Here is a 144,179-nt window from a genome sequence, read left to right on the forward strand (position 1 = left end):
AAGATCGAAGTAAAGATGTGCGAGAAATGAAGAATCAAGCATGGAATGAAGATTAGAATACATTAGGGTATTTATTAATCTTCTTGTTAAGGTTGAGTAAAGCTTTATTAAGTTCGTGGTGAATTCTCAAAGGAACTTGGTTCTGTTCCCATGAAAGGAACAGACCTGGCACTATAGGAACAAGGCTTAGGAACAAGACTTAAAAATTAGGGAACAAGACTTTAAAACTAATTTAGGAACTTCTAAGTGACTAATATTGTGCGCCTAAGTGAATAGTGCCCAATATAGTTGTTAGAGTTTTTAGGGATATTTTGACTAAGATCCATATTTTAGGAAGTTAGTTTAAGTTTGTTAGGAAAAGATTTTAAAAGATTTTCTGATTTTAAAATTAACTGATTTTCAAATATATCTTTTTAAAATATATATTTATCTTTTATATTTTATTTAAAAGATTTAGTTTTCGAAAATTATTATTTCCGGTTTTAAAATGTTTCGGATTTTTAAATATAAAAACTGTTTTCCGGTTTTGTAAAAGATTTTGAAAAAGATATTTTTCCTAAAAACTAGCTAAAGTATTTATTTATTTATTTCCTAAATCTGATTACACGCCTAAAGTTTACTGCTACGTTTTAGTAGTTAGTGGATTTAGTGGTTAAGTTAATTATCCTCCAAGTATTTAATTAAATTAAATAAGTTAATTATTCTCCAAGTTTGCAAAACCACGTAATGTGTTACTGCTTCTATGAATGAAGTAATGGATTAGTGGATGATTACATGACATGAATAATAATTTAATTTAATTAATTAATTAAAATCATGGAGAACATGTGATAATGGTCTAAGTTAGTGGAAATCATGTCTTGTCTTAATGTCTATAAATAGGCGCCTAATTCATTGAGAAAATTGTGTCTGACTTAGTTAATTTGTCTTAAGTTATCTAAAGTGTCAGTGCCTTTCCTTAAGAGAATTCATACTTACATTAATCGAGTTTTATTACTCTTCCATTTTTTAAAAGTGTATTTTTGAGAAAAAGGGTTTGAGTGAACTCTTGTAAGTGTGAGAAAGCTTTGAGTGAAGCAAGAGAAAGAGAAAGAGAAAGAGAGAAAGGAACTTCGAGTGAAGTTTGAGAGAAAACGTCAGTTGTTGGGAACTGTCGTTGGGAACTCCATGAGTTGAGTGACTTAAGTTGAGAATCGAGAGAAAAGTAATAGGTTGTAATCAGAGTTGTTTTGGCCTATTATAGTGGAAAGTTGTTTAAAATCCCTTGTGGTCGAGGTTGTTTCTTCCTACTAGGCCTAGGAAGTTTTTCCTCGTAAAATCTCTCGTGTTCCCATTGTTTGTTCCCAAGTTTACTTTTAATTCCGCAAAAAGTATAGCTTATTCTCTCACTATAATTCACCCCCCTCTCTTATAGTGCTCATATTATACAACAGTAAAGTCCTTCAAATTCTGTGTCCATGCGACACTTATGTATATTGATTTTCGAAATTGTAATGGTTTATGGAAAAAAGTTTTGTTAATTATGTTATGAATAAGACAATAATTATCATGATCCCTATATAAATCAATTAATCTCATTTTTGTTAATTTTTGAATTATTTTATAAGTAAAATATTGTCGTAAATTTCGTTCCTAATTTTTGCAAATCATGATTCTCCAAAGTTTTTCCAGATTCTTATCCCTTCATGGCCACATTACTTCCTTGCTTCCTTCCTTTTAAAAACAATAAGTAATCGTTGATTGATGATAAGTAAAAAAAATCTCCACTAAATAAGCAACTGATTGTTCCTTAAGTGCTATAATTTAGGCAAACTAATGACTAACACCTCTATAACTATAAGTATATAAGGCTAAAAACTTCCCGTGAATACTCAAAGGTCGAAGCAAAACCGAAATTTACGGCAATAGTATCATTGAAACCGAAATCTCAAATTCCAAACAAGGTAATTATTTTGCTACTTGGCACAGTGATAAAGCAGTTGTTTTTAATGGATTGTTGCTATAAATCAGGCTACACACCAATTACAATTTAGGTAAGTTCCTATTCCTATTGAAATGAATCTAATATTTTTAAAATTTGAAACATATTCATTGTATACTATACATCAATGTTTTGGATCTATATACATTGAACTAGCATATGTAGAAATATTATTTAAGAAAAAATGAATATCCAAGAAAAAAGTTAAAAGACTCGAGACAAACTGAACTATTAAAAAGTACTAAATGTAGCATTTTGATTATTTATTTTCTAGAAACATGCTCTAAAATTGATTAATTGGTTACATAGATTAGTCATATATGATTTGTATATTAGCAATTACTATTCTATGGACACTATATGTACAACATAATTAGTCAAATATTAGTTGTATCTATCATAATTTGTCAAGTTCTTATTGATTCTCATATACATGCTTTTTTCGAATGGACGAAAATTATAGAGTGATGCATATATATTTATCATGTATATGATGCAGATGTTTTTATCATTCTTATTTTTATTAGGTTTATATGGCATATTGTTATTAAAGATTAACCATTAATTTATTCCTTAGATGACTACACATCAACATTTATATATATATATATATATATATATATATAGGGGCAAGATCACATAAGAATGCTCCTTACATGAGAAATGAGAATGAATCTCAACCACACGATTGGTTTAGAGTTACAACACTTATTCATTAGAGTTATATCCCTCTAAAAAATTTTGAATTCAAAAAAAAAATTGTTTTGTTTTTGAATTTTTTTTCAAATATTTTGTTTTTGGAGTTACATCACTTTTTCATTAGAGTTACATCACTTATTCATAAGAGTTATGGCGTGTAAAATTCATTCTCATTTCTCATATAAGTATGCATTCTCATATGAACTCACTTCTATATATATATATATATATATATATATATATATATATATATATATATATATATATATATATATATATATATATATATATATATCCATCACATTTCTAAGTATAAGTTGAAGAACTATGATCATTAACATACGATTCTGCAATAAACCAAACTAATATATTTAGAATCAAGGTTTTATCAATTCAGACAATTTTGTTCAAATAAATTCGATTAAGGTCTAATAATGATTTAAAAAGGTAGGTTTATTTCAAATGTAATAAAATCGATGATTGTATTATTGAGACATTTAAGTAATCCTATTAATCATACTATATAAGTTAAAACATTTATAAATCCAAACTTAATTTATAGTATTTTCTTAGATATAATATTTAGATTTACAAAGTTATAATACAACAAGGATTGCAAAAGCTATAAGTGTTTGTTCAACAACAATTAATTATCACGAATATTTTTTATTTTAGATAACATGCGCAATGTTCAGTCAATCAAGTGTACATGGACATCATACGGGTTGATTGATATACCATATCACAAAGGAGAGGGTTGAGAAAGACTATGAAATTCGGGAGTGGTTATGGTTACATTAATGACTGCAAGTAATAGTGCAAGTTATCATTTTATCTGAACCTTAACTCTTAGTGAAGTAATGGTTCGACATATTTACCATAAACTTTTCATTAGATAGGTTCAACTATATGTTAGAGAATCTAATAAATGGTTCGACATATTAACCATAAACTTTTCACTTCTTGCAACATTATGTGGAATACTAAATGAGCTATTATCAAAATAAATATCTTAACATCATACTAGGATAAAAGGAAGCTTATATTGACAAAATAACGTGAAAGGTTTTCAAATTACTTTGATAGCTAACAAGGAAGGAACAATTCACCACATATATGTCAGTTTTCCTGCATATATCTTATATGTTTCGTATAATTATAGAGATTGACAGAAACTGTAGATAAAGTAGGAGAGAAATAAGGAGATCAAATGGGAAATTTTTCTGGTATTACATATGAACTCAAAATAATTATTTTGAAGTCATGGTAGAATAATGGCAAAACAATCAAGTATAATTTAATCGGTACATTCTATACGATATTCTATGATATTTATCATTTTTTCATAAATAAAGTATAATATATTTTATAATTAGGAGCAAAATTGATAATAAATTAATGTAGTCTCTGAAATGAAGAAATGGGTTAAGCGAATATTTTTTCATTAGATAGGTTGAACTATACTGTTAGAGAATCTAATAAATGGTTCTACAAATTTAAATAATTAACAACTAACCAAAGTGATATACTATACGCTATAGTACATTATGTTTACTATTCTATTCCTTATTAAAACAAAAAAAAAGTTCAATAAATTCAGTCAAATTTATATAAGCTCACATAATATCTAATAAAAATGAATAAGCTCGGGTAAGTTTAGAAAAAGTCAGTTCAACAAAAATAAGAAGAAAAAAAGTTCGACGTACTTATAAAATAAGGTACAATGAAATCGGATAATTTTGTTCACATAAATTCGGTTAAGGTCTAATAATGACTAATAAGTTCAAAAGGTAGAATTATTTCCAAATATAGGAAAATTGTTTGATCATATTATTGAGACATTTAAGCAATCATATTAGTCATATTATATAAGTTAAAATATTCATATATTCAAACTTGACGTGTTGAATTTCCTTAGACATAATATTTAGATTTACAAAATTATAGTACAAAAAGGATTGCAAAAATTATAAGTGTTAACAACAGTTAATTGTCAAGAATATCTTTTACTTTAGATAACACGCGTAGTGTTCATTCAATGAAGTGTACACCAATATCATATGGATTATTTGATACTATATCACAAAATAGATGGATTGAGCGAGACTACGAAATTCGAAAGTGGTTATAATTGCATGATGGAGTGCCTGTAATAGTACAAATTGTCATTTTATCTGAATCTTTGAATGAAGAAATGGGCTAAGTGAATACTTTTTCATTAGATAGGTTGAACTATAGTGTTAGAGAGTCTAATAAATGATTCCACAAATTTAAATAAAAGAAAAATCAAAGTTGTATACTGTACGATCAACACGGTACCATTCCGTTTATTTTTTATTCTTTATTGAAAGCAAAAAACAAGTTAAAAAAATTTCATTAAATTTCATATAAGTTCACATAAAATCTAATAAAAATTAATAAGCCCGGGTAAGTCTAGAGAAAGTTGTTCAGCAAAGAGAAGAAGAAGTTCGATGTACTCATAAAATAAGGTATAATTAATTCAGATTTGTTCAAATAAATTCGATTAAGGTCTAATAATAACTAATAAATTAAAAAAGTTATGTTTATTTCCAAATTTAAGAAAATCGATTGATTATGTTATTGAGACATTTATGCAATATTATGATTCATATTATATAAGTTTAAACAGTCATAAATCCAAACTAGATGTGTTGAATTTCCTTAAATATAATATTTAGATTTACAAAGTTATTATACAACAAGGATTGCAAAAAGTAAAAGGGTTAGTTCAACAACAATTAATTGTCACGTATGTCTTTATTCAGTCAATGAAGTATACACCAACATCAGATAGGTTAATTGATACTATATCACAAAAGAGAAGGGTTGAGCAAGCCTATGGAATTCGGGAGCGAAAATGGTTACATGAAGGAGTGCCAGTATTAGGATAAATTTTCATTTTATCTGAACCTTTGAATGAAGCGATGGGCTAAGTTAATACATTTTGATTAGATATATAGGTTGAACTATAGTGTTAAAGAATCGAATAAATGTTTCTACAAACTTAAATAAAATAACAGCCAGAGTGATACACTATACGATACAATACTAATTTGTTTTTTTTTATTCTACACACTTTACTTCTTGATATCTTTCTTTTTAATATAACATTTTTGCATTTTTAATTCTTTATAACATGTTGCATCAAACTTTCTCCTCTTTTGGGAGTTATAGTAAGAAGATATATGAAAAAAAGAGGTATTATTGGTAATTTTTGGTATGATTACTTAATAAAGAAATGTATCAAGTAAAAAGAGACTAACATTATTGAAATTTGTAACAAATAAATGTCTCAATAAGGAATCCAAAAGCTATAAGTGTTAGTTCAACAACAATTAATTGCCACAAATATCTTTTATTTTGGATAACATGCGCGATGTTCAGTCAATGATGTGTACACCAACATCAAATGGATTAAGGCAATACTATATCGCAAAAGAGAGGGGTTAAGCACGACTAAGAAAAAACGAGAGCGGAATGGTTGCATTAACGAGTGCCAGTGATAGTGCAAATTGTCATGTTATCTGAACCTCTTAATGAAGTAATGGGTTAAGTGGATATTTTTTCATTAGACAGGTTGAACTAGAGTGTTAGAGAATCTAATAAATGGTTCGACAAACTTAAATAAAAGAACAACCAAAGTGGTACAGTACGATACAATACCATTCTGTTTATTTTATTTTTCCGTATTAAAAACAGAAAAAATTAATAAATTCGGTCAAATTCATATAAGTTCACATAAAATCTAATAAAAATTAATAAGTCTGGGTAAGTTCAGAAAAAGTCAGTTCGGCAAAATTAAGTAAAAAATACAGTTCGACTTACTCATAAAATAAGGTTTTTATCGATTCGGATAATTTTGTTGAAATAAATTCGATTAAGGTTTAATAATGATTAATAAGTTTAAAAAGGTAGGTTTATTTCACATGTAATAAAATCGATGATTATATTATTGAGACATTTAAGTAATCTTATTAATCATACAAGTTAACATTCATAAATCCAAACTTGATTTGTAGAATTTTTTTAGATATAATATTTACATTTACAAAGTTATAACAAAACAAGGATTGCAAAAGGTATACGTGTTATTTCAACAACTATTAATTATCACGAATATTTTTTATTTTAGATAACATGCGCGATGTTTAGTCAATGAAGTGTACATGGACATCATATGGGTTGATTGATACTATATCACAAAAGAAAGGGTTGAGATTCGGGAGCGGTAACGGTTGCATTAACGAGTGCAAGTAATAGTACAGTGCAAGTTGTCATTTTACCGATCTGAACCTCAGCTCTTAATGAAGCAATGAGTTAAGCCAATATTTTTTCATTAGATAGTTGAACTATAGTGTTAGAGAATCTAATAAATGGTTGGACATATTAACCATAAACTTTTCTCTTCTTGCAACATTATTTGGAATACTAAATGAGCTATTGTCAAAATAAATATCTTAACGTCATACTAGGAAAAAAGGAAGCTTATATTGGCAAAATAACGTGAAAGCTTTCAGATTCCTTTGATAGCTAGCAAGAAAGGAACAATGCACCACATATATGTCAGTTTCCTACATATATTCTATATGTTTCGTATAATTATAGAGATTGGCGGAAACTGTAGATAAAGTAGGTGAGACATAAGGAGATCATTTGGGTAAATTATTTGTATTACATATGAGCTCAAAATATTATTTTGAAGTCATGGTAGAATAATGACAAAACAATCGAGAATAATTTAATCGGTACATTCTATACGATATTCTATGATATTTATCATTTTTTCATAAATAAAGTATAATAATATTTTGAAATTAGGAGCAAAATTGATAATAAATTGGCCTTTATCCATATGAGGCATTAGGAAAGCATATACCTTCCTACTTACGTGATATTAAACTAAATCGAACAAAAATAATAATTTTAATTATATTATTATACACGCGATCTTGCCTTTTTAGTACCAAAGATTTTATATTATCCAAAATTATGTTATAATTTATATGATGATTGGGACGTAGCATATTAGTTAACAATAAATTATACTACAATGTTCGAAAATCAAAATGTACTACTTAATGGGAGAATTCAACTCTGGAAGGATGTGTATACGAAGTTCAATCTATAAGATAAAATGAGCAAAAAGTCAGGGAAGGATGTATCATCATATAGATCGATTGAACTTCGCTTATTGAGCAAAGCCAAGTTCCAAATTATGCAAAAAAAATAAATCATAACTTGCTTATGTAGCTTCCGTCAATCAAGGAAATAATTTGCATATATGATATAATTGACTTTATCGCTTATTGAATAAAAAGGAAACAATCAATAAGATAATATAATTTATGTATGTGTTTTAGGTAGTTGGGGTTTACATATCAACATTTATTTTTGAAAATATAACTTTTTTTTTCTGAATAATTCATTTATCGAAATTAAAAAATTATAAGGATCTATCATATGTTGATATGTGATCACAAGCCATTTTGAAAAAAAAAAAAAAAAAAAAGAAAATTTTCATTCAGCTTGATTTCTTTGCCACATATATTACATGTCAGTTTAACAATATTATTAGGGAACTTTTTGAATCTCAACAAGAGAAAAGATAGGCAACAATTAAGCCAAATAAAGTTAGGAGCTAATTAGGTGATCAGTTAAATAAGTATATATTGAGAAAATAATATGAGAGAGTATTATACTTATTTTTCGAAATAAGTTATAAGTCAAAATCTTATAACATATTTAGTGGCGGATCTATGATTTTACAACTGGTGAGTCACCACCGTCCACAACAAAATGTCAATCAATAATCAATGCATGAATTTAAAACTTCATAAAAAGTTTCACTCTAGAAGTAATACTCCGATCCAATTTTTCGAGATTTAAACCATATTCATAAAAAAATGTATTTTCATTTAAAAAATCATAATAAAATTAAAGTCGAACTAATACAAGATACTCAAAACACGAGTTTTCAAATATAAAACTACAGATTAGCTAATTTCAAGCCAATGGGTATATTAGTACCACAACTTGAAGTTCTTCACCACACCCATATAAACTTTTCTGTTTTTATCAATTACAACTCAGTAGAATACATTACCTCCTTCAAATTAACAAAAACCCATAACCAAATTATAAATTAAAATCAACAGAAAAAATTTACGCAAAGTGAATGGGAAAAAGGTAAATGGAGATTATTGCAAACAATGGTGTCCAATGGTTGGCCTAATGCAATGGTGGTGCAAGGCAGCAAGATATGAAGGTGAGAGGGATTGTACGTATAACGGGAACAAAAGTGGCTCAATGATTGAGTACGAGATATGGTCCAATTGTGTGATCTAATCTATCCTTTAATGAAGTAGTAGGCCAAGCGAAAAAATTCAATCAATTTTTTTTTTATAAGATTAATAATGGGTCACGTGGTCCACAATGATATTAACTACATCAACTGCTAAACACACGGGTCATAAGCCATTTTCAAAGTAAATAAATACATTATTATAAAACTTAAATTTATAAAAATAAAAATAATCCTCATGCAGTTGCACGGGTATAAAATTAGAATCAAGACTAAGTGGACAGCTATCAGTGGGTGGCCAAATATGATGCATCGGTGGTGCAAGAAGGTAGAATAAGACTTCTTTAAGTGGTTGCTGAAGCCGGCGTATGGCTGAGTGTTATTGGTGGTGCGAATTGTGATTTTATCTTAGACTCTATGAGAAGCAATAGACAGAGCATATACTATTTCTATCAACTTTTTTAAAAAATATATAGGTAGGTCATGTGATCCACCATGGCATTAACTATATCAGCCTAAATACACGGGTTATAAGTCAGTTTCGAAAATAATCTCAATACATGATTATGAAATCTTAAATCACAAGTTAATATTCACCACCATGACTTTAGGACGAACTTCTTAAAATTTTCAATTTATAAGACAAAACGTTTCCTGGGCAGTATGCACGATGCACGATGCACGATGCACGGGAAGTTACTATAATTTTCGGAAGCAATGTCGGAGAAAAAATCTTTATCCCAAGAATGACACTAATCCCGTCCGACTTCACTAAATTTTCTATCAGATTTCAGAGACGACTATTTCCTTTAATTAATGATATTTTTTTTTACTATGACCAAAAGTAAAAGTTAAGGACAAACTTTGTCTCATATAGGCATGTATCTTTCGATACCTGTTTCATGGACAATTTTATGTTGTCGTTTCCAGAGTTACGAGCAAAAAAGGTCTCAAGATCCTTTTTGTTGGATGAAGAACATTGTTTGCGTGCAAATACGCCAAATGTAGTTTATAAGGAAGTGTTCGCAAACATATAAATTGATTTGGAAATTTCATTTGTAATTTTTGTTCATCACCATTCATACTTTATGTTTTATGATTTTGTGTAATATGGGAAGTTAAGTCAATGTTATTATGTGACTTCCTTTAAATACTACCTCTGTTTTTATTTAGTTGCAACGTTTTGACTTTCACGCTTGCCAATGTACAATTTCAAATCATTTTATCTCTAATTGTATGTAAGTAAAAATTATAAAATTTTGATATTATGAAAGCTTACATCGAAACGAATCAAACAAGACCCACATGACTATTTTGTTTAACATATAAATCAATAAATGTGGTCAAATAAGAGAACATGAATAGTGCAATTTGTCAAACGTTGCAACTAAGTAAGAACGGAGGTAGTATGTAATAAAACAATAAATACTCCCGTGCATTATGCACGGGTCATAATACTAGTTTTATTATAAACGGTTTTTCTTTTCTTTTAAACTCCAGTTTCTTCCCAGAATCCGCGTGGGTTCAGTTGAACCCACACTGGATCCGCAAATGCTAAACGGCGAAACCACTAATTCTGCTAAACACTTGTGTAAATAGTAAACATGAGGAGTTGATAACTAATCAAAGGGCACAACTAATGAACAGTAGCGAAATTCCTCAATCAAATCTCACGAGGGGCTCGTGGGCGTGAAAACATAAGCAAATACTCCATACTTGTGTTTTTGGACTCTAAACTACTGAAAATTCTACCATTACCAAACACTCGCACCTCGCTCTCGCAACCTCCTCCTCAATTGTCACACACTCACTGTAAGACCCATTTTTTATTCTCTGATTTCATGTTTAGTAATTCAGATCAACAAATCTTAATCGTTTTTTCTATATTTAATTACAAATGTAAAAAGTGAATTTTAAATGGAAAAGCTGTACTAAAACATATGCTGTTGCTTTTTAATTCATACTTCTCTCGAATTTATGTAATATGTTCAATTTTTAATGATATACACTATGCTTAGAAGAAGTTCAGTTCCTTCAATTTTGATCTGCTTTTGGTATATTGCTTCATGCTTTAAGAGCAAATAAAGTTTCTTAGATGTTCTTTGGGGTATGATGTGAGAATATGATTTAGTTCCACAAATTATGGCTAGGTTTTCAAAGCTTGATGTATTCACTTATGAATTATAATTATGCAATAATGCTTTGTTTATCTATGTACATTGTAGGAATTGGAAGTGATCATAGTGGTAAATTTTTGTTACATGGACTATTTTATTGGATTTGTTTTATATAGTCGTTTTATTTGATTGTATATTCGAATTTCTGTTCAAAAGTTTGACGGATCTGCCACTCATTATCACTGATTATCCTAACAGTTGAAGTATAAGCCAAACAATTATTGACCCACATATCAAAAGTCAAGAAGCTCAACGACAATATGGAAATGTAAGTACTTTATTTTCATTAACTCTTTCAGTTCAATACTTTTCGTAGAGTAATAAAGTATACCCATCAATTAGTTGCACCATAAGAGATAATGCATGTTTCTCATCACTATTTTCCTCAGGGGTTAATTTGTTTTTGATATAGTATGTTATGGTGTGTGCATAATCTTGATTTCTACAGTATTTTCATTTAGGTATTAAGGAGACATGGATAGATTTATTGACATTATCATCTTGTTAATTGTGGTGTTTTGATTGATGCTTATGTATAATACAGAGTTGCATCAGCTCCTGGGAAAGTTTTGATGACTGGGGGTTATCTTGTTTTGGAGAGACCAAATGCCGGACTTGTGCTGAGTACTAATGCTCGATTCTATGCTATAGTCAAGCCATTTCACGACGATGTCACATCTGGAAGTTGGGCATGGGTATGTGCAATTTGTTCAAGTTAACTTAATTATTTGGTATTATGTGAATGTGGCGGCTGTATTATATATTTTTCTGTATTATGAATCGTTATAATTTCAAAAACAACTTGCACTCTATGTTGCTTCATTATCCAAGTGTCATTATCTATGTTACAATGTCAAGGATCTAACACAAGTAGTTAAGGTTAAATGAAGAGTCCATATGGCATAGGTATCGTCATACTTTGAGCTGATAAAGTTAGGAAAAATTTATTTGGTTCTTCAACTTGGTATTCATTGCCTGTTCTACATTAGAGGGATCCGTTATTTTGGTTGTTGAATTGACAATGAAGTGAAAGAAGATTAGCGTAGTATGGATTTACATGTATACTAATAAAATAAAGTCGATTTTCGCAAGCGGGATTTTTGCTTAAAGTGCTCAATAGCAATGAGTCAATGAAGCTTGCATGTCTTTGTTATCACAAATTTGTTTCATTGTTGGATCAAGAGGATAAGGTGATGCTTGTTTTAGTTTTTTGTCAACCTCAGCAATCTTCCTTTGCTCCTTTTCAGTCATGGATGGATGTGAAGCTAACATCTCCACAGCTTGGAAGGGAAACCGCGTATAAATTGTCTGTGAAGAACTTCACTCTTCAAAGTGTTTCATCAAGGCAAGATTTCGTTGAGTTCCCAATTATTGCACTTCATGTTTTGGCAGTTGTTTTTGGTGTTTCAGTTTTACATTAGTGTTAAATCTTTTTGATTTCCTGGATGCTAATCGTTTCATGTAGCTTCCTTAATAGCAACATCAGTTATTGACTTATAGCTTTTGTGTACTAGATACATTTCTGTATATTATTATATATTTATATGGCTTGTTAACTAGATGTGAGCTAATATTTTATCGAGGGTGTGAACTTTTTGGGAACCAAAATAAGTAGCTTCATTACTGAGGGAAAAATTACTTGACAAAACTAGTTGTGAAGCACATTTAAGACATAGGTTTACTTCAATATGCTCTTGCACAGCTCTTCTGACTAGATTGGAAACAAATTGTTCTAAAGTTGGCTGGAGAGCTGACATATTGTGTTGAATCAAACTAAATTCCGATCTAACATGATATTTCACTAGTAATGTCCCTTATTTTTTGAAGGTGTGTGCACGCTTGTATGTTTGTCTTTCTGGGTGTTTGTGATTGCGTTTTCTGGGAAGAGGGGTAAGAATTCACATATGTAAATTTGAACTTGCTGACAGAAATACAGAATGATGGATGTTTGTTTAGAGCCATGAGAATTGGATTCCTTTTTCACCACAAACATGCAACTTCCAAGTCTTTTCTCCCTCCTCCATTGAGTTTAAATGTGGTTTGTAGCTTTGATTGAGCCAGCCTAGAATTGCATGACCTTGAAATGTGATCTGTCAGTTTATTGTCTTAGTGGTGTCAGTGAAAGCAAGAATACTACTAAAAATAACATATCATGCTTATTATATTAATTTATCAGTGATGCAAGAAACCCTTTTGTGGAACAAGCTGTGCAGTACGTTATAGCAGCTGCCCATGCTAAATTTGACCAGGATAAGAAGGATATATTGCAGAAACGCCTTTTGCAAGGTGATAGATCGTTTTCGATATTTATTTTTGATTAATTTGAATGGATGTTGATTGTTGGGACATCTTGAATGTGATGTCTTAAGTGGGATAGTGATGCAGGTCTTGATATCACAATTATGGGTGCGAATGCATTTTATTCATATCGGGATCAGGTAATCTTTCTATAAAGTTCTCTTTTCTTAATTCTGTTAGCTTCACTGTTGCCTGCTGGGAAACCGGTTATCCAAAAATGGCACGGTTAGCAAACTGATTATAAAGCAACAATCAAACAAAAAAGTTGAGTTCATAATGTTGCTATTTAGTTTAGTATCATAATTCATAGGTTGACCAGGTATAGATAGCTTGCCTTTACTTCAAACAGATAATCATGTTAAAATTGACCATCAGGCCAGTGTGAATTCACCTAAAATAGCTTATAGTGGCATGTGCGTGAAACCAGGTAGATTGGGTCAGGAGTGTTCAAGAATAAGACATAACTGAACCTTTATGCTAGATTTATTGAAGAGAAAACGAAATCACCAACTATGCTGCAACAGAAGTCTAGTAAACCCCGGAATCTGGAAGGCTATATAATATGTTCAGTTGCGCATAGCTCTTTTCACAGCTTACTAAGTGTTTCTAAGCTGGCTTTGTAGTTACAATTATTAATCTTTCTTTACTTGTGCACACTGATTGGCATCATTGGTAAGGTTGGAGCTGTCAAATCTCAATTACTGTAGCTAATTGCATATATTGTTATGTGGATCATTTGGCTTCGAGGTGCAGCATCTAATTGATGTGAGAAGATTTAGAGAATATGTTGTGCTATAAATCCCACAACTGTTGATATCTAATACTCCCTTCGTTTCAAAAATTTACTCACTGTCCTTTTTAGTGTGTTCCACAAAATTTACTCACTTCTTTTCTTCCATTTTGGACATGAGGCCCACCGTTACTTTTTACTTTTATTAGTCAATCTCCTTGTTTTATAATTGTTTCTCCTTAACCCCAACTTTTTCCATTTCTCCCACCAACTTCTCTGGTTCTTGTGAAAAGAGAAGTGGGTAAATTTTTCAGAAACGAAGGGAGTATAATATATATATTTGATAATAAGGTTAAATATGATAAATTATTAAAATAGAGCTAAAGAGTAGTAGTGTAATCACTTTGTTCTACATGATAGACATCTCGTATTTTCTTTTACACATGACCCATGACAGGAGCAAATTTAGACCCAGTTGTACCATGAGCTAATCAAACAATAGTGAAAGAAATTGCAAATTGAAACACAATATCTTTATCAGACTGGACAGAAAATGTCATGAGATGAGGCTTAATCTTATTTGGTTTCATATAATTGATGCCAAAGTCCTGTATTGCCTTTAGGGGGTATTCACTTTGTTATGTGAGGGTGGGTGGGATCTCTGTTAATTGATCTTTGATCAGGGACGCACTCATTGCTTGTGGTTAAGGTACGATTTTTCATGCAAATGACATTTCATTTACTGGTGCTGCTACTTTTGTTTGACTCTAAGGCATAGGCAAAGCAGATGAGCAATCCTAATTTTGCACTTTGTCTCATAGTTAGAAGCTCATGGACTGCCTCTCACACCAGATTCATTGGCTCAACTCCCTCCTTTCTCTTCGATTACCTTTAATTCAGACAATGCAAATGCCGCACATTGCAAACCTGAAGTTGCTAAAACCGGGTTGGGTTCATCTGCCGCAATGACAACAGCAGTGGTTGCTGCTCTACTTCAGTATCTTGGTGTTGTTAATCTTTCAGAGTCAGCCAAAGGTCATCATCAAGACTGTAATAGTGTTGCTGATCTTGATCTAGTTCACATGATAGCTCAAACTTCTCATTGCATTGCCCAAGGGAAAGTTGGCAGCGGTTTTGATGTTAGTTGTGCAGTTTATGGCAGTCAACGTTATGTCCGCTTCTCGCCAGAAGTTCTGTCATCTGCTCAGGTTCCTTTTTGCTCTTTGGTGGTCTCTTTTCTTAGTTGGTGATTATTAAATATTTTTGATGAATGTTGGATGTTAATTTTCATTACAGTTGGTAGGTTTTGCATATGTTACTCGGACTCGAGTACCCATGTAGGACATCCTACATGGGTGCGTGTTCTATTCTCCAGCTTGTATATTTTGTGAAACTTTTCCTATGATTGGCCCTAGGATGAAGTGTCCAAGTCTCCAAAACCATGTCGGAGTGTCAAGGATCTAAACTTGTGGTAAAATGAAGAGTCCGAGTAACATAGGCTTTTGCTACCGGCTTAGGTGTATTTTGCAATTGCTTGTTGACATATCTGATTACCAAAGTGCATTTGTTGTGCTAGAACCAAGGGCTCTAAAAATTCTCTGTTTAGGCCATAGAGATTGCTTGTACTGCTGATTACAAATATTGATTGATCTTGTATGCTTACTTCTTGAACAAACTAGCTTAAAACAATATTGATGCTTCATTTTGCTTCTCTTCTAGTGGATGCTTTTACTTTTAATATGATCATCAATGTCTCTCAGTTCTTTTTATGGTACTACTAGGTAGAATTATACAAGCATGTGGATAATACGCCCATATTTCAATTCTGCACGTGCTTCCGATTTGTAAGCAGTGCATCCACTTCCTACTTTGTGAAGCAATGTTATAATATAATCCAAACAGAATTCATTATGAGGACAGCAAATTGCCAGGTTGTGACTTGTTGATTTGTAGAAGGACCAATTTCTAAGCTGACTATGCTCATTAGTCATTAGTAAAACAAATGTGGTGGAACTATGCATGCATGTCTTATTGATTTTTCTTTTCCCAATGGAACTATGTGTCACGATGTATTAGTGTTTACTAGAACTGTATTTTGATCTAAGGGAAACGAAATAGGTGAGACATGACTGTGTTTGCATTACGTAGGTTGCAGGGACAAGGGCACTACTTCAGGAAGTCGTTGTTGATGTGATGGAAGGAAAGTGGGATCATGAGATGGATAGGTTTGCGTTGCCACCACGAATGACTCTTGTGAGTAGGAACTTCATCTCTCTGCATCACACATTATTGAAATAAGCTATTAGCCCAATTCGTCATGTACTTCTAGTCCTAGATGAGACATTTATGTTTTTAGTGTCCTGCTATGATGTATTTGAATTTTTGCATGCAAGGCTAATACAATTTTGAATTTTCAGACACTATCGCCACTTCTTTTTTTTTTTGTTAGAAGACCTTCTGACATTTCTACAAATAGTCAAAGAGGAAAATGGAATTATTTCTGAAGATAGATAAATATTTTGTTCTTCTGTGAATTTCTGTTTGGCGGTTGAGGGACTTTTGTTTCTCACTAGCCATGGACTGTCTTTGGCCTAGTCTACCAAGAGTCAGCAGTCAGCACTCAGTAATATCTTTTTTATGGATTCTCCTTTGCAATCGTCTCTTTTCAAAATACGGAATATATCAAACATTTTGTGATTTATGTAAAAATTGGTACTTCTGATTTATCACCTACTTTATAGTCATTTAGCATGTTGGGGTTGTGAATGTCTTATAGGGTGATGTTGCTTTGCTGCATTACGCGTGTTTCAATTAGGCAAGGCATTTAGGCTGACAAATCGCTTCTTACCTGCTTTCATTTCTTTAATTCTTTCTTCCGATCTTGATGAATATGGAAATATGGGATTTAACCTTGTCTCTAGCCCCTCTTGTAGATCTGTTACAAGCTTCTCATTGAGCTTCTTTCTTATACATAGCAGATTAGAAATTAGGGAAATTTCCTGAGGTACCTTTGAGGTTTGGCTTAATTCTCAAAATACCCTATTGAATGTTGAAGTTCAAAGTTTAAGTTTCAAGGGTACCTTAGGAAATTAATGCACTTGAATTTTGGTATATGATAAGGGTATTTTGAGCCCAAACACAAAGTTCATGGGTATATGAGGAATTCCTCAAATGTGAAGGGTAATTTGAGAATTACGTCAAACCTCGGGGTGGCTTGAGAAAATTTCCCTAGAAATTAAGGCTGCTCCACCTCTGGCCTCTGCTTATGCTATAACTCATAGAACTTATTGGCTCTCATCTGAATTTATTGGAGCTTATCTGAACTTTTCAGAACTTTATTAGACCTGAAACTTATTTTTGTAAGGTAAAGAGAATGCACCCTTAATGAGTTTTGACATGCATCTTACCATGAGTCACGAGCGAATCTGCTATTGATTATTTTCACTTTTCAACAGCTATTGCTGGTTTCATCATCAGAAGACTAACAGGAGACTTGTCCGCATGTAGCTGAAAACAACAATTTGATTTAAAGTACTAGCATTAAATTTGTTATGTCTTGTTAGCTGCATGGTCTGTTATCTATACACTTTCTCATTTGAGTAGGACTAAATGGCAGACAGAGGCACCTCATGTGAAGACTAATTTGTTCGTTTTAAAGCTCTTACATGATATCATTGTAAAACCTTAGCAGAATAAAAGGATTCATTGCAATTTGCATCTTATATAATTTGCTAAAAGCTTCAATTGAAGAGGAACCTTGTCTGCACGTACCTACAATCCTTGAACTTCATATAGGTTTTAAAGCTTATTATTGCTCTTATTGATTACTATTATCATTTCTAGCTACTTGGAGAGCCAGGAAGTGGTGGATCATCCACACCATCAATGGTTGGCGCTGTTAAGAAGTGGCAAAAATCTGAACCTGAAAAGTCTGTGTACACATTCACAAAATTGTCGGAAGCAAATTCAATGCTTGAGAAGCAATTAATCAAGCTGAGGAAACTAGCAGAAGAACAAGGCATGGCATATGACAGCATCATTGACAGATGCTGCAGGCATAAATCAGAAAAGGTAATACGTAATGCTTGCTGAGTGGTGCGTATTTCTCTTATGGTTCTATTCTTTAGGCATTGTTTTCAAAAGATTTACTTTCTGGATGGTTCATGCTTGGTTGTGTTGTTCATGGTTGTATCTTACGCTGTTACTTCAGCAAGTATGATTGCCCATATATCAACTGGATAGAAATGTACTTGTAAGATTGGTTATATGAGATTTTGAATAGTAGGGGAATGTGGATTCATTGTCTATTTCGTTTTAATCTGCATTTCTCTTTTCTTTGCTTACCAAGTTCTATCTCCTTCTCAACCCATTTAACTATTGATTATTGGTTGTAATTGTGATTGTGATTCTTGATTCTTTTCCCAATTTGATGCTTGTATTTTCTTGACCTTTCTGTAACACCACTTGTGTATATATATTTTTTTGAAGCTGATAAAGAAAACACCAACCTTTTGTGCGCCTGCTGGAAATAACTTCCCATTTAGCTTTATCTATCTATAGTTAAGCCTGTATATGTATCTATGCCAGCGTCAGGATTCATGTGAGGTTACTGACTTATTGTAGTTGTTGTTCTTGATCTTTTCTAACCTTCATAACAATTATTTTCTACCAAAAAGAGCTGAATGAAATTAACAATTTTTGGAAACAGTGGACGGAACAATCAATTACACCAAGTGAGCAAGCTGTTGTTGAAGCACTACTAGGAGCTCGAAACGCAATGCTGGACATCAGAGGCCATATGCGCCGGATGGGAGATGCTGCTGGTGTCCCGGTAAGTTTTCCATCTTGCTTATTACTCTGCAGTGCCTGTCAACCAACAAATGTTAATTGTTTACCATGAGCTTATGCTTCTTTCAAGGACACACCTTTCGTACACTATATTTCGTCTTGTTCACCTTCCTTTCTCCAGATAATGAAGGGGGACATGATTGTTCTATAGTCTCTCTGTCCCCCAAGTGTTACCCATCTCACTTGGGCATGGAGTTTTAGGAAGAGTAGTTCTACATCGAGGAGAGAGAGGAAAAGTAGATGTGATTAGATATGGTGAGTTTCTATGATGAAGAAATAATAAAAATGATTGGAGATAAAGAATAACTCTTTATTGAGGGAGAAGGAAAAACGTAAGCGTGATTGAAAATAGTGGGTGAGTTATATTGAGAGACGAGAAAGTGTTTGTGAGTGGTGATAATGGACCCAACCCCAAGAATGAAACAGGTAAAGTATCTGGGATATTTTAAAATGCGAAAATGGGTAAAGCTTTGAAAGACAAAGAGGGTATTGAATTACACCTAAACGCTCTCCCTGCATAAGATATTGATGGCGAAGAACTAACCTGTTTCCGAGGGATAACTCTCTGCAGGGTCGAGCAATGTTTAAGATGGCAGAAGTACCCGCATTTCCTTACAGTATTTCGTTATACTATGTACATTCTGCATGCAGTCACTCAAGACATGAAACATATAAAATCTTGGTTATATTATTTATTGTAACACACCTATTTATATTTTATATACCTCTTATCACAGATAGAACCAGATTCACAAACTCGGCTTTTGGATGCTACCATGGATATGGAAGGGGTCTTATTGGCTGGAATTCCTGGAGCTGGTGGCTTTGATGCAGTCTTTGCAATAATTTTAGGTGATTCAAGCAGCCAAATTGCTACAGCATGGAGCTCTCTTAATGTTTTGGCTCTTCCGGTAAGGGAAGATCCTCATGGTGTGAGTTTAGAAATCGGTGATCCACGTTTGCAGGAGATCACATCAGGCATTTCTTCAGCAAATATCAACTAATTCCTTTCCTTGGCTTCAGCCGTCTCTTTGCATGTGGGGAGCTCTTTTTACATGATTTGTATTTGGCAGGCTTCATTGATAAGTTAGGGGTAGCTTCTTGAATTTTATGTGTCTTAATTATTTTTTTCCCCCAATAAATGATAAATTTGTTGAGATTTTTTATCAATGCAATAAGAAGGTTTGGAGATCGAACCATTACTCGATCAATTGAATGTATTGAGCTGTAAGCTAAACCTTGGATAGGAAGTATCCTACGCTTTAGCTCAGACGATTTGGGATCGGTTTTTCTTTACACTTAGAATCTGGAGATAGAATAAGTAAACTTTAAACCTTATTTGGAGGTATATATGTAAGAGAAAATATGTAATGTGAAATCTTGTTAGATTCATACTAATGTGTTGTTTTAAGTAAACTGAAATGTGCAAATTGGTTCCTCCACAACTGTTGCAAAGCAAAGAAAGGATGGTATGTGTCAGCTATATCAAAGCGATTAGAAATGAAATGTTTGGTTTGTGTTTTTAAGGATATATACTGAAACATAAGAGCGAGTTATTGCCGACACATAAAGCTAACAAACAATTTAGGTATATACAGTATTCCAAGATGGGAAGATGCAAACACAATTACATATGATATCCTATATATGGAGTGAATAACACATCTATTAATAGACTAAGGAATGGGATGTGAGGAAATTTTTCAGCTTATTTGTCCCCTCCAATCCTCGTGAAATTCTAGAGATGGAACTCTCGAAGCATTCTGACGCAGATGATGCTAGGTATCGGCCTCTCACTGCGTCGGATGAATATTCGACAAAAACAGGGTATGCTTTTACTTTGCAACATCAACAAAATGATATGTGTAGCATGACAAGCCCTCAGCAGGGTCGCTTCTTCCGCACCCTTTGGAGCTTGAACATCATGCCAAAATGGAAACTCTTCCTCTGGAAATTATGGCATAATAGTATAGCGTCAGTGGATAACCTCTTGAGAACGGGTGTAGGGACCTCTACAGGTTGCTCTATTTGCCTAGAGGATACTGAGGATAGTCATCACAATTTTTTGACATGCCCGCTAGCTCTCGAAGCTTGGGCAACCAGTGCTACTGCCATTAGTTCTACGCTCATTCAGGGGGCCACCTTCTTGCAATGGCTGGAAACTACAGTCCTCCATTACCGCAATTCTTAAGGCACTCATGAGCCTATACTACCGCTTCTCGTGGGCACTTTATGGGCCATTTGGCTTACCAGAAATGGCCAAGTCTTCAGACGCATACGCGCCAATAAGGAAGTGTATAAAACGCATTTTGATATATGCCAGAAGCAACATATGGCTTTCTCTCACGCAGACAACAATAGTCTTAATATGGCCCTCATTCCTGGCCCCGCGGGGTTTCAATCACGCACATTTTTGGGCTTTCCACTATCAGCTATGATCTGGTTATCATCTGTATTGATGGGGCATGGGATAAAAATACTCACAAAGCTGTAGCGGCGTGGGTGGCCGAGACACGCCTTCAAGCAACCAGAGCACAATAGGCAACAATCATTAGAACGGCGTCGGCGGTACAAGCAGAAGCTACGGCATGTCTCATGGCTATTCAGTGGGCGAAGGCCAATTCCATAGAGAACATCCTCATTTACACGGATTCTGAACTACTGGTGCTCTACCTGGCCTCCAAGGTAAGACCAGCTTTGTTGGTCACTCACATCATCAAGGATATTCAACACCTTGCACCCTCCCTCGAATACTGCAGGATCCTGAAGGTCGCTCGTCACAATGTGGCCCCAGCTCACAATCTAGCCAAGCGGTGCAAGGAGACGAGTTTTCCCTTTATTGTTCCTTGATTTAGTTTATAGGTATCTTGAATCTGTATGTTTTCCACGTTGTCAAAAAAAAAAAAAATAGGTTGGGGAAAACCACTTTGTCACTTATCTATTAATTATTGAACTAACCTTTAAACTCATATATTAACTCGCAATGCATTAAAGTGTTCATAATCTCTCACTGTGTTTGGTCTTGCAAAACAGTAGTCCAAAGTCCATGCAACATTTGTATAAAGGTTGGAATTTTCCCCCTTCTCCAAGAAAGAAATATTCTAGACTATTTCTTGGACCTATAATAGAAGTTATATAAAATTAGAAAAATATGCATATATTCCCAACCTGATACTTCTTTAAAATCCTAACATGATCATAATGAAGTACCATGCCAAAACCATAAAAGATCACAAGGATAAGTGAAAACTTGCATTGGCGTGTGCCTCTTGCAATAACTTCTAATTCCAGCCATGGGGGTAGACATCACATATAACCCAAATATTTTCAACTTTTCTTATTTTCCTCCACAAACTTCACCATAATCTCAAAATCAAAGATCAACTTCATGTCTTTGACCAACTATGCGTTTGGCTTGTACGCTCAACATTGTGTAACAGTAGCTTAGTTTAGCTACTAAAAGGATAATAAAGAATTCAAGCAATTCGAATTAATCTTGACTTAATGAAAGATAGAATATCTCAACTAGAGATATAGAAATGAAAGAGAGAGAGAGAATAGAAGGATTATGAGTGATTATTATTAAGAATGATAAAGATTACATCTTAATGAAGTTATTTATAGAAAATTAGTTGTTATAACAGAATAACAGAATTGTAAGCTATTGTACATTCCTTCCTCCTTAAAACAAAACTAGTCCTCTAGTTTGTTACAACAGCAAAGTAAAACAACTCAAGGAATAACAAATGAAGGAAATTGCTTTTCAAATTCTTCAGCAACCTCCCAAGTAGCCTCTTCTACTCTCATGCCCTCCCATTGGATGAGGTATTGAACTTGGGCTACATTGAGGTGTTTAACTACCCTTCTGTCAAGAAGAGCAAAAGATTATAGGAACACATCTTCTGGCTGGCCTTGTAACCAGGAGGGAATATGGGCTATTGCTAGTAAAGGACCCCTACAAGTCTTTAACTGGAACAAATGGAATACTAGATGAATAGCCACATCTTCAGGTAACTTTAGTTTATAGGCAACCTTTCCAACTGGTGCAATTACTTCAAATGGACCTGCATACTTAGAAGACAATTTCTCATTGTACATAATCCTCAATTTTTCTGCCTATAGAGATGTAGCTTCAGCCATACCCAATTTCCAACTACAAAGCTCCTCTCTGATCTTCTTTTAACTGCCTGGACTTTTGTCTATGTTGTGCTATGTGTAGATGGAATAGTAACAACTTGATCATAGCATCTCTCTTTTGAAGAGACCTATCTACTACTGCTACTTTGGTTTCACTTGGGAGATATGGAAGGTATATAGGAGGAGGCTGGTTATAGACTATTTCATAAGGTGTGATATGAATAGAAGTGTGGTAATTGGTGTTATACCACCATTCAACAAGGGGTAACCCCATTGACACTCCCTAGGTATAATCACAGCACATACACCTAAGGAAATTCTCTACACATTTGTTAACAATTTCAGTTTGGCCATTAGTTTGAGGATGGTAGGCTGAAGAAAGTAACAAATTTGTTCCTTGAATAGAGAATAGAGCCTGTCAAAAGTGACTGATGAAGACAGAATCTTTGTCACTCACAGTGGAGTGTGGCCAACCATGAAGCTTGAACACTGAATCCAAATACACTTGTGCAACTTCCATGGTTGTGTAAGGGTGTTTTAGAGCTATAAAATGCCCATATTTGCTAAGCCTGTCCACCACTATAAGGATAACTTCCCTAAATTGGAACTCAGGTAACCCAGTGATGAAGTCCACATATATGTCCACCCATACAGCTGTAGGAATAGGTAGAGGTTGCAAGAGGCCACCTTCTCCTGATAGCTTCTTCCAGAACTAGTAACAAACTTAGTTATACCCCTCCAAAAGAAAAGAGATTTAACTCTTTGTAATGTAGCATCCCTGCCAGAATGTCCACCTTGTCCTGAATCATGAAGTCATTTTAAGATCTGCAACTTCAAATCATCATCAGGTCTTACCACTAGCTTATGATTCCTCCTTAACAAGCCATCAATATAAGTGAACTTGTTCACAATTACTCCTTGCTGTAATTGAGAGATAAGATGCAAGAGATTTACATCTAAGTCATAGCTCTTTTGAATAAGAGAGCTTAAATTGGAGTCTAAAACTAACAATGCTAAGCACAACATCTCATAACGAGACACCCTCGAAAGAGCATCATCCACTACATTCTCAGATCCACTTTTGTAATGATAACATAGTCAGAGTCCATCAATTTAGACAACCAGAATTGCTGAAATGGAGTTGAAATTTTCTATTGCAATAACCATTTCAAGCTTTTTTTTGATCAGTTCTAATGATAAATTGTTGACCTGATGAAAGGTATTGCTCCCATTTTTGCACAGCTGTGACAACAACCAACAACTCTTTCTCATACACATAAATTTTTTGCCACCTGGGTCCTAATGCCCTATTGAGGAATGCTAGTGGATGGCCTTGCTGCATAAACACAGCTAAACACAACTCCTATCCTAGTATTTGAAGCATTAGTTTCAATCTCAAAACGAAGAGAGAAGTATTGTAAGGCTAGAATAGGTGCAGAACTCAAAGCTTGTTTGAGTTATTCAAAAGCTTCAGTAGCAGGTTGAGACCATACAAACCCTCCTTTCTTTAAAAGTTGATGCAGAGGTTTATTGACCCATGCATAATTCTTGACAAACTTCCTATAGTAACCTGCCAAGCCTTAAAAACTCCTTAATTCCTTCAAACATTTAGGCTCAGGCCACTCGACAACATCAACCACCTTTTGAGGATCAGTTTCTACTCTCATTCCAGAAATGAAATGACCCAAGTACTCCACCTTATCCATAGCAAAAGAGCATTTCTCTTTTGGCAAAGAGAGTATGTTAGTTGTTGCATGAGCACAAATACTTGTTCAAGATGCTGTAAATGAGCTAAAAGGTCTGCACTATAAATCAAGATGTCATCAAAAAAACTAATTACACATTTTCTAAGAAGTGATTTAAAAATACGGTTCATCTAACTTTGGAAATAAAGAAGTTGGAGCATTAGTCAAGCCAAAAGGCATGACTAAAAACTCATAATGACCATGATGAGTTTTCAATGTAGTTTTGTATACACATCCTTGTGAACCCTCAATTGATGATAGCCAACTCTAAGGTCAATTTTGCTAAAAATAGTAGCCCTAGCTAGCTCATCAATCAACTCATCAACTACTGGCATTGGAAACTTGTCCTTCATAGTCTTCTTGTTCAAGTCCCTATAATCAACACACATTCTCCAGGAACTATCTTTTTTTCCTACTGACACCACAGTTGAGGCAAATGGATTATTGTTGTCCCTAATGATGCCCTGATACATCATTTCTTGAACCAACTTTTCAATGATATCCCTTTGTTTCAAAGGATATCTATATGGCCTTATATTAACAAGTTTTGCTCCAAATTCCAAGGGAATCCTATGATCATGCAAAGCTCTAGAAGGAGGCAATGCAGTAGGTTCCTTGAAGATGTATGCAAACTTATGAAATAGATGGGTAATGCAAATAGGTTGAGATTGCTGCTTAGTTGAGCAACTTAGCAAAGCCATGTCCATGTCCATAGTACTTATATTTCTAGGGTTAGGAATTAACTGAAGGAAATACAACTATATAGAGTTAGTTGTAACATCCTTAGTGTTATTCCCAGCAACCTGCACTTGCCTAAGAAGAGCTCCCTTCAACTTCATAGGCCTAGCTCCATACTCAAACTCCATTACCAACTTCCTAGAGTCCCATTTGACCACCCCTAAATGGCTAAGACATTGAATACCAAGAGCCATATCACAACTGTCTAGGGGTATGATCAATACATCAGAAGAGAATGAAGTGTCTTGCATTTTCCATGTAAAGTTTCTATACACTGATTGACAAGCAAGATGGTTGCCATCTGCTACAGTAATAGCTTGAGGAGCTATAGTTTTCATTTTCAATCCCAATAACCTGGCTATACCCATATCCAAGAAATCATGAGTTGACCCGGAATCAATCAATATGTGAATTGATTGTTTGCCACAAACACCATGAACCCTCATAGTCTGAAAAGTATGGCTACCAGACAATGCATGAACAAATGTTTGAGGTTCTACTTCAGCAGTCTCAAATGATACATCACCTATATCTCCAACATTCGTTCCTTCCACAATAGCCATTTCTTCCACTTCCTCACTAGGTATTTCCACTAAGAACAACTGGGTTTGTCTGAGCTGACATTTATGTCCTCTTTCATAGGGTTGTGCACAGAAATAACACAATGCTTTCATCTGTCTTTCTTTTCTTTCAACAGGGGTTAAATTTATGTGGGGTCTAGAAGGGAAAGAAGCTTTTTGGTAAGTGTTTGGGGTGGGTAGAAGAGGTGGTTTTGTGGTTGTTTTTATGATTGAAGGGTACTGAGTTTTAAGGGTTTGTTTAGTTGCTTCTAGGTTCTCTTCCTGCCGTCTTGCATACTCCACAACACTAGCAATGCAACCAGACTTGAAAGCTCTAACAAATGGCTTTAAAGTAGATTTTAGACCTCTAATAAAACTATCTAAAAATAAGATTCAAGCAAGAAATGGCTTTGTTGCAATATGAGGGATCTCATATTCTCAAATTCATTAATATAAGACTCAAGAGAATCTTTCTGCTGATGTTTATTATATTTCTCCACTACATTAACACCCACTTCATCTCTAAATTGTAGTTAAATCAACAACAAACTCAGTCCAATCTACATTCTTTCTTATTGCCATGTAACTAGAAATTCAATTTTCTGCTTTATATATCACATTCAAACAAGCCAAATATACTTTATGATCTTCAGGTATTTTACACAATGCAACGTATTTATTGCATTTTTAATCCACATTCTAACATTTGGACCATCGAATGTGGGATATCAAGTTTTGGCACATACCCTTGAACTCCTCTTGAAAAATGATTTCCATTGTCCATGTTTTTTGGGGAAGCTTCTGATGACCTTGTTTCTGTTTCTTTCAACTTGTCATCCAGATCTGTCACCATTTTCAACATTGCTTCTTACATTGCTTCTTGAAACTCCAAGCTCTTCTCTGATTGCGATTCCAATTCCAATTCCTGCTAAAGTAATTTCAATTGCTCCTCCATTGCCTGCACCCTTCTGGTTACCGCAGGAGCCAACTTAAATGAATTCCATCTAAATAAATATGAGTTGATAAATTCATCGAACACCTTAAGCTCAGTAATAATGGAGGAAAATTTTGAGCAATCAACAATTGTTCAGCTCTGATACCAATGTAACAGTAGCTTAGTTTACCTACTAAAAAGATATTCAAGAATTCAAGCAACTCGAATTAATCTTGACTTAATGAAACATAGAATATCTCAACTAGAGATAGAGAAATAAGAGGGAGAGAATAGAAGGATTATTAGTGATTATTATTCCGAATGATCTAGATTACATCTTAGTCAAGATATTTATAGAAAATTAGTTGTAACTAATTTTCCCACCAAGATTGTGTTATAACAGAATTGTAAGCTACTGTTACACATTGTGCTGCAAATAATTCCTTCGCATTACAAGAAATACAAAATAGTATAAATGTTCCCTTATCGAAGGTAAAAAATTATTTTGTGAATTTCGCAACCTATATTAAGTGCTCGTTTGGTTGAATGTAGGGAGTGCGAATTCCTTGAAAATTTATTTTCCCATGTAATTATATTTCCTAGGAATTGCTAAATGTTGTTTGGTGATTCATGGAAAGTGAAAGTTCCATGGGAATTTCCACTTACCTAGGTCTGATCCCCCTAGGTAAGTAATTACCTCCATTTTGTGGGAAGTGGAACTTCCTAGGAAATTCTACTTCTCATGAATTTGTCAACCAAACAATACCAAGAAATTTTAATTCCTAGGAATTCCAGCTTCCTATGCTAAACAATATCAACCAAACAGCACCTAAATAAAAAAGGGATTGCATCCAATAACCAGTGCATGGCTTGCAAGTAGGTGTTCACTGGCCCATTACAAGTGGATCAAAATTTGGAAATTTTTTGGACATGGACCGATTCCGGCTTGGACCTGAATTTTACCGACCTGGTTCGATTTTGGACATGTTGGACCTAAATCTATGTTTTTGTAAAAAAAAAAAACTTTTTTTATTTAACTTAAACATATTTATAAATTAGATACATTGAAAATAAATTTTTTAATAACAATAATATTCCTTAAGGTAATAAATAGTGGGAACTTCCTAACTTTTAAACTTATCTAATATATAATTTTTTTATAGTAAAAAATCATAAATTTCGATCCACCGTCTCGGACCGAAATTTTCTGAGTTTGGAGCAAACATGACTAGAAACCCGAAGCGGGATTTTCTCTATACCGAGGATCGAAATTTTCGATTCAGTTTAGTCCAATCCGGATTAAATTCCGATTAGGTCTAGATTGCGGTCCGACCCCGGTCTTTGTTCAGCGCCACTCGCAAATACTACTAATCTATACAAATATATTAAAAGGTGTGCGTGACAATGTACACACACCACGTGACACCTCTTGCTATTATACATAACACAATTACCATCTCAACCAACTTTTAATCATGCTTTAAGTGTCCACATTATTATATTTGTACCTTTTAAATGTTGAGTTTTCCTTAATAAATTTTAATGGGAATGAAAAAAAATGCATATCAAGATTAAAAACACTATACTAATCCGGGACGACGTCCGGACTCAAATACTAGTTATTGGGTTCGAAAAGTGATCTAAGCAATGCATATGTAAATCCGGTAAACTTCCTCTCCAAGAGACCCAAGACTCTAAAGTCTGATCTCATTTGGTTTTGTTGGTCTACTCTTCAAATCTTCCCTGTCTCGATTTAATTAATAATCACCATTCACCAATCACCCACACCTTCTCCTCTTCTCCCACCAAAAATAATCGTCACTTTTAATTTCCTGAAACTCCATTTCTCTTGCGAATTGCAATCCCCCTTTAATACCAGAAACTGAAAGAAGAAAGAAAAAAAGAGTTAAAAAATGGATTTCGAGCTTCGTAGAGCGAGAGAAAAGTTGCAGAAAGAGCAAAAGGAGAGGAAAGATAGGGCAAAATTGAAGGTTGCCAGAGAAAAGAAAGCTAAAGAAGAAGCTTCTAGAAACCGAGAAGCGCTTGAAGCTGTTCAGAGAGCTCGCCGCATCGACGCCGCCCAAGCTCAAATCAAGGTTTTATTTTTTCCTTGCTCTAAGTTAGAATTTAATCATCCAACTAATACTATAATTCTCATTTTTATTGATCATAATTCTGATTGATTCATACTTATTTATGTTCTTAGGATATGAAACTTATGTTGTTTTGCTTTAATCTGTGATAATGTTCTTAGGATCTCACAAAGTTTTAATTTTCTTATATGGGATGAATTGGGTTCTCTAAATATACACTTCCTGCACTCATACTTTATCATTAGAAAGTAAATGTCATCTGTAGAATGTAATATCTTTTTTTCCAGGGATTAGGAAGCGACTAAGCGTAGTGATGTAGATTGTATTCGATCCTGGGTATTGGCCTATGAGACTTTACTAACTAAGCTAGATGGCATATACCTCAAATGCACATTGTGTAATATCTATGTGGAAGGTTGCTAGAACTTCCTGTCATTAGAAATTGTTTCACACTCTTTCACCTGATATATATATCCCACTCATGAATCCATCTGAATAGAATCTATTCCTCAATTAAGCGCGCACAATATATTTAGACCAACTAAGAGAATCTTTCATCTTATGCAAAATAAGAAACCCTGGCACCTATCTAGAAAAGCAATTATAGGAAGAGTTAAGGGTAGGTTATCTATTATAGGAGGTTTCACTCTGTAATCTTGTCTGACGCCATAAAGGTGTTCGGTTGATTGAATAGCACTTGGGAATTTTGGCATCCTGTTGTGGATAGTGGAAACAGGTGGGCAACAGAAGGGTTGTGGGAGAGGTCAGTATAAATGTGAATCGCAGAGGGACCATAGGCCTGTGACCTGTGAGGCTGGGAGTCTGTGACTTATAGTGATACTTATACAGTGATACCCAAGTTAGCTTATACTGGGACCATAAAAGGCAGAACTCTCCTATTAGTGACATATGCAGTTGGAAATTAAGAGAGGTTGAAGTTAAATTCACGTTGAAATTTGAGCAGGTTTTCTGTTCTGAAAGTGGAACTGGGATCTGGTAGATGACTGAAGTACTGAGGGTGAGGATCGGAAGAATTTTACCCTGTAGGTACTAACTTTTTTTGGAGGAATGTAGGGCGATTAATTTGATTGGAGGATTAGAGAAAAGTCACGATTCCTACTATTTATTTTCAAGGTTCTCGACTCTGTCAAACGGCTGGAGTATGCAACAATGTGGTAAAATCAAGATTGTGGTACAAAAGGGGTGTTTGGTCACTTAGGTTAGTATGGGAATGGGAGTGAGATTAGTGAATGGAAATTGGAAATGATTGAATGCTTCCAATTCCTTTGTTTGGCTTGTAGTATTGTAGTGAGAATAGATTGAATTAGAGAAGATAATTATTAGGCATCCTTTGTTAATGTCTTTTCTCCGTGACCCCGTCTTATTAATGGGGCAATGGCATTTGGGTAATATACTTCCATTGTAAGAATTTCCGTCCTGATTAACATCCCACTGAGTAACAAAAGGATGGAAATTGGAATGTAAGCCCCCAAGGCCAAATGCCGAAATCAACCCCCCGTCATTTAGTATTTTAGTCCCATGAAACAAATATTCAATTTATCATTCTCATACTTCTCTCCACACTAAGCTCGTTTGAGATATTCCAAGCACCCCTTGGAGTAGGGTCTAGAAAGGAAGGGTGTCTTCCACTCTAGCAATTATTTATTTCTGATGAGCATCAAGTCCTTCAGATCACAAAGAACACATGCTGGCATTAATTTCTCTGAGAAAGATCGGGGTGATTCGTGAATTTGTTGATTCAGTTGGATAGGCTTTAATCCTCAACTATCTACTCTGCTCTATCCAGATGCATATATCATATAGGTTCACCCTCTTTCGTCCTCAACTTAGTGCATTTTTTTATCTTGTATACTAGCTTCGTTAATTTTTAATTATATTTGAAGGTTTTTCAATTGTCTGATTGCCTAGATATTGGCACATTATTTCATGTGAAATTTCCGGGTTCTGTTTTTTTTGTGACACCTGAAGAGCTTCTGTTTGGTGGATGTAATGTTATCAATTGCCAATCTCTATTGTGAGGATATCTTAAATAAAAATTGCCAGATTTTGGTTACAATACTGTGTTTAAGAATTGTTTATGATTCAACTCATTTGCTCGCCTGCTAGCGGGAAGTGAGATATGTTGAAAATGTTTTTTTTTGTGTATTGATTGGGTTTTTGCAACACTGTTGATAAAGAATGTGTTGCACATCTCTGTGGCCTAAGTTTTTTTCCTTAGACTTTGCATGCCATCCCAAAATACTATGATGGTCCACACATTAATATACAGTCAAGCCTTCAACATTTAATGTTCTTGACAACATATCAAAACTAATAAGCAAATTCTTTATGCAGTCTGCTGGCGTTTAGCCCTTGTGGGTCTTTTGGTAGCTAGTAACAAATTGTGGTAATGGAAATGAATTTATATCTAATATATAAAAAGAAAGTCCAATTTTAATACCCATGCTAATGAAATTTCTCTTATTTGTCGGGGTATGTACACTGTAGTAACAGTGATACTACCTTCTCTTTTCTTTATTTGTGTTTGATTGACATAACACATGAAGGTAGTAACATTAAATTGTATCTTTTCATTTCTCATAGGTGGATGAACAAATGGCTGAAAGTTTATTGTCAGGAGGAGGAATTATATTTCATCGCAGTTTAGAAGCTGTGCTATATCCGGGTGTCGGAGATAAGATTAAGCTTCCTTCATCTTGCTTCACGGAATTGTCTGATCAAGGTGCTTTTGACAAAGGACCTGTATACTTCCGATTGTCTGTCGCTGGTCAAGTGAGTTCTTTTGACACTGCCACTAATAGAGAGAATCAAGGAGTGACATATTCAGGTGTGTTGGAGTTTACAGCAGAAGAAGGGTTTGTGGCTCTTCCTCCTCATGTATGGAGTAACCTATTTCCCTCAGAAGCGCCAGCTACCCCGCTGATTGAGATTCAGTATGTTCGGTTGCCAAAAGGATCTTATGCGAAACTTCAACCACAAGAGATTAACTTTTTGGACATTCCAAATCACAAGGCTGTGCTTGAAACAAGCCTTCGTCAGCATGCTACTCTCTCTCAGGATGACATAATTACAGTTAAGCATGGAGAGCTTACATTCAAGCTACGTGTTCTTGAATTAAAGCCCTCTCCAAGTGTTTCTGTCTTAGAAACTGATATTGAGGTTGACATTGTCAATTCTGATTTAGCCTCAGAGAACAGTAACCAAAAGGTCTTGAAACCACTCACTTTTGGAGCGCCAGAATCTGGGGTTGTTGAGGAAGGGGTATATATGTACTACAAATTCTCTCTTGACAATGATGTATGGAGTACAATTGCATCTGGGAATGCCAGAATAGAAGTAAAGTTGGAGCCAGATACAGACTTAGGGGATACTGATCTTTACATATCTAAACATCCATTGATGTTCCCCACACACCATCAGCACCATTGGTCCTCTCATGATATGGGATCCAAGACTTTGATTCTTAGCTCTCAGGATCCAAATCTGGGATTGGGTACATATAGTATTGGTATTTATGGCTTCAGGGGAACAACAAAGTACAAAATATTGTTGGAAGTTCAGGATAATATTAACCGAGGTCAGCAAGCTGGGTTGTCCACTTCAACCGCTGATGTAGATTCTGTGGAATGTGGGAATTGCAAGCACTTTATACCTAGTAGAAGTATAGCTTTGCATGAAGCTTATTGCCGTAGGCATAATGTTGTGTGCCAGTATGCAGGCTGCAGTGTCATTCTAAGATTGGAGGATGCTAAGAATCATGTGCATTGCAATAGATGTGGGAAGGCCTTTCAGCAGGCAGAGATGGAGAAGCACATGAAAGTGTTCCACGAGCCCCTTCATTGTCCATGTGGGGTGGTTCTTGAGAAGGAAGAAATGGTGAGTAAATCTCTAATTTCCTTTTACATATCTACTTGCGGGCAGTGTGCTTAAAATTTAAGAAGATGACATATGGCGATCCATCATCTTTAGACCCTTGACTGAACTGTCATAAAATTAAGAAGTGGTGTTTTGCTGTACTGGACTACAAACTTGCAAGGAGTACACTACTGAATCCAACCTAGATGTGTCTTCTTCTTCTCAATGAGATAAAATTTGGGTCCATTCTTTTCCCCTTAAATCAATGAGTTTAAGGTCTAATAAATTCAAATAATTTCAATAAGTGCAGGATAAATAAGGTGACAATAACGCACCCTTAGTGCAAAAAGTCAATTAATAAAGCACTTAATTTGAAAATGGAGATAGTATAATTATATGCATGTTCAGAGCTGTTATTCACATTACTCTAGTATTAAACTATTGTCAATTAAGGTGAAGTATTGAGGTACTACGATTACTCTGGGTTGTTCACTTGTCTACTATCTAATTTACTACTCCTGTAATTAATACTTTGATCAGGTCCAACATCAGTCCTCGGATTGTCCTATGCGGATGATTACATGCCAATTCTGTGGAGATGTAGTTCAAGCTGGAAGTTCTCCAGTGGATATGCGAGACCGACTAAGAGGACTTTCTGAGCATGAGAGTGTTTGTGGTTCCAGAACTGCCCCATGTGATTCTTGTGGGCGTGCAGTTATGTTGAAAGAGATGGACATTCACCGAATTGCTGTTCACCCAAGTAATTAACTCAAGTGTTCAATTGTGCATGTATTTTCTGGTCCAACATCTTATTTTAGATGCTGAAAATTGCGGCTTTAGCAGCCCACTGGTTAATGCTGTAAACCAACATATGTATTTATGGGAATTCCGGAATTGTATCATTCCCAAATGAGCGTATTGCTTCTTTCGGGTGGGCACTGAAGTTCCATACTCTTGATTGGTCACGGCTCAAAGTCTTGAATTGAAAGGCTTGAATTTACAAGTGTTCCGGAAAACTTATTTGTGCTTCGAGAAATCAAGATAGTAGTAGACTAGTAGTACAGTAGAATTTCGTCAGAGAGCTCTATTATTGAACTTGGAACCCAACTGTCTTGTGAACTTGCATATGCCTTGTAGGTTTTGGGGCTGAATCACCGTATGATTTTTTTTTTCTTTTTTGAATAAGACATATGAGTATTTAAACGTACTCTATATTTTTCATAATTTGTTTCTAAAACTTTTTTCCCATTTCTTGAAATTAGAACTCTTCCTACTGTTTGAGCTACCAACCATTTTAGCTGAAGAATTAAGATTTCCGCCTCTTTTCTTTTTACACTTCTGGGCCAGTTTTGGCCTCAACTTTAGGTGATTAAATGATGCATTCAATTGTCTCCAAAAAGCTGATCTTTCATATCTTTTTTGGAATTCATTGCTTGGCAAGCAGAAAATAGAGCTTGAAAAGAAGAAAGAGAAAACTGATAAAAAAAAATTGATTTATTTACCAGTAATCTCCACAAGAGCAAGTTCCATCTTTAAAATGGTGGAAACGATTTCGATCCCTAACAATAATTTTCCGGTTAAAGATTACAGAGATGAACTTTGTGTACGTGTGAGTATCTCTACACATCCTGACATTTCTTACTATTCTGATCGTTGTATCTTCAGGTGTATGTAAAAGTGCAAAAGCAAGGGCCAACTTTTGGCTATGATATCTCAACCTTTGCTGCTTCTCTTCTGCATGTACATTCTGTACAACTTCTGATGTATCTGGTACATACCCTTCAAACTTCAATTGCCACTCCATTTGGTGGAGCATCTCATAGATGTCTTCCCAATTGCAGCGCGCCTTATCCTGTGATACAAACTTGTACATCTTTCTTTTCACCTCAACTAGACTCAACCCAGCAGCTTGATCCAACCTCCTATCTGCCACCATACTTCGAGCCATGGCTGCGTCGTTCCATCTCTGAGCTCCAGCATACATATTTGACATCATTACATAATCTCCAGCATTGTTTGAGCCCAGTTGCACCAGTTTTTTAGCTACTCTTTCTCCTACTTCTAGGTTACAATGAACTCTAGAAGCGCTTAGGAGAGTTCGCCACACTACATCATTGGGCTCCATTGGCATTTTCTCAATCAGATTGAAAGCTTCATCAAACATGGCAGCTCGGCCTAGGAGATCCAAGATGCAACCGTAATGCTGGATTGTTGGTTGTATTCGATACTCAAGTCTCATAGTCTTGAATAATTCAAGACCCTCTTCTACAAGGCCGGCATGCCTACAAGCACTTAACAAGCCTAGATACACAACATCATCTGGCTCAATTCCTTGCTCAAGCATTTCCGAGAACAGTAGAAGGGCCTCGTGACCTTTCCCATGCATCGCGAGGCCTGAAATCATCACACAGTAAGACCATCGGTTCTTTGCACTCATTTTATCAAATAGCGCAAGCCCCTTCTCTATACACCCACATTTGATGTACATGTCAATCAAAGAAGTCTCAACTATAACATTTAGGCCACTGAAGTTCCTCATCAAGTATCCATGTACTGACCTTCCCAAATCAAGGGCACTCAAATGTGTACAAGCAGAAATCACACTTACTAAAATGCTCTCTTCTGCCCTAAAACTTCCCTCCCCCATCATATCCCCAAAAATCTCAAGACATTCCCACCATTTACCCAAATTAGCATGAGCTGCAACAAGAGCACTCCAAGAAGCAACAGTTTTCTGCTCCATTCCCTCGAAAACAGCACACGAGTTCCCAATTTCCCCACACTTCCCATACATGTTAATCTGACTGTTCTGCACAAACAAATCATCATGGAATCCAAGTTTAAACACCTGCCCATGAATCTCCCTCCCTAACCTCATCAAACCCAAACCAGCACATGCCTTAAAAACAAAAGGGTATGTGAAATTATCAGGAGAATTCCCTCTTTCAAGCATTTCAACAAAGATTTCAACTGCATTTTCAAAATCATGATCCTTAGCATACCCTCTAATCATATTGTTGAAATCAAATGTACTTGGATCATCAATTGTACTAAATACTAATGATGCATAATCCATACTTCCCCAAGTTGAAAGAGCACAAGTAGCTACTAAATTACTAATACAAAAAGAGTCATTAAACAATCCCAACCTCAACATATGACCATGAACTTGTTTCAATTCTTCCATGGCTTTGCATTTCTTCAGCAAAGAAACACTCTCTTTCTCTCTCCACCTACAACTGGAATCTGTAATTTGTGGGCAATTTTCTTGTTGCAACAAGAGTTGGGGTTGATGATGAACTGCTAGTCTAATCATCCTTCCATCACATTTTGAACTGCTATATGTTGATCATAATTAGAGTATAAATTATGCTTTTCTGAGTTTTCTTAAGAATTTTTTTTCATGGAAAAGGGAAAGAATATATTAAATGAAGAGTATTTATGTTTTCTGGGTTTAGAAAATGAACAAATGTTGGATGAAAGAGGATGGAAAATGAAGATTGAATGTCATCCATGGGAATTAGGAGGGAGAATTTGAGCCAGAGAAATGATGTTAGTTAACAGGACATATGGTTAAAAAGATAGGATAATGTTTTCAAAGGGTGTGGGCTGACATGACATTTTGACATGGCCTTGGAAGTTGGGACTTGGGAGTTAGGATCCCCACGGCCCATACCACGCATGGGTTATAGAAGTACTTATTGGCCAATAATATGGAGTAATATGTTTGTATTTTATTTATTTGTCACCCTTCCAATTCCCACTAGATGCCTAAATTAGTACATACACACGTACGTAAGGAAAAAACTATACTCACCATGATCATGAAAGACTAGATTATGTACACAGAGACCAATACCAATGAATATGTATCAACCAGATATGTACATATGTTTATTTGGCTTGTTGTTCATGTACATGTGTGCACCATGTTTTATGTACTAATGTATACACAATCTAAGCTTCGCACTATAGGTCCTCTAGTTTGGCTGGTAAAATTTTGTAAAAGTGATATCTATACTAATATATTAAAAGGCGTGCGTAAATCAGGAACGGTGCCACGTGGCGCTCTCCCTAGGGAGTTTTAGTTCATGTAATCCACGTACAATAAAAAAAATGAGAAATTGCATAGTATAGGTTTTGATCCCGTGACCTCAAGTTCATGTACTAAAGTTTTAACCACTAGACCAAGTTGTATTTAGTGATATCATATCAAAGTACAATATTAATAAGAGAAATTTTTCTTACCCGGGGCATAGCCCGGGCTTAATAACTAGTTTATAAGACTATAACTTGGTATTGAATTGGAAAATTTGTCGAAAACCACCTTTTATAATCACTTATTTTTGTGAGAAACCACCTTTTTAAAAAAATTGGTTAATTAACCACCTTTTTGGTTCTTTTTTTTTGTTGGAAGTCACCACTTGTCGGAATCTGGTGGTTGCCCTCGATTTTTCAGCGTTGACCATCAAATTTTCGTCAGTCTCCCCCCTTTATACTTCTCTCCCCTCCCCCCTCGCATCCCCGACAACCCACCGTCCCCCCTCGCATCCCCCGACAACCCCCCGGCCCCCTCGCAACCCGCCAGCAACCCCCCACCCCCCAACGACCATCCTCACCCTCCAATTTTCCCCGATTTTCCCTCCAAACCCATCATCTTCTTTCATCTCTCTCTTTCTTTCTCTCTCTCTCTTCCTTTATTTCATGTGTGCATTTGAAATTCTTAGAGTTATATAATAAGATTTGAACTTGGAACCAACTTGAAATTACTGAAATTGAAACACAATTTCACTACACAAATCCAGTCTGACTATAGACATTTATTCATTGATAGAAAATTAATCAATATGAAACTCCCCCCAAGCAAACACAGAGGCGCACAAAAAAAAAAAAAAGAAATTGAGAGAATGTAATACTGAAGGGTAGAATATTGAAGAAAATAAGAACTTCTAGCATACTAAAAACAAGTAGATGAATCGAAGGAAGAGGGATATGAATCGAATGGGTTGGGGGGGGGGGAATCGGGGAAAAAAAGGAAAAAAAGAAGGGTGTTATGACATCACGTGCCATGCACGTGATGGTCAACGCCGGAAAGGCGTTACTTAATGCCAATTTTCCGGTAAGTGGTGGCTTCCAACAAAAAAAACAAAAAGGTGATTAAGGGCCTGTTCTCCCCAGCTTATTTTCAGTTCAGTTCAGTTCAATTCAGTTCAGTTCAATTCAGTTCAGTTCAGTTCAATTCAGTTCAGATCAGTTTAGTTCAGTTCAGACCAGTTCAGTTCAGTTTAGTTCAGTTCAGCTCTTGACAATACTTTTACTCTCACATATCACTATTCATTTCAGTTCAGTTCAGTTCAATTCAGTTCAGTTCAGTTCAGATCAGATCAGTTCAGATCAGTTCAGTTCAGTTCAATTCAGTTCAGTTCAGTTCAGTTCAATTCAGTTCAGTTCAGTTCAGCTGTTTTATGCCGAAGAGAACAGGCCCTAATTAACCAATTTTTTTTAAAAAGGTGGTTTTTTACAAAAAAAAAAAAAGTGCTTATAAAAAGTCGTTTCTGACAAATTTTCCTATTGAATTTTGTGTATATTAATTCGCTTAGTTTTTCTATGACAAAAAAAAAAAAAAACATTTTCCATTTCCAAATGAATCACCAAATCAGATTAAATATGGCGCCCATAAATTATATGGATAATTTTTGTAGGAGATAAAATTTTCACATTTTCGTTGCTATATCCTAGTGAAAATTACTAAATGGGGCAAAAAAAAAAGAAGTTGGTTAAAGCAAGCAAGTCAAAGTTCCACCAATTACCGGTCTTTGTCTTCATCAATCATCATCATGCCTCCTTCTTCCATCAACCAACCCCCATCATCCTCTTTCTTCTCGTGGGTTTTGCGGACCCCACATGAAAGATGAAACTCCCCTCTTTTTTTTCTTTTTTTTTTGTTTCTACAGTTTTTACAACAACAAAACAAAGACAAGAAATTCACACACACTATACTATCCTTCTAAGTTGTATCTGCATTTGCTTTGTTTTCAGCATATTATTCATCTTCTTCCTCTTGTCTTCTTCTTCTTCTTATCCCCTTTTTCCTTCACCATTTATTTATTCCCTTCATTTTCTTTCAACCTTTATCATTTTTCCCTCTGTAAAAAGATTAAATTTTTGAGTATTTTTTTTGCACTCAGAAGATTAAAAAGCAGGAACTTTTCTCATGCTCAAAGCTGATTAGATTCGCTTAAGAGGAGGAATATGTCTCTTTCACTAGGTATTTGACTCTCTCTCTTTCTCCTTTTTATTTTTTTCTGCAAAAGGTTTTGGAGATTTACCTAAAAGGAAATTTCGTTTTATTCTTCTTTCACTGAACCCACTTTTTTTTAATGATAATATGTGTTGATTGTTGAATTTTATTTTTCTTTCCTACAATTTTTATGTATTTTTTTGTTTGTTGAGTTTCTTGTTTGACCCAGCAAAATTCTAACTACCCAGAAGCGCTTTTTGTAGCATTGAATTAAATTGTTTAAAGTAGACATTTTGTTGTTTTTCAGGAGGTGTTCATAGTTGATTTGATTTTCTGGGTTTGACCTTGAAATATATGGGTGTTTTCAAGTGGGTTTCTTGGGTTTTTTAGGTGGGATGATTTAGTGGAAGAAGACCTGTTCAGCCTTTAGAATTTGCCTCTCAACTTGGATTGGTGTATTAAAATGTTGCTTTGTCCTTATCTGGGAAACATGAAGTCTTCCCATGGTGTGAACATGGAAAATTGGAGATGGTGATTATTGCGGCGGGTAAGCTTAAGTATATATCCTGATTGCATTTGCTAAGCACTCTTCTGATCTGGGTTTCCAGTAACTGGTTGAATGGTCAAAAAAACATTTACCCATTTTGTTGATTTTCAAGGATAACTTGTTATTTGTGTGTTTCGTATTTGTGGGTTGTTTATTGTTGTCAAGTAGAGAAATCAGTGTGAATTTTCTTATTATGGGGATCCTCATTTTGATGAATGAAAACATAGAGTGTTGAGAATTTCTTTTTTGTATATATAGATTATTGAAGAATTTTGATTTGGGATTGGTTGGTGGAGAGGATGGGGAATAATGATAGAGAAGATTGGAAGCAGATGGTTAAGAAGATGCTTCCACCGGGTGCATCGTTCCCTCAGGGAGTTGATAATCCAGATTATTCCATAGCTATAGAATATAAAGGTCCAGCAATCTCTCAAGAAGTACCTAGAGTTGAACCTCTTGATGTAAATCCACGATCGATCCCGACTGCTTCAGTTGCAGAACCACTTTCGGAGTCACAAAGACAATTCTTTGATTCTGATCCCCCTGTCATTGAGCCAATCCCTTTACCCTTCTCTCGTATTGCCAGGGCTGTGGATTCATTCACGCAAAGTCGATCGGAAAGCTCAGAGTCTGTTGTGTCTGTCCTACAGAATCATGATTCTTCTTCAGCTTCTCCGTCTCGTTCTCCTGGTTCTGCTCATAATTCTGAAAGTAATTCTGTAAACCAGACAGTCAATGAAGGGAGAAGGGTCCCTGTGGTCACTTTTAATACTGTTGATAGATCTGAAAGGAAAGACACTGATGTTGAAGATGCAGTCTATCCTGAATATGTTGGAGTTTCAAAAGAAAAGAAAAAAAAGAATAATATAAGGGTTTGTTTTCGATGTGGAAAGGGAAAGTGGGAAACGAAGGAGGCCTGCTTGGTTTGTGATGCCAAGTTCTGCAGTAACTGTGTGCTTCGGGCTATGGGCTCGATGCCCGAAGGGCGTAAATGTGTCACTTGCATTGGTAAGCCAATTGATGAATGGAAGCGGCCAAAACTTGGAAAGAATTCTAGGGTACTGTCTCGGTTATTGAGTCCTTTGGAAGTTAAGCAAATAATGATAGCTGAGAGGGAATGTTCCGCTAATCAACTTCGACCAGAGCAACTGATTGTCAATGGTTATTCTTTGAAGCCAGATGAAATGGCTGACTTACTTGGCTGTCCTTTGCCACCTCAGAAGTTGAAGCCTGGAAGATATTGGTATGACAAAGAGTCTGGCCTCTGGGGAAAGGTTAGTGTTTTTCTTGGATATGATTACGTGGACCATTAGCCATGATGCATCTTCACTGATTGTGCTTCTTTTATGTGACAGGAGGGAGAGAAACCTGACAGAATCATAAGTTCAAATTTGAATTTTAGCGGAAAACTGAGCCCTGATGCAAGCAGAGGAAACACCGGAGTTTACATGAATGGTCGTGAGATTACAAAGCTCGAGCTAAGAGTGCTAAAGGTGAGGCATATAAACTATTTTTAAAATATTATGTCCATTCAATTGTTCAATGCTTTAATTAAGTTAATGAATCCTTGCTCTTTTTATGTGTGGTAAACATGAATATCTCTTTCGTATAAGGCCATTGGAATTCCTGGAAAAAGGAATGACATTAAAACAAATTCTATAAGGCCCTTGATTTAAAACTTACTGGCTTTTAATGTTTGACTTTGTCCCTCCAATTGTCTGCCTATAGTTAATGAAACAGTGTTTTGAAAGTGAAAACAATATGGGCAGTGGCAGTGAATGCCTCACTCAAACTGCCCTTCCATCATTAGTTTGGCGAATTCGTGTATGTATTCGCTTTTTCTGTAGTACAAAAACAACGATGTCAACGCCTTAATCCCAAAAGGATGGGATCTCTTGCATGAGTCAAGATTTATTTTCGAGTTGTCTGCATAAATTTACTTTATTATAGTTTACCATGGAAAAATAATGTCCTATCGGATCTATCTAACATATTAGATCTTATAAAAAAGAAGGCAATGCTAATGCTTGGTCTTATAATGAAATCCAAAGAGGGTGGGGACTGTTAAAGGAAAAAAGTGACAATTGGTTATATGTGTTCCTTTTATATCTTTGGCTAGGTGTTAAGTGTTATATTGAAAAGCAAGAATACATACTGCGAATAATGATAGATAGAGTATAGGTGATCTCTACGAGTAGATTGGGTAAGATAAACTAAATGATGATTAGAGATGCTATGGTAAAAGTCTTATGGGACTATAGCTTGAATATATACTAGAGCAAGTCTGGAGAACTGCTTCCATTTGTGACTTCTGGCTGCATATAGTGATCTCAGGTTATAGGCTATAGGTTTGTTTTAATCTCGTTAAAGCAGTTTGCACACCTCTCTCCGAGACTAATAGGAACTTTTTAGAAGGTTTGGTTTGATCTGGCTTTGTGTTGATCCAAATGTGGGGTAATACAAACAGCTTTAAAGAGTGACTGATGATAGTTGGCTCAATATTTAGCAAGGCTTTCTTATTAGAGAAGAAGGGATTCATCGACTTGAGCAAGTGAAGTTTTTGCAACAATGGATGCCATAATTAGTATTGTTACTTTGTTTAGATTGAAGGCTTTAAAGTTAGGGCATTAGCTAATTGAAAAGGAGGATCAGGGATCACTAGTATGATATTGATCAACTTCATAAATGAGGAAGGGAGTGGCTTTATTGATCTAGAATCCTGAGCGAAGGAAGAAAATTAGGTTTTGACTGGCAATAGAGGATTATATTCCTACACCGAATCCCCTATCAAACAAGAATAGAGACTTGTTCCCTTGTGGTGATGGCTGATTCTTGCTAACTCCTCTCTTAGGTCTTAGCTTCTTTTCCCTCTTTATCTAAGATGATCACATCTTTCTTCCTATTTTTTCTTTTGCTTTGAAGTGCCTCTCGTATTTGTTTGTATATTATGCTGCATTCAGCTATCATGGGTAACTGCTTTAATAAGTGATATATTGGTGTTGTATCCTGCGTATCATTATAGCCATTCCATGGTAAGTGCTCAGAGTTTTCTCTTTCCATCAGTTTTTCCTTGTGATATTACTATGCTGCAAATCTGATGGGGGTATCTTTACATTCTCAACACAGCTGGCGAACGTTCAGTGTCCCCGTGAAACTCATTTTTGGGTCTATGATGATGGCCGGTACGAGGAGGAAGGTCAAAACAATATCAGAGGGAATATTTGGGAGAAGGTATGCATTCACATTTGTCTGTTTCTGGGTTTGTATATTTTCAAATCTCAAACAAACGCTTTTGAACTAATTCATTCCAACACAGGCATCAACTCGCCTTGTATGTGCACTGTTCTCTTTGCCCTTTCCCCAAGGTCAATCTCATGGAGTTAGGGATGAGGCAAGCAATTATGCTGCTATTGTGCCAAATTATTTTGAACAAAAAAGAACTCAAAAACTTCTTCTTCTTGGACTTGAGGGTTCTGGAACTAGCACAATCTTCAAGCAGGTATTTGCAAGTGATCTATGTTATTTTCCGAAGACAGTATTTGAGTTGATTGCATGTCAGTAAATTTCTGAAGTTTGCTTGTCATTGGGGGTTTTTTGGTTCAGTGGGAAAACTATGTTGCTTATTAAATATCAGCTCTCCCATATTGCCTGTTGCAGCAATTTGTATGAGCTACTCCCTTAATAGCTTTTGCACAAGCTTGGCATAGACTGACAGTCTGACACATCCTGTTTTAGATATTTTTGTGTTGTTTGGCGGGTGGTAGAGAGGAGACTTGGATAGGTTGTAGGTATGATCCCCATTTGTCCTGTCATCTTCACCTTGTTTATAATCCTATAATTTCTCAAAGCCATTTTTTTCCCCTCCCTCTCACGCTGTCTCGCGGTCTCGCCTATGCTTCCCTCTCCATTCAATCTCCCAAGGCTCTCTCTAAATACTCGTTCAGCCCACCAGTCTTGACCCTCTCTGCCTTGTTCTACTAGGTGTAGCCGCTGACACTCCCTGCTGCCCCCAGATCCGATAGTTTAGATAAGCCATCCCAGCTCACAGCAGTTCAGAGCCTTAGTCATGACAACCACAAAATCCTAGTGAGCCTACCATCAACTATTGCTGCTATTTTAAGTGACCTAGATGTTTTACTGTTGGTTGCCAAAAGCTGTGGTAAAGTAATCAACAGCCAAGGACGTGGAGGTCACAATCTAAGCTCATTCTCACCAGATCAAAGCTAAATGAGGAGGAATAATGCCCTATTATTCTTACGTAGTAAACTTACTTTTACAGATACTGATTGTTGCTGATGAATACTGATTTTTATAGATAAAACTGTTTCTACTCATTCTTTTAGAGTTCTTTCTCATTCGAAATCGCTCACTAAAAAGGACTTGTGCTAATTATAAATTCAAAACCCAATTGAAATTGAACTATATAGAGAGCGTAAACGAAAAGGAGAGAGGATAAAATGTGGTTCACTACTCACCAAATCTAACCTAAAGGAGGAGGGAATAGGTGGTGCATCTGTGAAAGAAGATATAGCGGCTATAGGTGATAGAATTGGGCAGAGGTGGGACATGGAAATGGAAGTAGGTGGCTGCTGGACCTAGTCAGCTGGAGATTATGGTGGTATTGGTGGTGATTGAAATGGTATATGGGAATGGCAATGGTAGTGGTAGTCTGGTAGATGCGGATGGAATATTGTTACTGTTCGATGTCAAATTCTTCCTCTTCTGTTGGGACAGGACTCAGGAGGAGAGATGGGGAGGGCTTGATTGTCTAGGTATGATACAAAATCTTACAGTCTTTTGCATTCGTTCTAGTCTTTATCGAGAAATCGTGGTTTTGATGTGAATGCATTTTTCTTATCAAATGGTCGGTACTTGGCCTCTTGATGTCAACAAGACCTTTAACCTTTTCCAGGTATAGATGCAGGAGTGCTGAATGGTTTGGAGTTGCTTTTGCAATTTTCTTTGTAGTCCTAGGGTTTTTAGCAAGGCTATAGAATTTTTATGAGTGTCAAGGCAATTTTGGCTTTAATATTACTTCCAATTAGCTAGTACTTCAGTTTACAAACTTCAAGTACTCATAATCAGTATCATAGTTCTAGCAAGTTCAACATTCATTTCTAAATTTTCAATCAGTACCATACCTTATATCTATCCTATTATTAGTTATTCATAGCTATAAGAGGTTCTTAAAGACTTTAGAGTTTAGAGGTCAAACTTCAATCAAGAAGTTTTGTAAATGGAACACTCCTCATCTGCGTTGGTATATTGATAAAACCAAGGTTCTTTGGTTGAGTTAAAAGAAAAGGAATGGAATCAAGAAAGGGAATTAAGGGGAAAGAAATAAAGAAAGGGAACTTGAATATTTTGTTAGGTTGGAACAGAGAACCAAAACCCCTTCCCGTATCTTATGTGGCTTCTGAAATCAAAAGAAAGGGAACAACCAAAAAGCCACTAATACAATCTTCCTCTCCCAAACCTGAACAACCGTCATCTTCAGCAACTCCAAAAACACCATTAACATCATCATCTTCAGCAACTTCAAGAACACCATCAGCGCCTCTCACCCCATGAATCTTTTCAAATTCCTATTCTGACTATTTTTACTGATTCCCAAATTTTGATTTTTTTGGGGCTATCTTACACCAATACATGTGTTTATTGATAGTATAACACCAATTTCACATGCTTGTAACTCAACACCACCATCAAATCCTCCTACCAACAAAACCATTTACTGGTATCCAAATCCCTCTCCTGGTGCTTGCTGCTTTGCTCTCGTGGTGAGGTACGGTGGACTAGCTATAATCTCAGTGTCCATGAATTTGCTGCTTTGTCGGTAACGGTGGGGTTTGTGTTGGTGGCTGTGGGTATTGTAGGTTATGAAGGGTGAGCACCAGTGGGGTTTAGGTTAGGGTGGTTGGTGGTGATGAAGTCGGGTGGCTCGTATGGCAAGGTGGTAGTTCTGGTGACGAAGGTGAAGTCTGATGGCATCAATGGGTGGAGAGGTGGGGTTATAGTGGTGGTTATGGTAAGTAAGGTTGGGTCATGGTGTAGAGAAGTTTGTGGGAATTCAAGTCCCGGGGGTGGGGTTGGGAATGGAGATGATCCAACTTAGGGTACCTTGACTCAGCAAAAGTGGGGAATTGAAACCAAAAGGCCTTGAACATAACACTTGTAATTTCTTGAAACCCCGTGTTTCGCTTTCCCTTTCTTGAAACCCCATAACCAAAAAGCCCTTAACATGCAACAGGATAACAGTTAATGTGGTCATGCAACTTAATGCCCCACATTCAGTTCCATATATACACCAAAAATATGTGTGAGGCTGCAAGGATTTGCATGCAGCTGATTTCATTTTAATTTTTGTAGGCATTGGTCTTCTGTCTTGTTTTACAGTATGATTATGTGAGTCAAGCGATGCTGCCTACATGGATATCATTTGGTTCTCTACGTGAATATGCGTGATTCTTGACGATATCTTTATGTCCTCCCTTAGATTAGTGGGTGATGTTTCATAGCCCATATATTGCCGAGTCAGAGGGCATATCATATATGTGTTGTAGAAGAGCTTATTTTTCTGTACTAAAGGGGGTGCTACATACACAAAACCTTGGTTGGTTAGGAGTCTTTTTTTTTTTCTAAAATTGAAGAAAGAGGAGGGATGTAGAGCTGGTTGCCTACGGTATATCTTCTAGGCTCTAGCTGGTTGTAATTTGTGATGTTTTACACTTTTAATACTTCTACTCAAGTCAAGCACTTGAGTTGAAGTAATATATATCTTCTAGGCTCTAGCTGGTTGTAATTTGTGATGTTTTACACTTTTAGTACTTCTACTCAAGCACTTGAGCTAAAGTAATATATATCTTCTAGGCTCTAGCTGGTTGTAATTTTTGATGTTTTACACTTTTAGTACTTCTACTCAAGCACTTGAGTTAAAGTAAAATACGATAGATGACTTGCTATTATGTAATGGTAGAATGTAGAAGGGGTATGAATATATTATTGCAATTTGTCTAAGTTTGTTGGGTTCATGTTACAATGTATGGCAGGCCAAGTTTATGTATGGGAACACGTTTACTGCAGACGAACTGCAAGAGATCAAATTAATGATCCAGAGCAATATGTACAAATATCTAAGTGTGTTGCTTGATGCAAGGGAGCGGTTCGAAGAAGAAGAAATGGCAAATATGCAGATACAAGGAGTAAATTATGAAAATGGTGAGACAGGTAATATCAAGTATATCATCTTGTGAAACTGTGGATGGAAATCTAAGTTTTATCCACTCCCTCTCTGCCTCTTTAGCTTTTAACCTCTATTCTGCTAAGTTTGTTAATGACTTTATTTTGTTCTTTTGAATAATAAAGATTTTAGTTGAATGGAAACTAGGTTATAATTGATAAAAATGAGCCCCTATCACTTTGAGACTTGAGTAAGAGAACCTTTTTTTTTTTATGGGATCAGTAAGAGAACTTTAGAATACCCAAGAAAAGCCAAAAGGAACATGATCCTAACCCCTAAGTGTATGCTACTATATTTGTTCCAGAAAGTTCTATGATTTCTTTCCAGCCACAATAGCCAGAAGGTCTTCAGTAAGGCAGACTGTCCGAATTCTTTCTGCACCTAATACTTCATAAAATCAACAAATTTAGGCTGGAGATATCCAAAATTGTTGTTTCCTGTTTTCATGAAGCCGAAAATTCGGACACTTTTGGCGAACTTCGCAATAGTTAGAAGGATGCCTCGTTGTCCCTAGATTCAACCTTATGATTTACCCACTTTTGTTTATAAAGGCAGCAAGTCCCATGAGCAATGCTACCGTGGCTCTTTAGAATAGGATAATCTCTTCTCCAAACCTATCTAACTTAGAAGAAGCACCAGCCTAGTAATTCTTTACTCAAGTGTGTCATCTGCAATTGTGGTAGTATTTATTTGCAGCATTTGGCCAGACTAAACCCCCTGCAGTTTCATGTGTATCTAATGCTCATGTGCTGGGGCTGCAACAGAATTATTGACATTTTTGGAGCTTGAAATGAGTACAGACACGTTTACTATAGGGTAGTTCCTCAGTAATGATATGATCTGCTTGTGTTTCCAGGTGGCGGTTCAGAAGTCGAGTCTAATGGGACGGGTCAAAGCATCTATTCGATCAACCCGAGGTTAAAGCATTTTTCTGACTGGCTATTGGACATCATTGCAACTGGTGATCTGGACGCATTTTTTCCTGCTGCAACGCGGGAGTATGCCCCTTTAGTTGAAGAGGTTTGGAGGGATCCTGCTATACAAGAGACATATAGAAGAAAAGATGGGCTCCACTTCCTTCCTGATGTTGCTGAATACTTCCTAAGCCGGGTATTTTTTCCAAAACTATGCCATCACTGCTCATGCAAAATTATACATTTTTCAGAATTGTTTTTTAATAATACTATATTTTCAGAATTTTTTTTATAGATGTAATTGTACTAGGACTCTATATTACTCTCTTTGATATGCCAAAGAGTTTATATATACTTCCTCCTTTTTCTGATACTCGCAATGTTGAAATGTGTACAAGAACCAAGGAGTGGAGAGAGGTAGAGAGACTGAGAGAGTTAAAAAAAACCTTCGTGTGCTAGGGGGGAGAGAGAGAGATAGAGAGAGAGTATTCCCAAAAACGTCAATGTTTTAATTAATTAAGAGCGTCCTGAAATGGTATACATTGCAAGTATTAGAAAACGGAGGAAGTATATGAATGGAACATAAATTCATAAAGGCACGAACACTCACTAGGTACCCTAGTGCCTTTATTATAAGCAGCTTTACTCAATTGGATGTTATTTCCTTTGAAACTTGGACCTTTAGTACCCTGTGATTTGTGAACACATGATAGACTTTTTTTTAATAAATGTTTTTGACAAGTTCTTTTTTACAATTTCCTAACCTGTTTTTAATCTTAAAGGAATACACATATCTTTTGATGAGAAGTGGGGCAGCTTTGCACATAACACAAAAATACATAGTGTCATGTCCTCGAAATATAGTGTTTGTGTTTTTAATATATATATTGCTTGTATTTTGGTAAACATGTGTCTGTTTATTTTGCTGCTTCCACAAACATTGTATATCTCAACACAGACACTATATCTGAGAACATGAACACTATATATATATATATATATATATATATATATATATATATATATATATATATATATATGTTATGGGCCAAAGTGCCTCATAAAAGTTGTGGATTTATGACTCATTGCTTGATTGCAGGACTTGATTAGTTTATTTGAATTCCTCTGGTGCTTCATTTGATTGCTAGAAGAGTGTAGAGTTTTCCATTTGACTTCCAGATTTATATGTAACTATTGTTCTGACTCTTACATGTGTCTAGTTATATTACGTGTTCATTGATGGACCATGATGGTGACATGACTTGTTTCTAATATAGTCTCTGTACATATGTTTGTGCTCTTGGATGTTGCATCTGGCTCACTTGGTTTACCTTTCAGGCTGTTGAGGTGTCAAGCAATGAATATGAACCTTCAGAGAGAGATATTTTGTATGCAGAAGGCGTTACTCAAGGGAATGGTTTGGCTTTTCTAGAATTCTCCCTTGACGATCGTAGCCCAATGTCTGAGTCCTATACGGATAATTTGGATGCAACCCCGCCTTTGACCAAGTAATATGTTATAAACCAGTTTTTTGTTATAATTGGATTTGTTGTTTCCGTTTGCAACTAAGTTTATTGCAATTGCTTCTAAATATTTTTGGCTAGTCAATGAATAATACTGGAGTAAAACTTTGTTTTGATAGCAATCAGGGAGGGAAAAGTAGCTGTGGAATGGAGGGAGAAGGGGAGGGGATTGTGAGCTTGCATTTTCCTTCCAAATCTTTCCATGGTTTATTAAGAGGGAAAGAGAATATAAATCTGTCAGGTCCTCTTCCCTTCCCTTATGTTGTACTCAAACAAGGGAAAATGAATCCCCCCCCCCCCCTTGCTTCTCTCCATTCCCCTCCAATTCCCCTATCCAGACAAACTATAAAAGAGAACTTCTTAAGAAGATATATTTAGCATGTATATGGTGTTTGATCTTCAATGAAATTAGGGAGGAAAAGATTTATGAAAGGAAACATATTTGCCAAGCATCCGGATTAATGCAACAGTTCATGTATGCAAGTATGGCTGTTCCTTTTAAAACAATAATGGCAACCCCCCCCCCCCCTTTTTTTTTTTCCATTAGTCGTGAAATTATTGCCAGGTGGAAATGCTAATCTAATCCTACTATGTACAGGTACCAATTGATCAGGTTGAATGCTAAAGGGATGAGCGAGGGCTGCAAATGGGTGGAGATGTTTGAAGATGTACGTGCAGTGGTGTTCTGCGTGGCTCTAAGTGACTATGACCAGATATGGATTGCTCCTGATGCTACTGGCAGTGGAAATCTCCTCCAAAACAAAATAATAGAGAGCAAAGAACTCTTTGAGAAGATGATTATACACCCATGCTTCAGGGATACCCCTTTTATACTTATACTCAACAAATACGACCTTTTTGAGGAAAAAATTGGGAGGGTGCCGTTAACTACATGTGAGTGGTTCAATGACTTCTGCCCTGTTCGAACCAGCCATACTAACCAGTCATTAGCCAACCAGGCTTACTTTTATGTGGCAATGAAATTTAAGGACCTTTATGCATCAGTGACTGGTAGGAAGCTTTTTGTATGGCAATCGAAGGCACGGGATCGTGATAATGTTGACGATGCATTTAAATATGTAAGGGAGATTCTGAGGTGGGATGAAGAGAAGGACGAGAACTTCTATGTCGGGGCTGAAGATTCATTTTACAGCACCGATATGAGTTCTTCCCCTTATGTCGTTACACAAGAATAAATCTATGTAACATTGTGTAAATGTAATTTATGTTTGTGAGTATATAAGTATCCCAGAAAGCTTGAAAAGCAGGGGCTGATTTGGTTATGCTTATTATGCATGTCGATTAAATTAGTTCTTTTTTATGTTCCAAGTTTTCATTTGTAAAGGCTTGTTGATATTTTGCTTGAGGTTTTATGTATGGGAAATTGGGAATTGGGAATTGGGAACTGGGAACTGGGAGGCTCTATTTTCCTTAACCAACTTTGCTTGGTTTTATTTTCAGTAGCAGTTTTGTCAATCTTCTTTTCTAAGAGTTCTTGGGAGAAAGGATTAACCCATGGCCATGGCTAAGAAATAAGAATGCATCCCCGAGATACACCCAACATATTTATCAAATTATCAGATCTTTGAATGTATGTATATATTCATGAATATTTTCAACCATTACAATTGTCCAATTATGAATATTCATCTCATTACAAAATTGCCACTTGATTTACTATGAACTTGAATCTTGGAAGTTGGAAGTGCACTAGTAATAATGACAAATTTCGCTTCTTTTTATCCCATCTCCAAGATGCACGACTTGATTCGTTGTTCTGAGTATATCCACTCTGTCTCTCAGAGATGGGTATATCAGCCCTCAATGAGTTTGATCTTATCAGATCTATTCTTCTTTTTTTCTGAAGAAGTCAATTCAGATCTTAAGGATGCACATATTCCCAAAAACAAAATGTAACTTTCAGAATTAATCTACCAAACTAAAGAGCAAATGTGCTACGTTAGCTGCCTCATAAAAAAAAATTATACTCCCTCCGTCCCATAATATAGTGCTTGTTTCTTTTTTTTTCACGGGAATTAAGGAGGAGGGAATAAAATAAGGAACACATCAATGACTGATTATTTGGCACGGATGATGAGTTAGGAATTTGTAAGGTTTTATTGAAAACATCAAAGCATTTGTAACATTTGAAAATCTGAACCGCACATCTTTACTGAATTGCAAAAGGTAAATACCTAATCCTCACATATACAAACTGACCAATGAGAATGAGTTCTTTCTTTTTTTAATCCAATGACATTACAAAGATTAGTGGCACACAGATTGCCACTAATCTACTTATCTCTAATTAAAAAAAAAATTCCCTCCAAAAATCTGAAAATTCTCTCTAACCTTCACTATATATACAACACTTAGAGAAATCAGAAAATCACACCACCATAAAACCCCCCAAAAAAAACAAAGGTAAAATATCACACCACCTTCTGCATCATTGTCCACTGTTATGGCTTCAGATTTCGACTTGAATGTTGCTTGGTGTCCAGAGTATCTTGGCCTTGATGATGAGGAGCATGACTTTCCAGCTCACAATGTGCAAGGGGACTTTGATCTTAACTTGTTGCCACATGAAGATGAGTCAAGCTTCATTCAAGAAACTGAAGTGTTGGAACACCAAGCCAACGATAACACGTTGGTTGCAGTCAATCATCACAAGCGCAGCAGACTCAGCAGTGAGGACAAGCTTCAAATATTGTGTTGGCTCCTCAATAAAGCAAAGGCATGTAAACTGAAAAGGGGCTCAATCACAGAAGCATCACATTTATTTAACTTATCAGTTAGATGCATTAGCAACATTTGGAACACAGCCAGAAAACAGAGTTCATCCATGCAAAGGTATAATGTCTCAACTAAATTCCATTTTTCTGGAAGAAAGAGAATTCAAGTTCAATTAGATGAAATTACAAAACTGAAAATGGGAGAGAGGTCATGTATTAGAGACTTGGCAACAATGCTTAACATGAGTAAAAGCACGGTTCATAGAATGATAAAAAGGGGACTAATAAAACCACACACTAATTCACTTCATCCGGGATTAAAAGAACCAAACAAAATTGAAAGACTGAAATGGGTTTTCAGTTTATTAATGGGAAACACACCAGCAACCATGAGAGAGTACTACCCCATGTATGATATCGTCCACTTGGATGAGAAATGGTTTTATCTAACTACCAAATCACAAAGGGTCTATTTGGCAAATAATGAAAGGGGTAGATACAGGGCAGCAAGTTCCAGCAAGTTCATTCCAAAGGTGATGTTCACAGCATGTGTAGCAAGACCAAGGTACAACTCAGCAGGGGAATGCACATTTGATGGGAAGATTGGAATCTTCCCATTCACATACCAAGAGCCAGCAAAGAGAACTTCAAAAAACAGAGAAAAGGGAACCATGATAACCAAAGTGGTTGAGAGTGTCAACCAAAAGGTAACAAGGGACATGCTGATTAATGAAATAATTCCAGCCATAAAGGAGAAATGGCCAAGAGATGGAGGTCCAACAACCATTTTCATACAACAAGATAACGCTAAGGCACACATCACTCATGAAGATCCTGAATGGCAGTTAATTCATGAACAAGATGGGTTCAAATTTATTTTAATTCAACAGCCTCCTAACAGTCCTAATTTAAACATCCTTGATCTTGGTTTTTTCAGAAGCATTCAATCGTTAATGCATAAAAAAATGCCAGCAGATATAGACAAGCTGCTTGAAGCCGTGAACCAAGCATTTTATGAATTGGATCCCAAGACTTTAAGCAATGTGTGGTTGTCATTACAATATGTAATGAATGAAATCCTCAAGGTTGGTGGTGGCAATGATTATGATTTGCCTCATGTTAATAAGAAGAAATTGGAAAAACAAGGAGTTCTAAGTGATCAGGTCAAAACACTATGTGGGCAGTTATGGACGCTTGGGATAAAGTCCATGGACAAGCATCAACATCACAGCAACCATGAGCAACAAAACAGAACAACTGAAGGGGAATGAATTTTGTTCACTGTTTTTAGGTTGAAGTTGTAATGGTCAGTTTTTGTAAAAGAAGAAAATCAAGTTGTAATGGTTAGTTTTTGTAAGACAACAAAAATCAAGTAGTAATGGTCAGTTTTTGTAAGTGAACAAAAAACAAGTTGTAATGGTCAGTTTTTGTGTTTTAATGAAGAGACTTGTTTCTAGTTTGTTTGCATTGGAGTATATACAAAAAATTTGCTCAAAATTTAAACATTAACCAGAAGATAAGAGTGAAATAAAGTGAAAAAAACTCAGAAATCCCCATGAATCAGTATACAACATGCTCAAACCAAAACCACACTCAACCACAACCCCATATAGCCTCAATCAGTCCTTAAAAGGACTGGTGGCATATTAAGGATTGAGGAGGTGATTTAAGGGAGCTTTGTATGTATGTCATTCTATGATGGTTTCATCATAAACTTTTTTAAAAACAAGGTTTAAAATGAATAAGAATCAGTTAAAGTAAATGCGAAAGAATCAATTAGGCTTAAAAAAAGAGATAAGAGTGAAATAAAGTGAGAAAACTCAGAAGTCCCCATGAATCAGTATACAACATGCTCAAACCAAAACCACACTCAACCACAACCCCATATAGCCTCAATCAGTCCTTAAAAGGACTGGTGGCATATTAAGGATTGAGGAGGTGATTTAAGGGAGCTTTGTATGTCATTCTATGATGGTTTCATCATAAACTTTTTTAAAAACAAGGTTTAAAATGAATAAGAATCAGTTAAAGTAAATGCGAAAGAATCAATTAGGCTTAAAAAAAGAGATAAGAGTGAAATAAAGTGAGAAAAACTCGAAAGTCCCCATGAATCAGTATACAACATGCTCAAACCAACATCACACTTAACCACAACCCCAAATAGCCTCAATCAGTCCTTTTTAAGGACTGGTTGCATATTAAGGATTGAGGAGGTGATGTAAGGGAGCTTTGTATGTCATTCAATGATGGTTTCATCATAAACTTTTTTTAAAACACGGTTTGAAATGAATAAGAATCAGTTAAAGTAAATGCGAAAGAATCAATTAGGCTTAAAAAAAAAGATAAGAGTGAAATAAAGTGGGAAAAACTCAGAAGTCCCCATGAATCAGTATACAACATGCTCAAACCAACATCACACTCAACCACAACCCCAAATAGCCTCAATCAGTCCTTAAAAGGACTGGTGGCATATTAAGGATTGAGGAGGTGATTAAGGGAGCTTTGTATGTCATTCAATGATGGTTTCATCATAAACTCTTTTTAAAAACAAGGTTTGAAATGCGAAAGAATCAGTTAGGATTAAAAAAAGAGATAATAGTGAAATAAAGTGAAAAGAACTCAGAAATCCCCATGAATCAGTACACAACATGCTCAAACCAACATCACAATTCGAGATAAATCACAACCAGCAGGGGACTAAATAAAACCAACATCACACTAAAAATTCATCACAATTCTAGATAAATCACAACCAACAGGGGACTAAATGAAACCAACATCACACTACAAATTCATCACATTTCGAGATGAATCACAACCAAAAGGGGCTAAATCAAACCAACATCACACTAAAAATTAATCATAATTCGAGATAAATACCAACCAACTGGGGGCTAATTCAAACCAACATCACAATAAAAATTCATCACAATTCGAGATAAATATCAACCAACAGGAGGCTAAATCAAACGAACATCACACTAAAAATTCTTCACAATTCGAGATAAATCACAACCAACATGGGACTAAATAAAACCAACATCACACTAAAAAATCAATCGGTTATCGAGATACTTGGTTTATATCAACACCTTAATCCTTGCACATTATAAGTCATAACCTCCGTCCGTCCGTCGGTAAATTTTTCAAGTAGTTCGTTTTATTAAAGATCAAGTAGTTCGTTTTATTAAAGTGTTGATATATAGTAAATCACAACCAACAGCAGGGGACTAAATAAAACGAACATCACACTAAATTATTCATCACAATTCTAGATCACAGAAAACCAACATCATAGAAAATTGATCACAACTAGATTCAGACCACAATTTCATCAGATGCGTTAGATGCAAAGAAAATTGAAATACAAAGATAAGGGACTTAGCTACTGGATTCGGCATCAGATGCATCAGATTCAAAATCCTCCACATCATTTTTTTTTCAGCATCTTCCTTAACAACAACAGTAGAAGTAGCGTCAGTTTTTTGGGAAGTACCATCAACACCATTTTTAGTGCTCTCAGATCCACCACCAGAAACAAATGGACGATCTTTGATAATTAGGGTTTCAGATGGCGATTCTTCATATAAAAATTCGTCAAGAACTTCAGTAGATTCAGATCGGGGACTATATGTGTGGTTTCCATCACAATCAGCACCTCTTTCACAGTTTGGATAATCCGAACAACTGTAAGTAGAGGATGGAAAATCATCCCCAGAAGAGTGAGAGAAACCGAAACTCATATCCTTCAATTGAAAGAGATGTTGCTACTAAAATGATTTGAAGGTAAATCACCACAGATTCATGTTTATATAACCATAGATCTTGGATTTTTTGGAAGAGAGAGAAAAACAGAGGTAAATCGGTCAAACTGAATAATGAATTGAAGATGAAATTGAGAAGTGTAGTTAATTTTTGTTCATGAAACTCAAGATCTAACCAGAAAACGAAGCAAAGCATAATTTTTAGGATTTCAAATGGAGAGATGAGGGGAGAGAGAGAGAGAGAGAGAGAGAGAGAGAGAGGGAGAGTGTGAAAGAAACTGAGATGAGATTATGGGAACTAGAGAGAGACTGAGATGGAAACGCGTTTACTGCATTGGAAAAGGTGCTTTTTTAACATTTTTTTATTTGTAAAGTATTAAATGTTGGTACAGTTTTTCAAGGCAATCTGAGGACAAAAGTGGAAAAAAAAATACTGAATGAGGGTAAGTTGGGGAATTCATACCATTTTATAATTGAAAAGGGGAGAAACAAGAACAATTTTTTGGGATACCCTAAAAGGAATACAAGCACTATATTATGGGAAGGAGGGAGTAATTAATAAAAGAAAGTGATTTGATCATCTTGACATTTTATTATGTTGAGCCCAACGTATCAGATAACAGAAACTGAGAAGTTCATTTGTTCTTACAGTTTCCACTGAGGATTAATTGGTATAGATTACAACAAAGGTGTTATCATCGGTGGCCTTTGAACTTAGCCAAGGCAATATACAGTTGTACATAATTATTACCTGTTACAGGAAAAGCTGCACAGGCAATCGATGTTACAAAGGAAAGTTACAATTAAATAGAGCTAACATACATGACATCTAAGTACTTATTTGGTTGATATAAAACACATGGGAAGTTGAAATTCCTAGGAAGTAGAGCGTGTGAAGTTGTTTGATTGGCAAAAAATGAAAGAAGTGTCGAGGTCCATATAGGCAAGGCAAGTAAATATTTACCTTGATCAAACAAACAACTTACTCTACATCCTAGGAAATGGAAATACATGGGAAATGTTACTTCCCTTGTTCAACCAAAAAAGCATTGTCTTTCGCCAGTCTAAACGGTAGGTTGATTTTCATCAAACATCACAAACAGAGATGGTTGAATATGCAAACTTTGGTGGGAGGGTTAAAAGAGGTTCTTTGTCAATAAGCCTTTGGGATGCCATCCCCAAAGCATAGCCTAAAGCCTTAGCAACTGGAACAGCCACAGCATTTCCCACTTGCCGGTACCTGTTAGAAGCATACAAGAGTTGTAAAGATGATGACTCAAGATCCTCTGCGTAATCAATTAATGGTGTTCATATTCATGATTAAAAGGGTTAATCAAAACATATATCTGCATAATAGCCTTCTGCACGGTGATGACCCTAGCTTCACACACACAACCCCAAAAGAAGGTTGAGGTGAGAGATTAATTTCACAATTAGCTATAAAGAACAGTGTTCACTAGATAGACAGACACATGTAAGATGCGTTTAAATCTATGATGGAATATATCTAGAAGCAGTTTTCTTACACTAGAAAATAAAGATTCTAGTACTTATATAGATTCTTTGAGATAATTAATTTTGGATTGATTTGGTGGAAGAGTGGGGGACAGCATGATCTCAACTAAGGGTGTCAAAGAGCCCAGCTGGCTCGTGAAATCTGGCTCGAAATTTTCAAGAGCCAAGCATAGATAGCTAAGTTCGACTCGAGAAGCTTGTTGGACATGCTCAAAATATTGTTTAGCTATTATAATATTTAAGAAGCAATTAGTTCGCAATTCTAGTGAGAAACTCAAAACAAGTAGCTACAATCTGTTTATGCTCATGATATAACATAATTTTCAGACTCAGATTAGGTTTTCACATAAGTTGATCTCAAATATTTTTTCTACAAACTTTTATCCCTCAATTATCTCCAATCAATAAAAAAAAGTTTTAGTACAAGAGTCACGACTCACGAGCCAAGCCAAACAACCCAAGCTCGAGCTTGATTCGGCCAATGATCAAGGTCTACTTATATATGATGATAGAAAGTTCTAAGATTTTCTATCAAATTAAATAATAACACAGCAATCTCACCTTTTCTTGACAGTTCCAGAAAAGCGATAATTATCAGGAAATCCTTGCAGCCTTGCACATTCACGTACTGAAAGCACTCTATCTTGCTCAGGATGTAGTACTGCCTATAAATTTTTTATGTTGGTTTAATGCCAAAATGAAAATTTTCTAGTACAAGATTGGGAGAAAAAGGCACCTGGCTGTGGCAATTGGGGTAGGTGACTATAGTTGGCATCGTCTCATCCCACCAGAGTCTCGCAAATGGTCTGCCCACACAACTAGAACGTTATCGGTGTGCTACATACATCCATATTTACATCAAGGTTTGCAGAAAGATATAGACCGAAAAAGTTGCAAAGAGACAACTCACCTTTTAGATTTTCCTTGCTCAAAAGTAAAGGCATACTCTGGAACCTAGCACAGCATAAGAATATCGAAGTTATAGCTCATTCTTTTCTAGCAAGTATAACGCATATATTAGGAGAAAATACAAAGACATTTTATGCAATATTGAATTTTTTTAATTTACTTTTTCCTAGCCTCATTAGATATGAAGATACCATCTTGTCATAAACTGGAAAAGGAAGAAACCATAAAGTACAGTCGTAATGTCATTTTGGTCTTGATTTTGCAGGACATAAACAAGACATAGAAAATTTGTGTTCAGGGAAAAACTTTGCCACTGTCATATGCATTGACTGTGTTCCATGATATTATTGCAGATTTGCAGTAACTTATGGAATCTTCTGTGCAGACACAACAAAACCATGTTGAACATTTATGCGCTATAATTAAGATTTTGAGAAGCAAACATAACGTTGTCGTTATAGATATATATTGTCGCGCTAAGTTTGTTCCCAATGTCTATAAATAGATCAAGACCTTTGAATATTTTGTATATATTTGTAGTTGGAGTTAGTATACTTTTGTTTATAGACATATGTCAATGTCCCTTAGTACATAAAGGATGTACTTCAAACTTAAAAGTTTAAGTAATTATTGAACTTGACTATAGTCATTACCTAAACATTTTATGCTACACTTTGTCCAATTTTTTGGGTAAATAGATCAAGGCCTTAATGTATTTGGTATAATTTTTGTAGTTGGAGTTGGTATACTTTTGTATTTAGACATTTGTCAATGTCCCTTTGTAGATCAAATGATGTAGTTCAAATTTAAAAGTTTAGGTAATTACCTAATCTGATTATGGTCATTACCTAAATCTTGTATGCTACACTTTGTCTGTTTTTTGTGTAAATGTTAATTACATTGTCCCCTTATTTTTTAGTGGGTATTAATTTTCTAGTGTATAAAAGACTTTCATTGTACTAAAAAGTCCAAATTGACCCAAAATCAAATGCTCTTAAATAATTACCAAACATTAAATGGGTCACTACCAAACATACAAGTGGATGATATTCTCTATATCACAATCCTATGGGGATTAGACTATTACTCCCTCCGTCCTCTATTAGTTTACTTTTTTCTTTTGCACAGAGTTTTAGGAGAAATAATGTTGTGGGTCATAGAAAGAAAGAGAAACTATTATTTTATATTAAAGTTGGATGTATGTGTGATGAAAAGTTTGTGGTCCCATTCCAAAAACAGCAAAAAAAAGGGTAAACTAATAAGGGACACCCTTAAAAGGGATACGGGTAAACTAATAAAGGACGGAGGGAGTATTTCACTGGTTTCAATACCTTAAAAACCTCATTGACTTTGATTTTGGGCCCCCATTGTCCCTCCTTGTACTAAAAGTCAAAGTTAACTCGAAATCAGATGCTCTTAGGTAATTAGCAAACACTGGATGAGTCATTACCAAACCTACTAAGTAGAAGATGTTCTCTCAATCACAATCAAATCCTATTGTTGATCAAAGTAATCCTATGAGGATTGAACAATCACGTCACTAGGTCTATTAGACTCAATATCTCAACAAACCTTATTGACTTTTAAGCCCCCATTGTTCCTTCTTGTACTAAAAATCTCAAATTAACCTCAAATCAGATTCTCTTAAGTAATTACCAAACACTGGATGGATCATTACCAAACATACAAGTGGAGGACGTTCTCCTAATCAAAATTTATTTTCATTACTCACTAAAGCAATCCTGTGGAGCATAAGCCCGTTAAACAAATATGGAGGCCTTTTGTAATATTTTGTGTGATTTAACATTAAAATATCTTATTAAGGGTTAATATATTTATTTAATACATGTTTTAACTTTATAACTATAGTTGGCTATATTGGATTAATAAATTCATATCATGCTCATTAATTTGTACTTAGTATTATTGACTTGAAATGTTTATTTCCAATACGGTTTGAAAATACATGTTTTAAGTCCTCTTTTAGAACTTCTTCCACCGTCATCTTCAACCTTTCAACTTTTTTTTTCCTCTGCATATATCTTCATCGAGTGCGAAATTGGTCATCAATACTTAAGAAAGCACAAATCGGCTCAATAGCGAGTAGCGACACAAAATATGGTTTCCCAATATCTTACAATAATCCAAATCATGTTTTTGTGAAATTCACAATGACCTATGATGTTGATTTTGAGTTTGTTCATATTCATACTCACATTATGAATTCCATGGTTTTTTAATGGTCCACCAACAAGTAACTATTTCATGTCTTCTTGATAAATTCTAAGGTCACTCATGAATTTACAAAGATGGAAAGAGAAAAAAAAACTTCCCCCAATTTTCTCCATAAAATCGAAAAATCAACTTTCATTTTCACAACTTCTCCATCACAAATTTATGACTTCTTCATGAATTATTACCATTCATGATGAAGAGAGGAGAGTCTTAGATTAAGAGAGGAAAGACAAATCTTTATAGAAGATAGAGAAAGCTCCATGGAAGAGGAGGGAGGAAGGGGAAGAGTTGAGGAAAGAGAAAAATCCAGAAAAAAAATTCTTGTTTTCTTTTTCAGTCGAAATCACTTTTCAAATTTTTCATAATTTTTTGGTATTTTTGGAAATTACATAAAACATTTTGAGAAATTGCAAAAAAAATGATTTATGTATTTTGTAAAAACATTTGAAAACAAAACAAAAGGAAAAAAGAAAAATGAGGTGTGTGGCTCAAATTCATTATGGCCCCCACAACTCCCTTGGTCATTTTCAAAAGATGACCATGTTGAATTTTCATATCAAATCACATGCAATGACCCTAGGCATTTCCAAGGCCAAAAATTATTGTATCCTAGATATTTATCACTTCAAGCTTTTTTCCGAATATCTCCATTTTGAGTTCTATCCCTTAAGGTGTTCCAACAAATGCATCTCAAAATACACATCACCCCATTTTTCTAAAATGATCCTTCCTAGATGCCAAAACTCTAATCCATATAATAACACAGGCCTAAAAGATGTCCAATACAATTTTCATTTTAGCCTTAGAAGTATGCACGATATCCCAATTATTCCTGTGCATTTGTGCCGCCTTGATTGTATCCTACTCTCTCCGTCCCAAAATTCTAGATCCATTTGAATTCCAAAGAGTGAAAAGAACAAGTTGTAAATTATATGAGCACCAAAGAGTGATTCACACCAAATCTAATCTCTAAAGAAGAAAACAGTTCATTTTACCATTGGCCTTCCAGAAGGCAAAAGCACAGTTTCTTGTGTCAGATCCCGCCGAACCACGTTATCATCTCCCACAATTACACCAGGGAGATCCCTGAAATTCGCTCCCTAGAAAATTACTAGTCATTAGAAGAATTATTGAAAGTGACAATCAGAACATATTTTGAATCTAATATTTGATGAGATCAAACCTTTCTTTGCGGGATCTGACATACACGTATATAGTCGTCCTCAAATAACTGATGAGGTCGATGATCATAAAGTACAGCTTCCTCTTCAGTTGATGCAGAGTTACACATATCTAAACCAAAGAGAATGCACTTAAAAGACATAAGAGAACATCTTTCTCCAAAACTAAGCACATATAACATATACCTCAAAAGAAGTCAGATCTTCATTTATTAGAAGAAAAATGACCTTTAGGACAACATTTCAGGTTTCATAAGTTCATATAATATTACAGGCAAGAGAAGCCACATTTATCAAGTGGCAAAGCATTAGAGCGCAATCAGAACTACATTTAAGGTTTTCAGTTCTATGCAGCATATTCTCTATACAGTGTAAGGGAAGCATAGATCTACCGTTTATTTAAAGTTCAAATAGCGTATCAATTTTCATCTGCATTCTGACATCAACATATAAGAGAACATCAGTCGGATTTAGTTTTCATAAACAAAGGCAGATACCGGAGAAAAATAATCAGAAACAGAAAACAGAAAGTTGACTGCTGTCAATCTGGATATTTGCATAATTGTATATAGAATAGGCGAACAAAACAGTGTAGCATAAGAGATTGTTTGTTTCCACAAGATCCTACAACAAAAAGGATATCATTCACAGATGCTATAGAAACTAGAGCACAAAGTGTTACTAAAGATGAAGCATATTTCAGTATATTCCGATACGAAATGTCTGTATTTGCACAAGTGCGAAAGCAAAAAAACATTTTACCATATTTTGTTGACCTTATATACTTCTGAAATTCAGTCTCCGGAGGCCTACTATACGGCATTGCATCCAAAGATTCATAGTTTGTCACCTGGGTATCCAATTGTGCCAAGAGATCTTCACTAACAAAGCTATAGCCAAAAGTCTATTGTTGAAAAGGCAATAACAAAAAAAACAGCTTAACGTAGAACACAAACGCATACTCACTGCAGGCAGATCAGAGATGGCATCACCCAGGAAAACAGCATCTTCTAGTTCAGGAGGTTGGGCACCTTCATCATAAGCTACAATATTTCTCTGCAATATAATTTACATATTTACCTTAACATCGTATGTACTCCCAACATATTTCCCAAGCTAGGTGAAATAATAATACCTCAAACTCGGATGGAGGGTAGTATCTGACAACAACATCATGAGTAGGAAGTGGAAACTGGGGCAATTCCTGCAATAGCAAAAGCAGATAGAGATATTTTTTAAGACAAAAACAAAGCACCTATCCTTTTTACATCTTTATATAACTGTTTTTTAAGTAAAATATCTACTGAAGTGAAAGCAAATAACATATAATGCAGACCAGGTTCTCATAAAAAAGATTACATGTAAAGCAGTATTAAATTTATAAAATTGTCAACCTCACTGGGAAGAGCACCCCAAAAGAAAACACGTAATCGAAATTGAGGAAGACCATAGGAACCAGCAGCAATTATTCCAACTCTAGCCTGATAATTCATATGCACCAAACGGCTTAATGCGTATCTTCCAAGTGAACCCTTGTCAAACCTTAAGATATCCATCACATTTTCCATTAGAACAAACTTAGGCTTTAGGTATTCCACTATGTCCATAAAGACTACTAGTTGACGGTTCCTCTCATCAGTTAAAGGAGCATCAACACTTCTGAACCGGTTATACCCACTGATTCCTTGACATGGAGGTCCTCCACATATGACATCTACATTACCCTGGTATATATTATTCAATTATACATTAGGAACTTTGTGCTAGACATTTCAAATGGTGTTCCGTTATTGAAGGCATAGCATTTAGATGATAAATAAAAAACAAAAAGAACTTACTGGCAGCGGCAATATATTTTTCTTAAACCCATTTATAACGAATTCTTGTATCAAATCTTGACAATTACTGTGAATGAAATATACATTAACAAGTCAAGTGCATCTTCCAGTCATGCCGAATGGATTTCAAACTCACACAAGGAAATGGAGATACCTCAACCCGTCGATCGGTTCCCATGTATCTTCACTTGGACCAAATCCTTTCCAACGAACCTAGCATAATGAGAAAGAAAAACATAATCAACAAGTATACTTAGCTTTGCATTATGGATCGTACAGTTTGATATCGCCATCAAACAGGCAATTCTATTCAGGTTGATTCATCTGAAGATGTAATAATGAACATGTGCTCTGGGCTCTGGCATCTAAATTTCAAGCTAAGAAACAAGAGAATAAATGATATACTAATCAAGACAAAATCTATGGAGAAATTTGAAAATGGACCAATTATCAGGTAATTTTGCACAAAACATCCTCTAAAATTTTCAAAATTACAGAAAACATCATTAGCGAAGAACCTTAAATTGGAGCCCTTCCTTTCCTGATCCATCAGCATCACCATAACGAATGTCGACCAATCCCAAAACCTCTAATTCATCACCTTCAGTGTCGCTGTTTGATTGAGCATCTGAAGAGGCTTCAGCTAAATCTGATACCTTCTGTGGAGAAGAAAATGGTTGATGTGTCTCTTCAATGACATACTTTTTGCACAGCCTCTCCCAGTGCTTTAACAGCTCCAGAAAGTCATCAGCCGTTTCATTCATAATCTAACAAAAAAAATCGTAATTTTTGTCAATAGCTACATCAAATAACAACCAGGTTTCTATCAGTGATGCAGGATTAATCCCCTAACTTCTTACTCGTATATTGGAATGATTCAATCTCAAGCTTTCGCAAGCTGAGCTGTCAGCATCAATTGCCCATCTCTGACTCAAAACAACAGTTCAGCATATCATTGCTTAAGTTAGGAGGTAAAACTTTAAGTCAATAATATCTCAAAAAAAAAAAAAAAAAACTTTAGTCAATAATACAGCATGGTTATTTTCCTCTTTTCACACTCTATTTCTTAGTTGTGTTAATGAAATTACCGTTACAAGATTAATGCCAGAATGTTTAGCTCCCATGCATAACCCAGTAGACATTCCCCCACAGCCAGCATAAATATCTAACATGGTTAACTCGGGATTATACGTTTTGCATATAGTTCTATTCACCGCTACAGGAGAGCTAGTAAGGGGAAGGATGGATTCAGGACAGCTAAGTGACGGTAATTTACAGCCCTCGAGAGAATCACCTGAAACAATATAGAGTGATAGTGTCATGTGAACAGAAGGCATTCTGATCTGAGATAACTATGATTAATATTTTAACTATATGTAGCAAAGATAACAGATACCAACAAGATTAGATAGTATTATATGTGACATTCAGAGATCGGACGTGCACCAAATAGAATTTTTGCAGTCTTGAAGTAGCATTTTTGTCTAATATTCCACTCAAACAAAATTAAATTTACTCATTACCAACATATAGTCAAAAACTTTGACCATTATTATTTTGCAATTCAATTTGTTACCTTCTGATACGTTATATACGTAAAGTCAATAAAGAAGAATTTGTGACAGTGAGCTCAAAAGTGAACTATCACAATAACATCAGGACAGAGACCACAAATTGGAGTTACAACACCCTGTGATGCCATTAAATTAAACCCTAATTCAGTTACCAAACACTCGCTAATTAACACATAACACCAGGTAGAACAAACTCTGACCAGATATCAAAAATGTGCTCAAGGATTCAGCAAGATGAAGCTTTAATTTATTCTTAAGGAATCATTCCATACTCTTTGCTATAACCTGGTATTAGTTGTGATTGAAAACTTGAGCAACTAAACAATATGACCAAAACGACAATGTTACCTCTTGGCAAGTTGCGAAAAGTTGAGTACTCCAAACAGTACTCCATATCATAATAGAAGTCTGATGGTTCAATAGAGCTTGAATTCATATTTAGCTACAAAGATAGAAGATTAAGGGGGAAAAGTGAGATTCAACATTGATAAAAGGAAAAGTAGGAACAGAAGGAATTTGCCTGCCAAGCAGCAAAGTACTACTGACATTTATAACATCTATAGATAAGAAATTATCAGTAGTTCAAGGTAAGATTTATTCGTACATATAGATGATGATTACCTGGTGTGAAACTTGTATCACATTCAGTTTAGAGATGATACAAGCTAACAGATTGTCATTCATAATAGAGGAATAAAATATCCGCTTCTTGTCATGAAAAGAAGCTTCCTCTTTCATCACCTGGAATAAATACCGAGAGAGGATGGTTAGTAGTTTACATTAAAAACATATATAAAATAAATTACTCCAAAATGATAGGTTTATTCACCGTATCCTCAGGTTTGTAGAACCACTGGACCCTGAAATAATCTTCCCTATCCATTGTTTCAAAGAATTCTATGATCCTTCCAATATGTTTTTGGTTTTCACCCTGGAAAAAGGTTCGACAAGAACATTATTTATAAACATCAATAACATGAAGTACCAGGAACCTATACCCTTTATATAGACTTATAGAGTATGACGCTTTGCTCAATTTCTGAAAAAGTAGATTGATACTCATCCTTTGTACAGTGTCTGCATAAATTTCGTGGTTTTTGACCTCTGGGCTCTGGCATCCTTTAGAGGTCAAAAACCAAAAATTAGAATAATGAAGGCAAAGGTTCCATTACCTTCATGATTGTGTACACAAGTTGAATGAGAAACAGCAGCAACTGAACACGATTGAACTCTAATACTCTAAAGGGAATTTTGTCCACATATCCCCATAATTTAAGTTGTGATAATCAAGATCGCCTTACATTTTACATCCTTTTTTGAAGTCAGCAGAGTCAACCATTAATTACAGATGTCATAATGTAATTGAAGTTTTCTCGGGGTCTGTTTAGCTGACATCATTTTGGTTTATTAGAGAGGGATCACTTCTGAAATATTAACAGCTTAAATAGATTCCCTTGGATGTGCGTTAACTAGCATAATTGTGCCTAGAACAGGTTCCGAGAACAATTCACTTGTATGAATTCACCCAGTTTTCAGGTGGTTTTTCAACTTTTTTTTTGGCTTTAACTTGCATGTATTCTGTCACGTTTCGAAAGTTAAATAGTCTGTGAGCTGGTAAGATTTTTCATACATACCTTCTGGTGAATATACCATGTATCTTTAAGATCGGGAGAGGGAACTAGAGAAAAGAGAGACATCGCTTATTTCAAAAGCTCACCCTTATTAGTGCACAATCTCCTAGATGAAATATGCACCCGTTTATTTCTGCTTGAGTATAGTGGCATTTTACTTCTAGAGTTGGTTCATTTTCTTCTCTAGCACTGCAAGAATCAACAAAACCAGAGGACAACGTTAACCAAAAGATAATCTATCATTGGACATTGAAGCACAAAAGTTGCATGCAACCATAGACTTAAAAGAACAGGAGACTGTAAGCACAGAAACAGATACAGATAATCACGCACTTTCCTGCCAAACTTCCGCCGTTAATTCTTCTATTCTGCATAGCTCCAAAGCATCCAAATTTTAGAACTGAGTAGATGCTACACATGAATAAGCATGAAAACCAAATAAAGCATCTACTTGAGATTGTGCAAGATTCTACTTAGTCAACTGCAACTAAATGAACTTATGTAGAACATTTAGCAGCTTCATTTAGTTGTAAATGAACTTGGTAGCCTTTATTTGAGCTTATTTCCTCAAACTCATTATTTCTTTCAGGTAAATAAATAGTAGGACGGTTCTTCAATATCCAATCGTATGCCTTTCACGAATAAATTTTCATCTTTCTATCATGTGGAAGAAATCCGACAGTGTAATCAGAACTGTGAGGATCTACCATATACGAAAGAATTCAATTTAAACTAAAAAATTGACGGAAGATTATAAAACCCTAATGATATAGAGAAGTCACAGAACAAAATCATGATATATAGCATGCTTCGAATTCTCAAGACACGCTCTATTTCAATATAAAAGTGTCATATATGACTTATCACTTTCAACCATTAGTTAATACTAATAAGTAATAACACAGAATGATAATCCCTTCACATAATCACGGTCACATAAACATAATATATACTTTCTCTGTTCTACATTAATTGCAACATGTAGAGTTTCAGGCATCCCAACGCGCAATTTCAACCATTAATTTCTTTCTTATCTATAGGTAAAAAATATAAAGTTCATACATTGTTTGCCCCTCTACTCCCTTTGTCCCTTATTGTTTGCCCCATTTGCTTTTTTTGCCGTCAAAATGTTGCAACTTTGAATGTAAATTCACATAGATATATAAGAAGAACATTAAAGATATAAAGTTCTTGAATAATTTTTTATAATATTTATTATAAAGTGATTAAAATTGGTAGTGGTCAAAGGTGCGTCTTTGAAAGAGCAAATGGGCCAAACAATAAGGGTCAGAGAGAGTATTAAGATCCCATAAGGACTATATTTATCAGTACGTATAATCATGATAGATGGTTAATGGGAATGTGTGAATAGTGTAGAAGGTTGAATGTTGCGATTAATATAGAATGGACAAAGCATTTGTCAATAAACAAGAAAATGACGACAACCCAAAATAAACTCAAGACCGACGTACTGACCAGAAGAGATTCCCTAAGTCTAAGTTAAAGCCAAAACATTTTGGATTATAGTTTTGAATCCAAATCTATTCAGAATTATACTGCTCCTAGGTACAAAGTAATGTATTTATGTTAAGAGCTTGACTAGTTTCAACCTAGAGCTCTCTTCTCCTTTTTTAAAGGGTACAAAGTCTCAAAATTCGAACCATAGTCTTTGATTTTTGAAAGGGGGGTTGTGGCGCAATCTGTAGGTTTACAAAATCATCTTTACAAATGTTTAAGCTTTTATTTGAAAGATCAACTACTATGGGAAGGTACAGTGAGCTAAATTTTCAGCCAGGCATAAAGTGTGGTTACATTATTGACCAACAAGGTTGGTCATCAAGTCTTAACTATAAAGGGATGAGTCACCTTCTACGTTCTCGTTATTTCTCTCCTCACTCTTTGTATTTTTAAAAAGAGCTTCCATTTGATGACCAATTGGTTGATCATCAACTTAAGATCTTGTATTCTGTACAATGTTATGCATAGCTTTATGGGAGGAGTAGAGCTTAACTTCAAGGGTCTTATTCTACTCTTACAAGGCTATGCAGTGCATATACTCCAAAAATAAAGAATCCATTCCCGTAAGTCACCCATCCAAATCCAATTACCATTTTTTAATGTGATTTTTGGATTTCAATCTATATCCAATTCAAGAATCAAGATCCATTTATTCTGTAAAATAAAGATGAAATACAAATCAAATTCTATAATTTAATACTCAACGTAAAAACTATAGAGTGGACTTGGCTGAATATTTGACTACCACAAATAATGTGTAGCCCAACTCCATCAACACTCCAAAGTTCTCAAACAAAGTCATCCACTCTTAAGAGAACCAACTCACCAAGGCAACTTAGTTAGATTTTAAATCCTCATCAAGTAACTATGACCACAAAAATCCCCAATTGTGGACAAATTTATCTAATATTAGATGATTTTATCTAGCTCTAGAGATGTAATCACATTACCTCCCATCACTTTGGTCTTTGTACCTCCTACAGAAAAAAGAGCTTTTTTCCGTTTTCAGGTTTGTTGAGAGCTAAAAAGGGAATGATACAGTCACGTTAAGTGTTAAAAGGTTGATATTTGTTAAGTTAGACCAAGATACATATACACTTAGGGTTTGTTTTTTTCACCTTATTTTCAATCCTTATCACTTTGTTTGGATAGCAATATAGGAGGAAAAGGAAAGGGGGAAAGAAAGGGTGGGGAAGATGAGCTCCATTTTCCCTTCAAATCTCTCCAATTGGGAGGGATGCTAATGTTTATTAAAGAGGGAGGGAAAATGGATCATTCCCTCTCCTTCCCTCCTGCCCCCAATCCTTTATCCAAACAAGGAAACTTGTTTCCTTTCCCTTCCTTCCCTCTTTAAGAAAAAATAAATTCAAATAAGGACTACTAAGATTTAATAAGTTCATATAAATTCAAAAATAAGGTTTCACACACACATAAGTTGTTATAGTAACTAGGGTTGTTCAGAGTGCGGTCTGGACCGCACCAAACCGTAACCCAAACTGTTTTTTCGCGGTCTGAGTTGGTTTGCGGTTTCAAAATTGTGGTTTGAGTTACGATTTCAAGCAAACCACGGCAAACCGTAACCCAAACCGTTTTTTCGCAGTCTGGGTTGGTTCGCGATTTCAAAATTGTGGTTTGCGTTATGATTTCAAGCAAACCACGGTTTACGGTTTGGGTTGGGTTTTAATTTTTGTAAACCGCAATTTTATATGATTTTTTAAAACATTTATTTTATCTATTTTGATTTTTTTAAAATAGACTCTCTCCTTTGTTTGGTGTAAGATTTGGACAGAATGTTTATTGTTTGCCGTAAGATTTGAACAAAATGTTTAATTATGAAATCAACTTCATATTTATTTGGACTTTTTATATTTATTACCGTTTTTTTTTTACGCTTAGATTACAAAATTAATGTCGCGTAGGAAATAATGGTTAAATCGCAAACCAAACCGCACCAAACCGTTTTGCGCGGTTCAATTTGGGCTGATTTGGGCAAAAGTACGGTATGATTTGGGTTGGAAAAATATCAAACTGTATATTGGTGGTTTGAATTGGGTTACATCTCCAATCGCACCAACCCAACCCACAAACACCCTTAACCGTAATAATAAGTTCAGATAAGCAATGAGCTGAAAAAAGGTACCATTAGTGCATACTTCCTCCGTTTCAAAATAAGTGCAACATTTGCATAGTGTTTACTATTCACAGTTTAAACTTTAATTAGCTTTGGTGATTTACATTTTAGGAAAAACATAGTCATGTGGGATCTTGTTAGATTCGTCTGAATGTGAATTTTTTTAATATCAACTTTTTATAATTTTTACTTATTGATAATTGAAGATATTAATGGTTAAAATAATGCATTGGCAAACGTGAAAACAAGAAGTGTTGCACTTATTTAGAAACAGAGGAGGTATAAGATATTATGTGTCGGCCATCAACTACATGACAAGCATCGCACATGAGAAAAAAAAACTATTGCTAGGCCATAAAAAATAACTTCAAAGAAAATATACTATGTAGGCTAAGGGTCTATTCTCTTCCATTTTTTTCTTACAAATTCTGAACTTCTTTAACCTTTTTGTGAACTTTTCTTTTGAACTATTCTTATTTTTCCTCGGCTTCTCTTAACTTTTCTTATTTTTTAAAAAAATAAGCAAAAAATAAGGTGAAGAGATTAGGTATAAGTTTGTCCATGCAAAACCTGAATTTTTTCCCTAGATATAGTCAAAGGGAGTTTCAATTTCCTCTATGTGCTAAAGTTAAAATTTATTATCTCCATACCATTCACGTAGGATAGCACGCCACAAAAAAAAAAAAAAAAAAAAAATTTGCAAAACGAAGTAGCGGTTTAATAATAAAACAAATCACTACTTAGAGCAACGATCAACATTCCTGACAAGAGCGATTTATTACTCTAAACCGCCACTTGATATAGCGGTTCCTTTTGGTTATCTGTTGCCACTACAAAAGTTGCTTATATAACAACGGAAATTTAGCAACAAAAATAATCTGTTTCTAATTAGAAATGGAAATATCTGGCATGTTGTCCTATATAGACAGCATGGAGTGAATTAATTTTAACTTTAACGCATAGAAGAAACTAAAACTCCCTTTAAGAGCACTCCCAATGGTGACATAACTCATCACCAAAATCAGAAAATTTGGGTTGAACAAAAAAAACATGCATCCCATTGGTGATAGAAAACCTATCACCAAATGACATATTTTGTCATCCATCACCATGTGAACAAATCCATCAGCAAATGAAATGTGTGAATGGAAGACAAAATCAGCCTAGTCACACACAGCCAGCCAGTGGCAAGCTCCCACGTGGCTGCTGCTGTGTTCTTTTTGGGAAATTTTGTGGAAATTTCCACGGAATTTCCCAGAAAATTCGTATTTCAAAAAAAAAAAAAAAAAAATACCAAAATTCATATTTTTTTCCCCTCTATAAAATGATACCCATATTGATATATTTCAGAACAAAAAAAAAAACACTTCTCCTCCTCACCTTTCTCTCTCTAAAAATATTTATACATCATTTTTCTCTATAATTTTTTACCTTCTCCTTCTCACCTAAAAAGAGGGAAAAAATCATATTTTCTAATAAATTTTTATTTTACTAATAACCCAATAATGATAATTAATTTTGGTAATTAATTATTATAATTTTAAGTAATCATAAGATGATTCATTTTTATTTTTAATATGTAAATTATATTATTTATTGAAGTAGGAAAGAGAAATAGGAGAGAGAAAGTTGAGGTGGGGTAGTGAAAAGTAGGAGAGATAAGTGAAGTTTGATGGTTTTTTTGTTCATGAGTGGGGTGGAGGTGATACATTTGATCATGAAATGATCAAAACATGAGTAAGTAGGAAATTTTGGTGATCAAACCCATCACCATTGGGAGTGCTCTACAATATCTTTAAAAAAAAAAAATCTTCAAAACCTAGACATTCTAAACCACACTAGTAAACCAAAATCATGCATGTGCAATCAGAGAAAGCAAGAGAAAAAAACAAAAAAAAAAAAAGAGTGAGATGACCTTGAATTGGTAGCGGCAGCCCCATTTCTGAAGAGCCTCTTCCTGAGGAACCGGGTCCCCAATGAAGAAGCAATTCTTCCTAGTTTCAGATACATCAATAATTTTCTCTCTCCTCTCTATAATTTCCTCTTCTTTTGGTGCTTTCTTTTTCTTCTTCTTTGTCTTCTTCAAAGAATATCCCAGCTCAAATTCATCACATTCATCATCCACCCCCAAAGATGACGGCAATTCTCTCGGTGAACGTCTCAATACCTTCTCTTCTTCAATCAATAAGCTCACAGATTCCATCCCCAACTTTCCTTCACTTTCCTCACATTCCACATATTTCATCAATTCCAATGCTGCATTTTTCTCCGATTTCGACGACGAAAACCTAGGTGATCGCCTCACAGATTCCCTATCATCAACTTTAATCTTCTTACTTTCCTCACATTTCACATATTTGATCAATTTCAATGCCGGTTTCGACGCCGAAACCCTAGGCGATCGCCTCACAAACTCAGGAGCATGAAGTTGAATGTTGTTAGTTTTGAGCGGAGTTTCCATAGAATTGAGCTTCCTCTTACCATGAAGAGAAGAAGCAGAAGATCTGACATTGGTTGGAGAAGAATTGGATAATGTAGAGGAAGATGTTACGCCATTAGAGGAAGCGGCTAATCTAGGCGACTTTCTTAGAGAAATGGCAGCGGATGAAGAAGTCAAAAACAAAATTTTGGTCTTTTGTTTTTTAGGGTGACGAATTTTAAGAGGCTGAGGAGTACAGAAAGAGTAATGTTGATCAAGTAGAATGTGTGTTTTGGTTGGTTTCTTCTGATCTTCATTGTCATGCAATGTGAGAGCAAGAAGTTGTTGTTGTTGTTGTTGTTGTTGTTGTTGGGGAGGAGAGAGAATGAGCCTGGGAGATCTTCTGAGAGATTGATGCATTTGAATATCTGGGGGAGAGAGACTGATTTGTAATCTGTGATTTGTGATTTGTGAATTGTGAATTGTGGGAGAAAGGAGAAGGGTTTTGAAGTGGGTAGGTGAGAATTTGAGATGAGAGAGAGAGGAAAAAAAAAGAGTTGGGCAGTTGGGTTGGGTTTTGGAGGGGAAGTTGAAATTTTGAAATGAAGATGTTAGATGTCAGAAGAGTAAAGAGTGAAGAGTGATGTTGGAATTTTGTCTGCCACTCAACACTGAAGATGGCGTGGGATGATGATCACAGTAGAGCGTGGAATAGGTTAGTTAGGTCAATCTCAGATTCTCACTCAATAGTCAATGGTGGAGTGAGTAGTGAGTAGTGAGTAGTGAGTAGTGAGTAGTGAGTAAACCAGTGTGTGTGGTCAATTGGTCATCGAGTCCTCGTTCCAAGATAATGCCCCTCCCCCTGTCCCCCATAAGCAGAATTTCAATGTGCAGCTTATTTGGAGTAGAGGTGGTCATTGCAAGTAGGGGTGATAATGAGCCTGACAAGCTCGCGAGCAGCTCGGGCTCGGCTCGGTTAAAGCTCGGTCAAAGCTCGGCTCTTTGAAGCTCGGCTCGAGCTCGGGCTCGGTTCGAGCTTAAACGAGCCGAGCCGAGCTAGGCAAAGCTCGGCTCGTAAAGCTCGTGAGCAGCTCGTTTATTATTTTATATTAAAAAAAATATTCTTATTAAAAAATATTTTATATTAAAAAATTTAATACTAATTTATATTTTAATTTAGATTACAAATTATATATTTTAATTTGTGATCCAACTTCACCTCTACTCCACTAGGCACTAAAGTCCCACATTGGTTAAGAAAACAAGGATCAACCTTATTTTCTTTATAAATAGCTACTATTCCTTACTTCAACTTAAAGTTTAATTTTGTATCTCCTTGGTTGGGAAACAAAAACTATACTTTATTTTCTTCATAGAGGGAATGAAGTATAATTTTAAATAGTTGATTATTTAATCCTTAAAATATTTGATAATTTTTTCTTTAGCAAAACATGGAGTCCCACATTGAAATTTTAACAATGCTAGGAGGGATTCCAAGTTATAAAAGCATATGTAAACAAAACAAGGGTATAATGAGTTTGTTTTCTTAACAAAACATGGAGTCCCACATTGAAATTTTAGCAATGCTAAGAGGGATTCCAAGTTATATAAGCATATGTAGAATGAGTTTGTTTATCTTAAACAAAACATAAAGTTCCACATTGAAATGGGGATAGTGAGTTTGTTTTTCTTTAACAAACCATGAAGTCCCACATTGAAATCTTAGCAATGCTAAGAGGGAAATCAAGTTATAAAAGCATATGATGGGAAATTTCCGAGCTCAGCCGAGCTCAGTAGTCGAGCCTAAACGAGCTCGCGAGCCGAGCCTAAGCGAGCTCGCGAGCCGAGCCTAAACGAGCTCGCGAGGCGAGCCTAAACGAGCTCGCGAGCCGAGCCTAAAGGAGCTCGCGAGCCGAGCTCGAGCCCCAAATTTCCATCACGAGCCGAGCTCGAGCCCCAAATTTCCATCACGAGCCGAGCTCGAGCTCAGCTCTCCCAAGCTCGGCGAGCTCACGAGCCGAGTCGAGCCTGGGCTCGGCTCGCTCGATAAGCACCCCTAATTGCAAGTACCTAATCGGGTCTAATTAGGGGTGTTAAAGAGCCACTATGAATCGCAAATTATTTGAGTTAGGCTCGTTAAAGTTATGTTTGATAGGAATCGATTCAAGTTCGAGATTGGCTCAGGATCCTAACGAGTTAAACTTGAGTTAGTTTAAGTTCAACTGGAAAGCTCTCGAATAAGCTCCATAGTTTTTTAATTACTAGAAATATTTCATCAATATTTAATATAAAAGGAAAAGTAATTAAAAACTGTGGTTATAATCAACAGTGTTATTAATCATAATGTTTTCAAAAATTGAGATGTTTTAAGTTTGAAAGATAGGTGTTATTATTAACAAAACATAATCAAATTACTCTAAAAAAAACAAAACATAATTAAATTTCATATGTAGATTGCTAGATTATTTTTTTTTTGAAAGAAAAGGGATTTCATTAATATTTCGCCAAACGGCACTTACAAGTCATTTCTGAAAAACATAAAATTCTAATAGAAATACATATCACCCTAGAAATGTAAACATCGCAGATTTGACTTAATTTTGCCTTAATAAAAATCTTCATCTGAAGCAATGCAATCTGTGAGTTCGCTCTGATTCGGCATACGATCTGCAGATGCGGAAATTTTGGGATGAACGTACTCCAATAGTCTTCCATAATTTTACAGAAGTTGTGAAACCCTAATTCTTCATGTTGAGTCTCGAACTTCAACAAATGAGAATAATTTCTCATACCTAAAAACAAAAGAACCATACTCACAACTCCCATAGGGGAGAAGGAGATTTCCAAAACAGAAACTAAAAACCCCATAAAAGGGTTTGAGAAAATCTCATAAAGAGATACTAATTTATTGAACAAAACAAGAAAATGAACTAAAAACTGAAAATAAAAGGGAAAAAGGGGCTTACCATGGATGAAAACATCCATGGCAGCCCCCTAATTGATGAAGAAGGGGTAAGGGAGGCTAGGGTTTTAGAGAGAGAAAAGAAGAGGGGAGGCTAGGGTTTTTACACTGACATAATATCTCAGACTAGTCCTATATGCACGTGATGCGGGCGAAAACAAACAACAGGTCAATTGCGTAATAATATATACGAAAAATTATTCATAAAGTTCATTGTATATTTTTCTTTTGTTTTTTGAAAGCCGTTAAATTAATGATGATGTAAATATTTTGTTAATTGAGGATATAAGGATAAAAGATGGTGAATTTGTTTTTTATTACTTAAAGATATAAAAGGAATTATCATTATTGGTGTCCCCCTCCTCTTCCCTTATATAACAGAGATTCTCATTGGTTTAAACCACATTAAACTTTTGTTAAAGGTTAGAGAATTCTTCAAAAAGCAACAAAGCAAAACTACCTACTACCCTTGAAACTTTTTTTGCTTAACCTTCATTTTCAATAACCTTTGTTTCTACCCTTAGTTTGTTGCACCATTTTTATTGTTTTCTTTTCCCCCAAAAAATTTACATTTTTGCATTTATCAAAAATAACTCCAGTTCGTTCATTTCAAATTTGCCATTAAATATGCAGAAAAGGGAAGATTTCAAAGAGAGAGGGGACAAAGAGGAGAGAGAAAAAGACTTTGGTAACATGAAGACAAATGGGGTTGAGCAGTGGGGACGAAACAAAGCACTAAGGAGGAAGTGTTTTACAACTAGGGAGTAAGGATGGCAATTGGGCGGGGCGGGATGGGTGCGGAGGATGATACCTCTACACTCGAACCCGCATAAAATCCCATCCCCGCCCTAGCATCCATTGCGAGGGAAAGTCCCAGACCCATTTTGTCTCCCACCAGGTACGTATTTAACTCATCCCTACCCCACCACCTACATGGGTACCCGCACCCGTTCATACCAACTTCATACCCGCACCACGATCGACATGGGTACCCAAATCCGTTTCGTACCTGCATCATACCCACATATCTATATTTTATAAGATAAAATTATTAATAATATAAGTATATAAATAGAATTTTAATAATAAATATGTGGGGCGGACATGGGGCGACTATATCATAAAATCGACACCCGTTCCAACACCCATTGCGGGTACGATTTTAATCTCCATCCCCGCCAAACCTACACGCATCCCCGTCCCACTTGGACGGGGATGGGGTGGGTCTCCTACTTGACCCGTCCCACTGCCATCCTAATAGGGAGTTCCACATAGGTGGTGTAGCATGGGGATGTGAGTTAAAAGCTTTATAAAAGAAATTGTTGACTTCATAAATGTTTACAGTTTGGCTTGCTTGGCCTCGTAAGAAACCAGTGTTTGGACATTGGGTTCTTATAGCTATTTGATGTTTGGGCCTTAATCTAACCTTGGACTTGCAAAGGTTGAAGTTAAAGTTCGAACTTTTCGAGCCTATCAAACTCGAGCCGAGTTGTACTTTTGGGGCTCGAGGTCTTGCCGAGCCTGATATTTCAAACTTGACGAGCTTCGAGCTCGATCCAAGCCCAATTAAATAGGTTTTCGAACCGAGCCTAGTTAGGTTCGGTTTCAGTTCGTTAACACCTCTAGACCCCTTAACTGACATGTAATAAAACCAAATCGACACAGACCGTAAGAGCCGACCCATAATCGCACAAACATAAAGGGTTTTGGTGGGCCCAATTGATGGGGGAAGAAACCGCCCCGACCTTAGTCTTGAACTGGAGCGGGAACCGCACACAACTCTCGGACTATAAACCGTACTCAACCCTGAATCAGCCCATTAAACTAGTTCTAAATATGCATTAAATCTCTTCATCCCCAGCCTAGTTAACAATAACTCTAGCATACATGTAAGTAGGGATGGCAATAGGACGGTCCACCTGGATCCAGACCTGTTTATTTTTTACAGACCTGGCCCGCCCTAGATCCGTTGCGTCTAGATTTTTCAGTTCCAGACTCAGATCCACTGAGTATAGTGGGTCCTAACTGGGTCCTAAATGGGTCCTTCTTACTTTAAAGTTTTCATCATATTTTTGAATATATGTATAAAAATGTTCGCCCTAATACATATAGGTTCTGCATCCATGGTTAAAGCATTATCTAAACAAAATTTTGAAAATTAATTCATAAAATTAATCTTAAAATGTTACAACTTACAAAGTTACAAGTCTCAGATGGAGTTACAACACTAACGAGTTCACAAAATCATAACTCATGAAACCTTAAAATTTAGGTAAAAAAAATTCTGATATGTAAATGAGTATGCAGGTCGAATTTGGGTCTAGCATGTGTGGGTTCGGACCCAGACCCGGTGTATGCTCTCCAGGACCCAGACCCGACTCGGACCCATTGGGTCTATAAATTTCTGGAGCCAAACTCTTATAAATGGATCGGGTCGTGTCATGACCCATTGTCATCTCTACATGTAAGGTATAAAAAATGATTCATTGTAAATAATAATAGTGCAGTTAAAGGATTTCTTGCAATATTGAACCAAAATCCCCAAGATAAGTAAATAAATTGTGTGATTTTTGTTTGGATGGGGGGAGGAGTTTTGATTATAATCCTAAAAAGCCTTAAATAGATAGGATAAAGTCTAGGTAATTAAGATTAAAGACTTAGATTAAAATTTTGAGCATACATTAATAACAACCCAAGAGCATAAAGAACATACAGTCTATTTGGTATGCAGTACTAAATGTTGGTAATGGTAAAGAAATTATATGTAATTTGCAAGAGAAATTTCTGCTCATTACCATGGTAATAGAATTTCATCTCCCAAACATTTCAGATATTTCAATTCTCACTCAGTACTACCTTTTCAAGTGGAAATGGAAGGAAATGAAATGTAAGAAGAAAAAAGATGTTTTGGGATGAAGTAACATTACCATGTATATTGACATGGGACTTCCCTTACAGATTAACACTAATGTGTTACCATTACTATCATATATGACTTCTTACAAAACAAGGTGTAAATAGAGTTGTGCCTGAATCCTTTGTTTATTCTTCTATTTTCTGCACTTGCCTTATGTAACGCCCCGAAAATTCATAACCTTAATTAAACACAATTTCTCATACTTAGCAGCGGAAATGGAACTTAAGTCTGTGGGATATGGCCCACTAATACAATGAAACCCTAAATAGTCCTTGATAATTATACATAAATACTTGACTCAAATAATAATAATTTCTCTAACTCAAGATACCGCACACTTTCCCTTGAACACGTTCCTTATTAACAGCGCACTTGCAATGGCTATGCTCATACCTAAAACATAAAACAAAACATCATGAGCCGAAGCTCAGTAACATACTACCCTAACAACGTAAATTCATTTCAATTCATTTTATTTGCAAACAGGGAGAAGAGAATATAGTAAAACATATTTCAAAATAATAGCAAAGTAAACAATTATAAATAGCATCTCGATATTTCATAAGTTCCCATTATCTTTTCATCTTTTAGCTTGGTAACTGGCGAGTATAGACATGTGATGACCCTCAAGGAGCCCAGCTCCCTTTTTGGGTACACCACCATGTGATGATCCTCAAGGAGCCCAGCTCCCTTTTTGGATACATCACCATGCGGTAATCCTCAAGGAGCCCCGCTCCCTTTTCGGATACACCGCTCGCACCAAAATAGCATGCGATACCCCTCAAGGAGCCCATCTCCCTTTTCGGGTGTACGGCGGGTGCGAAGGTACGTGCATGACCATAAAACATTATACTGCCAGAACCTCTTTCACTTTTATTTATCATGTTTCGTTCGTTTAGCATTCATCGGCATAAGCCGTAGATCTTTCATCAATCATACTTGAGCATCAATAACTCATAAGATCATGATTTACGAAAATCATTCAAAGGCAATTTAATCCCACAATCCATATAAGAATCACATTGCAAAATTATAAACATCATTTCATAAACACATTTCGAAGGGGATCGTGGGTGTTAGCAATAGATGTTACCTGGAGTCCTGCTTAATAACCTTGAAAGCCGGGGGAGGCTGTAATATCCTTTCCGTTTAATCTAATCAATTAAGGGATTAATAAAAAGACTTGTTAATATTTTATTCTAAATTTGAGTTTCTTGATCCGTTTCCATCATGTGTCCATTTTAGGAGGTGTGTAGGAGTTTTATATATTAACTTCTTTGGTGTTTGATTTAAAGTCGTAGGCTCCTTTTTCACTTAACAACTTATAAGCGTCGTCTAAGTCGTAATTCATTATTTGTGAGCATGAACGTCTTGTTATAACCATTTCGTATTTTATAAATTGAACATTAAGATCATATTATACTCTTGTTAACCTTTAGTTCGAAACTTCGTTCCACTAGTCATAGGGTCCCTTTAAACATATTCGTCATTTTATAAATTAAAACAGTGGTCGGTGATGTTACGAAGATTCATTATTTCAACTTTTATAATTAACTTTACTTACGTTACTATAATTATAGTATTATAATTTAACTTATCATATGTTTATACTACTAGGTATCTTATTCAATTTAATAAGTAATTATTAGCTTCAACAAGTTCTATAATAATTTAAGTTATCGTAGCCTAACTAATCATAAATTACTAATATTCATTTATTATTATTTTCAGATTACAAGAGTAAATTGATAATTACTAAGTGACGTTATTGTTAAGTTTTCTTGTCAATTCGTAATATTATATGTTTATTATCATAAATAGTTGTCGTAAATTTAATATATTAACTTAAGTAAGTCTAACAATTTCATATTACAAAATAAGGTGAATTATTGGTGATAATTATCTAAGTTAGTTTAGTTCTTGTTGCTTGATTAGAACAACTAATAAAGTAACCTAATTAATTAGCCCATTAAAGTTATTAGGTTGATGAATATTGTAGATTAGCTTTAATTGAAAACAAAAATCAGCTTGTTGGCCCAATCTAATATATTTGGGCTTAATTTATTTAAACCAAAACAAGCATCAAAACAAAGAGAGGTATGTTTATTCATACCTATGCTCAACTGAGCAAGACCGAAAACAGAGGAGGGGGGAAAAGGAGGCTGGCGACGTGGTGGAGCTCCGGCAGCAGGGTAGCGTTGGTAGTGGCTCGTCGGCGCGGAATCCAGCGGTGGGCTTAGCTTCGTCGGAACAGGGAGGGGAGTGAGGGAACAGGGAGAGAGAGAAGAAGAGTCGCGAGAGAGAGAGGAGATGGCGGTGCGGAGGTGCAGACAGAGGAAAGAGAAAACGACGGTTGCGTTGGTGGCGCAAGGAGGCGCGCTGGTTGCCGCAACTGACGCCGGAGGGTGGCGCTTCGGTGGTGCAGGTTGTGGTGGCCGAAAAAAAAGAAAACAGAGGAAAGAGAGAGTTGCGGAAAAACAGAAACTTTGGGGTGTTTTTGGTGGCTTTTTCCGGCGAATGTGGTGGTTTTCCGGCGAGGATTTAATTGGAGTTGTGAGTGAGTGATAATGGTGAAGCAGCCATGGGTATTTATAGCCACTATTGGGGGTTGAATTTTCTGAATTTGATGGGTGGATTTGATGAAGAAAACTGAAATTCGGGTGGGTTTGAATTGATAAATATTAGATTTTTAGGTGGGTTTGGATTGAATTGAAGTTTTTAATTGTAGAATTGATTGTTTGTGTATAAGAATCCGTAAGTGGAGTTAAAACTCCATTGTTGGGTATTTGGGTTGGTTTGTGAAGAAAATATGAAATTGGGTTGAAACATTGATGAAAGTATTCTGTTGTTGAGTTCCAAATCTTACCCAATTGGATTGATGAATTGAATGAGAGTAAAATGGGTTGTTGGGTAATTTGGGTTGAGAAATGAATTTTATTTGAAGATGAATTTGATTTTGTGCAAGAAACCCATTTTGGATTTAGAAATCCATGGGTGATTTTTTTTTTTTTTTTTTTTTTTTTTTTTTTGAAGAAGACAACCGACATGGAGCAAGGGAGAAGGAAACTTATTGTTTCCATTTTCATTTTTTTATTTTGTTTTTCCTTTATTTTATTTTCATTAATCTTTATTTCTTTTTACTTTTCTTTTCTTTTCCTTTTTACTAACAACACCAATTTGACTCAACTTGTAAGGTTCAAGTAATTGTTTTGCTTATTATTTTGTTTTCTTACTAATGTAATTATTTAATCTAACATGATTTATTATTATTTGTAACTCTTAACCATAATGTGTATATATATTTAATGAACTATTTATCCATTACTTAGCCATAAAATAAGGAATTTTCGATTATAACTTATTATTAAATGAAAATAATTAGCCACTAATTATTATATAATTTAAGGAAGTTTAAATTTTCGGGATATTACATCCTCTCCCCCTTAGAAAAAGTTTCGTCCTCGAAACTTAATAATGATAGTCAGTAATCATATTTTCATTTACTCATATATACATATATACAAGCACATAATTTCAAAGTCAAATATTCACATGCATATTATGAGTGACTTTGCAGAATCATCATCAAAGCAAAGAGGTGAGGGTATTTCGTTTTCATTTGATCTTCTACTTCCCAAATGGCTTCTGACGACTAATGGTTTGCCCATGGGACTTTTACCATAGGGATTACTTTATTCCTAAGTTGCTTTTCCTCGTCGATCGAGAACTTCAATCAGTCTTTATTCATATGTTAGGTCATTTCTAAGCTCTAGGGGTTTGTGTCGAATCACATGATTAGGATCTAGTATGTTTCTTCTCAGCATTGACACATGAAAGACATTGTGGACCCTATCCAAATCTCTCGACAGTGCTAAACGATAAGCTACTTCGTTGACTCGCTAAAAAATGTCATATTGGAAATCTCACAATTCATAATACAATTAATTCAGCAGATTGGATTTCAAAACCTTGCATAACACATTTATTTGGTCACAGAAAAATATACATTTGTACTAAGTTACTCATCTTTTTATTATGATCTAAAGCATGTACGTATTTACATACGGTTCTATCAGTATTTCTAAGGCATCAAACTTATATCTAAAAATTCAATTATTAACGACTTATCACTAATCAGAACTAGTATTATACCATTACTCAAGAATATCATTGAATTTGATGGCTTTGAGAATATCTTGGGATAGGGTTGTTAAGGTAAGCACTGCTTACAAGTAATTTGGTTGTACTTTCTTTCTTCCTCCAACATATGCACCAATAATTTTTATCCAATAAGGTCATTCATCATTCAAGTAAGAGTTTAGGTTCATGTACTATCTCCACTTAATACCCTTATCACAATTTTGTTCCTTATTCAAGTCTCTATATCTATTAGTCACATAATATCAAAACAAACGTTACAATTCTAAAGATAATGTCAAATTCCCAAAAATAAATCAATTTCCATGAATTTCAAAATCATTAACACAATTACTACTTGGTCCACCCAATTTCATAGAAATTTTTAGCCCATATTTATGAATCGAACTTGTCCTTAATTTATAATTCACCATCTGGCTTAACTATTCCTCGCACACATCTGTAGGTCCTTTATCTTTTCACCATCCATCATTCTATAGCATGAACTTTGTCAGACTTTTGAAATCATCAAAATTATAATAATATCATCTAGTAAAATATTCCTAAAACCTCGAGTTTTCTATTTCTTGTTCATATATCCTTAATTTCAGATGTCTTATCAAACCTGTATCATTATCACTGTCCCGAGGCTAAGCGTCTATTTCTTAACAATGTTGTAACATATTTCCAACCTAATTATACATTTACCTAATATGCGCAAGGTTCATTTCCCGCTCTATCAAACCCAAATAGCGTTTACTGTTTATCCCAACTTTAATTTTCTCTACATTCATCGCAACATGTCATCTTCCGTATGAACCTGAGCACTCAGAATTATCTATTACACATTCACAAACCTATCTGAATAACCGTACTAAGGTAATTATCATTGTCACAAAGTGTTATACCTAGTTCTCCAAATACAAGATGTCTTGTCCAAAATATTCAAAATATGATGACCTTAATAGTTAAGAACTCCTCAAAATTTCTTTCGACATCCAAATGCTTACTTCCTAGTTATACTCCAAGTAGTTATTATATCTCCAAATGGCACATCCTTATTCCTTCAAGCTAATAATTTGTCTAATTAATGCTCCACTTAAAAGTCATGTTCCTCAACAATTAAAAACCATAACACCTAACATTGGCTCGCGTCACATTATAACGTACTTCAACTTTTAAAACTCGAATCTTTATGATTGAAATAGGGTTACTTACTTCCTAATTCCTCAAGTAAAAATCCTAATTCCCCTTGAAAATTTGTTTTTCCTAATCAAGGGATACTCGCACGAATCTTCATAAAATAAAATCGATCCCAAGTTACAACTTCGATAATGTCCACAATACAGTTAACCTTAGATGTTTATATTTCCTTTAAACTTAACCTTTTTATCATCCAAAAGTTCATGTACCGCGATATCTCCAAGTATTCTTTATGTTATCTCGTTGACCCCTTTTTGTGTTTTACATTGATGTGAGATATACCTACTCATGCTTCAAAAGATTATTCACAAGTCATTAGTCTCTATTACTCGAATAACCATCAAGTTATCCTCGAGCTACTTCAGATATAATTTCCCTCAAAATTCATACCTCGGTGGAACCCTCATAAATTTTCTATTCAACATCACATATCATATAATCCATTATTAACTTGAATAGCGATCAATTTACCTCAAGTTTCTCAATGCCTAATTTCTCAAAGGGTCATACCTAGGCGCAAACCTCATAAATTAACCATTCATCATCTCGTTTCTTAGACTCAATTACCCAAATGGTCATGCATTAGCCTTGAGTTTCTCAATATCCAATTTCCCAAAGGATCATACCTAGGCGTAAACCTCATAACTTTTTCATTCGACATCTCATCTCTATCACCCAAATGATCATTTATTAACCTTGACTCTCTCAATGTCTAATTTCCCAAATGATCGTACCTAGGCGGTGCAAAGTCTATTACTCCGCACTTCCGGCTAGGTTTCGGCTCTGATACCACTCTGTAACGCCCCGAAAATTCATAACCTTAATTAAACACAATTTATCATACTTAGCAGCGGAAATGGAACTTAAGTCTGTGGGATATGGCCCACTAATACAATGAAACCCTAAATAGTCCTTGATAATTATACATAAATACTTGACTCAAATAATAATAATTTCTCTAACTCAAGATACCGCACACTTTCCCTTGAACACGTTCCTTATTAACAGCGCACTTGCAATGGCTATGCTCATACCTAAAACATAAAACAAAACATCATGAGCCGAAGCTCAGTAACATACTACCCTAACAACGTAAATTCATTTCAATTCATTTTATTTGCAAACAGGGAGAAGAGAATATAGTAAAACATATTTCAAAATAATAGCAAAGTAAACAATTATAAATAGCATCTCGATATTTCATAAGTTCCCATTATCTTTTCATCTTTTAGCTTGGTAACTGGCGAGTATAGACATGTGATGACCCTCAAGGAGCCCAGCTCCCTTTTTGGGTACACCACCATGTGATGATCCTCAAGGAGCCCAGCTCCCTTTTTGGATACATCACCATGCGGTAATCCTCAAGGAGCCCCGCTCCCTTTTCGGATACACCGCTCTCACCAAAATAGCATGCGATACCCCTCAAGGAGCCCAGCTCCCTTTTCGGGTGTACGGCGGGTGCGAAGGTACGTGCACGACCATAAAACATTATACTGCCAGAACCTCTTTCACTTTTATTTATCATGTTTCGTTCGTTTAGCATTCATCGGCATAAGCCGTAGATCTTTCATCAATCATACTTGAGCATCAATAACTCATAAGATCATGATTTACGAAAATCATTCAAAGGCAATTTAATCCCACAATCCATATAAGAATCACATTGCAAAATTATAAACATCATTTCATAAACACATTTCGAAGGGGATCGTGGGTGTTAGCAATAGATGTTACCTGGAGTCCTGCTTAATAACCTTGAAAGCCGGGGGAGGCTGTAATATCCTTTCCGTTTAATCTAATCAATTAAGGGATTAATAAAAAGACTTGTTAATATTTTATTCTAAATTTGAGTTTCTTGATCCGTTTCCATCATGTGTCCATTTTAGGAGGTGTGTAGGAGTTTTATATATTAACTTCTTTGTGGTTGATTTAAAGTCGTAGGCTCCTTTTTCACTTAACAACTTATAAGCGTCGTCTAAGTCGTAATTCATTATTTGTGAGCATGAACGTCTTGTTATAACCATTTCGTATTTTATAAATTGAACATTAAGATCATATTATACTCTTGTTAACCTTTAGTTCGAAACTTCGTTCCACTAGTCATAGGGTCCCTTTAAACATATTCGTCATTTTATAAATTAAAACAGTGGTCGTTGGTGATGTTACGAAGATTCATTATTTCAACTTTTATAATTAACTTTACTTACGTTACTATAATTAATAGTATTATAATTTAACTTATCATATGTTTATACTACTAGGTATCTTATTCAATTTAATAAGTAATTATTAGCTTCAACAAGTTCTATAATAATTTAAGTTATCGTAGCCTAACTAATCATAAATTACTAATATTCATTTATTATTATTTTCAGATTACAAGAGTAAATTGATAATTACTAAGTGACGTTATTGTTAAGTTTTCTTGTCAATTCGTAATATTATATGTTTATTATCATAAATAGTTGTCGTAAATTTAATATATTAACTTAAGTAAGTCTAACAATTTCATATTACAAAATAAGGTGAATTATTGGTGATAATTATCTAAGTTAGTTTAGTTCTTGTTGCTTGATTAGAACAACTAATAAAGTAACCTAATTAATTAGCCCATTAAAGTTATTAGGTTGATGAATATTGTAGATTAGCTTTAATTGAAAACAAAAATCAGCTTGTTGGCCCAATCTAATATATTTGGGCTTAATTTATTTAAACCAAAACAAGCATCAAAACAAAGAGAGGTATGTTTATTCATACCTATGCTCAACTGAGCAAGACCGAAAACAGAGGAGGGGGGAAAAGGAGGTTGGCGACATGGTGGAGCTCCGGCAGCAGGGTAGCGTTGGTAGTGGCTCGTCGGCGCGGAATCCAGCGGTGGGCTTAGCTTCGTCGGAACAGGGAGGGGAGTGAGGGAACACGAGAGAGAGAGAAGAAGAGTCGCGAGAGAGAGAGGAGATGGCGGTGCGGAGGTGCAGGCGAGAGGAAAGAGAAAACGACGGTGTGGTTGGTGGCGCAAGGAGGCGCGCTGGTTGCCGCAACTGACGCCGGAGGGTGGCGCTTCGGTGGTGCAGGTTGTGGTGGCCGAAAAAAAAGAAAACAGAGGAAAGAGAGAGTTGCGGAAAAACAGAAACTTTGGGGCGTTTTTGGTGGCTTTTTCCGGCGAATGTGGTGGTTTTCCGGCGAGGATTTAATTGGAGTTGTGAGTGAGTGATAATGGTGAAGCAACCATGGGTATTTATAGCCACTATTGGGGGTTGAATTTTCTGAATTTGATGGGTGGATTTGATGAAGAAAACTGAAATTCGGGTGGGTTTGAATTGATAAATATTAGATTTTTAGGTGGGTTTGGATTGAATTGAAGTTTTTAATTGTAGAATTGATTGTTTGTGAAAACTCCATTGTTGGGTATTTGGGTTAGTTTGTGAAGAAAATATGAAATTGGGTTGAAACATTGATGAAAGTATTCTGTTGTTGAGTTCCAAATCTTACCCAATTGGATTGATGAATTGAATGAGAGTAAAATGGTTGTTGGGTAATTTGGGTTGAGAAATGAATTTTATTTGAAGATGAATTTGATTTTGTGCAAGAAACCCATTTTGGATTTAGAAATCCATGGGTTTTTTTTTTTTTTTTTTTTTTTTTTTTTTTTTTTGAAGAAGACAACCGACATGGAGCAAGGGAGAAGGAAACTTACTGTTTCCATTTTCATTTTTTTATTTTGTTTTTCCTTTATTTTATTTTCATTAATCTTTATTTCTTTTTACTTTTCTTTTCTTTTCCTTTTTACTAACAACACCAATTTGACTCAACTTGTAAGGTTCAAGTAATTGTTTTGCTTATTATTTTGTTTTCTTACTAATGTAATTATTTAATCTAACATGATTTGTTATTATTTGTAACTCTTAACCATAATGTGTATATATATTTAACGAACTATTTATCCATTACTTAGCCATAAAATAACGAATTTTCGATTATAACTTATTATTAAATGAAAATAATTAGCCACTAATTATTATTATATAATTTAAGGAAGTTTAAATTTTCGGGATATTACACCTTATCAGGTCACATAGGCTATAGATTTCAACATTACTTTATCCATATGGACTAATTATGCTCTTCCTATTAAATACTTTTTGAAGAAGAAAAAAACCCAAAAGATTAGGGACATTTTCGCTCAAGATTCAACAAATACAGATCAATAGAAAGGAGAGGCTTAATGACTAGCATAAACCTCAATTAAAAAATAACCTAAGCTTTTCATTTATAAATAGACATATAGGACAATGTTTAAAGTCACATAGAAGAGGAATCGATCCATAGCAAGTTATTAAATCCCCGCATCAAGAACATAGATGGATTTAACAGTTCTAAGCCCAAAATTACAAATGAATGTTCCCGCACCAAGCATGATTTCCACTAAGACATTGTACTATCATGATGAAACCAGGTATTACCTAGGTTATGGGGGAGGATGAGGAATGAAGAATGAAGGATGAAGATCGAAGGTTGAGAGGAAAATTAGGGAAAGAGAAAGTTGTGGGAAGAATAACAATTATAAAATGATGCAGGGGGGAAAACCATCCGCTCAACAAAATTCTCACTTTTTTTAACGGGTTTGGATAATCGCTTGAAATCAAATAAAATTGAGATGTTATATTGAATAAACTCAATATACGGAAATGAAATCAAATGATTTGACACTATAGATCGAAACTTTACACAAACCCACTTTCAATACGAATGTATCAAAGACTGAAATTTATCAAAACCGTGGTACATTCTCTCAATTCGAATTAGAGCAAAGTCTTTGAAAAGGTAAAAGAACGAAAATCTTAATGAAAAAAAAATCAAGAACTCATATGAAATTAGGATTTCATATAGGAAACAAGCAACAAAAAATGCAAAACAAAAAACGTCAAAAACAACAGGTTCATCAACAGGGAAAAAAGAAGCAAAATCCGATTCCAAACTCGCCAATTTCACAGTGAAAAAAAATGAATAGTAAAAATTCAGTCGGTACCTCAACAGTCCAGATGAAAAAATCGAGAGGATCAGATGGTCGATCTTTGTTCATCTCCCAAATTACACAGTTCTCTGCAAAAATTCAAAAACGAAACCCTAATTTCACAGATCAACCATAAAATTACTCAATTTCAGATTAACTTTACCAAAAATCATCAAAGAAATCAATATAACAGTAACGAAAGAATTATCAGTGAAAAATTGGGAGAAAAATTGATGCATGAGAAGAGAGACGTGAAAAAGAAGAGGAGAGAGACGAAGTGAAGTAGAGGGAGAAGATTAAGAGAATCGTGCGGCTCAAATTAGGTTAGAGAAGAAGTGATGGGATTTCCCACTCATTAGGAATAGTGAATTTCATGCAAATGTGACTCATAACACTATTGATTTAAATAGTGACAAAATTTCCCACTTTTGAAAGGTCATGGAAGAGAACACCTTTAGTTCGACAACATCTCTCGGGATTCCCCTTACCCTTCTCCCCTACCCTCAAGTGCTTGGCCCATTAAGACCTGAGCGGGGTCCGAGCCACTACTTCTTACCAAAAAAAAAAAAAAAAAAAAAACATCTCCGTTGTTCACAGTTACAGTGCCTTTATCCACGTCCACAATCCTCCTCCCCACAGCAGAACAGCAGAACAGCAGAACAGCAGAAGCAAGAAGAAGAAGAAGACGAAGACTAGAGAAAAAGCATAGAATGAGTCGGTCTCTTCTCTCTCACCTCCTCGCCATCCCCAATTCCTCCCCTCGATTCACTTCCTCACTGTATTCTCTCTCCTCATTTCCTCATTTCCTCATTCAATTGATTCAATTCTCCAGTATTATTTCCATGCTAATTTCTTCAATTTCTTATTGATAACAGTTCTCACTCATCAATATATGGTCCAATTTTGAAGCGGAATCCCCAATGTGCCTTCCGCTGCTGCTGTAACGCCGCTTCGGCTTCGGCTTCCGAAACCCTGTCATCACCGTCGACTGTCAAGTATTTCCCGGCATCCCTTTATTAATTTTACTTTCTACTTTCTAGCTGTTGTATAATGATTCCAACTTCAATCAATGTCAGCATTTCTCCAATGCCTCTAAGAAGGATCTAATCTTGCTTGAGAATCAAATTGCATTGTTTCATTCTCACCAACAATTATCTGTTACTTTAGGATAATGAGGAAGTACAATACACTTCACTTAATCAACTATTTCTTGCTTTGCAGGAAGCGAGTTGTGTCTGGAGTCCAGCCAACTGGAGCTTTACATCTTGGGAATTATCTCGGCGCCATTAAAAATTGGATTTCTCTTCAGGTTGCTTTTCATCAATCTCAATTATTCTAACATTATTTTTTATTCATAAACTCTTGTAAATACATACCTGTCAGAGCATACTTATATTAAGCTCTAAGAGATTTCATTGTTTTATCTGGTGAGAGACCCAAATTTATGTCTCAATGGTAGTTTTTCAAATCAATTTAGAGACTTCCTTTCTTCAAGTTTCTTGTCTTTGAATGCAGGAAATTATATGGTACCAAACTCTTATTATTGTATGTCACTAATCAAGGTGAAGCTTAGTCTGGCTCCTCTGAACCTTTTTCCTAAATTATTTGCAGGATACCTACGAAACACTTTTCTTCATCGTTGATCTTCATGCGGTATGTTCCCAGTACATTTCCTCTGAAATGCCTGATTAGTTAGTGTTGCTTTTTTTTTCATCTATAAGCTATGTAAACATATGTTACTCCGACTCAGATACGGGTTTCATATCCAAGCAGGGATCGGAGGATCCGATACCCTACTCCAAAAATTGGCCGATAATTTGACACAGTCAAGAGAGTGTCTTGACCAATTCTCTTGACACGTCTATCATTGAAAGTGTTGGAAAAATCATCCCAACAATTTCTTTGCTCTTAACTTCTTATTAGTGATAAGTCCGCGTTTATGGATTGAATTTTCCGTGTCTCCTTTAAAGCTTGGCGAAGGGGGGGGGGTATATTGTTATGTGGGATAATGAAGTTAAGGTTCTGTATCATTGGTTCCAGTGTTTGTCCTCATCATGTCAGGTAGGGATGATTGGTAATATTCTTGAGTTTGTTTTCCTGCCAGCTGCTCATCATTTTCAGCTAGATTGGGCTTTATGTGGTGTTTATTCCCTTTGGTGGTTGCTTGCAAGGAATCTGATGTGTCCCATCCCACTTGGGTAGAAAGGAGGGGAGATTTAAGGAATACTAGTAATATAATGTTTACATTCCTGATGATTAGAGCCCTGTGTTGTTGGTGATTGGTGAGTGGCTTCACTTCTAGGATGGACCATTTCCCTTGTACTAATATGTGAGTGATGTGATTTCCTGATTGGTTCTTGGTATCGCAGATGTGTCTGATAATTTGCTAGGTATGGAGTCTTGGCCCAATTTCGTGGGTCACTGCTCTGCTCCGCTTTGAGAACAGTTAACTAGTTAAGTGAAGTTCTAGAGTGAAGTTTTGGAGTGATGGCAGTACTGTGAAGTGTGAAGTGGAGCGGTGAAGCTTATTCTTGATGTCGAGGCAATCAAATTCTTCTTAAGAAGAACTTAGGATTTTGCAACAAGTTTTTGGATATTATGTTTATAAGGAACCAGTGTATCAGGGATATTATGGAGATTGATGTGCTGGAAAGAAATGCTTTGTTGAGCAAGTATGTTACGTTGTTACATGAACTTTGAAATATGGATACGGTTTAGGTATGGGTCTCAACTCTCAATATCAGATCCTTTAATACTGGTGGTTAGATTGGATTGGTGGATCACCAGTCGAAGCCTCGGAGGTAATTCTACAAAATGGAAATTGATTATGGGAGTGTGTTACTTGAAGTATTGAGTAGGCCATGCAGGTATACATCCCTTTCTACTAGAAAACCATGGCGAACCATTGATCTGACTCCAGCTTGTATGTCTCTTACTGGGCTCTTTATTACATTCCGATTTCCCTTTTCTTTATGTGTGGGCTCGGGGGGGGGGGGGGGTTTCAGTTTTAGGTCCGTAATATGTAAATTGTGTTAAGGGCTTGGAAGGGAAAGGGTGAAGCTTAAAGACTGGATGATGTGTGAAATTGAATTTCCTTGCTCGTTGGTGGTGCACATGGAAGGCAAATGTTATAGAATAATAGAAATGCACTTCCCAAAAGCTAGCTCAAGAGGAGGAGAGCCCATTGTCCTATATAAACCACACACCAACCTCCCATATGGTCGATGTGGGATCCTTTCCCTGGGATCAGTCCATAACAGCAAAATTGTGAAAGATTTTTACCGAAGATTTACTATTAGCCTTTTTAGTCCTCTGTTTGAGCACCCTTTCTGGAAATGACAAATGTGTTTTGTATCTCGAAGACTCTTAACAAATTCAAGAACTCACCCCATCCTATGTATGTGATTAAGTTTCCATTTGGGATGTTCCAAATCATGTGACAAAGTGGAAAAGAACAAAATTAAAAAGGTGTGAGTTCCCTTGATTATCATATTATAACATGTTCTAGTTAAGTGGTCTAGATATTTCTTTGGTTAGTTGAAAGGTATTCTGACAATCATGCTTTTTGAGACCATTGCATTCCCAAATCTCAATATTTGCTCAAACTGCATCTGTCTAAACAAACTTGCTCTCGTTTGGGATTATCTTGCTCTCTTTTGCGATTATCTTGCTCTCTTTTTGGTAATTTTAATGAGGATTGGAGGTGATGAAGTTTTTATGCATCCTTTTTTTTTTTGTTTCCAGTACCACCCCAGGTTATACTCTGGACCTCATGATAGATAAGAGTAGTCTCATAGACATACTGATCAACCCAGACTGTAACCATTCTTTATGAGACTACTATGCTTTTTACTCGCAGATAAAATCCCCTTGTATTTACAGATAACATTGCCTTATGAAACTCAACAATTGTCCAAAGCAACGAGGGATACAGCAGCTATTTACTTGGCATGTGGCATTGATATATCAAAGGTAAAAAAAAAAAAAAAATTAGATGTTGTAAGGTCTGATTTAGGGCCCTATGTTTTATTGAATTTAAGAGGTATCTTTTTTATTTTGTGGATGCAGGCCTCAGTTTTTGTACAATCCCATGTTCGTGCTCATGTAGAACTTATGTGGTTGCTCAGTTCTACCACGCCGATTGGTTGGTTGAATAGAATGATACAATTTAAGGAGAAATCCCGGAAAGCGGTATGTCTCCCCTTCCAACTTTTTGTTTGCTCAATTATATATGATAAAAAATATTTGTGGAGGTTAATATAGTAATTCCTACTCTGATTTGTATGCATTTAGTGCAAGTAGCTGTATTTCTGAGTTGATTGTGTAATATGCTTACTGAAAACTGAGGAAAAATTCTTCCTGAAGAAGTGTAGACGAAGAGTCGTGCGCGTGCGTTTGCGCATGCATGTGTGTGTATGTTGTCTGTGTGTGTGTTTATCAATGTTGCTGAGATCTTGCTCTATCTGTGTTTTACCCATGTTACACCTGTGTCAAACATCTTTCAGAGTTGGAAGAATGGAACTAGATGTATCTGTGCTGAACACCTTTTTTTTGAGTCCAAGTAAGTGAATACCATAGTTCTTAATTGAGGTAGTAGTGTTAAATTAAGTTTAGGTCATTTATATCTGAAAAGCTCGTGATTTTGATGGATGGCAAACTTCGGAGTTCTTATAACTTATTTTGTTGACAAGAGATAACAGAGTTGGTCGTAGACTTGTAGCTGACATTTGTGAACTTTATGTATCATTCCTTTGCATAATGCTTTCTATGTTTCTGAAAAACTACTTGCTGCTATCTGCGAGGGAGTCACCTACTCTTTGTGTGTGGCATCATGGGTCTCATCTAGTTAATAATCTTGTATACAATATTGACATTTCAGTGAATTTATAAAGTCTGATACTTTACATAGTATTTCTATGATGTCATCGTGGTTGTAAATCTTCCTGTCACGATATGGTAACCTTTGCAGAAGCACATTTGTTAGCAGTGTGGACGGTTTATGGCTGTTGTGGTCTTGTATTTCAGTTGCAATAATTTTAAAAAGGTTTACATTTTGGTTGCGATGTGGAAGGCGGCCAAGAATTAATACCATGTATGACGTATGAATATGATACACATAGGTTTCACATAGAGTAGTTTGTTTCACATGTCAATTCAGTGTATATTCTTAAAGTAACTTGAATTATATATTTACTTCTCTGTGTTGGTTAATGCTCTGTTTGTAGTTATGCTGCTACTTTTGCTTAGAATACACTGTAGAATTATTTTTTTGATTATTGCCTGCAGGGAGATGAAAATGTTGGGGTTGCTCTTTTGACGTATCCTGTTCTCATGGCTGCAGATATTCTTTTATATCAGGTGAGGGTTCCACACTCCCCCCCCCTCATGAATATGTGAGAGTGCCTATTTTCAGATGGCCTATGAGAGACAGAGAGACTGAGACACTATAAGTAAAGGATGTTAGAATTGGAAGATAAAACGATTACTTTCTCAATTGAAACGCACAGGCCACCAGCTGTTTATAAGTTAACATACTCTATGATTATGAATGTTTAAATGGATAAAAATATGGATTAACAAGATCTTCTTTACTTTTTTGTTTAAGAACGTGCTGCCGAGGTTGATTAGTAATAACCTGGTTTATTCTAAATTGACTTTTGAATGTTTCTTTTATTTCAATTTTTTTTGCATTTTGTACATAGAAATTTTGAGTTGCTTAGTATTCAATTTTGTATTTAAGATCTTGCCGGTATATTTAACTAAGTCTCTATACATATAAATAGAGAGATACAATGTATATATACAACAATTAAACTCGGCCCAATCCTTTTAGGTACTTCATTTATGAATTTCATAGTAATAGTAATAGAAATAGAAATACATGTCCTACCGAGACAAAATTTGGAACTTGCTATTTTCTTGCCTAGCAAGCATCTAACTTTACCGGCACTTGTAACAATTAATAATTTAGATTACATTATACTCCCTCCGTTTCTTTCTAATCTACACACTTTCCTTTTTGCCCTATTTCTTTTTAATCTACACACAATTGCTTTTTTCTATTCTTGCTAACATGTCCCATCTACTTTCTCCTCTTTTTCCACTTATCTCATCCACTTTTTAATATTTTAACCCTCTTTAGTTTCTTTCTCTCACTTTTCAGTTACTCTCTCCACATTTTCTGTTTCACTCTCATACCTCCTTGTCCCCCCCCCCCTTCAACCAAAGTGGAGTGAGTAAACTAAAAAGAAACGGAGGGAGTACTGTCTAGAATTACATAATATTCACGACAAGCTCAAATTGATATGCTTTCATGTTTCGAAATTCTTTGTATTTCTGATATTCTAGTGTGCAAACACAGGATAGAACTGTTCTTTTTTTTAGTGCCCGTAATAGAGCATATGTTTATATGTGGAGAAGGCATATAATGGTAGCATGTTCTCCACCGAAAACTATTCCATGTTTTGTGACTTGTGAGGGTGGTTCAGTCAGTTTCTATGGTCTAATTCACAACACTGCTGGCCTTTCATGCACGATCTGTTTCGAGCATGCATACCTACTGGAAGCAACTTCTGAGTTATCTGTTTCATGAAAGCAACTACTGTGAGTATTAGGTGATCCTGTTTATAATAGTCTACTTAGTTTGTTAAAATGCGCATGTCTTCGTATGGAATGGGATTATATTGATCTCTTAAAGTTCAGATCTCCCTCACCAATTAGTTATGCTTGTGGTGTATATGTGACCTCTGTGACACTGAATTGTGCTAGTTTTCTGCTGGCTAATTATCTTTTAGGAGTTTTATGTGTTAATTTAGCCTGAACTTGCATAATTCTTATGCTATGGCAGCCTACCTTTGCAGTCAGATTTTGTACCAGTAGGAGATGACCAGAAGCAGCATCTTGAATTGACACGACAGATGGCTGAGCGTGTGAATAACTTGTATGGAGGAAGGAAATGGAAAAAATTGGGAGGGTAAACATGTTATCATCCTCACGACACATCTTTCACCTAATTTTAAAAAATTGTCACCTTCTGAGTTGGTTAATCCATTGAGACTTACATATTTTACATATTTTGGTTGTAGGAGAGGGGGCTCAATCTTTAAGGTGAATTTTCGTCCCTAAATTTGATGCTTCATGCTCATTTGAACGATTTGATAATTAATCAAGTTATGTTCACATTAAATTCTTTGTTACCAGATACCTGAGCCACTTATTCCACCAACTGGAGCTCGAGTGATGTCTTTAACAGATGGTCTTTCTAAGGTAATTGTTATTTTGTACAACTAGCCTCTGACTTGCATGCTTGACTGCGTTGCTGGTATGAATATCTCTTAATGTCATGTCAGCATCGTGGGTATAAAGCATCTCTCTGTTACTTCTAGTTTCTGCTATCCCTTTCTCTGAGGGATAGACATCCATTAATTTTTTTTAACTACTAGTAATTAGATAATGTAAGAAAGGCATACACATTTTTTGAGATGCACTGTCATATTCTGGAGGATAGATAGTTAAAGTAATTTCTTAATTAATATTGATCAATGCATGAAATTTAGCTGTGGTATTCGTGCTCTATGACAAATTGTTACTTCATCAGAAGAATATGGCATTATCTTGTCTTTTAAAATTACTGATGTTAGAGAGAAATCCCCTTCTTGTCCGACTTAAAAGTTTTTCATTGCTTTGGCATGATTGTAGTTAAGTACCAGGTAATGTGGACTATTAGATATCACTATGTAGCACTTTGATTCACCAATGTTAGACATGTAGTTAGTTTGTAAGGATTCCATCATTCTATATCTGTACCAATTGTTCTATTGTTCCTGCTTGACTTTTACTGGATCGGTAAAGCTTATCATGCCCTTGTAACTTTTGGCTGGTTATAAGGAGTTGCACAACTTCTGTCATCTTTATTTGACTGTTCGCATCAGAGTGTATGAAATATGAGGGTTTTGCTTTTGGATAGCCTAATGTCAATATAGCGCATTTCAAAGTCATCTTTTTTCTTTAATAAAAATGCATACTATCTGAAAGAATTAATCGTTCTTATGTATTGTCACGCTTCTTGTGTAGATGTCCAAGTCTGCCCCCTCAGACCAGTCTCGAATTAATCTATTGGACCCGAAGGATGTGAGTATACAAGTATTTATTGACAAGCTTGCCTATTAGTTGATGCATATGTGTTTTGATATATGCTTGTGCTAAGAATCAACTTTTAGTGCTAAAATGGAGAAATTAAGGTAAGAAGATGAACTTTGATTGAGTAACAACTGAAAATATGACAAAATGTAAAGATATTCAAGCTTTCGAGAGGCTTGATTCTCTCCCAATTGAACTCTTAAAAGCTCACCCAACTTCTCATCTATTTTCAACATGTTTTTCACATTCTATGTGGCTCTATATATTTATACTACTTCCTAACAAACAATCCAACTTATTCCCCAAGTAAACTAAAGAGATAGTATCCAAAATACCCTCCACCCTACAATATTAGTTCTTAGCAGCTTGGCTCAACTATAACTGCAAAGTCAATACGTGTTTGGTGTTCCTAACTGATACGAGTGTCACCCACCTAAAAAATAAATAACTTTATTAATCCTCCTAATAATTTAGTAGGGAAGTCAATCCCATAGAGAGAAAATTGTTTTATGATTAGCTCCTAAAGAATGGTAAAATTAAAGAAAATCAAGATTTGTGTATAATAAGCTAATAAAAGAAATAAAAGCAATCTAATGAATAAAGGCTCTTTAGGTAAGTACCTCCACTAGTATGAATAAGAAGATCAAGATTTGTATAGAAAAGATATAAGTATATAACAATAATCGAATGAAGAAAACCTCTAAAGGTAAGTATCCGCCACTAGTATAAATCAATACGGTAACAATTTCTACCCCAAATTAAATGAGTTAAAATACTCACGAGTAATGCACCTTAAAAATACCATAAACCTTTCCCAAATATTTATGTCTTCCCTAAACACGCGTTCATACATATTCCCATGGATTCATGCAAGAAAGAGACATTAAGCTAGAGGTGATCATTTTGGCCCGGCCCGTTTTTGGGCCTGGTTTAGGGCTAAATTTTTCGGCCCGCGGGCCGGGCCGGGCCCGACCGTATTTTTTTTTGCTTTTGGCGGGCTTTGGGCAAGCCAAAATGACTTTTTAGTCTATTTTTTGGCCCGCAAAAGCCCGCTAATTTAGGCCCGAAATAGCGGGCTTTGGACACAAAAATTCGGCCCGCAATTTAGGCACGGCCCGACCAACGGGCAAATTTTTTTGGCCGCGGCCCGGCCCGGCCCACGATCACCTCTACATTAAGCACAACATCACAATTAAATTCCTAAAAGTCTAACCTTCTTATTCAGCTCAACTTCAAACAACCATAACTTTTAATCTGGAGTTTTGTTTGACACATGTAATATAACTTTGGAAAGATCTTAAACTCTAGTTTCCAACCCAGTTGAAATTACCTCATTATCATTTTTGAGTAAAATAGTGAAGAGATGTCATATATCACACAACTATGAGAAGCGGTTGGTATCTTCTTCAATTCCAATTCGTATTAGGTACATGATATATCATTTTAAAGCTCATCTAAGTGTCTTTATCCTCATCTCTTTCCATAGGATAGGAGTAAAAAAATACCCGAAATTACATTAACAGACCAAACAACCCATGGGCGCAACATAACATATAAAAAGGGACTGAAATATGCACAAATGCAATGTAAATGCTCTAATATTACATAAAAATGCACCCTAATGTGAAGTTAAATGATGTTAGAATATGCACTTATCTCTAACATTATCTAGTTTCTGGTGGTTAAAGTTTCGATTCCTCAAAGTTTTCTTTATAAATTTAGAGTTATTTTCAACAGTAAACTTCATTCTCCTATAGATCAGCTCTACCTCATGCTTGATTGTCAATCCTTTTTTGCTTTTTTTAAGTCAATTGCAGTCTCATTTTGACCAACTCTTTTTATAATTTGTACATGCAGGTTATTGTAAATAAGATCAAACGTTGCAAAACCGATTCGTTCACAGGGTTTGTTCTTGCTTGTAGTTCTCCTTTATGTAATCGACACATTGACCCCCCCAATTAATAAGGGACTAAAATCCCAAAAATTGTTGAAAATAAAAGCAGTTTGGTGAAATTGATGAGATCTCTTCTTCCATGACGCAGGTTGGAATTTGACAATCCTGAGAGACCTGAATGCAATAACCTTCTCTGCGTTTATCAGCTTGTATCGGGCAAGTCCAAGGAGGTAGCACTGACAATCAAATAGGTTCATACATACTAGTGGTCATTGGTCCAGGCATATATGAATTTTATACCTTTTTTTTATAGTTAGATTCAATATATAAGCACCCTGAAGTTAGAAAATATTTGGAAGCAAAAAGAGGTTTGAATTGGAATAGCAGACTGTACAAAGAGAAAGATGAGACGACTACCTAGGACAGGTTGAGGCGTTCTGGATGTAACATAGTTTCCTTTAGACCTTTGATAAAAAATGTGAACAACAATTCTCTGAATAAGTCAATGAAAATTTAGGGACACATTTGATCTAGCTCATTGTCTAGTGAAGTTCAAGAAATTGCTTAATAGTAGCTTGCTTAACTTAGTTGTAATTGGGTTGGATTCTAATAACAAACTTCTAAAGAAATTCCGAACGTTTAAGGTGATTTTAAGGAGTCTTTTCCCCATGTAGATGAGTGAGAGTGGGTAAATCCTATTAAGATTCTAGAGTTGCTCTTGTGAAACACAACTACAATGACGATATCCACAATGCTCCAATATGATATTGATGGCATAACCTTACCTCTTAAAATTATGATAGTTGAGGGACCTTTTAGTGGTCTCAAAAATCACGACAAAAAGTTTTCCCTCTTTACTTAGGGGGGGGGGAGGGGGGGAGGGGGGGGGAGGGGGGGGAGGGGGGGGGAGGGGGGAGGGGGGAGGGGAGAGGGGAGGGGAGGGGGAGGGGGAGGAGAGAGAGAGGGAGAGAGAGAGAGGAGAGAGAGAGAGAAGGGGGGGAGAGAGGGGAGAGGGAGGGAGGGGAGGGAGGGAGGGAGGGAGGGAGGGAGGGAGGGGAGGGAGGGAGGGAGGGAGGGAGGGAGAGAGGGAGAGAGTAAAGTTCACATGAGAACATTTCGTATATGAGAACACTGGAATTATAATTTATTTAAGTGAAATTATAATCCTCTTGGAAAATTGGGTCTGCAAGGGAAAAATGTTATAATATAGACCATTGATTACATATTGGTTAAAAAGGATTTTCCCTGCTTTTGTTATATATAAAAACTATAAGGGGGCGTTTGATTCGCGCAGGGGTAAGGGAAAGGAATCCAGAAAGGGTTACAAGGAGAAAGGAAAGGAATGACCCTGATTTTGTCTGTCTGTTTGGTTCCAACCCTGAAAGGGAATGGTATACTCCCTGATTCCCTTTGTGACTGTTTGGTTTTTTAAGAAAGGGAATCAACAGTTTATTAGATTATACTTCTCACATAACATATTTTACAAGAAAATATATCATTGATAATGCTCCACGATCTTATTGACTATATGGAATGCATCCTGAATTGTAGGCTTGATCTCCATGTTCTTCACATTAACCCAATGGGTTTTCAATCAAAATAAACGTGCAATTCATTCTGGCTTCCTAGGACTCATTAGTGTTTGACATAATCATCAAATAAGATCATAGAAGAAAACTTCATTCTAAATCATTCATATCAAAGACTTTCAGCAATACCAACAACAATCTCACCCAAAACCTCACCAAATCCACTTCATCAATTATACGTAATTTTTCATCTACATCACCCAAAACCTCAACAACAATAGAAATCAAAATTTTCATCTACTGCATTTATTTATACGGTGGTCAAAGGAAAAAAAAATTCATCTTTATACGTAATTTTCATCTACAGCTACTGAATCTGCATCTACTGCATTTGTTTACAGAATAACTACTGCATTTTTTTATACTGCATTCGCCGGAAAAAATAAAAAACGAAATTTGAGTAGAAATCATGCATTGGTCGCCGGAGAAAATACAGAACTCGTCGGGTTATGGGGTCGTCGGGGTTGGCGCGGTGGTCACAGGTCGGCCGGTGGTCATGGGTCGGCGCAGTGGTCACAGGTCGGCCGGTGGTCACAGGGGAAAAAAGTTGAAGTGAGTTGAGCAGTATACAAGAGGAGAGAGAGGGGAGGGTAATGAGTTGGGGTAAGGGTTTTCAAAACCCTTGGGGGGGTGGGGTAATCTCCTTAGAGGACTTTGGGGGTAACCTAATAGGAAAAATAGGTAAAGGGTTTCATTAAAATGATGAAACAAACAACAAAAAAGGGTTTCATTAATGGTCTTTCCCTTACCCTTTCTTAACACCCCCAACCAAACGCCCCCTAAGTTGTCTCCAGCTGTTTGCAAACAGTGTTGGTTTTCCTTTTTCTTGTCTCCTTTGATTGGATCATTGGATGTGCTCTAGGTTATAGCTGTTAGTAGACAGGTCTTCTGAGTTCTGATATCTATATTCAGTGACAATGTTACTTGTAGCACACCAGCCAGCTAACTAAAATGCTAACATATTTTATTTATTTGAACTTTATGCTGGCAGGAGGTTGCCCAAGAATGTCAAGATATGAGCTGGGGTTTGTTCAAGCCGCTTTTGACAGACGCTTTGGTTGCTCATTTACAACCCATCCAGGTTTGTGAAGCTAAAATTCGAAGTTCCCAATGTGATCAATTGGAAGATATGGCTTGCTCTTTACCTCTATGAGTTGCTTGTAGGCTTTCTGAGCTGACATGCATATCCAATCAAGGCACACCTTTTATAACTTACAGTATAAATATCCAATCAAGATAATATATCACTCTTCACTTCTACTAAGGATTAGATCAGAGTTTCCAACTTACAGCATTTTGCTTTCTCCCAATTGGAGAGGAAAGATAGAAGCCACAGATTTTTTCAGATAGCAAGGACCATGGAGTGCGCTTTCTGCAGTTTTATAATCGTTTTTGCTATGCTGGAGCATTCCAGTCTATCCAGATTGAGTAGTGCCAGTCCGCAGTTAACTCCTAAACTGCCTCCATTGCTTTTCCATCTCTAGGTCACTGTTGATATAAGTTGTCAATAGTCCATTGTTTTTTGCCACTCCAAAATTTGCTTACTAAGATGCATAAAGCTGAAGTTTCGACTATTAAGTGGCAACGTTTCATTTCATCACTCTAAAATTGAACGGCATGAATACTCAGTGCTAACTGCATTGCAAAATTCAGAGTTCATTTTGCAGTTTCAGATCATACATTTTTATCTTTGCTGTAACTGACTTGGATGGTAGCTAATAGAACAAATAGCTCAAAACTTGGATGGTAGCTCATAGAACACAATAGTTCAAAACTTGTAATGATCTTTTTTAAGTAGAGCTCATATCATCAGCAATTGATAGCCAAGTAGTAGAAGATTATGAACTTTCAACTATTAGTTGCATCTTGTTCCCATTGCATCACATTGATGTCAAATGATGCATATATCTGTCTTTCTACTTATGGTCGGCAGTTTTTTTTGCCTCCCACTACTAAGTTCCAAGAAAAACAATTTGTTGCTTGCTACCAGGTGCGTTATGAGGAAATCATGTCTGAGCCGAGTTATTTGGATGGAGTACTAGCAGATGGTGCAGGCAAAGCTACGAAGATAGCAGATGCTACTCTTAATAATGTCTACCAGGCGATGGGGTTTCTTCGACGATCAACTTAACAGTAACTGATTGGGCATGTAATTTTTCTCCTTCACTATTTTCTGAGGATGTCTACTACAAAACAGCTATAAATTAAATGTACACGTCTGGAAGGTTTGTCAGCTCAATTTTTTGTATCTTCATTAGCTTAAGATAGGAAGGCAAAAATGCAAAAGGTAGAAACTAGATTGATTTTCTCCTACACATTTCATTCTTTAGTGCAACATTTTGAAATTCAGAATGAAGTATTTTTGTATTATACCCATCAAAAATAATACTAAGTATTGTTACATACACCAAAGACCCTTGTGTCCAATGGTATGCCTTCCTATCTCCTACATGGGAAACCAAGGTTCAAATCTTGGTGCAAGCAAAAATTTCAATAATGTTAGGGGGAGGGTTGGGGTTTACGAGTGAGTGGCCCTGTGCGAGGGTAGCACAAAGGAAATTCTTCTCACCATGGGGTTCCCGAAAGGGGCCCAAAAAAAAGTATTGTTACATACGATCTACATAAAAGCTATTGAATATGTGAATACAGGGAACATGTGATAGAGTAAAATGAACATCACTTTATAAGTAATTACGTATAACGTTCAATATTCTAAGAATATATAACTTTTACTTATACAAATTAGTGGACAAAAAATGAACTCTTAGAATCATATATTGGAGGAGACAGAAATCATATGTCATAGCTACTGCACATGTTCAATTTAAGCAAACAAATTCAGTTATAAAGATTGTTCATTTGTTATTGGCTTCAACTTCCTTTTACTTGTCTTACTTTGCATGGATGCCGCCTTTTGTTTATATTCACTAGTATGTTTCTTGATTTTGAATAACATCCGAAATCCATTTCATCGCCTCTTGCAAGGCGAAGCTCTACTTCAACCTTCCTGAAAGAGGCATCAGAAAGATTGAACCAGACTAAACATCATGTGAAAAAACTCAACCATCATGTATCATCTTACTCTGAACAATACATCTTCTTCCAGATTTTCTGTGACATATATATCCTCCAATATCTTGTATATATCCTTGGAGCGAGGATGAGCATCATCTCCAGCAGAAAATTCATGGAAGTCACCCTCCACCTCTATGAAACTATGTCCTCGAGTCTTCCTAATACCTTTTTCTCTCATCATACTTCTAACAATCCTTACCTCCCCCCATCTTCTCTCCTTAGCACACAGATTTGCTAGAAGTACATACGCACCACTATCCTCTGGGTTAAGATCAATCAACTTATAAGCAGCAAATTTGCCAATATCAGCATTTCCGTGCATCCTACATGCATTAAGCAAAGCACCCCATGCAGCTTCATCCGGTTCCATAGGCATTTTCTGTATCATGTCGTAGGCTTCTTCTATCAATCCAACACGGCCAAGTAAATCAATCATGCAAACATAATGTTCGGCTTTAGGCTCCAATCCGAAATTCTGTTGCATGCCAGCAAAGTGCTCCCGCCCTTTGGCAACTAACCCAGCATGACCACAAGCTGATAGGATACCTACAAAGGTAATATGATCAGGCTTAAAGCCCTGATCTATCATTCTCTCAAAGAGGATTAAAGCCTTGTTTGCGTTCCCATGATCTGCATACCCAACAATCATGGAGTTCCATGACACCAAGTCTCTCTTTGGCATCTCATTAAAGAGTTTCTCAGCCATATCAATTCTGCCACACTTGCCATACACATCAATGAAAGCGTTTCCTAAAGATTCACCAAGTTCAACTCGCTTCTGGTGGACATAGTGGTGAAAGATCCGTTGCCCCATATCTAGACAGCCTGATTGTGCACAAGCAGAAAGTACAGGCACCAACGTAGCCTCAATGGGAATCACACCTCCCTTCAACATATCTTGAAACAAGTTTAAGGCATTTTGTGGCTGACTATTCTGAGAATACCCAGCAATCATTGCATTCCAAGACACCACATTTTTCGTAGGCATCTCATCAAAATACTTCCTTGCCATTTCTAGTTCGCCATGCTTCGCATAACCATTAACCATACTAGTCCATGAGAATACATCTCTATACTTCATATCTTCGAAAATTCTTCTTGCACTCATCAAACAACCACATTTGACATACATATCCAACATGGCATTCATCAAATTTGAAGTATAAGTTACATTAAACTTCTCTATACAACGGTGTATTCTCCTTCCCAAGTTCAAATCCCCCTTAAGAGCACACGCCGATAACAATGCAATCATAGTAACCTCATTAGGCACTATCTCACTACACAACATCACATCAAAAAGCCTCAAAGCGTCATCAGGATCATCTCTCTGTACATAACCATCAATCATCGCGGTCCAAGTCACAACATCTCTTATAGCACATTCATCAAACACTTGGCGTGCACAAACCAAAAACCCACCATCTGCATAATAATGAAGCAACCCATTTTGCACCAACACACTTGCTTCAAAACCCACCTTAAGTATACTACAATGAACCGCCCTACCCTCTCGAAAACCCGAAACTTGGCCAAAAACCTTTAGTGTAAAAACAAAGCTTCTCCCATCCATTTCAACCCCTTCTTTCACCATTTTGCGGAAAATTGAAAGACCCATTAAAGGATTTTTAGCATTGGAATAGCCCCTGATCATAGTATTCCAAGTGTAAACATTTGGATTTGGAATATGATCAAAAACTAAACGAGCATAATTCATATCACCATGATCCGAGAGAGCACAAAAGGCAATGATTCTACTAACAGGAAAGACATGAAAGATGAGGCCTTTGCGAATCATTTGAGCTTGAATTTGCTTGAGTTGTGACATGGAGGTGCAATTTTCCATTGAAAGGAGAATTGGGTTTGTGATATTGAGGTTATCAGTGCTTGTGTTCCATCTGGGTAATGTAGAAAGGAGGAGTTGCAAAGATTTTAAAAAAGGTTGGGACTTTGAAGAGATAGAATAAGGTGAAGAATTGAGTATCAGAGGAAAATAGCCAAAACATTTCATGTGATTGAATCAGAAATTCAAAATGGTATAGCTTGTATGTATGCAAGAAATGTAAGAAATGCACATATCCAATTTACAGAGGATTTCAGAATTTAGTGCTGATCAAAATTTCCGTTTTCCTCTTCTGCGTCATATTCAAAAACGAATTCCCCTCTCTTCTCCTCTTCTTTTTCCATCTATGTAGAGACAGTACTATTGTACCATGTAACTATGTAATACTCCCTCCGCTTTTATTTATTTGCTACATTCTTGTTTATACAAGAATTTAGGAGATGTTCCTTTCATTTTTTTTTGATGTACTTTTTGACCCTTTTAGTATTAAATAAGATAGGAAAGGGAAAAAGTAGTACTTTTTAGTGGAGGAAGAGGAGAAACAAATATAATACTATTACTTTTTGGTGGGCCAAGTCTCCTAATAAGGAAATGCAGCAAATAAGGAAAAGCAACCCTTTTTGAAAAATGTAGCAAATAAATAAAAGCAGAGGGAGTAACTATATAAGTACTTCCTCCGTTTCAAATTACTCGCTACATTTTGACTTTCACGCTTGCCAATGTACTACTTTGACTATTAATATGTTTAATTATGTATTAGAGTAAAGTATAAAAATTTGATTTTCTGAAAATATATTTTGAGACGAATCCAACAACATATTACATTATAACATTTGATTTTATCTAATACTCCCTTTGTATTTTTTTATCTTTTTCACTTAGAATCTTGACACTATTCACAATTAGAGAGAATCTTTTAGATTTTTCTCAATATATATAAAAAAATGTCATGGGTCTTGTTTGATTCGTCTCAATAAGTACTTTATTAATATTCAATTAGTATAATTTTTACTAAATGTAATGAAAGATATTTAATGTAGAATAAGTGTATTGGCAAACGTGCAAAGTCAAAGTAGGAAAGAAAAAAATACAAAGGAAGTAGTAAATAATGCATGGTCAAACCTCATTAATAAATAGTGAAATTTTCAAAATGTAGCGAGTAATTCGAAACGAAGGAAGTACATGATTTCAAGTTGCTCCTTGCATTATTTTTGTTACACATTTTTTCTTTGTCGAACTTAATACCCTCCCTCTTTTTTTTTTGTTACATTATTTTTATATGGTTTTTAAGACGATTTTTGACCCTTAATATCTTTTATGTCTTTTAAGTAAAAATTGAATATCTCGAAAACTTAAAATTCGATTAAGCAAATAATAATCATATTTAGTAGTTAAAAATAATTATTAAACCTAGTTAGTAGAATTTTAAAAATAAGATGACTTGAAATTTAGTAATGAAATTAATCTCACTGAACAATATTAAATATTAAAGTAAATTAAGAAACATTTACAAGACTAAAATATTAGAGCAAAATAAAGAGATAATAATAGGGAAAGCCTAAACAATGATTTCTCCCTATCAAGTTTCCAATATGGCTCTGCAAATAAAACTTCTTTGGCCTATAATATATGATCCTACCAATTTATGGGTGAAGATGGTTAAGACTTTAAGAGTAAGTATCTTAAGGAAGAGTCTCATTGGTCTTATGCAGGGCTGTCTCATGGAATATGGAGGTCCTGTGCTATTTATCAAAATGAGGCCCTTCAAAAAAAATTATAAAGAAGAAATTATAATTTATTATTATTATTATTATTATTATTATTATTATTATTTATCATAAATCGTTCCTTATATTTTGATAAATAAACCAAAACTAAAAAAAAATCTAGTAAGATCTTTCATTTAAATAAAGTCATCCTTCTCGCATTCTTTGAAGCGAAATCGTCCATCAAATCTTCATAATCTGCTACAATTTTTATGTAGAAAGTAAGTTGTAATTTATCCTTTCTATATATCTTAGTACCTATGTCACTAGTGTTTTAGATATTAACTTGGATCAGCCATCATATGATAAAAAAGAGCTACCATATCTTATTTGAAAAATGCAAATCCTCAAGTAATAGAATTATGTGTTGAATTGTTTATTTGTTTTAGCACTTTAGATACTAGAACTCAAGAAGATAATTTTGTGGGATTATCATCCATCATTTGAGAGAACTGGGTTTATTTGTTATCAAAATATTTTTTTTATCGGTTGGAACTTGGAAATTAGAAGTTACAGAACTCAAGTATAGTGAAATCAAGTCTTGATCGATTGAGTTGAAAAATTACTATCTTACAAATTACAAATTACAAAATAGTGTCATATACAGTATATTAAAAAATCAACTAGGGAGTTGTAAAAATTGCAAAAAAAATTATTGAAAAATCAAATAGGCAAAATTGCAAACAAACCAAATCATGAAATCGGAAATCAAATAAGTACTATCATTGCATCAACTAGGCATAATTGCAGAAAATTTAAATTAAAAGAAGTACATATTATAAATTTTAATTTTAAATTATAAAATTTCAGAATTGCTATAAATTTCTACTAGAAAAATGGCATAAAAGAAAGTGAAATTTCCTTAAAGGTGAAGATTTTGATGATAAATTAGCCTACAAATTTTTGAATTTTCACCTACGGACCTCCCACAATCAAAGTTTCCGACTTTGTTCTTCCAGTATTGTAATTTGTAAAGGGCTTTGCTAAACGCCGTCCTGAAATATCCTACTAACGCCCTGTATTTATACTTGTTATGTATTTATACTCATACATTTCCTCACTCTCTTTTACTCTCCCACTCTCATACATCCTCACTCTCTTTCATTCTCTCACTCTCATACTTCCTCACACCATCTCATCATCCAAGGACTTTTTCGACCAATTCTCCAACCACTTTTCCGGTATCTTTTCCGACCACTTTTTCGATCACTCTCTCTCATCACATATGAAAGATGTTAAATGACATAATCACACCGCCACTCCTCTGGCAACTTCTCCGGCAACAGTGTCGTTCACAGTACGTGCAACTTTTCCGAAAATTGAAAATTAAAATGCCAAAAAAGTGGTCAGATGCCTATTTTAGGCGCCTGTACCTGTGGTTGGACGCCTAAAACAGGCACATGCGCCTAAAATAGCGCCCAACCATAAGTACAAGCGCCTATTTTAGGCGCCCAACCAATGGTACAGGCGCCTATTTTAGGCGACCACCAACCATAGGTACATGCTCGGGTTTCTTATTGGTATGATAAGTGGGTCTACCCCTTTCCTATAGCTGCAGTTTGTCAGGTTATGGGATGTTATGAGAGCCTGAAAGTTAGTGACTTTTTATTAACCGAGAGAAATTGGGATATGGATGTTATCAATAATTTAGTTCCAAATTATATAGCTTTGGATATTGTTAATGTGTTTCTCTCGAACTCTATCCTCCTTGATAAGATAGTTTGGGGGTCTTATTCTTGATGGTATTTATTAAGTCAAATCGGGTGCTAAGCTGATTCAAGGATATGGTATTAAGCTTTCTGCAAAGGTGAAATTTCTTTGGATTTAGGATCTTCTTATCCCGCCTAAGATCAAATTCTTCCTTTCGACTAAAGCTCGGCTAGAAAAAGTCATAGTTTTCTCCCGTACGAATGTGTTCTCTGTAATTATCATTCAGAGGATGCTTCCCATCTTCCTTTTCATTGTCCATTCACGAAGGATGTTGCATTTGGTTTGGCACAGGCTGCTGAATGGCTTGTAATTCCCCAAGTTGATGGCAACCATAGTACTTGTGACGTTATTTCTTCTCTCCGCTCGAATATCCATAAGAATCAAATTGTAAGTTGGCTTTTACCTGGTGGTTCGTTTGATTTTCTCGTAATAAAGTGTGTTTTCATCAAGAAGGGATTTCTCCTTTTAAGACTATTACTCTTATTAAGAACTTTGTTAAATATTTGAGGGTGTGGCTCCATCCCATAGTAATCTTGCTGGCAGTTTAAATGATAAGGTGGTCAAAGGGGTGCGGACCGGTGGTATGTCCCTCCTTTAGATTATGTTAAGTTCAATTTTGATGGCTCTAAGTTGGGTTCAGGAGAAGCTAAGATTCCTTTGGGTTTATTATCCGTGATCATTTGGGGAAGGTTCTCATGATGGGTGCAAAAGCCTTCTCTCCAAATGTTTCGATTTTGGCTGCAGAAGCTTGGGGTACGCGGAGAAGGTGTCAAGGCAGCTTTAGCTTTAGGAGTGAATAATATTATTATCAAGGGGGATAATCTGGTTGTGATTAACTCCCTTAGAAAGTGCTGGAAAGTCCCTTGGGAGATTGATAATTTTATTTGTGATGCAGGTGTGGAACTTGCTTCTTTCTCCAATGTTTCCTTCAACCACTGCTTTAGGGAGGCTAACCGAGCAACGAATTTCTTGGCACATAAAGGTCATTCATGTCCGACTCTTCACCGCTGGTTAGAGTTGGATGACCATATGTTCCTCTATATCATCCGTAAGGATGTGTTAGGTTGGTCCTTTTTAAGAGGATAACCTAGTTTTTATTTCCTTATTAAAAAAATATTTCTCCCTCTCTTTGCAGATGTCATGACAAATACGTTTGGAACCCTAAAGGTGGCGTGGATATTAGGGAAGTTGAATCCAATCTTTTGTTTTTCAATTCTTCAATAGGAATGACAGAAATCGGGTGCTTGAATGCAGAGTTACCAGACGTGAGAATTCCCGCTGATGTTACATTCAAATATTCTCCAATGTGGATTATTCGTGTTTATGACATATCCTTTTAACAAAGAACCCCTAAGATGGCTAAACAATTGGTGATCATATTGTGTTATTTCTTGAATATGACAACTAAGATGTTCTAGGCTTGGAACGAGAGATGCTAATCAAAGTAATGATGGAGGTCACTAAATCGTTGTCACGAGGGTTGAAGATTGCATCGAAGGAGAAGTGGCGGTGGGCTGATATCAAATATTAACGTCTTCCAACGTTTTGTTTCCAATGTGGGGTTATTGGCTACATGCACTCAAAAAGAGTGTGATTAAGAAGAGGTGGGGGATCATGAGAAAGCTACTAATCGATATGGGATATGGCTGTGTGCATCACCAGCAAAAACTAAGCAGAAAAGAATCAGCGAATGAAAGAGTTTGGCATAATAGAGTGATTGAAGCTTTGACTAAGAAAAAAAGAGCAAAAACTTTTAAGCCATACTATTGAATTGGAGGATGGTTCTAAAAAAGCACTTATCTTATGGAAAATGATGATCTGCTAGTAGAAGAGGAGGGTCCAAGAAGGTGGAAATAGTGGATAATGAAAGAAATGAAGCTGAAAAAAAGAGGAAACTTCACAGGGGTGAAATTCTGAGTGGTCTGAAGTTTGAGATGGATACATTTGCTAAACATACCCATAAAAAGGTGAGATATAAGAAGAAAATACAGCCTGCTATTCCACATGTGGAACCTTTTGACACTGCTATGCATGAAGTCAATGAAAAAAGCACAAGCATGACACAAGAGATGAAGATTGGGACGCTATTTTTGATGGGAGTGGGAAGAAAGGTAAGTTTGTTTGTGATTCTACTGTTTTCGAGACAATGTCTCAAGTAGAGGAGGTTGGATTGGTCCAACCTCGTGAAGGACAATGAAATTGTTAAGATGGAAATGTCAAGGAATAGGTGACCTCTTGACAGTTTCTGCCTTCCAAGAGTGATGCTGGTGGGATAGCCCCAATATTGTTTTTATAATGGAAACGGTGTTGGAGTCTAGGGATGTTGATATTATTCGTAGAAAATGTGGTTAGGATAATGGGGTCCATTTGAGTAGATGTGGTGGAATGATATTAACGTTAAGATTATTTCGTATTCACAACATCACTTTTTTGCGAAAGTTCTTTACGATGATGACCAACCTATATGGGGTGTAGTAGGGATTTATGGGTAGGCAGAGAGTGCTCAAAAATACTGAACATCGGAAAGGATGACTGAGAATTTTCAAAGTACGTCATTTTCGCTTGTATACGTGGGTGATTTTAATGAGATAACGGGGAATCATGAGAAGGAAGGATGGGTTAATAGGAGTGAGAGACAAATGGATGCGTTTCAGGAGGTCATTGACAATTGTGGCTTGCAGGATTTGGGTTACAGTGGGTCTTGTTTTACTTGGCAAAGGGGTAAACAAAGAAGTACTCTTGTTCGGGAAAGGCTTGACAGGGTCTTAGCTACGACATCATGGTGTAGTCTATTTCCGGAGGCTAGTGTCCGAATTTTTCGGATTCACCGCTTGGATCATGCTCCTATGCTTTTATCATATGAAGGTAAGCATACTCACTACAAAAGTCGAAATTCATTCAAATTTGAGCCATGGTGGTTTTCTAGTGATGAGTGTGAGCATGTAGTCAAAGACGGATGGGAGTACAATATAACAAGTAGCCCGACAAGGAAGGTGGATAATTGTGCGTGAGAGTTGCGGTTTGGGCTCGAAATAAGTTTGATATTCTGAAGAAAAGAGCGAAACAACTTGAAAAAGATCTTGAATTGCTCCAAAAAACATTCATTAAGTGTGGATTATATAGAAAATGTAGTACTATTGCAGCTGAACTTGATGATGTTCGAAGAAAAGAGGAGTTCTTTTGGCATATTCAATCCCACCCAAATAAATTGATGGATGGTGACAAAAATATGTCCTATTTCCATCAGAAAGTGTCACAACGCAAGAAGAAAAATATAATTGGTGGGCTATATAATGGACGCGGAGAATGGAAGGAAAAAGATGAGGAAATTGTGGAGACTGTATAAAGTTTTTTTAAGGAGCATTTCATTTCTTCCCTTCATACTGGAACAATGAATTCGAATGATCCATTGATGTAGTAGATTTGGTTGTTACAGAGGCTATGAATATGCAACTTGACAGAGAGTCATATGGTGAGGAAATAAAGGCCGCTCTTTTTCAAATGCACCCTACAAAGGCCCTGGGACCGGATGGCATGCATGCTTTGTTTTACCGGAGATTCTGACATCTGGTAGGTCCTGATATTATCGCATTTATTTAGAGGTGGTGGCATGGGGAAGTGGAGTTGGAGACTATTAATCACACAAATATGACCCTCATTCCGAAAATTAAAGACCCAACTCAGGTATCTCAATTTTGTCCTATTAGTCTTTGTTCTGTAATTTATAAGATAATCTCAAAAATGATGGCCAATAGATTAAATTTTTTTGTCCCCGAAATTATAAGTATTAATTAGAGTGCTTTTGTTTCGAGAAGATTAATAAATAATAATGTGTTATTAGCCCTTTAGATTTTTCCACTCAATGAAAATTCCACATTCTAGCAAAAGAGGCGCAATGACATTGAAGTTAGATATGGCAAAGGCGTATGATCGAGTGGAGTGGGGATTCATGGAGAAAATTATGAATAAAATGGGTTTTAGTGAAGCTTGGGCATCCTTTGCTTTCTTGATAATTGGTTGCCCTCATGGCTCTGTTATTCGGTCACGTGGTCTGAGGCAAGGTGATCCTATATCACCATATCTCTTTTTATTGTGTGTTGATAGCTTCTCTCATCTTCTTACGAAGACTGCTAGTATTAGTCAAATTCACAGTGCCCAGATTTGTAGGAATGCTCCTGTTTCGTCTCACCTCTTTTTTTTTTGCATATGACAGTGTATTGTTTGCACATGCTAATCTCCAAGATTGTTCAATTTTAGCTGATTTAATTAGCAAATACGAAAGATCATCTGGATAAAAAATAAAGATTGAAAAATCGGAGATTACATTCAGCAAAAAAGTGGATGCGGAAAGTGAAAAGGAGAACATACAACTTCTTGGGGTTCGTGAGTTTGATAAACATGAGAAATATCCGGGCCTTCATAGTGTCATAGAGCACTCCAGAAAAGAGGCATTTGCTAATGTGAAGATTTGCATATGGAAGAAAATTCAAGAGTGGAAAGAAAAAATATTGTCGAAGCCAGGGAAGGAAGTTCTAATCAAGACAATAGTGCAAACAATTCCAACCTACACCATGAGTGTTTTCCTCCTTCCTAATGAGCTGGTGAAAAAAATTAAAACCTGGATAGCCAAATTTTGGTGGGGAGCTCAGGGCACTGAATTGAAAATACATTGGAAAAGTTGGGAGAAACTTTGTATCCCGAAAGGTATGGGGGGAATCGGGTTTCGGGATATAAAAACGTTTAGTGTTGCCATGCTAGCTAAGCAGGGATGGCGACTAATCACAAACCCAAAACATCACTTCTTGCCCGAACCTTGAAAGCTAGATATCATAAAAATTACGATTTTTTGGAATCGTCCTATGGGTATAACCCTACCTTTGCTCGACAAAGTATCTGGAGTGCTAAATCTCTTCTTATTGAGGGTCTAAAGTGGAGAGTGGGAGATGGTCGAATGATAAATATATGGAGCTCAAAATGGACACCAAATTCTTCATCTCATGCAACCCCACACATTTTCCATATGATAACCCAACTATGATGGTGAGTGAGCGACTGGATGAATCAACATGTTCTTGGAAGGATGAAGAAAATTTTTGAGACATTATGCCTTGATGATGTTATGCGTGTAATAAACTCCTTGTGAGCATTAGAATTCCAAGAGATACTCTTTATTGGGAGCCCGAGAAACATGGGACTTTTAGTGTCCAAACTGCATATTGGCTTGACATGCTCAAGCACACAACAAATTGGGAAGAAAATTTTGGCCATGTGGCTTAGAAATTCTGGAATAGAATTTGGAATCCAGATCGCCCACCAAAAATGAAACACTTTATCTGAAGGGCTGTGTATGGTGTTGCAGTGGTTAAAGAAAGGTTGGGCTTTCGACATATCACTCCAGATAAATGGTGTTCCATTTGTAATGTGTGCGAAGAAACGGTGGTTCATCCGCTCTTTCAATGCCATTGGGTCAGGGTGTTTGGGAACACTACCCCTTTTTCTGTCTTTTGTGAATCAAATTATTTCCGAGTCTTTTTAGGAAGTTCTGGAGTTGGTTTTTGAGAAGATGAATGGAGGTGAGTCTCGTAGCTTCCTTTCTCTAGATTGGGTATGTGGAATTGCAAGAATGAGAAGGTATTAAACCATACAGATCTGAATATCATCAATATGACTGAAGGCTTTTCTCGTTTGGTGCTGGACTATTGTGAGTATGCACAGAAGGTGTTCACATACCATACTGCAAATGGAGTGAATACACCAGCTAGGTGGATACCTCCTGCTGGGAATATAATTAAATTGAACTCAGATGCAGCAATCCTAGGCAACGGAATGATCGGGTTAGGAGTGGTGGATACCTCCTTCTGGGAATGTAATTAAATTTAACTTACATTGTCTCACTCATTGGCAGGTAGCAATGGCAGAACTTATTATTGTAATTAGATTATCTCTTCTCACAACATGTTGGTTAGGGTATAGTGATATTGTGGTGGAAGCAGATGCATTAGATGCCATTATTCTCTTGCAAAAGAAGCCTAAGAACCGAGCCTATGAATTTTTGGTAGTTGAAAATATTTTCATGTTATGTAATTCTTTTAGTTCCATTTCATTTTCTAATGTAAAATATCAAGAAATACTGTAGCCCATCTTATGGCTCGTGTCGCCCCCTTGATGGGTAGTGATTGCATTTTTCCTGGGTCTTTCCCACAAGGGATCATCTCCATTGCAGGACTCGATCTAATCTAATGAAATTCCTGATCTTTCTTCTCAAAAAACAAGTACAAGAAAATTATTGATCTCCTTGATAAACCCGGGAAGTATATCAAATAACAGTTGTATTAAAATCTATGAAGCACGGGTACTCTACCCGGGTACTGTTTCCTGTACCGGGGATGTTAAGTGTTCGGTACGAGTATGTTGGAAATGCGTCCCAGGCGCATCACTAAATAATGATGACGACGAGCTATCGGGGGACGACTAGGGTTTCTTGAGAGGAACGTCTCGGGAACGGTTGAAGCAAGTTTAGAGGCGTCCCCTTGCTCTTCAATGAAAAATCAGCCAACAAACCACCATATGGTAGTCGGCGATGGCGACATCATTGGAGAAGAATAGCAGTTCAGTGAACTCGTGCTGAGTTTGAGAGAGGAGAGAAGGAAGAAAGCTAAAAAAAATCACGTGATGTCTTTTAAAAAAACCCCTAGCAAAGTAGTGGTCCACTACTAGTGTTTGCCAGTTGTTTTCCTTTTGACCTTTTCTTCCTTTCTTTTTAATACCCTTATCTTTTTCCTTTGGCACGTGGTTTTAAAAGACATGTTTCTTTTTCAGTTTTTTTTGTTTACACCAAGCTTTTGTGGAGTATTCACTAGAAGGAAAACATAAATGGTAAAAAAAATATAATAATTTTTCTAGATTTACTTTCACAGTTTGACTAATTAATATATTTAAAAATATAATTTTTTTTTCCAGATTTATTTTTATTTTATTTTTGTGACGAATTCATGTCGTACCCGTTTTTGGAAATTTAATATAGTCGTTTTCAGTCCCCGTACCCGTCCTCCTACCTGTGCTACCTAGATTAAAAATGAATATACACCATATAAAGTTGCAATTTCATTTTTATCTTGCTAAAACCTTTCAAATATAATTTTTCTTTTGCAACATTGAGTTATTGTACTTTTTCAGGCGATCAATAATGTGTATATATATATATATATATATATATATATATATATATATATGTATATATATATATATATATATATATATGTATATATATATATATACATATATATATATATATATATATATATATATATATATATATATATATATATATATACATATATACATATATATACATATATATATACATATATATATATATACATATATATATACATATATACATATATATATATACATATATATATAGGGGCAAGATCACATGAGAATGCTCCTTACATGAGAAATGAGAATGAATCTCAACCACACGATTGGATTAGAGTTACAACACTTGTTCATTAGAGTTATACCCACCTAAAAAAAATTTAGAGCCAAAACAAAAAAGTTTGAATTTTGAATTTTTGTTTCTAATATACTTTTTTTTGGAGTTACATCACTTTTTCATTAGAGTTACATCACTTATTCATAAGAGTTATAGCGCATAAATATCATTCTCATTTCTCATGTAAATATGCATTCTCATATGAACTCACTTCTATATATATAATATATAATATAATATATATATATATATAATATATATATATATATATATATATATATATATATATATATATATATATATCACATGAATATGAGTAGTGATAAAACGCTCATTTTGAGTGGGCAGTTTGTCCGCTCACGGGAATAAATATCGGTTGATTTAACAATAGCAAGTGTACCAAAGGCAAAAACAAGGGTTGATTTATCAATAATCAGTATTAAGAACACACATAAATGGGTTCTTATACATAACCAATCATACTTTGGTGGAACAAAAGCTAACTAGACACGTAAATCGCAAATTTTTACTTTTGATAGAGATCACATGTTTAACAGTGACAATATGACCATTTTAGAATATCTACATACGCAAACAGGGGTTAGTTTAATAAGAACAAGTGTATCAAGCACATAAACAAGGGTTGATTTTATCAATAATCAGGTTTTTGAACACACAAACAGAGGTTTTTGTAAATAAGCAATTGTACTTTTTTGGAACAAAAGTTGAACGAGATATACAAATAGATGTAACTTTTTACTTTTTGGCAAATATCATGTCTAATTTTTGAGAAAAAGTTGCCTTTTATATTTATATTTAATCATAATTTTTTTTACGTAAAGGTAACTTTTTGGAAAAAAATATATTTTGAATGGACACCATTGGCTGCTCATAATGAGCATTTTATCATTCCTTCTAATTGATATATATCTACAGACATACAGTGAAAGATTTTGATAATTTCCTCAATTTATCTTGGTAGATCAATTAAAACTACCTCGTGAAAGATGTAAATTACTTTGGTAGTGTTATGAGCATATAATCGAAAAGTTTGAATAATATTGAGTTCATCTAGAGCTTATCAAGGTCAACCCAGCTGGCTCGAAAAATGACTGAGTTTGGGCAATTTTTTTTATCCCGATCCAATTTTTATTTTTTGGGAAGGGTTTTGGGATCCTTAAAGCAAATTTTCAGTTTAAAATTTGGCCCGAAAAGCATGATATATCTGGCCCGACATAGCGAGTTATGAGTACAAAAATGGACCCGACACTATGGACTATTTTTGGAGCCCGACCCATCACGACCCGCCATTTGATCATCTCTAATTGATCTATCTGTGACAATTGACTCCATATAAAGAAAAATTCTTGATCCTAATTCAATAGTAATAAATATGAAATTTCGAACAAGGACCATGGATTAGGTCTTTTATAAAAGAAGTGAATGATATTCATAATATTTTCACGGGATGTAAAAATAATAGTACCAACTATTGCCGATATGTGCTATATAATATGTACTCATCTATTTGTTCTTCGTAACACCAACTACCAATATATGTGTGTTAAATAGTTAGCCGGTGATCAAAAAGGGTATTTTAGAGAATACTTTGACCAACTATCAACATATTTGTGCTCTCAATATCACCAACTTTCTTTAAATCCTTATGATATTCATTTTCTTTTTATTATTTTGGATCAATTTTTCTTAAAATATCTTTTGAGATCAATGACGTACTATTTAGCAGACATATGTAGATAGTTGGTGTTATGGGAAAATAGCTAAATATAAGTATTATTTAGCACATACAACAATCAATATGTCTTGGGTGGATCGAGTTTACAATATTTTATTCTGCACCCAAACTAAATTTATCACAAAAAACTAACTCTATTAGAAAAAAAACAGACGATATCATACGAAAACTAACTATATTAGAAAATTGATTATATTATACCAATACTGGCTACAATTATTATATCATATAAAAACTGACTCTATCAAACTAATATTGATTACGTCATATGATTTGCGGTGCACAATAAGTTACTTTGGACCTAATCCATATAAATTTTCTTTTTTTGTTTTAAGGAAAACAAACTTAGGAAGGACCCGTATTAATCCAGGGGCCAACCTAAAACATCCTTGCGGATGATAAGGGAGAAATCAATACAATACGGAGGAAACCAATACAAAAGAGAAGAGTAGTTATGACCCTTGATAGCCATAAAATCCACCGCCTTGTTAGCTTCCCGAAAGCAGTGTTCAATTCGGCATAGAGAGAACTTTGACATCATGATCCCTGCATCACAAATCATATATTAATTTCCCATGGAGTAGACCAGATCTTTTTAATTACATTAACAACAACTAAATTATCCCCTTCCATAAGTAGATTCATAATACTAATTGAAGAGGCTCCTTTTAATCCTTCAATTAGACCCCAAGCTTCAGCTTGCAAAATGGACACTAAAGAACCTAGATTTTTGGCACTCGCAAGAACGCTCCCGTTAGTATCTCTTATAACAAACCCACAAGTGACATTGTCATTCGAAAGTTTGGAACCATCAAAATTTAGTTTTATGAACGAGGCTGGAGGAGGAGCCTAAATAAGGTTTCTCCCTGCCTTGAGCCTTGAAGAGGAGGAGACGCCCCCCGGGGAGGGGAGGCACTGGAAGTCACATTCCTAGCGTGCTTTGCTTTCGACCAACTAGAAGCAAAGTTGAACACTAAGACACTAGCTTTTCTAAACGTAACAGATTCATTGATAAAAATAAGCTTGTTTCTAAAGAATCACACAAACCACCAACTGAACGCAAAGGCTTGGATTTGCTTCATAGAGGACTCCTTCAAACACAAATTCAAAGTCCTACAAAAAGATAACTGATCTAATTCACAATTATGAGGCATCAAAGGCCAATTAAAATCCTCGTTTAACTTTTGCAAAATATCTAGCATGAACGGGAAGTCAAAGAAGAGATGAATGGCAGACTCAGAGTGAAAATTACAAAATTCACATTGCGAGGGAAGAAAAACATGGCTTTTTTCCAATCTAGATTTTGTCGAAAGTCCATCATTACAAGCTTTCCATTTCCATATGCACTTGAAATCCACATCTTCGTTATAATGATTAAATTCGACTTGAATCAAACGAGCCCCCATCTTAACAGAGTACTCACCATCAGGAGATAGACCCCACATAAGCTCATCTTCACACCTCGATGTAGGAATATACAATGAGCAAATTGCATCAACAATATGAGGGGGGTACTAGAGAGCAAATTTTCGAATGGTCCTAAGAGTGGTCAGGATTAATCACATCAATGACCATCAAATTGGTAGACACATTGTTTACCTGCAAGACCCTACTAAGTGGGTAAGGGAACACCCAATTGTCCATCCAAAAGTTGATTTTCCTTTCATCATCCAAGTGCCATCTCAGGCGTTTAGCAAAAATCCCACGAAGGCACATTAGACTTTTCCAGTGCCAAGAAGCCACTTTAGAAACTTGATGAGTGAAAATAATTTTATTCTTACAATATTTTTTCTTAACTAGATCAACCCATAAATTAGGTTGATCTTTAACCAATTTCCAAAGCAATTTTAGTTATGATGCCATATTATGAGGCCCAACCTTACCAAAACCAAGCCATCCTTATTTGGTTTTACAGATTCTATCCCAGCTAATAATAAGGTTTGCACTTTTGCTATCAAGATTCTTATTCCAAAAAAAAAATCGGTAAGTTTTGTCTAAACTAGAAAGGATAGGCTTGGGCTTTGCATTTGAAAGTTAGCTTTAGAAGCCAATTAGCTTGGATTAAAACAGATCGGCCTGCTTCAGAAAGAGAGCTGGCCTTCCATTTTGGCAACTGATTAATAGTTTTGGAAAGGACTGAACCAAAAAACCCGAGAATCAATAATAGGGCATCCTAAATAGTCCCCGAAGGAAGGGGATTCCGACATGGCTAGAATAGAACAAAAATTAGCTTTTTCTTGATAAGAAACATTCCTTGAAACCTGGAAGGCCGATTTATGATAGTTCACAAGCTGCCCTGACATAGAGCAGTATTTGTCAAGAATCTCCTTTATATGTTTACAATTATCGTCATTGGCTTTAGCAAATATCATGGTGTCGTCTGTGAAGGTTAAGAAAGAAATTCTAACACCAGAATGGCCTATAGAAATCTTTTATCTTATTTCTTTTGACATAATAACTGCAGAAATTTCCCTAGCCAGGAGGTCTGCACAAAGAATAAAAAGGTACGGAGATGACAAATACAGTTGTTGATCCAGCTCACCCATTGTGAACAAAATCCCAACATTTTAAGAGTAGAAAGAATTTACTTCCATTCCAATCCGTCATAAGCTTTTTTCATGTCTAATTTAATAGCAATCCAACCTTCTTTCCTAGATTGCTTCCTATAAGAATGAAATACTTCATGGGCAATTAAAATATTGTCCTAAATTAGTCTATCTGGAACAAAAGCACCTTGAAGGGGATGAATAATTTTCCCCAACACAGTTTTTAGGCAATTTACTTTGGAAATTATCTTATAGATTGTGGAACATAAACTTATGGGTCGAAAATGATTAGCAGTAGACGGATTTTCTATTTTAGGAATAAGAGTTAAGAAGGTGTGGTTAATTTCTTTAAGAATATTGCCTGAGTGAAAAAACGTTCTAACAACTAAATTTCCAACTGAAGTCCAATACTTCTGGAAAAAAAGGAGGGAATTCATCTGGTCCCGAGGATTTATCTGGGGCTAAATCAAAAGGCGCGTTTTTAATTTCTTCCCTACCGACCTCCCTAGTCAAGAAAATATTGTCTTCATTTGAAATGATTGGGGATACCAAATTGAAGTCATAGTCCTCAAAGTAGCAGGTAGGATCAGAAATAAAACGTTGTCTAAACTCCTTTGTAATTTCTTTAGCTATTAATATTGGGCTAGTAAGATTTTCTTGTGACGAAGTAACAAACTCCCTAATCTGATTACGACTATATATGTCTAATCGAAGCATGTGCATGGTAATATTTTGTGTTTTCGTCTCCCTGAACGAGAAACGACATTTTGCTTTTTTTATTTCCAATACTCTTCTGAAAAGGATAAAAGCTCTATTCTTTACCTAAGTAAAATGTTTTGTTTATCTTGTAGAGCTCGAAGATTAGCATCAACAAGGATTTTCTGTTGTAGAACCAGAAGTTGTGCTTGTACTATTCTCAGCTAGCGAAATATGTTACCAAATTTGGTTTGATTCCACAATTTTGCTTTAGCTTTGAGAGCTTTGCACTTACTAACCAAGCAAAATATGTTAGATCCCATGAAATGAGAGCACCAAGTTTTTTAACTAGGTTATCAAAATCTTTCCTAGAACACCACGTCTTTTCAAACTGAAAAGGGGGTGCTTTAGCTTCTCTTTTTGGCAAAAAGTTTAACGCAATTTGGCAATGACCAGAAGACAAAAAATATGGTGTTTTAGGCAGGCTTGAGGAAATTGAGCTATCCACTCAAGACTTGCAACACCCTTATCAAGCCTCTCATACAAATTATTATTACTTACTAAGCTTTTTCTCCATGTAAATCTTGGACCATTAAACAAAATTTCAATACAATTAATACTATTAAACAGATGATTCATTATTTTTACTCTACTACTACTAAAAGGGGAACCACCACCCTCATCTTGGGGATTACTTATTTCATTGAAGTCACCCAAGATAATGAATGGAGAAGCAAGGTTGGAAACATAATTAATCAATTCTCCCCAAAATTCAGATTTATGGGAAGCTTGAGCTAGGGCGTAAATAACAATGGCAATAGAAGAGAATTGAATATTTAGAAAATTAATCTCAGCAGCAATATACTGTTGTGATTTAGTAAAAACATTTAAGCTAAAAGGATTTCTATTGCAATTCTTCCACATCAGCCATATATAATCTCCTTGAAAAACCAACAGTGGGGATGGAATCATAATCATGGAACCCACATTCCCTAATACAAGATAGAGAGGGAGGAGTTTGAGATTTCACTTCACATAACATACACACTTTGACACTACCAGTGTGACAAAAATCCTTGAACTCTGCTAACACATTTTTTCTACGGCATCCCCTAATGTTCCGAAAGGCACACATTAAATTATTTATAACATATTACAAAGAAAAGCATTTGTTTAATAGGGGGTGTTGTTTTAAAATCTTTTAATCTTTAAAGCCGAGGATGCATCCCCCTCCTCCATGTCTTTAACCCTCCTTTTTGCCGAGCCCGTTTGAGAAGACAACTCAACTGGAAGGCTGGGTCCTTACCCATCTTATCCATATGATGAATGATTGAGTTATGTGAATTTAGAGAGTGAAAGGAGTTTTCTACCATGGAGTTAAAACTCCCCCATTTGATCACTAGGATCATTGATTACCGTCAAAGCAGCATCATCATACTCATCAATAAGATAAAATCGATTCACAACACAGCTCAAAGGCATGTATTGATTAGGATCAACAAGCTCTTTAGTTGAGTATACTTTAAGAGGGACATGAGAAGTAGGGGGCAGCAAAGCAACCTTAACAGGAGCACTTTGATTCACCAGAGGGTTAGTAAGAGAGGAGACCAAAGGAGTTATATTATATTCATCATCACTACAGGAGTCTGATGAATGGAGGGGAGAAGCTATAATGAGCTTCCCCTTCCCTTTCTCATTAGCGGGGACTGAATCAGGGACTTTTTTCTTAGCAGCGGAAGGCACCTTGGGATAAGTTTCCTTAATCACAATACCCTTCGCATGAGGTCCATTTAGAATACCTTTATCAGAAGCATTGAACCTTTTCTTGAATGGGACTAAACTGGGAGCTTTTTTGCCAAGATGCTTGGACTGTGCATGTACCACTTGTGCTTGCTCACCAGTAGTATCATGCATATCTTGTCCAACAGCCTTAGCTAAAGCTTGGTATAAACTTTTTTGCTTAGGATTTTTCACCAGCTTCATAATAACAATTTTCTTAGGAGAGTTAAGAAGAGGACAACTATCAATCAAATGCACAGAGTCGCCACAAAAGAAACATCCAGATGAAAAGTCTTCATACCACACAACATAGCTATGGACTAACTCACCACTGCGACTTATCTCAGCCAACTCATGCAAGGGTCCTTGTATATCCACCCTTATACAAGCCCTTGCAAACCTGATTTTGCTTCTTAACAGGGACCTTTGGTCCAATTTGATCAAAGCACCAATATCATTTGCAGCAAATAAATTAGCTATAGAATTAAAGTTTATAAGTTCAGTTGGGAGTCTAGGGACCCTAACCCAAAGATCCACCCATTTGATCTATTCCATATAGGATCAAATGATGGTTTCCATGGGTATATGACAAACAAATCACCCTGAATATGCTAGGGACGCTCACTCCAAACAAGAGACAAATCTTGGGGGTTTGCAAAGCGGAGAAGGATCCAGTTATTACCCATTTCAAGGTAATAAATATCTCCCTTTACAAACCTCCAATCAGCTTTAGACCTTGCTATGATTGTACGCAGATCAATAGGGGCAGATAATATCTTACCAATAAGGCAGGATTTTTTCAGCTATATCAAGCTGCACCCGGAGAAGATTATCAACAGCCTCTAAGAAAGTAGGAGGAAGAGGTGGGTCAAGAGAAACACCACCATCAGAGGGGATAATATGTAACTCAACTAGGGGGGGGGGGGTTCAGAAGACCTAACCTTATTAACACACACATTAGAGGAGGAATTACTCTTAAGCTTAGAATTTCCAGAACTAGGATTTTCTAGCAAAGCCCTTATTTTTTTTTTTTGGCTTTTCCATCACAAATGGGAATAAATAAACAGAACAAGACTTGTAGATTAGGAGAATATTAGTAAATGCAATATAGGAAGAAAAAGATGCGAGAAAGTTGAATACCTGTGTACCCCTTTTATAGAATGGGAGTACTACCTTATTGCTGGGAATGAGTGAAGATAAACTCCACTTTGGACTGAAAAATCCAATCGCATTTAATGTATTTGCAGAAACTAGACGGCTTCCATGAACTTTCCTATAGATAAAAACCAAACCAATACTCGAACTACCGCAGTACCTCTCACAAAGCACGCTAAAATGATGATTTTCCTTCTTAAATGAGTCACCACAAGTAAAACTCGCCATTAATGCTCTGGAGCAGAAAACCCTAGTCCCTATACCTATTTTGTACGTAAAGCAGAAAATATCGAAGCCTTTCATCCAAGAGAAAGACTTCATGTCCAGTTAACCAATGTATAATTAATGACGAACAACTAATATTTATTACTGAATTTAGGGAAATTAATCCAACTAAGGGAGACGAAAAGGCAGAGCTATAACTCTTCTTTACTGACAGAAGAGCTTCATAAGCACTTCCTACTATCAAATAAAACACTCCTAACAGCAGAACAACCAGAATAAAGAAGAATTGGAAGAAAGATTTGTCTTAGAAATAAGCATTTAGCTAAAGATTTAATCGAAATATAGCTTTTCGGGGGCTAGGGTTGTCAATTTGACTTCTTTTTTTCTTGAGGTCAAACCTTCTCTCTCAAACTTTTTATCTCTCTTGATTTTTTTCTTATTACTAATAATCCTAAATGGATTATTTAGATTTTCTTGTACAACAATAATTGGTATTATTAACAAGCAATTTCCATTATTTTTTTTTTAAAAAAACAACCAATTTCCAAAAACAAAAAGAAAAAGACAATGAAGTATTTGCTGAGAAGGAAATCGGGTTTAATTGGAGTTGGGTTGGACTTTGGAGCACCAAATACATAAAAAAAAACCCGAAAAGTGAACCCAAGAAAACACAGACAAATCGAAAGCCATAACCAGCAAATTCATCGATAGGTTTTCCCAAAATTTACCAGTAGTGCAGTGCTGCTAAAAGATCCCGACAAAACAATGCAGAGATGGTGTTCCAAGTTTCGAGCTTTCCCTCTCCTCCCAACTTCAACTACAACTTCATCTTCTTTCCCTTCTTTTCATCGCTTCTATCACTCTACCTCTAATTTTCAGCGTCCTATTTCACCATTTTCATCAATTTCTTCCCAATTAATCTCCCATTTCAATGCTCCCTCTTTTCTCCCCATTCCTAGAAATGGGGCATCAGTCTCCTTATTCGCTGCTTCTGTAAGTTGTCCTTTCTCTTTTCTTTTTCTCTGGGGATGATTGTGCTTTAAATTGCTAATTCTAGGTAAAGTATATGTTTTTATGATGTGGGTTTCTTTCATTTTGATTCGCTTGTGTTGATGAATGATGAATGGTGAAATTCTTCTGTTTTCTTGATGGATGACACAACATGTTTTTGGGATAAAATTGTAATGTGATAGTGAATTGATAGGAAGGGTATGATGTGGGTTTTATTGGGGTTTCTTTCTTTTTGTTTGGTTCGTGTTGATGAATTGATAGTACATTTTGTTCTTCTTTCTTGTTGATAGATGAGGATTTGATTTGGGCTTTTTTAAAAAAAAATGGTTTTTGGTTGTTTTTTTTTTACTGGGTTTCATGTTGATTTGGTGAATAGTATGCGCAAGTAAGGAACTTTTCGGCTAAATCGAAGGAGAAGAAATGGAAGAAGCTTACACCAGCTGTTTCGAGGGTCAAGAAGATCAAAATCAAGGGCTATTCGTAGGTTAACCTTGTCCCTTGTTCTTTATCCCTTCCTTTTGTGGGTGATGTGTTGTAAGTTAATGAAAATGATGAGGGGTATTGATTTTTCTTGATCAGGTCTTACAAGGGAAGGTTCAGGACTTTGAGTGACGGGACAATTAGACGATGGAGGGAAGGCAAGCGGCATAATGCACATCTGAAGGTATGCCTAGTTTAGAGACAAGCTATTAACTTCATCTATAGCCACAGGAAATTGGGAACGACTCTAATTTATGATGCATTGATATCTAATGTCTGCTCCCCAAACTATGGTCTGTATAAAGAATAAACTCACTATTAGTAGACGTTTATCAGCTTATGCATCCTTTGAAAAGATATAAAGAATCATATTCTGTATTAATGTCTGTCTTCTCCTAAAAATTTCGAGTTTGTTTAAAGTTGAGTGCCAGTAAGAGTTATAAGGTTGTCATATAAGATGGAAGGGGTGATAGAAGAGTTTGGCTTTTCTTGTTATGGTGTCTGGAAAAGCCTTTTTTTTGTTAGCATCTTAGACAAGATCTGGGTCAATCTTTTTTGATGTTGGTGCGTTTGGAGTTCTAGAAAAAAGGTGTATGATTTCTTGTTAAAGTTCAAAGATGACTCTAATTATTGCTTGCAAAGAGTTGGTCGTATGCCAAAGCAAGAATACCTTTTCCAGGTATATGGAGATTTATTCCATAGGTGTTTTTCACAAATATTGGTTGTTTAGGGAGTTCTGAGTCAGGAGGCTCTAGGACTGTTTATCCCAATCTTGATTGGATGTGTTTGAGGTTTTGTATTTTTTAGCTTCTTATTTAATCTTAGTATGGAGTATGGAGAGAATGGGGTTTGCACCAGTGATATGTGCCAAAAATGAGGATGTAATAGAAGATTGGAAGTGGAGTAACTGTGTAGTGAACTTATCCAGTATCTGAAAGTATGAAGGATCAATATTAGATTCTGTAACTGGTAGATATATCATGTCACAATGGTGGAATGAGGAGCGTGAAAGGAGAGTATGCCGTGAATTTTAGAAATATAGGTAGAGATGGCATTGAAGAAAAGGAAACAAAGAAAATTGTTGGCGTAAATGGCATTTTGTATTCTTGGGAGATGCCTAGAGAAGGCTGCTATTGTTTATTTATGAGACTTATTGAACAAGATTACGAGGAGAAATAGGACACATCAAGATTAGGAGAATAAGCACCTTGGTAGTTGGTACCAATATATAAGAATAGAGAAGATGTCCAAGACTATTCAAACTACTGAGGGATGAGAAACTGCGATGTATGTTGTGTGCGAATGATATTGTACTAGTGCACAAAATTGAGATGGGTTGATACTTAATTGGAGCAATGAATGTAAATCTTAGAATCTCGAGGACTTAGGGTTTAGGCCAAGTGGAGCAAAATAAATTACATGAAGTGCAACTTTAGTAATGAGAGGCAATCAAGCAAGGATGTAGTAATATTGAATGGTAAAGAGTCGCCCACAAGGAGATATTGACCACGAATTACAGTGGTCCAAGTGGAAAGGCGTGTGATACTGGCCACTGGGAGACCATAATGTACGTCTAAGGATGAGTGGAAAATTATACAGGATGAGTATTAGGCAAATGTTATTATGGGTTGGAATGTTGAACATTCAGAAACAATCATGTGTAGCAAAGATACATAGGTTGATGTAAATTTGTAGCAACACCATAAGAGGTAAAAACCAGAATCAGATATCCGAAGAAGGTTTGATTTGTGAATATTAAGGATAAGATAAGAGAAAACTGGTTTGGGCATGTAAGACCATGAAAAGAGGATGCAGCAGTAAGGTTCGTCGAGATTTGAGATTATGGTGATTTTAAAAGAAGTTGGTTGAGGCCATAGAGGACTTGGATGGAGGGCTGTAAAATAATATGACGAGATTATATTTGTAGGAGAATATAGCACTTATCTGATAGGTGTCAAGGTAGAGGATTTATGTGAATGACTGTCGGTGAGAAAATCTTGACTGGTGTAGCCAATCTCATCCTATTGGGATTAAGACTTTGACATTGTTATTGTTGTTGCCGTTGTATACCTTTGCAGTCACTAGATGTCTTTACCTGGTGTAATCCAATTTGTCGTTGATGGATTAGTTTTGAGCCTAAATTGAGGTATTTGCTTATGGAGTTTTGATATTATATAGCAGATGGGAGTTTCTGCTTAACGCTGACTTTTTAGCTCAGTATGCTCTTCTTGTTTGCATTCTTAGTGACCATATGAAGTAATAATTATCTTTACCCCAATAGAGTGCACAAAGACCCTCCAGTAACTTTGTAGAACTAAGAAAGCAGCCTTTTTCATCTGATATGCAGAAGAACTACTTGCTGAATTTGGCATGTATTTCAAACTTAAAATTCACCATATATATATATATAGCTGTGTAGGGGACTGTCTATGGCAGTAAAAGAACTGTGAATTTTTAACCAGATCCCTTTTTTACAAACAAGAACTTCAACATAATTAAGTTTGCTCTTGGTGGGGAAATGCGTAGGTGAAGTTTCATGCCTTGTAACATCTGAAATATGCTGTTTATGTAAGATTCATGACTTTCTTTTCCCATTCTTGATCATCTTGTTTGCTAAGCATTTATCGTATGCCTTTATTTTATTTTTTAATATATTCATTTCTGAACACTTCTTTCCTTTTGCCCTTGATTTTTCTTTTCTCCTTTACTGCATTTCTTTTATTAAGTAAGGACTAAGGAGGCTCATCTATGTACCGCCCTTTTACAAAAATTTTTGTGATCTTCAAATTAGACACACCAATTCTGTATTTCTGATTACTGTAGTCCCGGTCAAGGACTTAGGGTTGTTATGTTGCTTGTACTTGCTTGTTTGTGCATGCTGTATAAGAGACCATGTCATGATACTGGATCTATATTTCTTCGACTAATGAAAAAGGAATATCAATTACCCTATCTCAAATATGTTGTTTTTTCAAAATTGATGTATTGCGAACAGTTCATCTTCATCCTTTTGCCTTGTTGAGCAGCTATGAGCTGTTCAAATGCTTTATACGTCATCTGTCCCAAAATAATCTTCCTGTTAAACATTTTGGAATGTCCGAAAATAGTCTTCCTGTCATTCAAAAAATGGAAGAAAGAAACCTCCCTGTATATGCGCACTTTGTGCCCTGTTTTCACTTGCTACTTTTTCACTCTTTAATCACATGCTCATATCAACCATTTTTCTCTCATAATTCCAACATATCCTCTTACTATGTTTTCTCTTTCCATCTGCTTTAATAATCGAAAAGCTAAACAAGCTCATTCTAAGATGTTCCCTCCCTTTTACTAAAGGGGAGCCCCTATAGACGTAAAGACTTGACTTCACTGAACCGGCACTACTATTTGTCTTGTCGGCTCGTTGAGTGCCGTCCTTCGCCTTTGCTCCTTTCTAGTAGCCGATCGAGTTTCTTCGCCCTAATCAATAAGCGGGAGATGGTCCTGAAGTTGTATCCGGAGCCAGAGTATGGTATGAAATGGTACTAATTACAGGTAGATCCCTTATGACTGGTCTGCAACCGCATCATTACCTCGCTCGCAGGGATGAAATCATGAGAGCGAAGCGAGAAGGCGCAAGAACAGGCCTGCAAAAGATTAGGTAGAGCGCTTAAGACTAGATCGAAAGGCTGGAAACTTGACTAAAACTTCCAAGATAACTCCCAATCGATGAAGTGTATGTTTTATGGATCCTGTCTGTAGTCATCAACTGTTGTTAGTTATTTTACTTTCATTTTTGCATGACATTCTTAGTAGAAGTACCTGATTCAGATAAATTCCAGAACTTAAAAAGATTCTGTTGTTAAACGCAGTCAAAGAAATCCAAGAGAAGGCTCAGAAAACCTGAGATCGTGCCCTTGGCTTATGCGAAAGTGATGAAAAAGCTCAACTTCTGTTCAAATTTCTGAAACAAACAGGAGAAAAGATGGTGATGATTGTACGTTGATTCTGCAGTGAATACCTGATAAAATTGTTCCCCAGTGCCTTCTTTTTTGTAGCTTCCTTCTGCTTCAATATTGGATTTAATGCATTTCTTCTAAATCCAAGAACTAGTTAGCTACTCTTGTCCCTTGAAACATCATTTACCCTTGTTGCTATCAATTTATGTAAGGACTAGATATGTTTAGTTAAGCCTACATAGAAATCTTGTTTTCTTTAAGTTGCTGATTACAGCTCCCAATAAGACCACCACCTTTCTTTGGAGAAAGTGTTAATTTTTTTTTCAAGATTTGAACCTTGGTCCCAGGTGGGAGATAGGAAGTCATACAATTGGACCCAAGGGCTTGTTGGGCATTTGGGTAAGTGGCCCTATGCGAGGGCAGTCCAGAGGAAATTCATCTTACCACAGGTTTCCGAAAGGGGGCCAAATTTTTTTTTCTCAAAGCTCTGTTTCTTTACTAATTTTTTTTTTGTTTTTGTTTCTGTTTTTGTGGCCTCCTCCCAGTTGGCTTCTTTCTATGGGAGTATTATTGTTCTGAAAAATGTTGGTTAACCTAATTGGTAATCTTTATACTGCCTTGTTTTTCAGCATGTATTGTCAATTGTGAAAAGGATAAGTAAAGAAAATGATAGATTATGACGTTAAATGAATTTTGGACATATTGATATGAGTAATGTTTTATGCATCACGGGAGAAAGAATCTTGCCATAGTTCCAGACTTCCAGTGTATCGTGGTCACTTATACGTTAACATATCCTTCTTCCTTATCGTATGAGACGATTAGAAAGTCTCACAACCACTTAAATACTTCTATACGTCAATATTTCATACATTTTCTTTGATCCAACAATTTAAATATAATTTTACTTGATTTATGGTATAAGATTAGTAGTTGCCAATTGATATACAAAAGAGGATATACGAGTCCTTGATTTTTTATCTAATGATTGATATTTGATCAAACTCTACTTTGTAGAGTTATTTTACAACTTTAGAGGATCCAAACACATCAATTTCAATGCTGAAATTGCATTAAAAAAAGTTAAACCGCCTAAAACTTTTGGTTCCACCTAGGTCATAGCAATTAATAAATATTAATCAACATATATGATTTATAATAAGTATATCTTATTATAAGACGAAAAGGTATTATACTTTATTATAGTGTTCTGGACCTGTAGTGATGTTGAAGGCATAGTAAAAAAAAAAAAAAAAAAAGCATTGCGTGAAAAGGCTAGTAAATTTACGCTATTTTTGGCGAGGTTTAGGTGCACTTTTGGACTTTTTTTGAAAAGGTGCAACTTGCAAGTGGAAAGGGGTTTGGGATAGTTGGTGCCTGGTGGTGGACCACCTATCTCCACCATTGCAAATTCAAGCTCCATCAAAGGGTGTCTAGGGAATTCAGGAAAGATAAATGAAGACACATCTACTAGAATCTAGTACCAGTCGTAAAATAGATTTCAAACTTGTTTTTAGGCTCATATTTTTCATTAAAATTATAGTTTCAAATATTACTTGGTTTAATGGTTAAAACTATAATATATAAGTTTGAAGTTATGGGATCAAATCTTATAACATGTATTTTCTAACTTTTTTTTATTGTATTTGGAGTATATGAAGTCAACACTTTAAGGGATAGCGCGACGTGGCACAATTTCTTGTTGATGAACATGTCAGAAACAACCTTTTCAATACAAGTTTTTGCGAGAAACAACCTTTAAAAAGATCTGACAAAATAAGACCTTAAAAATATTTATTGCAACCAACCTTGACCCAATTTTCGAGCATTGACCAAGTATTTTACGGCTTCGACTCACTAAAAGCAAACATGGTAAGGCATGTAACCCACATTTCTTATGTTTTAACTCGATTTTTTTCACATACTGATGAAGTCAACATCGGAAAATACTTGATCAGTGTCGCAAAATTGAGAAAAGCAAGGTTAAAACATAAGAGATGCAGTTCACGTGCACTCCACATGTTTTGTTTTAACGAGTCAACACTGAAAAATGTTTGTTCAATATTTTCTTCTTAAGGTATTCTTTTGCCAGATTTTTGAAAAAAGATTATATCTCGCAAAAAAATGTATTTAAAAGGTCGTTTTTGATAATTTTCTTTTAATATATTAGTATAGATATGTGTAAATATACATATTTCTTATTTGTAAAAACAAAACCTTAAAGTTTCGATATTTATCTCTATGTACTCTCTTGGCTCCTTTTTATTTGTCCATTAACTTCTGTTGGCTTATTATAAATTTAGTTGGGTGGAATTTATAAATCATAGAGATGTTGGATATTTTTAGTACAAACAAAATTCAAAAGAACAAATCAAAAATGAAAGTGGGCCAAAATTTGAAAACGAAGAGAGTATAGTAGTATATGAATACTAGTACATAGCAAACCATCCTTTAAATAATGACCTATAAAAACGATGATAATGCTATGAAATATACACGTATTATAATTTCTGTTTTCTTGGATACAATATTTAATTATTTTAATCTACTCACTAGAAAATCAAATATTGCATAAAGAAAAATAAAGGAAGTATAATATACTTTGTATCTTCGTCTATTTTCAAGATCAATCTATCAAACTCACCCCTTAATCTTAGGTATTGTTTGGTTGACATTCTAATTCCTGGATAGTCTAATTTCCTAGGAAGTTAAAATTAGAGATGTTATTCGGTTGACATAAGTAAGGAGGTTCTACTTCCTATAAAATTGAAGAAAATTGATTACCTAGCCCCTAGATAGGTCACTAGAACATCCCCTAGAGATTTCAATTTCATATACTCAACTAAATAATATAGGAAAATTTGACGGAAACAACCTTTTAAAATACAAGTTTTTGCGAGAAACAACATTTTTAAAAAATATGGCAAAATAAGACCTTTAAAATATATTTTTTTTGCGAGAAACAACCTTGACTTATCTTCTGGGTATTAACCAAGTATTTTGCGACTTAGACTCATTGAAATCAAATAATGGCAAGGCACGTAATCTACATCTTGTGTTTCAACCCAATTTCCCTTCATATACTGATGAAGTCAACGTCAAAAAATACTTGGTCAATGTTGAAAAATGGATGAAAACGGGATTGAAGCATAAGAGATGCACTTCACGTGCACTCCACATGGTTGGTTTGAGTCATATCCAGTGAACATATTGAATTTCATCACTTTGAATTGTGGCACCTGGAGCACTATGAGGTATGGGACTGTAATTGTACATATTGAATCTCATCAGTGAACAAATATCAACGCACCAGTGTAAAAAGAAACAAAGATTGCAAATCACTCACTTGACATTAGCTTCAGGAATTGAGTTACTTTCAGGTGGGGGCTGTCATTGTACATTTTGAGTTTGTCAATGAACAACCACGAAACCAATGATGTACAAAGAAACATAATATAATAAAAGTATTCATTTGGCATCCTAATTGCATGTAATGTTTCACTCTTTACTTGTGGGACTGTTAGTGTCATTGTACATATATATGGAATTTTAATGAACAACCATAGTCTATCATTTGTACCTTTACCCCAGTAATGTACAATCAATTTCACTTAATATACAACAATGCAAGTAATAAGAATACTCCCTCTGTTTTTTTTATCTTTCTCACTTAGAATCTTGACACTATTCATGCATAGAGAGAATCTTCTCAAATGTTCTCAATTTATAAGAAAAAACATAGTCATGTGGGGTCTTGTTTGATTCGTCTCAATTAGTACTTTATTAATATTCAATCGTTATAATTTTTACTAATATATAATGAAAGATATTTAAGTTTTAAAACGTGCATTGGAAGATGTGCAAAAGAAAGTGAGAATGATAAAAAAAAAAAACAGAGGGAGTACTCCCTCCGTTTCCTAAAGATCTTCCCACTTACTGTTCCTACAAATACCAAGGAAAATCAAGTTGTGTGGGGCATGGTGTGAGTAAAGTAGGAGAGAGAAAGGGGTTAAGATAAATAAATAAATAAAAAGGGGTTAAAGTAGGAGAGAGAAAGGGAGTAAAATTGAATTAATAATATAATGGTGGACCATATGATAGTGACATGAGAGGGTAAATAGGGAAATTTTTTTTGCCAAATAAGGAATAAAGCAAAAGAGGGAAGATCTTTTGGAAACACCCTTAAACGGAAAGAGGGAAGATCTTTAGGAAACGGAGGGAGTAATCACAATTTGTTTGCATGTTCATAAAAATAACAACATAGTTCATATGTTCAATGGAAGTCCATTATTGTACAACAGAAAGATTAACAATGTAAGTCAATTGTTCAAATCAAATTCCATCATGCAGTCACATAAAATCGTCAATAACACACAATGAACAATAACAGACATCCAAAGTACAATTCTTGTGATATAGTGAACAATGTGATAACACACAATGAACTATATAGACATTCAAAGTAGATGTTCAAATATTTCTTTAGATTTTCCCCTTTACTCTCAAAAGGGTGGCCAATGGTATTTCTTCACTTTGTATTCTTGCAACCCCAAAAAAAAAACGAAATCATTAAACATGGAGGGAGGAGAAAATTACTCAATTGTTGGGATATTGAACGAAATTTGGGGTATTGAATGAAATATTTGCAAAATTTATGACTAATTTTTGGGATGGTGGAAAATAATTATAGTGGATTGGACATATGAAGGTTATGGAGGTTATGGAGATTTTAAATTTTTTTGGAGAGTGAAAATATAGAGGAAAGTGAAATGATGGAGGTTGAGTGTGGGAAAGTGGGAAGTGGAATGGTGATTTACTCGCATTTAATGGTGAACAATAACTATCAAATCAGTTACTTTTTGAATTTTCGACATGTAGACTGGAAATAAGGGAATGTACATTGGCTGTCAAATCAATTACTTTTTGCATGTTAATTGGCACGTTTTATTCTTCTTGCCTTACGTTTTGGAGCTGTTGTAGCCCTTGTAGGATGTTCATCCTACACCTCATACCAACATTTGCTTATTGCTTAGATGATGAAGTATATAATATGGCAATTAATAATTAAAAATGAGTAGACAATGGTGTCAAGCATGTGCGTGAGGAATAGTTTCGTCCTATTATCTAAAATTTGATATCATTGTTTGCAGTTGCACGTCAATGGTGACAGCAAAACACATCCATGAGCCATGACCATGACAAGGAAAATTGGAAGAGAACAAAAGAACTGCGTGCTCAATAATCAACTAAAATTGGATTTGGAATTAGCTGGAATTCCTTCTTTTCTGTCCTTTTTCCCTTACACCTTGTCCTTCTTCTCTATGGCATCTGGGATTCTCCACAAACGTCTTACAGTTACATAGAGCTGAAAATAAGAGTACTATATTTTTTGATGCTAAAATAGGAGTACTATATACTAATTATACATAAAGATAGATAGGAGTTAGTTCAAGTGGGTAGAGCGTCCTCCCTTAGCCCTTGAGTTCAGGGATTCGATCGGGTCCGAAGAAAATTGTCTTTAAGTATTACCAAATCAATCCGTCTTGCATGGACCCGGTTCACACTAAAAATAGTGTGGACCAGGTCAGGCACGTGACCGGTTAAAAAGTACTCACTTATACACTATATCAAAAATAGATATACTATATCAAAAATAAATACACTATATGATACATAGGTACACTATATCAAAAATAGATACACTATATCATAACTACTAAATATTTACTTAAACGCATTACAGAAACATACACTATATCAAAAATAAATATACTATATTATACATAGGTACACTATATCATTTTAACATACACTATATCATTTTAACATATACTATATCATATCAATATACACTATCCTAAACTCACGTGATATGGATCGGGTGCACACTAATTAATGTGCACCGGGTTCATGTTAGTTTTTTTTATTACCAAATCTATAACATACCCAAACGTATAAGTAATAAAAGTTACAACTTTACAGAAAAGGTATACTTAATAACAAAATTTCCTAATTTATGAAGTACTAAATATGTATACTACTATAACTATTGATTTCTTGATGAAAGGAAAAGAATATTCTAGATTGGAGCTATACTTCTTTAAAAAATATTTTTTAACAAAATCTCATTGTAGTTTCTCTTTTAAAAAATGGAGGGAGTAATAATGACGCCTCAAATCAAAATCAAAAGCAAAATCATATTCTTTCCCTTCTGTTTCTGTTATACTACTACTTTACCAGCTTGTCTACATCCTTCCAAATTCCTGCGACTCACAAATAAAAAAACACCCAAAAAAGCTTCTTTTCACACCATTTTTACTCCCTCTTTTATTTTCTCTAAAGTTCTCATCTTTCTTGCACATCAACAACAATGGCTACTCTTTCAGACATTGGAGTTTCAGCATTCATAAACATAATCACTGCTTTTGCTTTCTTACTTGCATTTGCTTTTCTCAGAATTCAACCCATTAATGACAGAATTTACTTCCCAAAGTGGTATTTTAAAGGCCAAAGAAAAGACCCTTCTGCTACTAATTTTGTGGGTAAATTTGTTAATCTTAATGTTAAAACTTATTTCACCTTTCTTAATTGGATGCCTGAAGCTCTCAAAATGTCTGAAACTGCTCTTATTGAACATGCTGGACTTGATTCTGCTGCTTTTCTCCGGATTTACACTCTTGGGTACTCCTTAATTCACTTCCTTTTTGCTTAATTCTATTACTTTTTGCTTTTTTTGGGTGTTTTTATGTAATTCTAAGATGGGTTTGATTTGATTTTATTGTAAAAATATGGACTTGGGTTTAGTGATTGATGGGTGATTGAGTGTATCCTTTTTTTTTTATGCTTGTTTCAGTCATTGAGTAATTTTGGGTTTTCCCCAAAAATAGATGCTGGTGTAATTTTAGTAGAATTGACTTTATTATTAGGAATTGAGTAATTGGCTCTAATTTTACTCCTTTTATGGGGGGTGGAATTTTGGGTACATATTTGCTACAGTGGGCAATAAGTATTCCTACTCATATGCTTGCGTTTTTATTTTTTATTTTTTTATATAGTTGTGATTTTAGTTTTGAACTTTTTCTGGTGTAATGTACTAAGAGTGCATTGATTTTAGGTTTTCATGTTGCTTCTCTTTGCTGCTTAGTTTCCAATGACAAAGTCAATGGGTAATTCTGGGTTCGTTGATAAATACACTTGAGAAAGTTTTGGTACTGTGAACTTTGATTTAGTTGTTGATGATGTAAATTAGGGTTGACCCTTTTAAATTTTCTAGGAAATATATAGTCTGAGATGGTTCTGTAAATTGCTTTCAGATGTGATCTGATGATAGACGACTGATTACTTTCTTTTGTTATGAAAAGGATTGAAAGGAATTACTAGTAATTAATTTAATTCCTTGTTCCCTATCTTGTGGTTGTGGCTAATCAAACTCAATGCATTAAGTTTTGTTTTATTGATCAAATTTTGCTGTTTATGGGAGCTTTAAATAATTTCCAAGACGCGGCAGATATTAGAGCTTATATCTTTTCAAAATAGATTTTTCCGTTTTGTACATGTCTTAGTTATCTTGAGTTCAGAACCTTTGAGCTCTTTTATCTTGCAAATAATAGATTTTATAGTGGTTGCCTGATGATGTAATAGTCAACTGGCTCAACTTTACCCTGTTTTGCAAGTTTAGCTCAGTGGTAGCTCTTTTTGGCTCCCAGGCGGTTGGCCAGGGATCGACACCCCTTCCCAGCGGAATTTATCTCCTACACATTTCCTGAGATAGGATATGTGGGGTCTGCTAAAAAAAAAGTCTTTACCTTGTAAAATCTCCTGCTAAATCTGTATAACTTTGTCACCCAGAGTGAAATATATAAATGTGGTTTTTATGTTAATGAATGTGTCTCTTCTTTATGTAATTCCCCCTTTCCCCCAATTTTATTTTTGTAATTTATATTTTATATTAATTCTTTGCTTCACTTTCTTTCCTTTTCCCCTCCCTAAAGAATTATGACATAATCTTGAGCAAAGCAAGCAAAGAGTTTACGGTCCTCGCTCATCCTAGCTACAAATATTCTTCAGAATAAGTTTAGCTTGATCATTCCTTATATTACTGCTCTAGAGCTTAAACCTTCGACAAGTATTTTGTGTTGTTGACAACGTTGTGAATCATTTATTTTCAAAATGAGCAGCCTACTTTGCACATCTTTCTCGCTATCTCTCTGTTTTCCTTTTGTTAAAATGATATACTGGTCCTCTAGCTGATATAATATCACATAAGACACAACTTCTTGATAAGTAGAAAGCTGGGAGTTGTTTGGTTCTTAGAAGCACAAGAACTGCAATTTCTTAGGAAGTTTGAATTCCACAAAGTATACCTAGTCTCCCTTACAATTTTCAATACTTCCCAGGTTCTGGAGTCTGTGAAATGCAACTTCCTATATCCAACCATCCAATTACACAGTCACTTTTTACTTGGATCCTATGAATAATAATATTTGCTCAAGGTGTCGCGAACTATTTTTTTGTGCAGTGTTTAATTACGGTCATGGTTGTAATGATAATTTTTTTTCAATTCTTTCTTCTGCAGCTTGAAAATTTTCTTGCCTATGATGATTTTAGCACTTGTTGTACTTGTACCAGTCAATGTATCTGGAGGAACCTTAGCTTTCCTAAGGAAAGAACTGGTTACGAGCGACATTGACAATCTTTCAATATCAAATGTGCCTCCCAAATCGTATAGGTGAGGTTTTGTAAGTATTTTACTTTTGTTGCTTGGTAATGAGCGAACAGCTTATGATAGTGATGATAACAACCTAAAGTGGAAAAGGTGCTGCTGTTTCGATGCACCTGTTTGAACTTTGATGAGTAAACTGCAACATTCACTTTGGTCTTGCAATTTAGTTCTCTAAATTAATCGAGGCATACAACAATATATTTTGTGGGATCTTTAATGTTAAGATTTCTTTTGGGACTGTCATAAGTTCATTCATTTTATTGAAGGTTGAGTGGATCTACTATAAGACAATAACTCTTATCCCCTGTTTTTCAGGTTCTTTGTGCACATTGCAATGCAGTATGTGTTTACATTTTGGACTTGTTTCATGCTTTACAAGGAATATGATACAGTTGCATCAATGAGATTACAATTTTTGGCTTCCCAGCAAAGGCGTGCTGAGCAATATACAGTGAGATTTTTTCCCCTCACAAATTGCTATCTATTTATCTTGCTTGTGAGAACATATAATTCCTTGACATCTTTATTTTGTTAATGCATCCACTAAGTGCCACTTAACAAGGGATCCCTTATTCACTAAAGTTGTGGGCTTGCGGCATTTGGAAATGTTTTATGTGTTATTGTTATTTCTCTGGAATTTCTTGTCGTGAAGGATTACATGTAAATTCTGGCTATCACACCATTTCAGTGTTTCAGACAAGAGCAGAACTTATGCTCACTCACACACACGCACGCACGCACGCACGCACGCACGGACGCACACACACGCACGGACGCACACGTACGCACGCACGCACGGACGCGCACACACACACACACACACACACACACACACACACAAACACACACACACACACACACACACAAACACAAACACAAACACAAATATATATATATATATATATATATATATATATATATATATATATATATATATATATGTAGGGGCAAGATCACATGAAAATACTCTTTACATGAGAAATGAGAATGAATCTCAACCACACTATCGGATTAGAGTTACAACAATTGTTCATTAGAGTTATACCACCCTAAAAAAATTTAAGTCCAAAAAAATATTTTTTTTTTAAATTTTTTTTTTGTAATATTCTTTTTTTGGAGTTACATCAGTTTTTCATTAGAGTTACATCACTTATTCATAAGAGTTATATCACATAAAATTCATTCTCATTTCTCACGTAAGTATGCATTCTCATATGAACTCACTTTATTATAATGTGAGGTCACTTGACCTCCTAACTCAGGAGGGGGAGTGGGAATGGCGTGCCTCTATCCTGGGTGGAGAGTGGAGACCAGTGAGACCACATAATCTAAGGATATGCCCACCTATGTAGCATGGGTACTTCTTCTAGGTCACGTACTCGTACTCGCACCCGTACCCGATACGATACGTATCCTGTATGGGTACGCGTACCCTTTCCTAAAATTTCAAAATCTTGCCGTTTTATGTCCCCGTACCCGAATCCGCACCCGTATTCGTACCCGTCTATGTGCAACCTAGATGCCCACTGGGTTACACGTCCTTTCGTTCGTTACTTCAATTATGTCATTATGTTTTGCAAACTGTTTCCTGTTTTCTGTTTAATTTTAAAAAAAAATTGTATACCATGCGAATCTAGTATGATGCACTTAGTTCGTTTAACCATTGCACATAACTCAAGTTTTGACACTAGCACAATATAGATCAATGTTCTTATGCATGCATCTTGTGGGCTAAAGAAAATGTGGTGTGCTTATCTATTATGCTTGTGCAGGTATTAGTCAGGAATGTGCCACGTGTCTCAGGCCGCTCAATCTCAGATTCTGTAGATACTTTTTTCAAGAAAAATCATCGGAATACCTACCTCTGCCACCAGGTTTAACCTTGTTCTCTGGATACTACTCCATGAGTAACAGACCCTGTATTTGTTACTGGGCTTAGTTAACTACAGTTTTTTTCTATATGAAGAGTGTGATTTGGACCCCTGGTTGCTGTCAATGCACTTCATTTAGTGTATTTCATTGTTTTTAGGCTGTATACAACGCAAACAAATTTGCAAAACTTGTGAGGCAAAGGGATAAACTCCAAAATTGGTTGGACTACAACCAACTTAAGTTTGAAAGAAAGCCAGGCAGCAGGCCGACAACAAAGGTATAAAAAAAACCATCATCCCATATCACTAAGAGAGAACATGGTATATTTCTAGAGTTGTGCTTCAATTTTCTGATGACATAAAAGTGTATGCATTTGAACTTACAGAACTAATTTTGTTAACCATTCAGACAGGATTTCTTGGTCTTTGGGGTGAAAGAGTTGATTCCATTGACTACTACAAAGAGCAACTGAAGCAGTTAGAGAAAAAAGTGAGTCATTACTAAGTCCATCTTGAGTTCCTTGATGCTTCTTGCATGTTATATCTGGTATCTATCCCGATAAGTTTGCAGACACTATATTTACATTGCGGTGGAAAACTGACCTAAATGGCTATGAGGTACATGTAATAATTCATATTTTTGGGTCAAATAATCTTTTAGATGACAATGGAGCGCCAGAGAGTTCTCACGGACCAAAAGTCCATCCTGCCTGCTGCTTTTGTTTCTTTCAATTCGCGGTGGGGTGCAGCCGTATGTGCACAGACAGAACAAAGTAGAAATCCTACATTGTGGTTGACAAGTTGGGCTCCCGAACCTCGTGATGTTTATTGGCGTAACCTAGCCATACCATTCGTTTCCCTCACTATCAGAAAATTTGTGATTGGGGTAACTGTTTTTGCCTTGGTGTTTTTCTACATGATACCTATTGCTTTTGTGCAATCTCTTGCAAATCTTGAAGCTTTGGAAAGAGTTGCTCCGTTCCTGAGGCCTGTCATAGAAGTGTAAGTATTTGCGTTTTGAGGTTCCATATGTTTTTGCATTGTTTCATGGTTGTCCCTACTCCTATGGCGTCTTACTTCTTATATTAATTTTGATTTTATTTCTATGCTTGTTGTTTATAATTTTCTTCATTAAATGCAGGAACATTATCAAGTCTTTTCTACAGGGTTTCCTTCCTGGTCTGGCACTGAAAATTTTCTTATTCATTCTCCCAGTTCTTTTGATGTTCATGTCAAAGATTGAAGGACATGTAGCTTACTCCAAACTAGAGCGTAGAGCTGCAGCAAAATACTACTATTTCATGTTGGTGAACGTGTTTTTGGGAAGCATAGCTACTGGAACAGCTTTAGGTCAACTTGATGCTTTCCTCCACCAATCACCTACTCAGTAATATTTCCTTTATGAATCCCCTTGCTTCAGTTGGTTTTGATTTACTTAACGCATGATTGGTTCAACTCGTGAAAAGGAAATGGAATTGGAATGGATATGAGGAAAGGAATGGTAACAATAATTGTGTGGTATTGAGGGTAACAGAAAAAGGGTTTTTTTTGGGGGGGGGATAATTTGGTGGAAATCTTCACCCTCAAGAAAGGGAGACCCATTCCCCACTCCTTATACACAACATGTAATGGAAATGGTTTCTTGTTTCCGTTTCTAACACTTAAAAGTTTCATAACTTGCATGCTCATAATTTGTATTTCATTCTTCAGGATACCAAGAAATATCGGTGTATCAATTCCAATGAAGGCTACCTTTTTCATTACATATATAATGGTGGATGGTTGGGCTGGCATTGCCAGTGAGATTCTTCGCTTGAAGCCACTTGTCATTTTCCATTTGAAAAACATGTTTATAGTCAAAACTGAGCGAGATAGAGATAGGGCTATGGATCCTGGAAGTGTTGATTATCCCGAGACTCTACCGAGCCTGCAGCTTTACTTCCTCCTTGGTGTTGTCTATGCTGTAGTTACTCCAATACTGCTGCCTTTTATAATCATCTTCTTTCTCTTTGCTTTCCTTGTTTACCGTCACCAGGTATGCCTCATTTTTTTTCAATTCTCTCGTCTTAGTCTTTTTATGGTTATTCGGATGTTACTCATATAATGCCTGATGTAATGTCATTGTTCCAGATCATCAATGTGTATATTCAACGATATGAAAGTGCAGCTGCATTCTGGCCACATGTTCACAGCCGCATCATTGCTAGCCTTTTGATATCTCAATTGTTATTAATGGGGCTTCTCAGCACGAAGAAGGCTGCTAATTCTACTCCCTTTCTCATCATTCTACCCCTACTGACCTTTGCATTCCACAAGTATTGCAAGACCCGTTTTGAGCCTGCATTTAATAAATATCCCCTTGAGGTAAGATGATAAATTAGCTAATACTAATAATGACAAATCTGATTAAGCTTTTTCAGAATGGTTTATACTTTGTATATTCTCGGAAAAATCATCAATTTGCTGTTTTATTGAATGCTGATCTGATTAAATTTCTTTTAATCTTGGTACAGGAAGCGACAGAAAAGGACGAGCAAGAGCACACTGAGGAAGCTGATCAAAACGTAAAACCCTACCTCGCTGATGCATATCTGCATCCCATCTTTCATTCCTTTGAGGAAGTAGACTGTGAAGAGCTCAAAGTCGATGCAGTTCGGGTTGACAAACACCATGCACATGTCTCAAGTCCCTCAGCTCGAATCGAAGAAAGCTCGGCTTCTCCTCCTGCACAACCGGCGGCTCAATATTACAGTTACGGGCATGATTTTCATTCTTATAATTATTACCATCACCATGAGGTGCAATCTTCACACTATGAGCATCATTATCAAGGTTGATCCTCGAGCTACTTAACCAAGTGTGCTAACGACTGAACTTTTAGTTTTTAGTTCCAACCAAGGTTTATTGATGTGTTTTTCACTTTCTACACTCTCAGGAGCTGTGTTAATTCTGATGTAGAAGTAGTAGTTAACTAGTTATCATAACTATAGGGAAAATGCTTCTTAGGTAGTCTTTCGTGGAAGGCTTGAGGTACGTCTTCAGTTATTGATAATAGGTGTTTTGGAGGGTTCAATGCTATAGAACGTGTGGGCTTTGTTCCTCTTTAAATCTTTCTGTGAGAGGTTACAGTAAATTAAGTTATAGCTGGTGTAAATTAATTTGTAGTTCAGAATCGTAGCTTTTAACATCTACATGTAGATAGTAAA

At 35.6% G+C, this 144,179-nt stretch overlaps 10 protein-coding genes across 20 annotated transcripts in view; 7 read left to right on the forward strand and 3 right to left on the reverse strand.

Moving 5' to 3' along the window:
• The first annotated feature begins 10,628 nt into the window (after positions 1-10,628).
• On the forward strand, positions 10,629-20,471 carry LOC104893048 (phosphomevalonate kinase, peroxisomal). 2 transcript variants are annotated; one of them, XM_010679094.4, is made up of 11 exons: positions 10,629-10,814; positions 11,378-11,447; positions 11,724-11,874; positions 12,427-12,524; positions 13,356-13,465; positions 13,565-13,617; positions 15,029-15,415; positions 16,356-16,460; positions 18,051-18,278; positions 18,916-19,038; positions 19,793-20,471. In XM_010679094.4, exons 2-11 carry the CDS (start codon positions 11,440-11,442, stop codon positions 20,057-20,059), a joined length of 1,530 nt encoding a protein of 509 aa, XP_010677396.1. In that variant the 5' UTR covers positions 10,629-10,814; positions 11,378-11,439; the 3' UTR covers positions 20,060-20,471. The 2 variants fall into 2 exon arrangements, with proteins under 2 accessions (XP_010677396.1, XP_048500707.1); XM_048644750.2 differs by lacking the exons at positions 10,629-10,814; positions 11,378-11,447; positions 11,724-11,874 and having other exon boundaries at positions 13,549-13,617.
• An 8,349-nt stretch (positions 20,472-28,820) lies between these two features.
• On the forward strand, positions 28,821-34,040 carry LOC104893049 (hypothetical protein). The gene is made up of 3 exons (XM_010679095.4): positions 28,821-29,265; positions 31,867-33,159; positions 33,679-34,040. Exons 1-3 carry the CDS (start codon positions 29,083-29,085, stop codon positions 33,904-33,906), a joined length of 1,704 nt encoding a protein of 567 aa, XP_010677397.1. The 5' UTR covers positions 28,821-29,082; the 3' UTR covers positions 33,907-34,040.
• Positions 34,041-34,611: 571 nt separating this feature from the next.
• LOC104893050 (pentatricopeptide repeat-containing protein At1g31920) lies at positions 34,612-36,706 on the reverse strand. The gene has a single exon (XM_010679096.4). It carries the CDS (start codon positions 36,452-36,454, stop codon positions 34,637-34,639), a length of 1,818 nt encoding a protein of 605 aa, XP_010677398.1. The 5' UTR covers positions 36,455-36,706; the 3' UTR covers positions 34,612-34,636.
• A 2,402-nt stretch (positions 36,707-39,108) lies between these two features.
• LOC104893051 (extra-large guanine nucleotide-binding protein 3) lies at positions 39,109-50,892 on the forward strand. 7 transcript variants are annotated; one of them, XM_057395052.1, is made up of 10 exons: positions 39,109-39,406; positions 39,687-39,926; positions 40,185-41,200; positions 41,282-41,419; positions 43,053-43,157; positions 43,243-43,425; positions 46,976-47,144; positions 48,023-48,276; positions 49,419-49,588; positions 50,202-50,892. In XM_057395052.1, the coding sequence occupies exons 3-10, from the start codon at positions 40,226-40,228 to the stop codon at positions 50,797-50,799; spliced, it is 2,592 nt and encodes an 863-aa protein (XP_057251035.1). In that variant the 5' UTR covers positions 39,109-39,406; positions 39,687-39,926; positions 40,185-40,225; the 3' UTR covers positions 50,800-50,892. The 7 variants fall into 7 exon arrangements, with proteins under 7 accessions (XP_057251035.1, XP_010677399.1, XP_048500703.1 ...); XM_010679097.4 differs by having other exon boundaries at positions 39,110-39,406; positions 46,976-47,153; XM_048644746.2 differs by having other exon boundaries at positions 39,110-39,406; positions 40,223-41,200; positions 46,976-47,153.
• Positions 50,893-52,067: 1,175 nt separating this feature from the next.
• Positions 52,068-53,609, forward strand: LOC104893279 (uncharacterized). Its single transcript, XM_010679378.2, has one exon. It carries the CDS (start codon positions 52,068-52,070, stop codon positions 53,607-53,609), a length of 1,542 nt encoding a protein of 513 aa, XP_010677680.2.
• A 3,045-nt stretch (positions 53,610-56,654) lies between these two features.
• On the reverse strand, positions 56,655-73,658 carry LOC104893052 (DNA (cytosine-5)-methyltransferase CMT2). Of its 4 annotated transcripts, none has more exons than XM_010679104.4 (21): positions 72,550-73,657; positions 67,319-67,353; positions 67,072-67,174; positions 66,184-66,285; positions 65,976-66,095; positions 65,703-65,796; positions 64,869-65,074; positions 64,641-64,706; positions 64,299-64,547; positions 63,935-63,993; positions 63,781-63,847; positions 63,337-63,666; positions 63,078-63,146; positions 62,909-62,998; positions 62,705-62,792; positions 61,945-62,054; positions 61,757-61,861; positions 58,528-58,571; positions 58,354-58,423; positions 58,179-58,282; positions 56,655-57,342 (listed from the first exon to the last, which is right to left on the reverse strand). In XM_010679104.4, the coding sequence occupies exons 1-21, from the start codon at positions 73,471-73,473 to the stop codon at positions 57,189-57,191; spliced, it is 3,189 nt and encodes a 1,062-aa protein (XP_010677406.2). In that variant the 5' UTR covers positions 73,474-73,657; the 3' UTR covers positions 56,655-57,188. The 4 variants fall into 4 exon arrangements, with proteins under 4 accessions (XP_010677406.2, XP_048500701.1, XP_048500700.1 ...); XM_048644744.2 differs by having other exon boundaries at positions 67,319-67,385; positions 72,550-72,712; XM_048644743.2 differs by lacking the exon at positions 63,337-63,666 and having other exon boundaries at positions 72,550-73,658.
• Positions 73,659-89,487: 15,829 nt separating this feature from the next.
• LOC104893053 (tryptophan--tRNA ligase, chloroplastic/mitochondrial) lies at positions 89,488-103,317 on the forward strand. Its single transcript, XM_010679107.4, has 15 exons — positions 89,488-90,061; positions 90,159-90,278; positions 90,505-90,592; positions 90,895-90,936; positions 93,166-93,255; positions 93,352-93,474; positions 94,570-94,641; positions 96,144-96,256; positions 96,369-96,390; positions 96,484-96,549; positions 97,357-97,413; positions 99,280-99,326; positions 99,465-99,546; positions 101,897-101,986; positions 102,896-103,317. The coding sequence occupies exons 1-15, from the start codon at positions 89,994-89,996 to the stop codon at positions 103,034-103,036; spliced, it is 1,221 nt and encodes a 406-aa protein (XP_010677409.2). The 5' UTR covers positions 89,488-89,993; the 3' UTR covers positions 103,037-103,317.
• Positions 103,318-103,554: 237 nt separating this feature from the next.
• LOC104893054 (pentatricopeptide repeat-containing protein At2g22410, mitochondrial) lies at positions 103,555-106,201 on the reverse strand. Its single transcript, XM_010679108.4, has one exon. It carries the CDS (start codon positions 105,989-105,991, stop codon positions 103,979-103,981), a length of 2,013 nt encoding a protein of 670 aa, XP_010677410.1. The 5' UTR covers positions 105,992-106,201; the 3' UTR covers positions 103,555-103,978.
• Positions 106,202-125,577: 19,376 nt separating this feature from the next.
• On the forward strand, positions 125,578-131,008 carry LOC104893055 (hypothetical protein). The gene is made up of 4 exons (XM_010679109.4): positions 125,578-125,947; positions 126,342-126,445; positions 126,545-126,629; positions 130,294-131,008. Exons 1-4 carry the CDS (start codon positions 125,720-125,722, stop codon positions 130,387-130,389), a joined length of 513 nt encoding a protein of 170 aa, XP_010677411.1. The 5' UTR covers positions 125,578-125,719; the 3' UTR covers positions 130,390-131,008.
• A 5,539-nt stretch (positions 131,009-136,547) lies between these two features.
• Positions 136,548-144,179, forward strand: part of LOC104893056 (CSC1-like protein At1g32090) — a 7,835-nt gene continuing 203 nt past the window's right edge. The window contains exons 1-11 of the mRNA XM_010679110.4: positions 136,548-137,061; positions 138,956-139,108; positions 139,418-139,553; positions 140,875-140,976; positions 141,132-141,251; positions 141,383-141,463; positions 141,635-141,975; positions 142,115-142,360; positions 142,684-143,008; positions 143,104-143,337; positions 143,487-144,179. The exon at positions 143,487-144,179 is cut by the window's right edge and continues 203 nt beyond it. Of these exons, the coding sequence (XP_010677412.1) occupies positions 136,751-137,061; positions 138,956-139,108; positions 139,418-139,553; positions 140,875-140,976; positions 141,132-141,251; positions 141,383-141,463; positions 141,635-141,975; positions 142,115-142,360; positions 142,684-143,008; positions 143,104-143,337; positions 143,487-143,810 (2,373 nt within the window). The 5' untranslated portion in view covers positions 136,548-136,750 and the 3' untranslated portion in view covers positions 143,811-144,179. The remainder of the gene's footprint in view (positions 137,062-138,955; positions 139,109-139,417; positions 139,554-140,874; positions 140,977-141,131; positions 141,252-141,382; positions 141,464-141,634; positions 141,976-142,114; positions 142,361-142,683; positions 143,009-143,103; positions 143,338-143,486) is intronic.

This window comes from Beta vulgaris, chromosome 5 (assembly GCF_026745355.1).
Source record: "Beta vulgaris subsp. vulgaris cultivar EL10 chromosome 5, EL10.2, whole genome shotgun sequence".
NCBI lineage: Eukaryota > Viridiplantae > Streptophyta > Magnoliopsida > Caryophyllales > Amaranthaceae > Beta > Beta vulgaris.

Bases quoted from the DNA above. Each gene is read 5' to 3' on its own strand.
- LOC104893279 (XM_010679378.2), top strand. From the start codon at position 52,068: ATGGCTTCAGATTTCGACTTGAATGTTGCTTGGTGTCCAGAGTATCTT.
- LOC104893055 (XM_010679109.4), top strand. From the start codon at position 125,720: ATGCAGAGATGGTGTTCCAAGTTTCGAGCTTTCCCTCTCCTCCCAACT. The intron at 126,446-126,544 runs GTAGGTTAACCT...TTTCTTGATCAG, and splicing joins ATCAAAATCAAGGGCTATTC to GTCTTACAAGGGAAGGTTCA. The intron at 126,630-130,293 runs GTATGCCTAGTT...TGTTAAACGCAG, and splicing joins GGCATAATGCACATCTGAAG to TCAAAGAAATCCAAGAGAAG.
- LOC104893051 (XM_010679097.4), top strand. From the start codon at position 40,226: ATGGGGAATAATGATAGAGAAGATTGGAAGCAGATGGTTAAGAAGATG. The intron at 41,420-43,052 runs GTGAGGCATATA...TTCTCAACACAG, and splicing joins TCGAGCTAAGAGTGCTAAAG to CTGGCGAACGTTCAGTGTCC. The intron at 47,154-48,022 runs GTAATATCAAGT...TTGTGTTTCCAG, and splicing joins TTATGAAAATGGTGAGACAG to GTGGCGGTTCAGAAGTCGAG.
- LOC104893050 (XM_010679096.4), bottom strand. From the start codon at position 36,454: ATGATTAGACTAGCAGTTCATCATCAACCCCAACTCTTGTTGCAACAA.
- LOC104893053 (XM_010679107.4), top strand. From the start codon at position 89,994: ATGAGTCGGTCTCTTCTCTCTCACCTCCTCGCCATCCCCAATTCCTCC. The intron at 93,256-93,351 runs GTAAAAAAAAAA...TTGTGGATGCAG, and splicing joins GTGGCATTGATATATCAAAG to GCCTCAGTTTTTGTACAATC. The intron at 94,642-96,143 runs GTGAGGGTTCCA...CTACCTTTGCAG, and splicing joins CAGATATTCTTTTATATCAG to TCAGATTTTGTACCAGTAGG.
- LOC104893048 (XM_010679094.4), top strand. The intron at 12,525-13,355 runs GCAAGATTTCGT...TTAATTTATCAG, and splicing joins CTTCAAAGTGTTTCATCAAG to TGATGCAAGAAACCCTTTTG. The intron at 15,416-16,355 runs GTTCCTTTTTGC...TGCATTACGTAG, and splicing joins AAGTTCTGTCATCTGCTCAG to GTTGCAGGGACAAGGGCACT.
- LOC104893052 (XM_010679104.4), bottom strand. From the start codon at position 73,473: ATGCATCAATCTCTCAGAAGATCTCCCAGGCTCATTCTCTCTCCTCCC. The intron at 64,548-64,640 runs GTAAGAAGTTAG...TTTTTTTGTTAG, and splicing joins TGAATCATTCCAATATACGA to ATTATGAATGAAACGGCTGA. The intron at 63,147-63,336 runs GTTGACAATTTT...TTGCTATTGCAG, and splicing joins GGGGTGCTCTTCCCAGTGAG to GAATTGCCCCAGTTTCCACT.
- LOC104893049 (XM_010679095.4), top strand. From the start codon at position 29,083: ATGGATTTCGAGCTTCGTAGAGCGAGAGAAAAGTTGCAGAAAGAGCAA. The intron at 29,266-31,866 runs GTTTTATTTTTT...CATTTCTCATAG, and splicing joins CCGCCCAAGCTCAAATCAAG to GTGGATGAACAAATGGCTGA. The intron at 33,160-33,678 runs GTGAGTAAATCT...TACTTTGATCAG, and splicing joins TTCTTGAGAAGGAAGAAATG to GTCCAACATCAGTCCTCGGA.
- LOC104893054 (XM_010679108.4), bottom strand. From the start codon at position 105,991: ATGAAATGTTTTGGCTATTTTCCTCTGATACTCAATTCTTCACCTTAT.